This window comes from Sus scrofa, chromosome 6, assembly GCF_054392235.1.
Source record: "Sus scrofa isolate SSC_HxYL_T2T_F1_AM1 chromosome 6, Sscrofa_HxYL_maternal_Yorkshire_Landrace_v2.0, whole genome shotgun sequence".
Lineage (NCBI taxonomy): Eukaryota > Metazoa > Chordata > Mammalia > Artiodactyla > Suidae > Sus > Sus scrofa.
Genome location: NC_139388.1, coordinates 92602359 through 92719851, shown reverse-complemented (window position 1 = coordinate 92719851; position 117493 = coordinate 92602359). Strand labels below are relative to the sequence as shown.

General features: G+C 54.3%; 3 protein-coding genes across 32 annotated transcripts; 2 read left to right on the top strand and 1 right to left on the bottom strand.

Annotated features, from left to right (window-relative positions):
- Positions 1-10945: 10945 nt before the first annotated feature.
- Positions 10946-76816, top strand: COL16A1 (collagen type XVI alpha 1 chain). 23 transcript variants are annotated; one of them, XM_084963669.1, is made up of 74 exons: positions 10946-11083; positions 11254-11632; positions 15246-15341; positions 23896-24002; positions 25916-25990; positions 26103-26220; positions 27098-27221; positions 27527-27793; positions 28371-28451; positions 28624-28749; positions 29503-29556; positions 29846-29872; positions 30421-30456; positions 31510-31536; positions 32654-32716; positions 32989-33030; positions 33159-33203; positions 33299-33334; positions 33700-33762; positions 34137-34181; positions 34266-34361; positions 34541-34579; positions 35155-35199; positions 35340-35375; positions 36138-36248; positions 36661-36696; positions 36917-36952; positions 37028-37138; positions 37499-37543; positions 41427-41462; positions 41585-41629; positions 41930-42061; positions 43112-43147; positions 43335-43442; positions 43756-43878; positions 43985-44038; positions 44244-44285; positions 44625-44660; positions 44746-44799; positions 44974-45042; positions 47409-47462; positions 47552-47578; positions 48317-48376; positions 48555-48602; positions 48727-48780; positions 52935-52988; positions 53203-53235; positions 55844-55957; positions 56043-56084; positions 56166-56252; positions 57043-57087; positions 57942-57986; positions 59722-59775; positions 60296-60349; positions 60872-60925; positions 62511-62555; positions 62659-62712; positions 63012-63047; positions 63407-63469; positions 66037-66108; positions 66292-66345; positions 66947-66991; positions 67183-67227; positions 67523-67576; positions 67981-68034; positions 70005-70055; positions 70388-70477; positions 72175-72210; positions 72777-72821; positions 73684-73872; positions 74224-74290; positions 75022-75198; positions 75359-75436; positions 76476-76816. In XM_084963669.1, exons 4-74 carry the CDS (start codon positions 23930-23932, stop codon positions 76676-76678), a joined length of 4875 nt encoding a protein of 1624 aa, XP_084819795.1. In that variant the 5' UTR covers positions 10946-11083; positions 11254-11632; positions 15246-15341; positions 23896-23929; the 3' UTR covers positions 76679-76816. The 23 variants fall into 23 exon arrangements, 12 of the variants coding, with proteins under 12 accessions (XP_084819795.1, XP_020951437.1, XP_084819797.1 ...); XR_014807386.1 differs by lacking the exon at positions 11254-11632 and having other exon boundaries at positions 57942-58031; XR_014807393.1 differs by lacking the exon at positions 11254-11632 and having other exon boundaries at positions 44505-44660.
- Positions 76817-84393: 7577 nt separating this feature from the next.
- PEF1 (penta-EF-hand domain containing 1) lies at positions 84394-102814 on the top strand. Its single transcript, XM_003127768.6, has 5 exons — positions 84394-84429; positions 94520-94835; positions 99442-99597; positions 100068-100211; positions 101850-102814. The coding sequence occupies exons 1-5, from the start codon at positions 84406-84408 to the stop codon at positions 102077-102079; spliced, it is 870 nt and encodes a 289-aa protein (XP_003127816.2). The 5' UTR covers positions 84394-84405; the 3' UTR covers positions 102080-102814.
- Positions 102815-103288: 474 nt separating this feature from the next.
- On the bottom strand, positions 103289-116548 carry HCRTR1 (hypocretin receptor 1). Of its 8 annotated transcripts, none has more exons than XR_014804986.1 (9): positions 115902-116164; positions 113935-114272; positions 113574-113752; positions 112168-112411; positions 111701-111816; positions 109465-109691; positions 107736-107857; positions 103667-106048; positions 103289-103607 (listed from the first exon to the last, which is right to left on the bottom strand). XR_014804986.1 is itself a non-coding variant. In XM_084958545.1 (8 exons), exons 2-8 carry the CDS (start codon positions 114131-114133, stop codon positions 105858-105860), a joined length of 1278 nt encoding a protein of 425 aa, XP_084814671.1. In that variant the 5' UTR covers positions 114134-114272; positions 115902-116548; the 3' UTR covers positions 103289-105857.
- Positions 116549-117493: the final 945 nt, after the last annotated feature.

Here is a 117493-nt window from a genome sequence, read left to right as displayed (position 1 = left end):
GAAGGGACCTGACTCCCAAACTCCCATGGCTTGTAAATGGCTATATTGGAACTTGGGGCCCAAGTTGGCTGAGTCCCAGAACCAGCCAGCTTAGGTTGAAGGGGACTTTGTTCTCTTAGGAGTTGCAAGCTGCAGCAGGGACGCGGTGGGCAGGTGGCTGGCCCTTGGTGATGAGAGTCAGGGTCATAGTGTGGCCAGATCTCCCTGTCCCTTCCAGCTGCTCCCTGGGTCTGCTCCATTCTTTTAGGCAAGCTTCCTCATCCCCCCTGGACTAGACAGGCTTCCTTTTCCCAGCTCCTATCATTCAACTCTGCCCCCAGAGGGAAAGAAACTGTCTCCTGCATTCAAATCAGAAAATCCCCAAGGAAGGGCTCTGATTGGCTCCAGGCAGGGGGTGGGGCATTGTGACTGGCAGCCCCCTTGGGAACCTCAGGGGAGGAGGAGGGGGGTAGGTCTCCAAAAGGGGAGACCTTTTGTTCCCAGAGTGGGGTGATAGGTTCACACAGAGCCCTTGGCCATGACTTTGTGCCAGCACACCTCACCCCACATTCCTGGACCAGGGCTTTCTCAGAGGAACCACCTCTCCTGTGTTCCTGCCTCCCTTCTTCCCAGCCCTGGGCTCTGCTGGCCACCGCAGGGATCTCTCAGGCTGAGCTGCAGTGTATATTCGCCTTCCCTGTTGAGTTTCATTTTGCATCTGGTTTGAGGAGTTTAGTATTCACCTTGTTGATTCTGTTCCAAGAGCAGCCACAGCTGCAGCTCTTTGGGGCTTTGAGACTCATCACGTCCATGTTCAGGGGCAGAGCTTTCCTGGGTCAAGGGCTGTGCTTCTCTCTGCCCCTCAGTCCCCACTCCCGAGGCACTGACTTGCTATGTTTCCTCAGACAGGTCACTGGGCCCTGTCTGACTTGGGTTTCTTTATCTGTAGGCTTGATAGTCCATTCATTTGGGCTAATATCTAATGAGTTAGATAACAACCTGTCATGTCTTTTCTGGCCTTGAATTTCTCATCTCACTGTCTTCATTATCTGTCTCCAGCTATTCCCCTAGTCCAGATGTGATCTTTCCAGATCCAGATCTGGCCAAGCCACTGCCCTCCCTACTCAGCAGCCTTCCAGGGACACTAGAATTAGGCTACAATGCAAGGTTCTTGGTGATGTGGCTCTTGCCTACCTCTCGTGGCCCATCTCTCTCACTTCCATGCCTTTGCACATACCATTCCTTCTGCCTGAAACTTCCGGAGTTCCCGTCGGGGCACAGTGGTTAAGGAATCCAGCTAGGAACCATGAGGTTGCGGGTTCGATCCCTGCCCTTGCTCAGTGGGTTAACGATCCGGCGTTGCCGTGAGCTGTGGTGTAGGTTGCAGACGCGGCTCGGATCCTGAGTTGCTGTGGCTCTGGTGGAGGCCAGTTGCTACAGCTCCGATTCGACCCCTAGCCTGGGAACCTCCATATGCCGTGGGAGCGGCCCAAGAAATGGCAAAAAGACAAAAAAAAAAAAAAAAAAGAAAGAAAGAAACTTCCACCTGCTCACAGACAAATTCCTCTTCATCCTCCCAGATCTAGTTCCAATGGTCCCCTGTGTGAAGCCACCTATAAACTCCTGGCCCCAGCAGTCAGCACTTGCTGGGCTCCCACAGCCCTGGCACACTTTCACTCTTGCACCGCTCACACAGAATGGCTGTCATCTATGTTGACCTGGTTTGGGTTTGTGCACTCAGCCAAGGGCTCCATGAACAGATGGAAAGGAATGCACAAATCTCTCGAATGTTGATTTCTTCATCTTCAAAATGGGGATAATGATAATCCTTACCCAGGCTTCCTCACTGGGTATCCAGAACACAGCTTGATGTTATTCCTGGGGAGAGTTTTGTAGGTGGTATCCATCCCTCTCCTGGTTATTCCTGGGTCTCGATGTTATCATAGGACCCCAAGTAGAAAGCCAGCCTTGGATGCTGTCCAGGGTGCTGAAAGGGACCTCGTGCCCTCCCCATCGATGAGCCCGCCTGAGAAGCTCACTCAAGCTCAGCTGCAGCCTTTCTTTGCCTTCCAGCAAGAAAGATCATGGGTGAGCATCCTACTTTCATAAGACCAGACCCTAGGGAATAACCAAAAAAATATATAATGCAAACTATATATGTAATTTAAAATTTTCTAGTAGCTATTTTTAAAAGTAAAAAAAAAAAAAAAAAATAGGAGTTCCCGTTATGGCTCAGCAGTAAGAAACCCAACTGGGATCCATGAGGATGTGGGTTCTATCCCTGGCTCGCTCAGTGGGTTAAGCCTCCAGCGTGGCCGTGAGCTGCAGTATAGATTGCAGACACGGCTTGGATCTGGCATTGCTGTGGCTGTGGCGTAAAGCCAGCAGTTACAGCTCTGTTCGACCCCTAGCCTGGGAACCTCCATATGCCACAGGTGTGGCCCTAAAAAGACTAAGTAAATAAATAAATGTAAAAAAAGTGAAATTCATTTATTAATATGTTTAACTCACTATATCAAAAATACTATCATTTAAACCCATAATCAATATAGAAAATTACTGGCAAGATAGTTTACATTCCTTTTCCATGCTAAGTCTCCGAAATCTAGTGTGTGGTATATCTCAATTCAGCCTGGCCGCATTCTGAGGACTCAGTGACTGTGTGTGGCTAGTGGCTATCATATTGGACAGCACAGCTCTAGACAGAACAAAGGTGGGGAGTGATCTTGGGCAGGTCAATTCAGTGTGCTCTCTGGAAAGGAGGTATGAGTCCTGCTTGTCTCACTGGGTCATGCTGAGTGTTCATGGAGGTGACGTAAACACAGTGCCAGCACCAAGTAGGTCCTAAGTCGGTGTTCCTAGGATCCAGGTATTCGGGGGACACAGGTGGGTGGGAGGGGGTGTTGGGGATATAGGAGAAGCTCCTGGGGAGACCTGTGCCCTGGTATCAGACCTACCTCAGCAGGGCTGGGGGAAGGGTGCACCTCTCCCCTCACCCCTGCAACCACCCCCACAGCCTGTCTCTTCCTCCCAGACCCTGGGAGAAGGGAGGCAGGTTAGGAATGGCACTTGAACGGACACATTAAGCTCAATTGGGTTTAATTCACTTCTATTAGGCACCAATTAAAAGGAAATTAGGTGGCCTGAGGGAGAACCTGGGTGCAGGATGCTGCCAACTTGTCTCTCTGGACTCATTTCCCTCAAGGCTTTCTCTTGCCCACTCAGGCAGCTCCTGGAGTCCAACAGTTGGGGCTTCTTAGGGCCAATTCCCAGTGCCCCCCATTATTCTTCCCTGTACTCCTCCAAGAACACCAACCCCAGGGACACCCCTACCCTCTCGGGCCCTCCGGACACATGCTGAATGTCTAGAGCAGGGGAGTCACAAAACCCACAATAAGGGTTGGGCATTTCAGACTCGTGGGGAGTCAAGAAGTGTTAGGCAGAGGGTGGCATGATCAGATTTAACAGGATTGCTCTGGGTGGATGGGAGATGGATGGGGTGGTTACTGAAGAGTGAGGTGGCTGCAGAGAGACCAGTGATGAGACTGTCCATACAAAGGAAACCTTTAACTAGAGGGGTAGCTATGGACCAGGCATGGAATCTATATGCATGCAGTGGTGGAACTGTGAGCCCCTGGTATGGACAGTATCGAAGGAGCCAAGGGTGACTGTGGGCTTCTGTCTTACACACCTGGATGGATGACCATTCCATGAATTTGGAGGCCAGGAAGAGGACCAGCTTTGGGGGAGACAGTCATGGCTTTCACCTTGAGTGCGCTAACCTTGGCAGTACTTTGGAGATTGACAAGGGGCAATTTCAAGGAGGTAGTTGTTTAGACATATAGGATTAGAATTCAGGAGAAAGGCTGGGATGGCATGGCAGGAAGCCTTACTGGAGCAGGCTGTAGATTTGGAGGTGAAGAAATTAAGACAGGATAGTCAGTTCTTGAAGTGGAGCTATGAAAAGAGGGAGAGAGGAGTTACCGTTGTGGCACAGCGAAAACGAATCCGATTAGGAACCACGAGGGTGCGGGTTTAATCCCTGGCCTCGCTCAGTGTTGAGGATCCGGCGTTGCCGTGAGCTGTGGTGTAGGTTGCAGACTTGGCTCAGATCCTGCGTTGCTGTGGCTCTGGTGTAGGCTGGCAGCTGTAGCTCCAATTAGACCCCTAGTCTGGGAACCTCCATATGCCATGAATGCACCCCTAAAAAGCAAAAAGAAAAAAAAAAGAAAAGAGGTTAAGAAAGCTCAGGGCCCACTATTTGCCCTGAAGGTGAAATAGCTGGGGAGAATGATGGACTGTCTCCAAGAGTGGAGAGGCTGTCCTTACCCGCTCCCCAAGAACCTACATAATGACAAGAACCTCCATAATGACAGACCAAAAATAATCAGCCCTACCAACCTGGGAGGCAGGGTCCTGACACCTGGTAATGGATATCATCACAGAGATGGATTCTGCTCATTTGTTGGGCTGCAGGCCAGCCACAGTTCCTGAAAGGCCTGGGGGAAGATGGGGTGGGCCTTCAACAAAACCCTGGCTCTGAGATCTTTGGGAGGAGGGAACTCTGGACTCTATGGGGAGCTCTCAGTGCAAGATAGAGATATAGACCTGGTGTCCTGGGCTCTCTGTAGCCTTTGTCCCTGCTCCTTCTGACCAGGCAGGCGCAAGAGTGAGCCCTCCCCACAAGCCTCCTCTCCCCACCGGGGCTGCTCTAGGCTGGTATGGCCCCATCCCCTGCAGTGGCACGGCACAGCCCCAGCCTTCAATCCAGACATCCCTAGAGTCAACTGAGAAAGTCAATATTTAATTTGGGCACCATGTTAATGCCATCGATTACCTACAGCGCCCCTCCACTTCCTCAAGCTCATTTGTCACTTCCCACCCATGGCGGGGGCAGTACTGAAACCCAGTGGAGGCAGAGCTCAGCGTGGGGTCAGCCTGGGAAAACCAGCCTGCCTGTGGGGGTGATGCCCTCGGCCGCTCAGCTTTCTGTTCTACCTGAAAATTCCTGATCTGCTTTTTTTTTTAGTTTCCTGAGCCCTGTCTCCAGGGAGGAGGAGGGGAGGGGAGGTCCACGTTGCTCCCAGGCAGGAACTACACTTCATTCCCTGCAGGGGCCATACACAGAGTAGATGTGGTTGCGAGTTGAGTGATGGAGGGAAGGATAGAAATTGAAGTTTGCCACTGCGGGAGAAAAGTGAGGGCAAGTCCTGAGACCCAGAGCCCGAGGGCTGTGCCCGCTCAGGCTCCTGGAGCCCCCCACCTGCATGCCCAGGGCAACCTACCAACCACGCTGCTATGAGGCCACTCACTGTCAGGCCCGGGCCACTGTGGCACACTTGATGCTGCTTGTTATCGCAAGCTCACGGGCCAAGACTTTGTCACCAAGGGGACATTTGGGCCAGGCCTGCCATCTAGCACCAGGTGACCCAACAGGCAGACAGTCCAGCTTGGGGCCCCAGCAAGGTTGCAGCAACACATAAGTGGGAAGAAATACGGCTTCAATGAACTTATCGAGAGTTTTGCAACTGAAAAATCCCCAAAGAGGAATTCTCATCATGGCACAGTGGTTAATCAACCCAACGAGGAACCATGAGGTTGCTGGTTCGATCCCTGGCCCTTCTCAGTGGGTTAAGGATCCGGCGTTGCCGTGAACTGTGGTGTAAGTCGCAGACGTGGCTCGAATCCCACGTTGCTGTGGCTGCAGTATAGGCTGGCAGCAACAGCTCCAATTCAACCCCTAGCCTGGGAACCTCCGTATGCTGCAGGTGCGACCCTAGAAAGCAAAAAAAGAAAAAAGAAAAAAGAAAAATCCTCGAAGAAGTTGTTTTCATTTCAGCGCATGTGTAAGAATAATGTTTCATGGGTTACTATGATTTCTATTATGAATGATGGATAGGGAACACTAAGAGCATCTAAAGGTCTTAGTCTGACCCAGTTGACTCCCATTCTGAGCTGCCCATGGACTCCTCAGTGGCCCAGCTCACCCACTCGGAACCACTTGCTCAAGCCTGGAGCCAGGAGACCCTGACTTGGTCATTCATTTGTTCAGTAAACATTGTCTGATGCCAACTTGTGTCAGACCCTGAGCTGGGCACTGACAGTGTAAATATGAGGAAAACAGTTTCTAAGAAGGATACCAAGGTGGGGGGAAGCAGGGAGAGGGATGGATTTTGTTTCTCCTGCCCAAAACCTTCCAGGGGTCTCTGATGCTCTTAGAATAAAGTTAAGCACCCACCCACCACTCTGACTGAGTCTTTTGCCACTGTCTCCTCACTGACAGACCTCCAGCTACCTGGCCTCCTTTGTGCTCCTGACACATTGCATGGTTTCTCACCCCAGGCCCTTTGCATGTGCTGTACCCAACCCCTTGCATGGCTCTTCCCTAGTTAGCTGCTCTGCTGGCTCCTCATCTTTAGATTGAAGCCCTAATACCACCTCCTCAGAAAGGCCTTCCTTGCCTACCCCTTACCCTTCTGAATCATTTTGTTATCACATCACCCTAATTCTGCCCTAGTATTTCTTCTCCCAGTCTGAAATTACAGCACCTGTTTCCTGTTTATTGCCGGTCTCCCTCACTAGATTGTAAGCCTCTGGGGACAAAACTCGGTGATATTCACGAACATACATACTGTTGCCTGGCACACGATATGAACTCAATAGATATTGTCGAATGGATGAATGAATGAATGAATGTGGAATTTAAGGTTCCCATAGCACATCAAGAGGTGGGTATCCAGGAAGCAGGCAAAGCTAAAGTCTCGTCACAGGCTGGGTCTGCCTCTAGACCTGGGAGTGGAGAGGGGGGCTTTGGCCTGGGAAGGGGAGAGCCCCAGAGGATATCAACCTCAGGGCATGTATATTGCAGGAGGCTCCCTCCTTGCATATTAACTTGCTGCCGGTCTGGCAGCTCTTGCTCCTGCTGAATTTTTCACTGTCAAGGCCAATGGTTGATTGAGGATGAAGGCCACGTCTGCTTGTGTGTGAGAGTGTCATGTGCGGCTATTTAGGCAGGGGCTTGCTCCCAGGTGCCCATGCATGGGCGCTCCATGGGCAACTGCATGTCCCAGCAGGCTCTGCCCTTGGCTGGCCTGCAGTGCACACAGGTGCTGAGAATTTTACATGCCATAGCTTCCAAGCCCAACTGAGGGAAGGCAAGGCCTTCATGGATTCCCACTCCCCCCATTGTGCAGAGAGGAAAACTGAGGCCCATGGAGGGAAGAGGTTGCTCGAAGTCACACCAGCAGTCCCTGGGGCTAGACTCAGGGGCCAGTGAGCATTTATGGAGAACCTATGGCGTCCCTGGCACTGCGCTGGGCACTAGGGACCCATCACACTGGAGAAGCCCACAGCCCAGGAAATGGGGCTTGGGGAAGAGGGAGCCAGATCTGGACATGAGCAATAGGCCTGGAACAGGAGGGTCTCCTCTGCCTTCATGGGGAGAGTGTCAGGGAAGGCCACTTAAAGAAGACAACGCTTTTCATATGCAATAATTAGCCAACGGGGACCTGCTATGTAGCACCGAGAACTCTCCACCACTTTCTGTGATGATCTATGTGGGAAACGAATCAGAAAGAGAATGGGTATGTGTATGTGGCCGAATCACTTTGTTGTGCAGCATAAATTATCACATTATAAATTAAATTATCACAACATATCAATAAAAATTAAAAAAAAAAAAAAAAAAGACAACCCTTCGGGAGTTCCCGTCGTGGCTCAGTGGAAATGAACCCGACTAGTATCCATGAGGACACAGGTTTGATCCCTGGCCTCACTCAGTGGATTAAGGATCTGGCATTGCTCTGAGCTGTGGTATAGGTTGAAGATGTGGCTTGGATCCCAAGTTGCTGTGGCTGTGGCATAGGCTGGCAGCTGTAGCTCCAATTTGACTCCTAGCCCAGGAACTTCCACATGCGGCATGTGCAGCCCTGAAAAAAAAAGAAGGCAACCCTTGCGCTGAGCTTTGAAAACTACTTGATAGCTCAGCAGGCAGAGAAGGGGAAAGGGCACTCCAGGCAGAGGGTGCCCTGTAAGCAAAGGCAGGGAGGTAGGTTTGGAGAATTGCAAATCATGTGGTCTGGGTGGAGAGGAGAGTTTCAGAAGGATGGGCTGCAGAGATGAGTGGCAAGGGAGGCAGGTTCTGATGGCAGTGGGCCCTGTGGGCCATGATAGAGGTTAGGATTCTATTTTGAGGGCTGCTGGCGAATCACTGGAGCAGACTTGGGTTTTAGAAAGATTTCTGTAGCTACCAAGGCAAGATGAATTCAACGAATATATTTTGAGCACTTTCTATGTGCTGCGCCCCACTCTGGGTCCTGAGGATTCCACTCCAAATGAGGCACAGCCAGTCTCAGCCCTGCCAGGACACAACAGGCAGATGGGGCAGGTGGAACTCTTGGCACATGAACTCAAGAAATACCCTATTTCTGGGGAGTTACCGTTGTGGCTCAGCAGTAATGAACCCGACTGGTATCCATGAGGATGCGGGTTTGATCCCTGGCCTTGCCGAGTGGGTTAAGGATCTGGTGTTTCCGTGAGCTGCAGACTTGGCTTGGATCTGGCCTTGCTGTGGCTGTGGTGTAGGCCAGTGGCTACAGGTCCAATTTGACCCCTAGCCTGAGAACTTCCATATGCTGCAGGTGCAGTCCTAAAAAGCCAAAAAAAAAAAAAAAGAGAGAGAGAGAAAGAAAAGAAACACCCTATTTCTGAATTCTTATTGAATCAGCTCCAATCTGACTTTTGCCCTCAGCCCTTTCCTACAAGTTGGCATAAAATTCAATCGCAAACATCCCTGGGGCCCCCAGCCACTTTCTCCATAGGCTTGTGCAAGGTCCTATAGTCCCACCTGGGTCTAAGCATGAAGTCCTGATTCTGGGTACACTGGTTTCACAGAGATATATGTCCACTGTACTAGCCATGTGGTCCCTCGAGGTTCAGCAACTCAGCCATTCCTCTGCCATCTGGAGGCACTGAGGCTAGTACCCCAGGGCTTGGGCTTCAGCCTCCCCAGATGCTCTACCCACCCTGCCCGCCACCCCAGCTCCTATTACCTGTCAGGAGAGGGGCTGCCGAATGCAGATCCACACCATTCACATCACCCCCACGTCTGGCCCCTCTGCAGCTGGCTGCGCCCTCTCCTTCCTCTACCCACATCTGCTGCCCACTTCTCTCCATCCCTTGGGAACACAGTCAATTCCAGAAGGCTAGCTTTTTCAAAAGTCAGGATGAGCCATCAGACATCAAGCAGCTTTTGTGTTCAGCCCTGCACAAGTTCCCTGAGGCTAGAAAAATCAAATGGCTAGGATACCAGCTTGGAACTGGGAGGGGTACAAAATAATTAACATATCAATAGATAATTCTGCCACAAAAGTGGTTAAGTGATGAGAGACCTGGGCACTGGGTCCTGCGGGAGCTCAGAGAAGGGGTTCCTGACTCCTGCCCAAGAAGGAGAGCAGCCAGATGGAGTCCTGAAGACAGCAAGGAAAAGGGAATGGCCGGTATGAAGGCTGAGAGCCAACGGGTGTTTGAGGGACTGAACATTGCCCTGTGAGAATAGCTAGGACTGAGGAGGTGGGGCTGGGTGATAAAAAGCCTCCTGAGTCCCAAGCCAAGGTTTAGAGTTCATTTTGACCAGGGGAAGCCACTGGAAGCTTTTTTTTTTTTTTTTTTTTTTTGTCTTTTTTAGGGCCACGCCCGAGACATATGAAAGTTCCCAGGCTAGGGGTGTTACCAGAGCTGTAGCTGCCGGCCTATGTCACAGCCACAGGAACGCCGGATCCTTAACCCATTGAGCGAGGCCAGGGATAGGACTTGCATCCTCATGGACACTAGTTGGGTTCATGACCGCTGAGCCATGATTGGGAACTCCCGCCACTGAAAGCTTTGAGTCAGGGAAGTGACACAAGCAGATCTCTGGTTTAGAAACACTTGGTTTGCTAGTAGTAGAAAAGTGGATAGAGAGAGGGTAAAATTGAAGGCAGGGAAAGCAGTTGGCAGGAGTTGCAGAAATCCAGGCAAAGGAGAGAGGCTTCCTGGACCCTTGGTAGTGGTGGTGATGGGCAGAAGATAATATCCATAGATAATGAGGAAGAAGGGACGGGACTTGGGGGGAAGATCCTCAAATGACTATGGGAGGGGGCGAATCCCTGAAATGGAGCAGAGCAGGATGGTTGTGTGAGGGTGCCAGGAAGGAAGAACATCCAGGGAGAGGAAGGAAGAATTAGGGGTACAATGGACGCCACCCCCCACCCCATCTCTGCATCCCGCGATTCCCAAACTTCCCACTAGATGGAGGACTGGTGCTGGGAGACCAGTCCGCCTCCCATCCTCTGCCCCTCAACCCCCGGTGGGATGGGCCTCCACTTGCGCCTCTCCAAACCCCGCATCGCTGAAGTCGCCAGAAGGGCGCATGTATTGGGGGCCAGCAGTTGCCCCCACTCCCCAGGAATGTGCCCTCAGTCTCTAGGGCACCCAGCAGTAGGGGCAACAGGCCAAAGACCTCTGCCCCAAGTGCCCCCGTGCCCGGCTTTGTGCCCGCGTATACAGGGGTGCTTGCATACTCGGGGCTGCCTCCACCGCTTCAGCCTCCAAGACAGCCTGGCTTCCACAGACAGATACGTCCTCAGCTTTAGAGGCCTCCCCGTCAATGGCGCCATTGTTACTCCCTGACGCTCTCTTCCCCGACCCCGCGCTGGCGGAGGAGGCTCCCGTTTCCCTCGCTTCTGTCCCGGCCGCCAGAAGAGGGGGCCAGCACCAGTCCCAGGCTGTTAGAGGCCAGGGATCCAGGCCTCTCTGGACCCTGGGGCCAGGATACAAGGTTGGCTCTGGGCGGAGCCAGATAGGAGGCGGGGCCTAGGGTGGAGTCAGGGAAAGGCCCCCGGGTGGTGGGTGTGGCCCAAGGCGAGCTAGGGGCGTGGCCGATGGGGGTGGGGTGGGGATTTCCCGAACCCGGTCGCATCCTCCCCTCACCCTCCGCACAGCCCTCCAGCGGCTCCACCCTCCGCCCCAGCCGCTGCGGTCGCCCGGGAGCCCCGCCCGCTCTGGCCCTCAGTCCAATAGCCAGACAGACCGACCGTCGGAAGGCTCCAGGCCCCACTTAACAAAGGTCTTTTCTCGGGAGGCCGCGCCCAGCTCCCTGGAACTGCCAGGCTTTGAGGAGCGGGAGGAGGAAGGCGGGCGTGGGGGATGGGGAGGGAATGCATTTATTGGGCCTGCACCTCCACCCCACCCCCCCGCCCCCCGCGATCCCAAGGGTGTCCGTTCTTTTCTGGATAGACAGCTGGAGGTTCTGGGGCTCAAGCCCCGAACAGGAGGAGCGGGTCAGACGCCTGCACCGCCACGAGGCCGGCGTTTCTTCCCCTCTGCGCTCAGGCCTGGAGCAGTCTCTAAAAATAGACCGAGGCGCGGGAACCTGCCTATCCTGGAGGGGGTCTGGGAGGCCTGAGTCACCCTGGCGGGAGGGCCTCCCCCGCTACCCCCCATCTCGGGAGCCGAGGACGCCTTGACGCCCGGCCGGGCATCGCTCCGATCCTGTTGGCGGGACTCTGCGCTCTTGGCGGTGCCTTGTCCCCCCTCCCAGGCCCGGGGAGCAGTCCAGGCGATGGCGGCCCAGGCCGGGTGAGCGGTAGCCGTCACAGCCGGGAAGGATTAGGAGGTTCTGGTCCTGATTTATTTCGTTGTTTTTGTGCGTCTGGCGGCAGCCCCCCCCCAATCCCCCGCCCGCGGGCGGGACGGTCACTGCTACACCTGCCCTTCTTCTCCCACCCAGGCCCATGGAGATGTTCTAGGCTTCTGGGTGGGGACCTGGGCTCAGAGCAGGAAAACTCCCTAATTTAGATCTTAGAGGTTTCGGAGTTAGCACCCCCAACAGAAAACAGTTCCAGAGAGAGGAAGAGGCCTATTATGACACAGCAGATTGCGCTGTAACAACCCTGGATTCAAATCACAGCTCTGATTCTTAGCAAGCCACTTCTTAGGGTCTGTTTCCTTACTGTGAAGTGCTCAAGTTGAGGAAGACAACTGTTCACCTGTAAAATGGGAGTAATGATAGGATTGTCCTGATGAATAAAATTCTTTTTTGATTTTTCTCTTTTCTTTGGCTGCTACCCATGGCATGTGGAAGTTCTCAGACTAGGGATCGACCTACACCACAGCTGGGGCAACCACTGTGTCAGGCCAGGGATCAAACCAGGACCCAGCCACTGCAGTTGGACTCTTAACCTACTGCACCACAGCAGGAATTCCTAAAATTCTTTTTTATTTTTATTTCATTTCATTTTTGGGGGGTCTTTTTGTCTTTTTAGGGCTGCATCCATGGCATATGGAGGTTCCCAGGCTAGGGGTCTAATCAGAGCTGTTGCTGCCAGCCTACGCCAGAGCCACAGCAATGCCAGATCCGAGCCATATCTGTGAACTACACCACAGCTCACGGCAATGCCAGATCCTTAACCCACTGAGCGAGGCCAGGGATTGAACCCACAACCTCATGGTTCCTAGTCGGATTCGTTTCTGCTGCACCAAGACAGGAACTCCATTAAAATTTTTTTTAAAAAGAAGCAATGGAGTTCTCATTGTGGTTCAGTGGGTTAAGAACATGACATAGCATCTGTGAGGATGTGAGTTCAGTCCCTGGCCTTGCTCAGTGGGTTAAGGATTGGGTGTTACCGCAAGCTGCAGCATGGGTCCCAGATGCGACTCAGATTTGGTGTTGCTATGGCTGTGGCATAGGCCTGCAGCTGCAGCTCCTATTCGACCCCTAGCCTGGGAACTTCCACATGCTGCAGGTGCGGCAGTAAAAAGAAAACATTTAAAAAATAAAAATAAAAAACAGCAGTGACATGTTGGGTGTTAAATATGGGTTCAGTCCTGCTCAGCAAGTTAGTTATCATCTCTGGCACCTATTTTTCTCCTTTTCTGGATGTACCGAGGAGGATTAATGGGTGTGGTGTGCTTAGCTCTCTGCCTGGAAGGGCTCAGCTAAGCTGGTTGGGGCCTGGTCACAGGGGCGCTTGGGTGAATGTAGAACACCTGGGCCAAAGTGGGGGAAATGGGGGGCATCCTGGCTTGGCATGGGTCTGTCTCACCTGTTCCCCTTTCTGAGGAGGGGGCATGTTTGGGTCATTACGGGTTTAAGAGCCTCTGCCCTGGGGAATGGAAGGGGCTCAAGAGTCCTTACGATCAGCTTTTTTAGTGTCAGCAAAGGGCAGGGGTCCTCCTAAAGCCAAGCAGTGCATTAAAGCTGATGCTGACCCTGACCCCGAGCCTGAAACCAGGTCCCCCAGTCCCAGGCTCTTTCTTCCCACCTTCCAACCACCTCTTCTCATTCTTCCAAACACCAGTGTCAAGTCTTTTCTGAATGATCCAGTTGCTTTTATTTCTTTACATATTATTTGTTATTTATGCCACTTCATGGGGAAAAACATGTCTGATATCTGTTGGAAATATCATTGACCTTTCAAAGCTACAGGAAATCAGCTATATTGTAAATAGGAAGGAGGTGGAGGACTGTCAGAGATGAACATGGGTGTGAGGTGCTGGGCAAGAGTCCCTGGTGAGGAGTTCCCTTTGTGGCTTGGCAGGTTAAGAACTGACTGGTATACATAAGAATGCATGTTCAATCCCTGGCCTTGCTCAGTGGGTTAAGGATCTGGCGTTGCCAAAAGCTGCAGTGTAGGTTGAAGATGCGATTCCAATCTGGTGTTGCTGTGGCTGTGGCGTAGGCTGGCAGCTGCAGCTCCAATTCAGCCCCTAGTCTAGGAACTTCCATATGCTGTGGGTGCGGCTGCGAAAAAAGAAAAAAAATGAAAAGAGTCCCTGGTGAATTAGTAGCCCTCCCCCAAAATAATAATGTTAATAATGGACGTTTTTGAGCGTTTACTATGGGCTTGGCTTAGTTTCATGCATTATCTCATTTAATCCTCCCGACAGTTCCATGTGGTTAGGTGTTATCATTATTACCCCATTTGGAATGGAAACTAAGGGCTCAGAGAGGTAAAAGAATTTGCCTGAGAGAACAAAGCCAGGAAACAGCAGAGCCAGCATCAAACCGTCTCTGAGCTTAGATTTTGTCCTCTGCCTTGATGAACAAGTTGGCTTTTCACCCTGAATTTTCCCTTGCCTTACCCACTCCCTCAGCCTTCCTTCCTAGCTAGGTCGTCAGGCCTCTGCAGCCCAGCCCTGGGCACTATTGGGAGGAGGTGGGGCTGGGCAGCAGCCAAAGTTTCTCTCCACCCAGAGATTCCAGGATTCAAAGAATTTATGAGACCAACTGTCTGAGGCTCTTGCATGCAAAGACAGAATCTGGGAGTCCCTGGGTGCTCCTCTCCTCACCATGTCTCACCCAGGAGACTCCTTAGCTTGCCTTCCACAGAAGGCATTTTGTCCTTGGAAGGAGCTGTGCCCCTCTTCCATTCCCGCAACAAGCATTTATAAAGTGCCTCGTCTCTTGTCATAGGCTCTAGGGATGAAAGGGTAGCAAAAGCAGCTCTTTCTATGGCTTACAGTCTAGCAGGGCACAAAGTCGCTAAAACAAATCAAAGGTTGATAATTGGGAGTTCTCAGTGGTAACGAACCTGACTAGTATCCATGAAGATGTGGGTTTGATCCCGGGCCCCACTTAGTGGCTTAAGGATCCTGTGTTGCTGTGAGCTGCGGTATAGGTTGCAGACTCAGCTCAGATCTGGCGTTGCTGTGCTGTGGTGTAGGCTGGCAGCTGCAGCCCTGATTCGACCCCTGGCCTGGGAACTTCCATATGCTGTGGATGCATCTTGAAAAAAAAAAGTCGATAATTTGATAATTGATTATTACCCCCCCCCCCCTCCAGTTTCTGCTCAGCTCTGCTCCTCCTGGGAGACAGTTCCCAGTTGCTTTCCCCAGCCCCTACTGGGAAGAAGGCAAAGTGAAGATAGTCTCAAAACCTAACATGGGAGGGGCTGATGGGGAGGGAAGGCAGCCAGCAGATTGTGTTTGTTGTGGTTGAAAGGTGGCACTCTCGCAGCATTATGTGTAGGTATGGAATAGCTGGCGTCTACTGAATTCTGGGAACTGTGCTCAGCACTCGATATGTGTCATCTCAGGTAACCCTCACAGCATCTTTGTGAGCTGTGGTCAATTCCATTTACCAAGAAGGAATCTGAAGCCACTCCAAGAGGTGAAGGGAGCTGCCAAAAGTCACACAATAAGTGTCAGGAGTAGGGTTTGAACCCAATTATTCTAGAGCTGGAGCCCTGACCCTTAACTACTATGTTGAGTTCTTGTTTGACTTTCAGGTGAAGAAAATAAGACCCAGAGAGGCCTAGGGATTGGCTAAAGGTCACACAGCACAACACGACTGTGAGTTGGTCGGCAGCCAAAAGGATGCTTCGGTAAGAGTATACAAACTACAGCACCAGGACCTTGGGAGGCCAACTCTTGCTGCCAGAGGGGTTACTGGGGATGGGGCCCAGCCTGGAGGAAGGCTGGGGGCCAGGTCTCTCTGCGGATCCTTAGTGCTGCCTGGGCTCCACCCTCACCCCTGTGCTATGGGGCAAAGGACCCTTGGGATGCCTTGGCAGATGTGGGCTACACTGTTCCACTGTCCCTCCTTGTTTGTTATGAGATGTCGTCTCTGTGTCCTGCTCTGTGCAGGCCTGGGGAGGTGGCTGGTAGACAGGAGAAAAGCAAGTTTTAGTCCTCTGCTTAGTCCTTCACCTCCTGGGAGCTTCCAGTCTGTCTGGGAAGGGGACTGTTACACTGGCGAGCATTTACGGCATATTTACTAGGTGCCAGCACCCTGAGAGGGCCCTTCCCTTTGCCATTCTCTCCTTTAATCCTCTCCGCCAACCCTAGGTGACAAATAATGGCCGTTATTTCTGCCTTTCTAGGGAAGAGGTTATGTGATACTACCAAGTTATAGAACCAGGATTTGAACCCAGGCACAGGCAATCTAACATTCTGCTCCACGGCAGGGGTTCTCAACTGTGGTCCCTAGGCCAGTGGCCCCAGCATCACCTGGGAACTTATTTGAAAAGCAAACTCGACTGAATCAGGGGGTGGGGCCTGACAATCTATGTTTAATAAGTTCTCCAAGCTCCAGAACTTCTGCTCTTGCACCTGGGGAAGGAGGGGGGCTGGTTGGGGGAGGGGGGATGGGTGGGTGGTGGGGGTAGGGCTGCAGGTGACCTGACTAAGGTCATGGACCCTGGAGTCAGGCAAAGCTGAGTTCAAATCTCTGTTCTACCACTGCCCAACCCCATGACCTTGAGACTTCAATCATGAATCCTAGCTTTTCTGTCCTGTAAAGTGGAGGTGATAGCAGTGCCTCACCTCCTAGAGTTGTTGGCTGGGTTCAGTGAGTAGCTCCCATTTGACAGATTAAAAAAATGGTGGCTCAAAGAGGGAAAGGGACTAGTCCAGGACCCTTTGGTGTGGGCTCCTTCCCAGAGAGGACTCTGCCCTGTGGGTCTGTCCCCAGATGACCATTTCACCTCCAACACCACCTTGCCGGCAGTGTAACCTTGTGCTGATTGCTCACGTTCTCTCTGCCTGCCTCCTCAGGCTTAGAATGGGGATCATAACACTGCCCGGGCCTCCTGCCGCTGCTGTGAGAAATGAGTTTCTCCGCGCATGGTGCCGGCCAGCACTTCAAAAGGACTCAATAAATGTTAGCTGCGTTATTACAGGCAGAGGTGGGATCAAACCCTGGTGTCTTCTAACCGTCCCCACCCCTGGTCAGAGCAGGATTAAGAGTTTAAAGGAAGTCAGAGAGCGTGGGAATTCTGAGGAGCGGAGTCTTCCCCCGGGGGAGAGCATTTCAGACCTGATAATTCTGTGTGGTGGGCCACTCTCCTTGTGCATTGCGGAATGTCTAGCATCACCCCTGACCTCCAGCCTCTAGAGGCTAGGAAGTAGCCCCCTCCTCACATTGCAATAACCAATGTCCCCAGACATGGGTGAATGTGTCTTGGGGAGTAAAATTGCCCCATCTGAGAACTACTGAGGTAGCAGAATCAGGCAAGGTGGTTTTAGGTGCTTGACCACATCAGGTGGGTTAACACGGGATCCTACGGTTTACTTCAGGGTATAGTTGGCAGGGTGGGTAGAGGTTGGATTGGAATCCAGGGCTCTTGTGCTTGTCACCTCTCCACAGTTCCTTCGGAACAGGTGGGCAGAGCCCAGCGACCACCAAGCTGGGGCCCAGGGTGCGTGGAGTGTTCCCCCTTCCTCCCCCAGTGTCTACCTGCCTGGTCCTTGCCACGTCCACAGTGATGCCCATCAGAGTCTGGGCTTACCTTTCCAGAAGCTCCAGGGTGGCCAAGCCGAACAGGCGCCTGGTGCCATGTGCTGCTGAACTAAGACACCCTTGTTGGGCATCTAAGAATGCTGCCAGGACAAAGCTGCCAGGGCTGGGGGTGTCAGAGTGGAGCTCGCCATGGCCCTGCAGGGGAGCAGGCATCAGCAGGGGGAAGCACCTGCCCGCTGGTTGGGACCATAAAGCTGCCACTGGAAGTGAAAGATGGGTCCCCCTGTTGCAGGGGTGCAGATAGCTGTGGAGATGTGGTGGCAAGGAGAGGGAGGCAGGGAGGATGGGAGAGTCAGAGAGTCAGAGATACAGAGCCAGAAACAGAGACACAGGCAGAGAGAGACAGAGCGAAAGAGAGGAGAGACAGGGTGAAGAGAAGTGGAGAACACGGAAGCTCGGAGACAAAGAGAGGCAGGAGATAAGGACAGAAAGATGCAGAAAATGTGAGAAACAGACCACACACACACACACACACACACACACACACACACACAGAGTCTCTTTCTCAGACACACGCACACACACACGCAGAGTTAGAGACACAGATCTAAAAATAGAAGGAAACAGGAGAGTCAGAAACAGAGACGAGATGAGAGAGAGCTAGAGAGGGGGCTGGAGTCGCAGGGAAGAAAGAGCTAGAGAACAAGACGCAGAGAAAAGAGGCCAGATTCCGTGAGGGAGGCGAGCCAGTCACAAGAGACCGGCCAGAGACACCCAGGGGATCCGAGGAGGCATAAGGAGACCTAGGTCCTCTGACCTCAGGCTCCCCTCTGTGACCCAGAAGCCAGGCGCCTGTGTGTGTCCCACATGCATATTCATGTCTGTGCTTGTGTGTCACTCCTCCTGACTGTGTCTGTGTGCCCAGACGGTGCTCGTGTGCGTGCATCTGCCTGGGTGCCCGTGGGTGCCAGGCTCAGCTACAGAGCAGTGGGGACCGTGGACAAGCCCCCTCATGAAGAAGCTGGCTTATTAGCAGAGACAGTACACAAATACCAGGGCTGTGCAGAGATTTAAAGCAGAGTCACGTGCTAGAGACCCACTCAGGGCTCCTTCAGCTCTGGCGGTCAAGGAAGGCCACCAAGGAGGTGACCTATGACGGGAGACTTGGATGTCAAGGAGCCAGCCTAGCCTTTGCTCAGCTTTGCCAGCCTAGCACAGGTCAGGTGCGCGATCAATCTTCCCTCCTTCCTTCCTGAGGGAAGACTTGGCACAAAAGCCCCGAGGGGAAAGCCAATATGGTGAATTAAGGGCTGAGAAAGGAGAGCACAGGGCCACAGCTTCTGGGGTGAGGTGGCTGGACAGGAAGGCGGAGGCTGGATCATGAAGGACTTGGTAAGACCGAGGGAAAGATGGTGGGGTTTCTTCTCCGTGAAGTGGAAACGGGAAGATTGAAGGAAGAGAGCGAAACCACAGGTTTGGAAAGGTCTTGCTGGCTGCTGAGTGGGAAGTGGGGGGTGGGGAGACTCCTGCAACAGCCCAGACTGAAGAGGACAGTGGCTTCGGCTTAACTGGGGAGAAGTGGGTGGACGCGGGCTGTGTTTTGGGCATAGAATCAACAGAAGAGTGGGGATGGCGGTGGGGAGCAGGGCAAAGGAGGGAGCCAAGAATGACTCCTGGTTTTTTTTTTTTGCCTGAGCATCTGAGTGAGTTATGGTGGTGTTTACCAGAATGAAAAAGACAGGGAGATGCAGATCTCTGGGGCAGCACTGGTTTGGCTAAGTGCGATATGCCCGTGTGTGCCCCTGTGCACACCTGTGTGCACAAAGGCCGGGGCCCAGGTGTGCACGTGTACATGTGGGGATTCGGACCACTTCTGCTTGGCTGTGTGGGGGCTCCTGGGCCCGACCTGGGACCACCTCCCCCAGCCCCAGGTGCCCCTGCCAAATGGGGATTCCCCCGTGGCCAGCTGGAACAAAGGGGCGGGCGGGCCCTTGGCACTGCTGACATCTGGGCACACAACCCCAGGCCCAGGAGGCCTGGGAGCCCCGCCTGGCAGCAGCAGGCAGGCTCTGGGGCAGCTGGTGGCGATTAGTAGCGTTGATTACCTCGTGGCGATGCCATCTGGGGTGAGGGCACTGAGCCCAGCCCCACGGGATACCCTGCTTGCTGGCATGCAGGACTTTCTGGGGCTGGATGCATGTTAATGTGTCAGCATCACTGCATGCACGAAGATGGATATGCATTGGTGTATGCATACGTGAGTGGGCGTTTCTGTGGGAGCTGAGTCTGTGGGGCCACCTCTGACTGTGTGCTATAGGTCTGCATGTTTCTCTGTATATGTAGATAATTATGCCTCTGGGGACCTGTGTGCGTTTTTCCATGTGTATGTTTGTGCACATGTCAGTGTGCACATGCGTGTGTCTGTGTGTGTATCCAAGTACATGCAGTGCCGTATGCGTGCATTCTGAGAATTATGCACTCCTGTTTGAGTACATCCAAGGATGTTTTTCTGTGGCTTCCTCTGTGTTCACACATGTATCTCTGTGTGTCTGTGTATGTGGAGGAGGATTGTGTATGCAGGTGTCTGTGTGAACATAAGTGCCTACACATGCATGTGGAGTCGACACACACATGTGAGCAATGTGGAGTCGACACACACATGTGAGCGAACATATCTAACCACATGCTTCTGGATGGGCACACATATGCGTCAGGGTTCCGAGGAAGGGGCATAGGCACATTGCTAGATGGTCTATATCCAGGCATGGGGTGCGCCCTAGGCTTGGCTGTCCTTGTGAGCACCCTTGGGTGCTTGTCGGAAGGTATCTGGACTCCCTCTTCTCAGGTCCCTCCAGCTCTGGCTGCTCTGGGTCCAGCCATCCCCTCCAGCCTGGGAGGGTCTGAATGGGGGAAGGGTAAGAGTTACCCAGGATGGTACAGCAGTTAAGAGCATGTCCTATGGGTCAGGCTGGCAGGCGTGGTGGCTCCTGCCCCACGACCCACTAACCATGGGATCTTGGGCAAATTGGGATGTTCTGATGCTCCAGTTTTCCCCATCTGTAAAATGGGGATAAGCCCCACCTCCTGGGGCTGTTGTGAGGGTGAAAGGAGCCAGCCCATGTGAAGTTCTTAGCACAGAGCCTAACCTGTGGGTGTTGTCTATTCACTCCCAAGTGCCCACCACTCTGGTAGCACTCTATGGGTGGGCGGAGCCTGTGCCTACCCACCCTCAGGCCAAAGCTCCCAGAAAGCTCTGCCCCTCCATTTCCCGCCTGCTGAGCTCAGCACTTCCCAGGCCCCACCACTGTCGTAGCCACATCTGGGCTGGCTCCTTGCAGGGACCACAGTGGCTGTCTCTGTGGCCTTGGTTGGGGTTTCCGCTGACTCAGCGCCTCTGGCTCTGGAGGCGAGAAATCCCAGGCCTGCACCCCCCTCCCCCATCTGGGTTAAATGGGGTCAAGTGCTCTGAGTTCCACCACGCTGCTTCTCCAGGAAGCCCCTCTAGCACCAATCTGGGCACTCCAGTTGCTCCCCCACACCCGTTCCTACTATTCATGGGCCTCCTGAATCGACTTCTCTGTAGTTCCTCATTCTTGGGACCCAGGAATTTGCTGCCTCCAGGGTAGATCCCTGCGAGGGTCACTTGATCACCCCCCTTTCTCTGTACAGAACTGGGCACATTACCTGCTCCCTTTTCCACTGAAGTCCCATCTCTCATCCAGCTTCAATTCCTCTCACTTCCTTGGATCCTGATTATAAAGCAAGCCCTCTCCATGACTGGCGTAGAAACTGAATCCCGGGAGTTCCCGTCATGGTGCAGCAGAAATGAATCTAAGAACCATGAGGTTGAGGGCTCCATCCCTGGCCTTGCTCAGTGGGTTAAGGATTCAGCGTTGCTGTGAGCTATGGTGTAGGTCACAGACATGGCTCGGATCTGGTGTTGCTGTGGCTGTGGTGTAGGGCAGCAGCTGTAGCTCTGCTTAGGGAACCTCCATGTGCTACAGGTACTAAAAAAAAAGAAAAAAGAAACTGAATCCTAGTCCTACCCCCCTCACCTCATCCTCACCTCCTTCCAGAGTTCACAGTAATGAGAATAACTGTCGAGCTCCTTCTCTGTGCCCTTCGTAAGCACTTTTACCGGTCTTACCTTGTTTCCTGATCACGACAACCTCTAAGGTATATACATACCATCTTCCAAATGAGAAAGTGGAGTCATAGTTAAATAGCAAGTTCAAAACCACAAAGCTAGAGCAGAGGACAGGGATTTGAGCCCTTCTAACCTCATGGAATAAGGAAGACTAAGGAGACCTGCTGGGTTCTACTTGTCTGGAAATGAAGCCAAGCCAGAACAGAAAGGGTTAATTTACACACACACACACACACACACACACACACACCCAACTTCTGGAGGGCCACCTTCCCCCTAGTTCAGACGGTCAGAGTCAGACTAACTGGGACTCTTAGGCTGAGAAACTGGAAAAAGCTGACCAAGGAAGCTTGGGCACAGCCACGTCATGGATACCGTGCGACTGGGAAGGAGGGTCTCTATCCCGCCTCCCCCCAACCCCCCCAAGCCTTCTGGAGGCCCAGCCTGAGAAGGGGAAGGGGGTGGCATAGGGGAGGCCCTTCAAGATCCAGGCACGGCTCTTAAAGGGCCGGACTCCCCGCCCACCAGCTGCCGCCAGAGCCCCCTTGCAGGGCAGCTCCGGGCACGCAAGGTCCCGCCTTGCTCGCTCACCTGGCAGGAGGTGGGAGGGGCCGGCCAGGGAGCGCAGCCAGGCCAGGAGCGGGGCGTGCGTCCCGCCGCCTCTGCCACCGCTGGAGCCCCCTCCCGGCCCTCCCTCCCGCCTCTTGCCTGGCGGGCGGGTCCAGCTGTGTTCCATTAGCCGCCCTGGCAAGTCCCCAGCCCCCTGGACCGCCCCCTCTTCCCCCGCCCGGAGTGGCCGGCAGTCCCGGCAGACGCTCGGCGCGGGGCTGCATTCAGCCCCCAAAGCTCGGGGCCTGGAAAACTGGGGCCCCGAGGCCGGCCAGAAGTGATAGAGGACCTCCCAGCGGGCCTGAGAAACCCATTGGCTGCGCTGGGCTACCTGGATTACTCAGTGAGGTGGGGGATCCCCAGCCACGGTAAGTGGGGGTTGAGGGGGTTGCCTCTGGGCTCTGGGCTGAAGGGCCCCGTCTGGCCCTGACCTGCTGTGTGACCTGGGGCAAGAAGCATCCCCTCTCTGGGCCTCGGTCCTCTTCTCTAGAGCGGCATGAGCTCTAACTCCGTTGCAGCTCTGACTCTCCCTGCCCCCAAGTCTGTGCCTTTGCACTGGGACAGATCATCTCCTTGGAAACTTCTCTCCTTCTATCCCTGTAGTCTTTTGCTCTGGTGGGGGCTAGGGGACTGGAGGCCAGGGGTCAGGAGCGGGAAGGAGACCCGAGCACATCGATGTTCACGCATTCACATGCCTCTCACTGGTTGGCAGCCCGTCCATCGACTGGCAGGAGAGGGAGGCCAGGATAGAGTTTGAGAGATGGGATGTGCACACCAGGAGAAAGGGAGATGAATAGCCGGAGGGGAACTGTTCTGTCCCGGGAAGAAGGAAATTGGGGTCCTATCTGCAAATATATTGAGATGAGGGGTCCCTCCTGCTCTCGGTTTCCATGCAGAACTGAAGGAGGGTGACCAGAATTCCTTTACAGCTGGAAGGAATGAGATCAGACTTGCATAAGAACTTCCCGACAGGAAGGCTTATAGGAGGGGTAGTCACAGACTGGCTGTGTGCATGTGTGTTATGTGCAAGCTGGTGTGTCTGGGTGTACCATGAGCATGGGTCTCTGCAAGCATGCATGCAGGTAGGATGGTATGCACACACTGGCACAAATGTGCCTGTGTGTATGTGTCTGTGTATCTATGTGTGTCATGCCGACACACATGTGATTGTGCGCAAACGAAGCTGCCTGTCTCTGGGGAAGCCGGATGATGTATGGCTCTGTTGGACGCTTGCTGAGCCCGCATTGATTTATCTGGGCCCATCCATCAGGGTTTAATAAAACTAAAAGACGAGCATCCATCAGCCGGGGAGGTTGGCAACAAGGTCCCAAGCTGGGTGACCTGATCTCCTGCCCACTGTACCATGAGGGAAGCTTCCTTGGCCCCCACACAACCCTGTGATGCCTGCCAGGAGGCTCAGCCCAGTTGTCAGTCCCTGACCTTGTGGGTGCCAGACAGGGCCGCATGGCTGAGCTGGGTGCTACTAGCCAGGCACTAGGCTAGCATATACTGCTACAGCGCATGGGATGAGAAAATACTGAAATATTTCCAAGGGTCTTGACAAATAGCCTCTGCCTTAAGCCTCCTCGTTATCCCAAGTGAACTGGCCATCTAAGACCCTCTAGATCTCTCCCCAATTGAGCAACTATCCACTGGCACAGCCAGATGCCTCCTGGACCTGGTTTCATTGCTCTAGCCAGCATCCTGGTCTGGCTATTCCGTGTCTATGCCATACCGGTGGTTAAATATTTTGAAGATCACCCCGGCCCAAATCCTAGCCCAAGGCCTGTGGTTGGGCCTCTGAGAGGGACTGACGCCTGGCCAGACCTTCTACCACCCCAATACCAGGGCTGGGCCCCACGGGCTGGCTGCTGCTTGTCCACGTGTGTGCTCGTGCTCTGTAAGCCCAGGAATCCACCTTTCTGCTCTTGATGGTTTTCAGGTGCTGGGGCTGTGGCTGACTCTTCTGGACCAGGATGTGGGCATCTTGGGCTCCTGGCTTGTGGCTGCTCAGTATCTGCATCACCTGCAGCCATGGGGCAGGGACAGGTGAGATGACACGGGAGGATCAGAGTGCCATAGGCCTGCCACTGGCTCCCTGAGGTTCAGGGTCCATGCACACATATGACCATGGGTCCGGGTCATGTGGGCATTTAATAGGCAAGTCCTGGGGCTTGGCTCAGGGTGGCCTGAGGTGTTTGTAGACATGAACTAGGGTGAGGTGAGCTCAAGAGTGTATGTGTTTCTATCTACATTTTGGTGTGACTCTGGGCCACTCTACATCGCAGAGTCGCTCTGTGCATCTGTACCTACTCCTGTGTCTCTGTGTGTGAGAAGAACCCCCCTCCCCAACACATAAACCCATCCCGTGCCCTAAGTGCCAGCGAGGCCAGTGTGGAGGTGAGGAGCCGGCAATGAGCTCTCCCTACTGAGGAAGCTACATCCCTGAACAGGCCAGACCTCTCCAGTCCTTCCCATGGTGGAGAATCCATCCTCTAGCCCACGTGCTCCTCCTCCTCCACAGCGATCTTGGATAAAGGGCCCGCCTTCAGGCCCAGACGCTGGATGGGGCAGAGGGTGCAGCTTTCCAGGGCCCAAAGCCAGAGGAAGTTGACCGGGCAACTTGCCCTGCCCTGCTGGGTGCCCTCTAGCTGCATAACTGAGCAGAAATAGAACTCCTAGAACCCCCAGTCCAGCCAAAGGAGGCAGAAAAACCAAGATGCAGATGCTCGAGGTGGGGACATGTGACTACCTGTGGGCTGTGTGTGTACACATGTGTTTTTGCATGTTTGCATGTGTGCCTTACTCTCTTCTCCCTCACCGGATCCCTTGGGGGTTGGGGTAGAAAATTTCAACATCTGTAAGGAATTTGGGCCCATGGCCAAGGGGTGAGTCACCCATCGCTGCTGCCGATGCTAAAGACAGTGATAGTTTTTCTGGCCAGACCTGGAGGAGGAAGATTCCAGTGGGGTCACTGGGCCGAGGGATCCAGGATGCCTTCTTCTAGCCAGGCATCCAGGGGGCCCATCGCCCAACTTCTAGGAGCTGTATCCACCGTCTTATCCCAGCTACCCCATCTGCATTGATGAGAAGGCCTTTTTGATTCTGGCCTCTATGTTGTAGCACCTCTCCCAGTACTTCTGCTCAGTCAGCCCTAGCAAAGAGGCAGGCCCATGGCTGCCTACCTGTCCCTTCAAGGTTTTGGAGACCTGAATTAAGCTATCCCCTTCTCCAGGACCCTTTATCCCCTTCATATACCCCATTTGGAGTCCCATGGCTTTGGTGGTTCCCTTGAGCTTGTGGTCCACTCAGGCCCTCAGTCTCTTCTTAGTGTTTCATAACGTGGTTATCCAGGTGAAAAGTCAATCTGTTGACTCAGACTTGCGTCTGGCCTGCTTGTCTGTTTTGGCTGCGAGAAGCAGAACCCCACCCCTTGATGAGAACATGTGTACCAGCGGCATGTGGCATTGCCAGTGGCATGGGCATCTACAGCTCCCACATGTGCAGACACGCACACGCGCTTGCATATAGCACAGGGTGCATGGACCCAGTGCTTCCTTGCCCCTGAAGTTCTCCTCTGTCCCCGACTTGTAGATACAGAGCTCCCCACCCCATCTGAGCTGTAGGGCTGCCCAGAGTTTCTTACATTCCCTCACTAGCCTGGCCCCTGCTAGGGGGTCTTGGGGAGACACGGGTTCTAGGATTTCTGGTCCTGCTCTGCTATGAACTCACTTAGTAGCCTTGGGCCAGGCCTGTCTGCCCATCTGTGTACTGGGGGGCCTCCTGGCTCTCAGGATAGCCGGGGTCCAAAGGCAAAAGGTGAAAGCAGCCCCAGGGCAGAGCCTGGCTAAAGATCCAGAGTGGGGAACATACACTTACGCCATCCTGGGTTCCCCAAGAGCCTGGCTGTGCGCTGCCTCCGCCTGAGCCCACCGGATGCCCCACTGCCAATTCTCTTCCAGGGGAGCAGTGCCCACCTTCACAGCAGGAAGGACTCAAGTTGGAGCACAGAAGTGACTTATCCACCAACGTGACAGGTGAGTGCTCATCTCATCCTGTCACCCCCACCCCACCCACCCATCTTCCTGGAGTGGCCTTTCCCAGACTCACCTGTCCCACTGAGCTCTTCGTCTGGTGTCTCCCTCAAAGGCTTCAATCTCATCCACCGACTCAGCCTCATGAAGACATCTGCCATAAAGAAGATCCGAAACCCCAAGGGGCCTCTCATCCTGCGCCTGGGGGCCACCTCAGTCACCCAGCCCACTCGGTAAGGGCCCCGTTGTGACCACTTGGGATCAAGGCTGACTTCAGTCACACTCCCCAGCAACTCGGGACATGGAACCTAAGCTTGGGGGCACCTGAGGGTCTTTTTAGCCCACTTCTTGCCAGGAGTCAGCCTGGCCTCCACCCCTGGGCCTTGCAGGGTGGGCAGAGAGGAGGGGGCTGGCAGGCCCACCCTCTGTCCTTTCGCCATCTCTGGCTAACAGTGGGTGGAGGACAGATCTGCACCCTATGGTCACCGTGAGAACCCCAGGATGGAGGTGGGGACCTGCAAGTGTCGTGTGTGTGTGTGTGTGTGTGTGCGCGCATGTGTGTGCACACACGTGACCACATGTGTGAGGTCTAAACTCTCACAAGTCCCTGGATGGTCTGACCCCTGCTTACCTCTCCAGCCTCGTCTTCTAAAATGTTCATCTTTCTTTCTTGCTGCTCTAATCATGCTGAACCCTTTCATCTTTTTTCAGTGTCTCTTCTCCTACCCCAGGCCCAGTTATTCTCCCCAAGGCATCCTGGATTCCTTGGAAGCACTTACTGCGATCATAATGAAATAGTGAAACGGCCATTCTGGGGATTCTTTGTTTACAGCCTTACCACCCCCTGCCCCCCATTAGACTTGAAGGCTCCCTGAGGACAGACCCCTTCTTTGTGTTTTCACCACTTATGCCTGGCAGCGAGACCCTCGCCTGGCACACAGTAGGCCTGTAGTAAATGTCTGTAGAGTGAATGAACATGGGTCCGTGTGTGTGTGTGTCAGGGTGGAAGTGTGTGCCTGTGTGTGTCTCGTGTAAGTCCTGCGGGCCCAGGCTGGGCAGCAGGTAGTCTTTCACCTGAGCCTCAGGGCACCCTCCCTGCTCTACCCCCAGACGTGTGTTCCCACGGGGCCTTCCCGGTGAGTTCGCGCTGGTGCTGACGCTACTGCTGAAGAAACACACCCATCAGAACACGTGGTATTTGTTTCAAGTGACCGATGGAGATGGGTACCCGCAGGTGAGCCCAATCCCCGCCCACCCCCATTGCTCTTGGAGCATCCAGCAGTACCAGTGCCAGCCTGGCTTTGGTGCCAGCTTATGATTTCTGGGGCCTCCCTGCTCCATCCTGGTGCCCACCCTTAAGGCCACCCCCCCACACCTGTCCCATTCTCTTAGGATGTCTTGCCTTCTTGACCCCAACCAGCCTTCTTCCCTTTCTGGGCCTCAGTGTCCCCTCCTGTGAAACGAGCTTGAGGGCCCTTTGCCATGCTGTGGCTCAGGCGCTCTGACACTCTGTCCTGTGCCTTTCCCAATTCCACACAGATTTCCCTGGAAGTCAACAGCCAAGAGCGGAGCCTGGAGCTCCGGGCTCGGGGCCAAGATGGCGACTTTGTGTCCTGCATCTTCTTGGTGCCCCAGCTCTTCGACCTGCGTTGGCACAAGCTGGTGCTGAGCGTGGCCGAACGGGTGGCCTCCGTGCATGTGGACTGTACATCAGCCTCCTCCCAGCCCCTGGGGCCCCGGCGGCCCATTAGGCCTGTGGGTCATGTCTTTCTGGGCTTGGATGCTGAGCAGGGCAAACCTGTCTCGGTGAGTGTGGGGTCGGGCTTGGACTCTGGGAACCTGGGTGAACTCCCTGGAACCTATGTCTGACGAGATTCTCCGCTCGCTCAGAATCCGCTCATGGTTCTGCCACTGACCTGCAGATGCAGCCTGAAGATGCAAGGTCTTTCATGAGCTGGTCCCTATAAATGTCTGCAGCATCATTTCCATTCCATCTCCCCTCACAGCTTTGCTCTGGTGGAGTCCGTCCCGACCATCCATTGCACTTGGTACCTTCACACCTCCAGCCCATGCCTATGCTGTTGCCTCCATCTGAGTGCTTTTCCTTGCTTACCTACCTGCTGAATAGCTTCTGGTCCTCAAGGCCCAGTGCCTCTTCCCCTCTTGCTCTGGGCCAAAGAGACATGGCTCCCTTGTCTCCCTCTTCCTTGCATGTTTAGTTGTGTTTTTCTTTTTGTAGCAGCTCTGTTCTCGATGGTCTCCCAGGCCAGACCGGAAATCCTCTGAGGGCAAACCCTGGGATGGAACCATTTTCATGTCTCACTGGGGACCAGGACACAGAGCTATTTGCTAAAATGAAATGACACTTGCGTGTCCTTTGCAGTTTGACCTTCAGCAGGCACACATCTATTGTGACCCGGAGTTTGTGCTGGAGGAGGGCTGCTGTGAGATTTCACCAGGAGGGGTGAGTGGCCTGGCCCCAGCATAGCAAGGAGGCTTTGCGGGGGCACTTCCCAGGGGGACAGTGTGCTGGAGAAGAGGGACCAGGAAGGGGATGCCTAGAGATCTTAGGATGAGTGGATGAAGGGGCACTCTGCTTTCTATACTAACGGCAACCCTTTCCCCACCCCGGGCAGTGTCCCCCAGAGACTTCCAAGGCCCGCCGGGACACCCAGAGCAATGAGCTCATCGAGATCAATCCACAGACTGAAGGCAAGGTCTACACCCGCTGCTTCTGCTTGGAGGAGCCGCAAAACAGCAAGGTGGGTGGGCAGGGCAGGCAGACATGGGCACAGGCTGGCACAGGAGGGACTCCTCTTCCCCGGGGTAGTTGGTCATGTGCCCGGGGGCAGGGAGGGCACTGGAGGTCTTGCCTGTTTGTGTCCCACCCTCATTGGACTCAGAGAGGCAGAGACAGCCCGCAGTATGCCCTGTGCCCGCCTGCCTGCTGGCATTGAGAGTTGTGCCCATCTAGCTCTGGTACTACCCAGACCCTCACTGGTGCTACTCCAGACCCTGCTGGTGAGAGAAGGACAAGGCTGGCACCCAAAGGCAGTTTCTCTAGGACAAGGATAACTGGGGTCAGAGGCCAGGCCACACTGCTTGCCTTGGGCTCATTCATTCTCCTGGGCTAGGCTGGTTCACGCCCAGTACCATGGCCAGCTGCCCTGCCCACTGCCAGGTTCTTTAGGGGTGGTAGGGAAGCCTAGTTCCTCCCTTAGCCCTGCCCCCTGGCCGGGTAGCCTCCCTGCCCACCGGGCATCATGCCCAGCCTCTGGCTGCAGGAACACAGGATCCCATTGATTCATGGTCTTGTTTTCTCCGACATCACGTGGGTGGGGGGAAAAGGAGGGGGGCCTGTGGGGGTGCCAGAGGCCTGAGCAGGCTCTTGATGCCCTGGGAGCTGCCGGATGTTGGGCTGAGGGGTACCTGAGGTCCATGCCCTGCCTGGGGGCCCCTTTCTAGGGTGGGCCCCAGAACTGCCCCCTCAAGATATCCCCCCTCTGTCTGCCTAGGTGGATGCCCAGCTCACAGGAGGAATCAGCCAGAAGGCCGAAAGAGGAGCAAAGGTAGAGACAGTGGGTGGGCAGAGGAGCCCCCAGTGTCCTCAGCCTGCCCTCCATGTCCTCCGTAAACCCCTCGAGTAAGAGACTCTCTGCCCACGCTCTGCCCGCACTCTTGGACAGAGCTGAGGATGTGTAGGTGCCAGCTCCGAGAAGGCGGGATGAATGGGGGCGAGGCTGATAGTACCTGGCCCTGTCTGGGGTACCCGCTTCTGTGGTTCTTGGGTAGGGGTTTGGAAGCACAGCACTTGTCTTCCCCATCCCTGGCCCAGTCTCATGCCCTCCCTCTTCCCAGGCCCACCAGGACACAGCAGCCGATGAGGTAAGCCTCCCATCTAGACTGGCAAAAAGAGCTTGGTTGGTGAGGTGCCAGCATGAGCCCTTTGGGGCACTGGAGCCCAGACATGGGGGTGTGGGATGACCACACAGCTCCCAGCATTCCTTGGGGGCCTGATGCTGGGCCCTGCCTGTCTGCTGCTTCTCCTTAGGAGGGGGTTGTTTAGCCCTGGACACTCCTGCTGAGTTGGCAGGAAATGGCCACGGGCATCCCCGAGAGAGAGCCCAGAAACCTTGGCTGGGGACCCTGGATTCTGGGCCTTATTCTGCTCCAACATGCCGTGTGACCCAGGGCCCACTGCTACTCCTTTCTGGGCCTCAGTTTCCTCATCTGAGAAATGGCTCGCCTCTGGGCTGATGGGAATCCAGGGCTGAGGGCTGTTTGATCGGATTTCCATCTTCATGCTCCCTCACCTCCATCCAGGATTCCTGTGATGTTCTGTGTGCTTGGTGTGTGAATGGCGGGGGAACAGGGCCGAGAGGACTGGTCCTGGGCTCTCGGACCTGACCTCCAGGCCCATTCTCCCCTTTCAGTGCCCACCCTGTGTCCATGGCGCCCGGGAGAGCAATGTGAGTGAAGAGCGGGTGTGCTGGGTGGAGTGGATGGGGGCTGGGAATGGATGTTGCCTAGAGGTTGGCTTGGCAGCTTCCTGGTTCAGGACAAGGGGGTCTTTGTGCACTTTCGCACACTCTGCCTGCCCATCCCCCAGAGCTGGACCTGACCCTCACCCCCTTCCCTGCCAAGCCAGGGCCCCATGGAAGGAAGCCTCAGGCCCTGTGATCTGGGCAATGTTTTGGGATCCATGGCAGAATGAGGACGGGGTGGTGGCTGGCGGGTCAGGGCCTTGGTTACTAATCTCAGCTTGGCAGCCCCCATGAGGACTCAGACCTGCTCTCCTTGGGGGCGATTTCCCGTGTTATCTCGGAGGTAGAGAAGGGGAAGAGCTGGCTCAGGGTGACACAGCCCAGCACTGGCTCCCAAAACACCTGTTGGCTCAGGGCCTCCTTTCCTCTCCCTCTCCAGTTGGTCCTGGCCTATCCTCCCTCTGGGGGGCCAGAAAGACAAGGGAAGGGGGCTCAGGGCAAGCCCAGCTGGTTCCTAACTGTGTCTCTTCCGTGGGCAGTATGAGTCACCACTTTCCCACAGCCTGACATTCTGAGTTGACATGCCACATTGATCTACAAAGGGCACAGCCCCACTCCCTTCAGCTCTAAGCCCCTGACCTTGGGAGACATCAGAAAGTATCCCCTCACTGCCCGCCCCTCTTTCCATCCAGTCTCCCACCAAATCCAGTGAAGCGAATGGTCCCCAGATGTGCAGGGGTTACCATGGCAACCGAGCAGCCATATTATCCTAGCAATGTGGGGGTGGGGGGTGGGGGGGTGGAGCTAGCCAAAGTCAGGCAGGTTACAGAAGGCAGGTCAGACCCCTTTGTAAGTTTGACAGTTTTAGGATGTAAATCAGCATGCTAGTTGGCCTCAGAGGTAGAGCATGGGCTGGGATTCAGGCTGTTGGTCCAGCCACCATGCTGTGTGACCCTGGCTAAAATGCTCACCCTCTCTGGGCCCCTGGTTTCTTCTCCCTCCCTGAGTTGCTTAATCCTCTCTCCTCTGTCCCCTCAGGTCACAATTGGTCCCTCTGGTCCCAAGGTGAGTCCCAAGTGGAAAGCAGGACATACCTGCCCTCTTCAGTGGTGCTGGCTCATCTCCTAGCATGTGGCCCCTTGGCTGTGTGTGCATATCAGGGCCCCCAAAGCCCGCATATGTGTGGGGTCATTAGAGGGGTGTGTGTGTGTGTGTGTGTGTGTGTTGGAAAGTAGAGGAGGTTGTGTGTATGTAAGGATGTGATGAACTGCCTTTTTCTGAGGTCTTGCTGTGTATCGGGGCCTGGGCCACTGCCCTGTGACCTTCCTGAACGGTCTCAGGCATCTCGTGGGGTGGGTACTATCATTTTATTTCAGGGAAAACCAAGGCCCGGCTGTGCACATGTGTGCGACTGGTGTGTCAGAGTGATTGTAATTGCATGTGGCTATGTGCATTTCTGGACACTTGTTTACATGTGTGCAGCCCACTGGGATGTGGGGGGTGAACCCGTATACCCATGGGCCTGACAGGACCACAGAGCTTGTGGGTGATGGGGTAGGCAGCATACATGCAAATGCGATATTGAACACTTGTGTGTGCCCATGAGTATACACTGGCATTCTTAGAGTCACCTTCATGTGCGTGCTGAGTGGCACCGAGCACTTTACCTGCAGGGTCCCATTTCTTGCCCACCACATCCCCTTGAGGTAGGTGCTGACACGAACCCCATTTTATTGATGAAGAAACTAAGGCACAGAGCAGTCACGTGTCTTGCCCTGAGTCACGTGCTTGTTAAGTGGTGGAGATAAGATTTGAACTCAGGCAGCCTAACACTCATCAGGATGGGTTTCTGCCACTCCACGTGTGTGTTCATGCACATGAGCCCCTGCACCCCTGGGTGTGCTGAGTGTGAGCTAGCGTGCTCGGGTGAGGGTGTGGGGAAGAGATACCTTCTGCATGAGACCATAGATTAGCCAAATATAGCCTTTGGGGGTGGGAGGGACATGTGGATGACTGCGTATGGGATCCATATGCTGTGTGCGTGGTGGGGGTTGGGGCAGGGCTGTGCTCATTTGCACACACACGTGTGTGGATGTGTGGGGAAGACCAGATGGGGGAGAGCCTCCTTGAGGGTCCCATGTGCCCCCTGTGGTCCCAGCCCTTGTTTTGCTCTCATTCACAGGGAGGAAAAGGCGAGCCGGGCCCGCCTGGTCCATTAGGACCCAAGGGAGAGAAGGGAGCCCGGGTAAGTGCCATGGCCATGCCCACTGCATACCTTCCTGGCTGTGTCCTGGGTTTGGGCCGGGATGGGAGCCCTCATCCCATCCTCTCAGCTGGAAAACTACAGCCTGATCCATACAGAGGAGAGGGCCAGGGTCCCTCTAAGGCTCAGTGTGTAGAAACCTCTATTTTCTAGGGGCACCTGGGACTGTGGGATTCCTGGGCCCTTCGTCCTCCAAACAGATCTAGGGTGACTCCCCTAGGAGGTCCCCCTGATCCTTTGATCCCTACTTCTAGGGCAATGACTGTGTTCGAATCTCCCTGGACGCTCCACTTCGGGTAAGACCTCGGGGAGGGGGGTACTGCTTTAAGGCCAATGTGGAGTCAAGCCCCTGGGGTTGGGGCTGTGCCCTCAGAGCCCAGGGGGTGACCCTGGGCCCTTCTCAACATCTCATCTCTCTGTTCAGTGCTCAGAAGGCCCGAAGGGAGAGAAGGGGGAGTCTGGAGCCTTGGTGAGTACGGGACCAGGGACAGGGGAGGGCAGCGGGGTCCCGGCCCAGCCTACCCGCACTTTCCTCACTCCTCCTTTGTCCCCTTCTTACCTCAGGGACCCTCCGGACTCCCAGGCTCCACAGGCCAGAAGGTAATGGTCCTGGACTTTGAGGGGTGGGTGCTGCGGAGGTCTGCGGACGCTATAGCCAGGAGGAGGGGGCATCCAAAGTCTTCCTAGAGGATGTTGTCATTGCCAGTGACCTCCAGCCCTCTCAGCCACCCTGCCTTGTCCAAATCCCCACCAGCCCCAGAGGGAAAAGGGACAGACTCTCTGCAGGAATGGCCTGGCTGGTTTGGAAGTTCTTCCTGTTGTCTACCCTCCTGTAAAGCCATTTAATCTCTGGGGAGGCTGAGACCACAGGTCTGGGAAGCAGGTGTCCCTCCCCAGAGGGAGCTGTCCTGGAGCCTCCCAGCCCCATCCCTCAGCCCCAGTCACGTTGCCTCTTCCTTCTTCAGGGCCAGAAAGGCGAGAAGGGAGACGGAGGCATCCAGGGCTCGCCGGGAAAGCCAGGCCGAGATGTACGGTGCCTGGGACCCTCCTCGCCAGCCCCCACCTCCTTCAGCACGTGGTCTTGAGAGAGAGGCCAGAATAGAACCTTTGGAGTCTGACACTACCCAACTCAGACACGAGACAGGCAACCCAGGGAGGGGAGGGCCGTGTCCCAGGAGGGGGCAGAAAAGGGCCTGAACCCGGGCCTCCTGACTCCCAGCCTAGGAGCCCCTGACCTCTAGGCCCTGGGGTTGACATCTGATGACCTTGGGGCACTGGGCAGAGTCTGGCTTTGGGAGGGGGCACTGAGGGCAGGCGGCTGGGAGTTTCCACGTCCCCAGGGGGGCTCCCGCCCGAGGGAGGTGTCAGGTCATTCATTCTCACAGCCTCCCCCCGCCCACAGGGCCGGCCGGGAGAGATCTGTGTCATGGGGCCCAAAGGGCAGAAGGTGAGTTGTGGGTGTCCAAGGGGTGAAGGGTGGATAATAGGCAGAGGTGGTGGCGTTCTCACACCTACCTTGTGTCTGTACCAGGGAGACCCCGGTTTTGTTGGGCCTGAGGGGCTGGCAGGAGAGCCTGGACCTCCTGGCCTCCCTGGGCCCCCTGGGATAGGACTTCCTGGGACTCCAGTGAGTACCCCCTTGTCCCCTCCTGCCATCCTTTTCTCAGAGACCCTTCTCCCTCCTGGCCAGGGTGGGGAGGGAAGGCTCGGTCCCAGGGGTCCTGGTTGTGGGGAAGGGCCAGAGGGGACCTCATTGTAATGCGAGGGCCCCAGGAAGCCCCTGGCTGACCCTGTTTCTGCCCTCAGGGGGACCCAGGTGGCCCGCCAGGCCCTAAGGGAGACAAGGTAAGCATGGGCAGGAGCAAGGCTGCATGGGGGACCCCTGCTCCTTGGGAGGAGAGAGGAGAATGGAGCCCGGGAGTGGGCGTGTTGGGGGGGAAGGGGCTGGCGGGCAGGGTCCCCATCCCAGTGCTTGCTGACGTGGGAGCCTTGGCCTGGGTTCCAGGCATTGGGACAGGCCGGCCTAAGTCTGGTAATGACAGGCCGGCCTACGTCCGGTAATGACAGGCCAGCCTAAGTTCATTTTAGGTCCTTGTGCCTTGAAGAGCAGAAAGCCCTAGAAAGGTCTTTCTGCTGTGATTTCTCTGGGGTCACTCCGGTCGCCTCCCAACCTGCCACACAGGGGAAGGGGCACACAGAGGCCTCATGTTCTCCCTTCCTTTGCAAGTAGAAGGACTTGGGTTAGACATGGAGAAGGACAGGCAACAGGAAGTGAGTGTTTGTTTAAAAACAGACCAAGAGGAGATGGGAGATTTGGCGAGATTGTCCTGCTCAGCCAGGGAGAAGATTGGATGCGGGAGGGGTGGATGGGCTGAGGTCATGGCCAAAAGCCGCCAGCTTAACTCTTCTTCTGACCACAGGGCAGCTCTGGGGTGCCGGGAAAGGAAGGTCCTGGTGGGAAACCTGTAAGTGACCCCATTCTGGGGATGGGGAGGGGGCCGCTGCCCACCATGCCCAGGGCTGCTCTTCCAGGGCCTCCAGGGGAGGGGGCTAGGTCCTTGGGCCCAAGCTTCTGTGACACTAATTCTCACTGCTTCTCCAACAGGGGAAGCCAGGGGTGCCCGGGCTGAAGGGACAGAAGGTGAGTCCCAGACCTTGGGTTGGGGTGGGAGTGTGAGCCTCTCTCTGGAGGTGACACTGAGCATCAAGGGCACTGGGCCTGGGACCTTCCTGGGAGAACCTCCCACCTCTTCTTTGTTCTTTTGGGTGCCTGTGTGATTACTAACCAAAGAGCCTGGTTTGGGAGTGACACAGCCAGGTTCAAATTCCACTTTGGCCATGCATGTGAACATGGAAAGTCAATTAACTTCTCTCTCTCTCTCTCTCTCTCTCTCTCTTTTTTTTTTTTTTTTTTTTTTGCTTTTTATGGCTGCACACAGCACATGGAAGTTTCCAGGCTAGGGGTTGAATCATAGCTGCAGCTGCTGGCCTAAGCCACAGCCACAGCAGCAAGGGATCCAAACTGCGTCTGCAACCTACGCCATAGCTCACGGCAATGCCAGATCCTTAACCCACTGAGCAAGGCCAGGGATCGAACCCATGTCCTCATGGATACTGGTCGGTTTGTTACCACTGAGCCACAATGGGAACTCCTTAACTTCTCTTTTTGCCCAAGTTTCCACATCTCTAAGTGGGCCGCAATGATTTCTCGTGGCTTGTTATGAAGGTGTTGTTTTCGATGTCCTGGACGCGTAAACTGAATGCATGAGTCAGTTGAATAGAAAGCGCCCCCAGTGTTCCTGCCGACCACTTTGCCCTGACCCCCCCCCCCATGTCTAGAGCACTCTGTCTTCCTCAGGGTCTCAGCCCCCCTTGTCCACTCATGGTCTCTCCTTTCTGCTAGGGTGACCCCTGTGAAGTGTGCCCAACGCTGCCTAAAGGGTTTGAGAACTTTGTGGGGCTCCCTGGAAAGCCAGGGCCCAAAGGAGAACCAGGTGACCCAGCACCAGCAAGGGTGAGTGTCCAGGGTGACGGTTGTGGGGCTCCACAAAACACCCTCGGGGGCGGGGGGCATACTCATGGAGAAGAATTGTGTAGAGGGGCTGGAAACTTATCATGGCCATAGAGACATTGTGGGCAGAGAATCTAGGCTCTTTACTCCAGGGGTGTGGGGGCTTAACCATAGAGTTTAGGGCTGGGCTAGAAGGCCACCCCAGGTCTCCACGGCAACCAATCAGGGTTTTCCAGCCAAGGTTTAAGATGCCTTTTGGGCAAGCTGGGGTGGAGCCAGCCCTTATAGTGAGTGAGGCTGCACCTTCCTCCTGGATTGGGTGTTCCTTGGGGGTACAGAAAAGAGATGGGTAGGGCTGGGTTAGGGTCCTGGCCTGGACTATGTACCCCACTCCTTCACAGACCCCTTTTTTCAGGAGGGCCTGAGAGCTGTTGGACAAAAAGGTGATCGGGTATGTGTAGACAATTGCCGCTTGGGTAGCTTAGCCTGGCCTTGTTTTCTCCATCTGTTCCATGGGTTGGTGAGCCCTGATTCTGGGGTGCTGACCTTGAATCCCCTGGGAACCCTGGGTGTTTGAAGGGTTTGTGATGTGTTATCTCCTATGTGGCTGGGAAGTTTGGGGTGCCCCCCCACATACCCAGCCTCAGCTCATAAACCTTTTCCCCCTACAGGGAGACCCCGGCATCCAAGGCCTCAAAGGAGAGAAGGTGAGGGCCCCTGGCTTCTGGCTGCCCCCTTCCGACTTTTGGGAGCCTCTCTGATTCCTTTTCTTCCTTCCCCAGGGGGAGCCCTGCTCGTCCTGCAGCTCAGCTGTAGCTGCCCAGCACCTTGGGCCCTCTACAGGGGCCAAAGGAGATGTGGGCCCTCCTGGCCTCGGTGTGCCTGGCCTTCCGGTGAGTGATTGCTTCCTTCTAGCCCGGGCAGGTCAGCCCATCCTGGCCACACTGCTGGCCTCTCTGGTTCCTTAGGCCCAGAGTCTCAAGTTAGAGACCAGGAGGGAGGCCCTGAGGCAGGTGTCCCAGGCATGTAGCCTGGTCTTTCCCCCCCACTCCTGCACTGCCCCAGGACACCCTCTTAGAACCTCTGAATGCCCAGCCATATAACAGAGGTCATTGTGCAGCTACCTGCAGGGTTGTAGGATTTGTAATTCCGAGCTGGCCTGTCTCTTTCTGGGTAGACATTGGGACCTGTGGAGTCCTGGGGGGGGGGGGTGGGTAGATGCTGTGATGTGATGTGACATGATTGTTTTTCAGGGGAAAGTTGGGGCTCCGGGGCCAACAGGTCTGAAAGGAGAGAAGGTGAGACCTGGGTTAGATGTCATGGACACTGGGGCTTCTTGGCAGGGAGGCAAGGAGGGGGCCCCTGGGCAGGGAATGGGGACAACACAGATAAGAGATCAAACTGTAACTTCACAGAGAAATACATTCATCAGTGTTTTGCAGACTGGAGTCAAAGAATTAATTTCTGAGAGCCCGCATGCTCTCCAAGAGAGTTGCTTAGTGCTGTACTTTTAATTTACTAATAATCCGAAACAGTTAAGTACATTCAAGATTACCTTGTAATAAAATAATGATGATAATAACACTTCTTTACCACCTACTCTGTGCTGAGCAGCATTCCAAGGGCTTGTACTTATATTGACTTGTTTCCTCCTCCCAAAACCTTATAGGGTGGGTACTCTATTATTTCCATTTCATTTTATTATTTTTTATTACTCAGTGAATTTTATTACATTTATAGTTGTATAATGATCATCACAACCTAATTTTATAGCATTTCCATCCCAAACCCTCAGTGCATCCCCCACCCCCGAACCTGTCTCCTTTGGAAGTCATAAGTTTTTCAAAGTTGTGAGTCAGTATTTGTTCTGAAAAGAAGTTCATTGTGTCCTTTTTTTAGATTCCACATGTAAGTGATAGCATTTGTTGTTGATGTGTCATTGTCTGACTGACTTCACTTAGCATGATAATTTCTAGGTCCATCCATGTTGCTGCAAATGCCGTTATTTCTTTCCTTTTAAAGGCTGGGTAATATTCCATTGTGTATATGTAGCACATCTTCTTTATCCACTCCTCTGTCAATGGGCATTTCGGTTGTTTCCACGTCTTGGCTATTGTATATAGTGCTGCAGTGAACACTGGGGTACATGTGTCTTTTTGAGTCATGGCTTTCTCTGGATAGATGCCCAGGAGTGGGATTGCTGGATCACATGGTAGTTCTAGTTTTAGTTTTCTGAGGAGTCTCCATACTGTTTTCCACAATGGTTGCACCAATTTACATTCCCAGCAGTGTAATAGGGTTCCCCTTTCTCCACACCCTCTCCAGCATTTATTGTTTGTAGACTTTTTTTTTTTTTTTTTTTGTCTTTTTGTCTTTTGTTGTTGTTGTTGTTGTTGTTGCTATTTCTTGGGCCGCTCCCGCGGCATATGGAGGTTCCCAGGCTAGGGGTTGAATCAGAGCTGTAGCCACCGGCCTACGCCAGAGCCACAGCAACGTGGGATCGGAGCCGCGTCTGCAACCTACACCACAGCTCACGGCAACGCCGGATCGTTAACCCACTGAGCAAGGGCAGGGACCGAACCCGCAACCTCATGGTTCCTAGTTGGATTCGTTAACCACTGCGCCAAGACGGGAACTCCCTGTTTGTAGACTTTTTGATGATGGCCATTCTGGCCAGTGTAAGGTGGTACCTCATAGTGGTTTTGATTTGCATTTCTCTAATAATTAGTGATGTTGAACATCTTTTCATGTGTTTTTCGACCATCTGTATGTCTTCTTCGGAGAATTGTCTGTTTAGATCTTCTGCCCATTTTTTGATGGGGTTGTACGTTTTGTTGGTATTGAGCTTTAGAAGGTGTTTATAAATTTTGGAGATTAATCCCTTGTCAGTCACTTCATTTACAAATATTTTCTCCCATGGTGTGGGTTGTCTTTTCATTTTGTTTAGGGTTTTCTTTGCTGTGCAGAAACTTTTAAGTTTAATTAAGTACCATTTGTTTATTTTTGTTTTTATTGTCATTATTCTAGGAGGTGGATCTGAGAAGATGTTGCTATGGTTAATGTTAGAGAGTGTTTGGCCTATGTTTCTCCAAGAGTTTTATAGTATCTGGTCTTATATTTAAGTCTTTAATCCATTTTGAGTTTATTTTTTGTATGGTGTTAGGAAGTGTTCTAATTTCATTCTTTTACATGTGGCTGTCCAGTTTTCCCAGCACCACTTATTGAAGGGGCTGTCTTTTCTCCATTGTATATTCTTGCCTCCTTTGTCATAGATTAGTTGCCCGTAGGTGCGTGGGTTTAATTCTGGGCTTTCTATCCTGTTCCACTGATCTATGTTTCTGTCTTTGTGTCAGTACCATATGGTTGTGATGACTGTAGCTTTGTGGTATAGTCTGCAGCATTATTCCCATTTTATGGCTGAGGAAACGGAGGTCCAGGAAGGCCAAGTGAATGGCCCAAAGTCACATGGGTTATTAGGTGCAGACCTAGGCTTGATCCCGGGGAGTCTGGCTCCAGAATCTGTCATCTTCACTACCTGGCTGGGTCACTTAATTTCAGTGCCCATGTGAACAGTTATGTTTGTGGGTTGCATTAGAGACAAATGACAGCACTGAACTTGTAACGCAGTGTTACTCAGATGAGGGGTTCTGTGGGTGTACAAGTGTTCCAGTGTGAGACACAGTAGAATGTATGTTCAGACGCAGCTCTATCAGGCAAACCACACCTGTCATTTCTCAGATGGAGATTTGGACCCTGCGCCACATCTGCTTCCCCTTCCAGTTCTTCTCCTCTCTGTGAATGGTGTATATCCAGCACCTCAAACCTCCTCAGATCCCCAATTCTGGCAGTAGCCTTGATTCCTCCTGTCTCCATACCGTCTCCTTCACCTGACAGTCCTGACACAGCATCTGTCTCAACTCCCCCCCGCTTTGCTTACCGCCATGACCGCCACTTAGTCTGGGTCCCATCTTCTCTGGCCTAGATGGTGGTGGCATCCCCCTAGCTGGCCTGCCTGTGGCCACTGTGGCTCTTTAGCTTTTTTCCCCAGTGGCTAATGTGGTTTTGTGTAAAAAAAAAACCAAAACCAAAAATCAAACTCAGGTTACATTATTTCCCTGCTTAAATCCTTCTATGACTCGACTTTGTACAAAAGGTCTGCTAATGCCTAATGTTAGGCGTTAGCCTGGCCCTGCCTGCCTTTGCAGGTCCATCTGGTTCTGCTCCTCCTATTTCCTGGGCTTTCTATGCACTGCCCTCCTTCCTTTCTGCAGTATGTCAATCAAGATTGTCCCCACCTCTTAGATTTGGTACCTATGGCTCCCACTGTCTAGGACATCTTTCCTGTCTACCTCCCCCTGTTCTTTCCTTGGCCGGCCTTAGTCTTGTCTTTCTGATAATAATTGTGGTTAACCCTTCTCTGACCATCCTATCTAAAACAGCCTCCTCCCTTAGAGTTCCCATTGTGGCTCAGCAGTGACGAAACCTGACTCGTATCCAGGAGGATGCGGGTTTGACCCTGGCCTCACTCAGGGGTCCAGTGTCTCCTTGAGCTGTGGTGTAGGTCACAGACGCAGGTTGGATCCCACGTTGCTGTGGCTGTGGTGTAGGCTGGCAGCTGTAGCTCTGATTCAACCCCTGGCCTGGGAACTTCTATATGCTGCAGGTGCAGCCCTAAAGATAAAAAAAAAAAAAAAAAAAAAAAAAAAAGCCTCCCCATCTACTTTGTCTCATCACCCTATTTATTTCCTTCACAGCACTCATTGCTATTCATAGTTACTATTATTCAAAAGTTCTTAGCATCCCCACAAGGGTGTAAGCTCCACAGGCGTGTTTGTCTGTGCCGTTCATTGCTACCTACTGCACCTTGCCCAGTACACAGCGCATCCAGGGCTCCAGCAAGGATCTCTTGGATTAATGAATCCATGATCTTTGTGTGCCGGGTCAGGGCTGAGGCTGAAGCTGGGGTTCTGCTGAGTGAGGCTGTGACACAGGCTGGCCACAGACTCCCCTGGGGACCTTGGGAAAATCCCTTTCCCTGTCTGGGTCTTGGTTTCTCTAGCTGGGAAATGAGGGGGCCCATGGGAGGTCCCAAGGAGCTCCTTTTGCAGTCTGGGCCTTGGGAGTGACATAGCATCTGTCTGCCTCCCCACCTTGACCCTGTGTTCTCTGCTTTGCTCTCAGGGTAATTTCGGGGAGGCGGGGCCAGCCGGCAGTCCGGTAAGTGAGCTTTGGGTGGCAACTGCTCTGGGGAGGAGGACACGGTGGAAGATGGGGCAACCATAGGCTCCAGCGCAGCAAAAGCTGATGCCAGGCATCACACGTGCCTTCTTATCACACAGGGGCCTCCAGGGCCGGTGGGACCCACAGGCATCAAAGGGGAGAAGGTGAGTCTGAGACATTGCCCACGCCGCAGCCAGGGCGGAGTCCTGAACACACGCCTGTCTTGCTCTACTTCACACCCTCTGAGGCTCCCCACTGCCTGAGGGTAACATCTGATTCCTCCGCATGATGCTCAGGACTCCTGGGGCCTTGGCCTCCATCTTTGCTTTTTACCTATTTTCCGTCAATCTCTCCTGAGATATCCTTGGCCTGGCACAGGTGCTGTGTCAGGCCTGGCTTCATTGCCCAGCCCCCGATTCCAAGCCTGGCCTAGGGTCCCCCAACCCTGTGTCCTTGCTTGGCAGGGAGAGCCTTGTGAGCCATGCCCAGCCCTGTTCCAGCATCAGGAGGAGGACAGCCACGTGGTGGCCTTGCCTGGGCCTCCTGGAAAGAAGGGGGAGCCTGGCCCTCCAGGCTTTGGCCTGCCAGGAAAACACGTGAGTTCTGGGGCCCGTGGGGGTGGGATGCTGGCAGGATATGTGGAGAGGGGGGCGGGGGCCGCCTGGATCACTAGGCTCCCTTCGCAGTGGGGAGCAGATGGGAGCGTGAAGAGGGGTTGGTGCCTCTGTCCTCTCCTCTGGGGAGCTGGGGCACAGCATGGTCAGGTGTGCAGAAAGAACACCACCCTGGGGCTAGACAGGTCTGGGTTCAAAGTCCAGCTCTGCCTTTTACTAGCTCTTTGACTTGAGCAAGTTACTTTTCCCCTCTGTGCCTCATTTCCTACACATGGGATTGTTGTAAAGCCTGGGAACAATGTGTGTGAAGCACTTAACAGCACACAATAAGCATTCAAGAAAAGATAATTACCACGGTGGCAATTATTATTGTTACTGCTTCACTAATAGCAGTGAATGCTGACGGAGTGTATGTTATGGGCTGTGCACTGCTTCCCACACATCAGCGTGTCTAAGCTCACAAGAACCCTACAGGGTAGAAGCTGATGCTCTTTTTATCATCCCCATTTGACAGATAAAGAAACTGAGGCACAGACAGGTTAAATGACTTGCCCAGAATCATGCAGGCCAGGGAGTCTGGCTCAAGACTCTTCTCTCTCTCTCTCTCTCTCTCTTTTTTTTATTTTTTTTGTCTTTTTGCCTTTTCCAGAGCCCCTCCCGAGGCATATGGAGGTTCCCAGGCTAGGGGTCTAATCGGAGGTGTAGCCACCGGCCTATGCCAGAGCCACAGCAACACAGGATCCCAGCTGCATCTGCGACCCACACCATAGCTCATGGCAACGCCAGATCCTTAACCCACTGAGCAAGGCCAGGGATTGAACCCGCAACCTCATGGTTCCTAGTCGGATTCGTTAACCACTGCGCCACGATGGGAACTCCTCTTCTCTTAATCTATACCGGATTGCTCACTAGAATGAGAGCAGAGAATTTGGTCTGTTTTGTATGCTGCATATTCCTCGGGTCTAACACTGTGCCAGATACATAAGGGCGTCTAGGACGAGTGAATGGGTGCTAGAAATGCTTTCTCCTCAGGGCAAGGCCGGGGAGCGTGGATTGAAGGGGCAGAAGGTAAGAGAACTCAGAGGGTGCCTCTCAGATGCCCTCCCCACCTCCCAATCCTGATTGCCCTGTGCCCACTCTCTGCTCCCTGCCTACCCCCCAGTCCCAGGAAAGACTCTGAGTGCCTACAGGTTCAGGAGGGCACCCTACCCCCATCTGGGTCACCTCCGCCCTCCTTGAACTTGACTCCTTATAGGGTGATGCTGGGAATCCTGGAGATCCTGGAATACCGGGCACCACGGGGCAGCCGGGATTGTCGGGAGAGCCTGGTGTCCGGGGCCCTGCGGGGCCAAAAGGAGAAAAGGTCAGTCAGGCAGGGGGCGGTGTGTTGCATGAGCAGAAAAAAATCGGGCTAAGAGCTAATGAGGGGAGACTTGGAGTCAGGCTGCAAGCCGTGTGGGATGCCAGAATCTCTAGGTGGAGGCGCCTAGCTCTTCTCTGAGGCAGGGAGGAGAGCTGGGAGTGTCAGGAGCCGATTTTGATATCCCAGGCTGGGGTGGGGACAGTGGAGAGACAGAGCTTTCAGAAAGGCACAAGGACCCCCTTTCCGGTGCCTCCTCCCAGCCGGGCTGCCAGGCCTGGCTCACCGGCTCTTGCCTGCGCTCATCTCTGACCAGGGTGATGGCTGCACTGCCTGCCCCAGCCTGCAGGGGGCGATGACCAACATGGCGGGACAGCCTGGAAAGCCAGGCCCGAAAGGAGATCAGGGGCCAGAAGGTGTGGGCCGGCCTGGGAAACCGGTGAGTTCTGGCTACCCTCTCTCTTGCCCTTCCCTGCCTGGGCTCTCCTTCTCTCCCTCCTGCCCCCTTTCTCCTGTGGGACCCATGGCTCTCCTGTGTCTTTTAGGGCCAGCCTGGTCTACCTGGAGTTCAAGGGCCCCCAGGACTGAAGGGCATACAGGTATGTGAGAGTGTGGGGGCCTGGGCTGCCACAATGTGGGGGTGGGTGGGGGGATACCTGAGGGCAGTGGGGCTGGTGTGGGGAATGGAGATCAGCTTCAGGGCAGGAAGACGATGGAGTGGAAGAGGTTAAGGAGGAGGGGTGGGGCAGGGGCGAGGGGTGAGTGGAGAATCTTATGCCCAGGCTTGTCCTTCTGCCTCTTCAGGGAGAGCCTGGGCCTCCAGGAGTGGGAGTCCAAGGGTCCCAGGTGAGTCTCCAGCCTTACCTTTGCCTGCTTGCTTCCCCACACTCCCATTAGCCAGGGGCTCACCCCCGTTCCCCTCCCAAACCTCAGAGTTCTCCCTGTCCCCTGATGCTCCAGGGCATAGCTCTGGGGAGTTGGGCAGCAGAATTAGGAATTAGTTGGCCTGCCATTGCTTCTGTATGGGACTTTGGTTTTGACTCCCTGCCCTTCTCTGACCCTCAGAGTCTCCTTGCTGAGCTCTCCTGAGTTTGGGCTGGCAGACACCCCACCCCAGACCAGGTCTGCCAGTAAGACAGGTTGGCACAGGCAGCTGTGGCCCAGTTTGCCTTTTCTGACTTGCAGGGGGAGCCTGGAGCCCAGGGCTTGCCTGGCACTCAGGTACGTCTGCCTCGGGCCTGGAGGAGACTGGGAGGGAAAAGGGCCCCTCCAGCCTGGAGATAACTAACTGCGCTTCCATCTGCAGGGGCCTCCGGGACCTCAGGGACCACCTGGCCCTGCTGGAGGGAAGGGTGCCAAGGTGAGCCTCTGCCTCCTTGGGCTCTAGACTTGTAATGCTCTGGAATGTCCTGGCACTGGGATGCGGGAACTGAGTGATGCTTGTCAGAGGGCTGCCCAAAACCTGGTATCTCCCACTGGCTTGGAGCCAGCTTCAAACTCTGCCTCTGCAACCTTTGCACCCTCTCTTCCACAGGGCTCTCCAGGGGTGAAAGGAGCCACTGGGCCTGTAGGACCTCCTGGTGCCAGTGTCTCTGGGCCTCCGGTAAGGACCCTCTCTGCACTCCACCCTGGGGACCCTGCTGGGACCAAGGGCATTTTCACTGGGAAGACGGCACAGGGCTGACCCTGCCTGTCCTAGCAGCATGAGGGGTGGAGGAGGGAGGCCTCAGCCCAGCCCAGCCTTGGGGAAGGAAGACCACCCTGTTTTAGGGGGGCACCTGAACAGTGACAATGTCCAACGTCATGATTTTTTGAGCAGGGACCAAGGCTGAGGCCCTGTGCTAAGCTCTGAATAGATATTCACTTAATCCTCGCAACAACCCTGTCAGGGAACAGTTCTCATTAGCCCCATTTCACAGATGAGGAAACTGAAGCACTTGCACCCGGGTCTGTCTCACTCAAAGCCCGTGTGTACATGCCCCAACCCCCACTTCAAACCTTGGAGTCATTTGGGATCATCTAAACCAGTGCCGTCCAATAGAACGCTCTGCGAAGATGCTGAAAGTTCTCTCCTTCCCTGCTTGAGACCTAGCCACCAGCCCATGTGGTCTTTGAGCACTCAAAATGTAGCTAGTGCGTCTGAAGAGCTAAATTTTACATTTCATTTCATTCATTCATTTATTTCTTTGTTGGCTGCAGCCATGGCATGGGGAAGTTCCTGGGCCAAGGAGCAAAACTGAGCTGTAGCTGCAACCTATGCCGCAGCTGCAGCAATGCCGGATGCTTTTTAACCCACTGTGCCAGGCCGGGGATCAAACCCACGCCTCTGCAAAGACAGTGCGGGATCCTTAACCTGCTGCTCCACGGTGGGAACTATTTTAAATTTAAATAGCCACATGTGGGGAGTTCCCCTTGTGGCTCAGCGGGTTATGATTCTGACTGGTATCCATGAGTATGTGGGTACGATTCCTGGCTTCACTCAGTGAGTTAAGGATCTGGCGTTGCCGTGAGCTGTGGTATAGGTCGCAGACACAGCTCGGATCCCTTTGGCTGTGGCTGCGCTGTAGGCCAGTGGCTACAGCTCCAGTTTGAGCCCTAGCCTGGGAACTTCCATATGCCGTAGGTACGGCCCTAAAAGCAAGCAAGGAAAAAAAAAAAAAAAAAAAAAAAAAAAGCCAAGTGTGTCTCTTGGCCCCCATCCTGGCTAGCGCAGGTCCATCTAGACCAGCAATACTTCCAACCTCGTCACCCTCAAGGACTTCTCTTTATTACCGTCCTGCTAATGATGCCCATGTTTTGAATACTGTGTCTGTTGAACAAATTGCATAGATTAGGTAATAATAAACGCATTTCCTCATTTTTATTCATCAAAGACTCATATAATAGTCAGCTTCGACTCCACATGAACCCACTAGAATTTTACAAGATGATATAATTCTAGCCTAAATCAAAGAAATGCAGCCTTTCAGCCAGCCTGTGCTGTGCCAGGTTGTGGGCAAATGTATAATTTTTCTTAGGCTTTTGGTAATGTTGAAAATAGTATATTGAGCCATATTTTTCCTATCATTATGGATCCCTAGAGAAATTCCAGGTCCAGTTTGGGGACCCCTAATGGATTCCACCTGAGGGTGCACAGAAGCCCAGAGGGTCCATGGCCTTGCCCAGGTTCCTACCATCAGTGGGGTCGCTTAGTAGAGCTGGGTGGTCACGGTCCCTGCCTGGCCCAGGGAGCCCCTGTTCCAGGCAGAGGTAGAGATGATGGTGGCCCTGGTCCTCGGGGAGCTTCGATGGCCGTGGGCAAAGGTGGCATGTCCCACAAGAGAGTGCCCATCTGAAGGCCCTGTGGGGCCCCCTGACCTCTCCAGACTGGCTTCTCTCAGGCCGAATCCCATCTGGGAGGCTTTCCAGTCCCGGGCCCACACTCACTAGTCGTGTGACCTTAGGCAAGTGACAGCCTCTCAGAGTCTTCAGTTCCTTGTTGACAAATTAGAGCTGAAATTCCTACCTCCTCCTTAAGTCAACCATGAGAACTTTTCCAGTGGAGAGTGTGTGTCGAGCACTAAAGGGAGAGAGGCCAGAGTGGGGACTTTGGGCCGCACAGACCTGGCTGCAGTCATGCTATTGGGTCTCTTACAAAATCTTTTTAAGCCTCAGTTCCCTTACCCGTGAAATGGAGCAATAGCATCCTGCAGGGCTGGGCGGGGGTAATCCCATCCAGCGCTCTCCGACAGGCGTTCGGCCCAGGGTCTGGCACCCGGAAGGGGCTCCAGAAATGCCAGCCTTCTTCCTCCTTCCTCCTTTCCTTGTCTCTGGGGCCTCAGTCTCTCCCTCTGGAACATGGGCACTAGGATGTGGGTTCCAGGGGAGACTGGCGCTGCTTCTGTTTATCCTATCTCCCTGCCTTTCTGGTGGGCCAGATGGCTGGCTGCCCTCCAGCCTTGCCCCTGACCCTGGGCTCTCTCACTTCAGGGCCCTCGTGGGCAACAAGGAGAGACTGGGCTTCCAGGAGCCAGAGGGATGCCGGTGAGTACCATGGCTTAGGGCACTGGAAGCCGCAGCGGGCCCTGCTCCACACCGCCATCTGCTCATCTCTCTGTGTCTCTTCCCTGCAGGGGGAAAAGGGATCACAGGGAGAGAAGGTGAGTCCCAGGGACCTGTGACCAATACTCTTGGGAAATTTGCAGCCTCTAGAACCCTGCCACCCAGGGGACCCTGTGCGCTGGGTCGTGGCCCTGGACTGGAGGGTGGTGCTGAGGAATCATCTTGGTCTCCTTGACACTCACCAGCTCCCTGGTTCCAGGTTGCACGGGCCCCAAACACCTCCCACTTCATCTGGTTGCTGGCCCGGAACTCAACCAGGATCCCAGGAGGCCCAGAGAGCTCCGGGGCCCCCATGGCAGGGCAGGGGCGGGGAAGCTGCATTTTCAGAGGGGTGCTGGGTCGCAGGACAGGGGAAGGAACTGAGTTCAGAAGGGCTACTGAGAGGACAGGGATGGGAGGGACCAAGAGAGAAGAGCATGGAAGTCAGGCTGGGCCAAGGGGAATGGGGCTGAATACCTGTGCAGTGGAAGAGGACGGTGAAGCTCAAACCGTAGTAAGAGCAGGAGCCATAGTTTGCTAAGCGCTTGGCGCGCAACAGGAACTCTATACATTCATCCATTTCATCCATGTGACAGTCTACGCATTAGGTCTCATTATCCCCATTTTACAGTTGGGGACACTGAGGTTCAGAGAGGCTGAGCAGATTGTCCAGGGGCGTTGGACTCAAACCCTACCTTTATATCTCTAGAGCCTGCTTTGCCTCCCAGCTGCCAGTTTTCAGAGGGTCCTCCATCCTCGCCCCACACCCCTCTTAACTAAGGCTCTTGTCTTTTCAGGGCGAGCCAGGGGAGTGTTCCTGCCCCTCCCGAGGGGACCCCATCTTCTCTGGCATGCCGGTAAGTGGTGCCGAGAGCCTTCCCCCCAGTCGGGGGGAGAGGCCTGGCTTCCTGCCTCGTGCCCAAGATGCACGGGCCCCTGCCCCCCCGGCCAGCTGCCTCCCCATGCAGCCCTGCGCTTGGTGTGGACGTTGCCTATAACCTCTCCCCTTCTTTTGCGACCCCCACTCCCACCCAGGGTGCTCCGGGACTTTGGATGGGCAGCTCCTGGCAGCCGGGCCCGCAGGTGTGTGTCGCTTGTCTCCTCTGTCTCTCTGCCAGCGCCCCAAGGCTTGCCCATCCTGACACCACTGCCCCCAGTGATGGGGCAGAGCTTTCTTCTGGGTCTGATGATTCCGTCTTTCCCTCAGGGTCCCCCGGGTGTTCCTGGACCACCAGGACCCCCTGGAATGCCTGGGCTGCAGGTAAGGGGAGAGAAGAGGAGGAGGGGCTTAGGGGCAGGGAGGCAGGGCGCATGCTCTGTGCTGGACCTCAAGTGTGCCGCTCCCCTGCCCCGACCATGTACTTGTCATTTCTCAGTGTTTGCGCTGCTGCTTCCCAGAGTGGTCAGGAGGGCCCACTGGTGTGTACTCCCAGCCTCTTTTGGAGGAATGCCCATTGCGTGCAGCCCAGGCTCAGCACTGACACCCGGGCCAAGCTCAGACCTTCGTCAGCTGTCAGGAACCCAGACTCTGAGTCAGCTAACAATCCGGGACGCTGCTACAGAGCTCACCGTCTTGAGCTGCATTTTGAAGCTGCATTCACCATCCATTCATGCAACAAGTACTTTTTTTGCACACCTGCTGTTTTCCAGGCACTGTTTTAGGTGCTGGCGAAACAGCAGTAGACAGAAAGATCTCTGCCCCCTAGGAGCTTGCTTTCTAGCAGGAGACACAGATGATAAGCAAGAGAAATACATAAAATATAGTATGCTAGAAAGTGCTACATGCTGATGAGAAAGTTAAAGTAAGAAGTGAGGATAAAAAATGGGAATAGCCCAGGGACCATGTTTGAGACAAGTATTGAAAAGAAGGAGACATTTGAGTCAAGATTTAAAGGAAAAAAAGAAAAGGAAAAAAACTTGAGGGAAATGAGGAGGGAGCCTGTGAGGGAGAGTATTCCTGGTAGACAAAGCAGCATGTGCAAAGGCCCTGAGGGCAGGAATGTGCCTGCCGTGTTTGGGGACTAGGAAGGAGGCCAGAGAGTGAGGGGAGAGCAGCAGGAATTGACATCTGTGTGGCATGGTGTTTAGAGTGTGAGTTCTAGAGCTGGGAAGCCTGACTTTGAATCCCAGCTCTGCTATGTGTGAGCTCTGTGATACTGGGTAAGTTGCTTACCCTCTCTGTGTCTTAGTTCCTTCATCTGTAAGTGGAGATAATGACAGAACCTATCTCATGGGGCTTTTGTGAGTGATAAATAAGTTTATGCAGAGTTCCTGCTGTGGCACAGTGGGTTAACAATCTGACTGCAGCAGCTCAGGTCACAGTAGAGGTATGGGTTCGATTCCCGGCCTAGTGCAGTGGGTTAAGGGACCTGGTGCTGCCAAAGCTGCCCCTCAGATTCAGTCCCTGGCCTGAGAGCTTCCATGTGCCACAGGTGGGGCCATTAAAAAAAAAAAAAAAAAAAAAAAAAAAAAAGGTTAACGCATGCTAATGTATAGAACCCTGCCTGGCATATAGTAAATGCTCAGAAGGCATTAGCCATCATCACAACAACTACTGTCATGATTCTACATCATCCTCTCTCATTCATTTGAGCCTTACGTTAACTCCAGGAGGAAGGCCGTTTATCCCTAAGTCACAGCAGGCCTCACTGAGGCTCTGGGAGGCAGTGTCTTGTCTGAGATCATCGGCTAGGAATTGGCAGCGCTGGACTGGGGCTTTCCCGAGCAGAGCACTTCCTTCTGCCCTCCGCTGCCCTGCAGGGCGGCTCCCCAAGGTTTGCAGGCCAGGCCACACTTCCCAGGGGCCCTGGGAGGCCCAGACAGTGGCTTCTGCATGTCTGGTTCCCCGCTCCTCAAAGAGCGATTCTCCCCTGAAGAAGCAGAGCAGAATCTCATGGAAGCGTTTTACGAACTACACCACCACCTCCAGCATACCCCCCACCACCCTGGTGATTTTATTTTTTATTTTTATTTTTATTTTTGCTTTATAGGGCCTCACTCATGGCCTATGGAGGTTCCCAGGCTAGGGGCTGAATCAGAGCTATAGCCACTGGCCTATACCACAGCCACAGCAACACCAGATCCAAGCCATGTCTGTGACCTACACCACAGCTCACAGCAACGCCAGATCTTTAACCCACTACGCGAGGCCAGGGATCGAACCCGCAACCTCACGGTTACTAGTCAGATTCATTTCTGCTGTGCCACAACAAGAATTCCTGCCCTGATGATTTTATATACACCCCTTCCACCCTGGGCTGGGAATCTGCTCTGGTGGGCCCCCTTTACTGATGGGAGCCTCTGTCGGGAATCCCAGGTCTCTGCTTCATTGTAAGCTCAGAATCAGAGCCAACTCTGGATCCCCCACAGGCCAGCCACACCTTTACCAAGTGTCCAGGCTTCCTGCTGCACTGCCAGGAAATGGGAATCAGTCTGCAGGTGGCTTGCAGTTTGCTTGGGGAAGCGTGAGAGCCATTTCAAAGTGACCCACTAACAAGCGCAAGCTGATGTCCTGTGGGCCCTGCCAAGACATGCGGGGAATGAGGCAGAAAAGAGGGCCTGCCGGCGAGTCTGGTCCCAGGCATCAGAGTCCTCGTCCAGTGCCAGTGCCGGAGACCAAGCCAAGGCTGCTGCTCGAGAGCACCTGCCCAGTGCCAGGCGGTGTGCAGGTCCTGGAGCCTGGTCATCTCCTGCAGCCCTTTCAAGGAAGGGAGGGTCCTGCAGCTCCTCTCTTCAGATGCAGGAAGAGGCTCAGAGATACGCAGCATCCAAAGCCCCAATCCTGTCACCTCGTGTAATCCACATCCCTTCCTCAGAAGACCAGCTGGGACATGGAGGTTGAGAATCGTGAGGCCCTATAGCTGGTAGACAGTGCGTAGGTAGCTTCTACAGTAGAACAAGTGGGAAAAATAGTTCTGGGGACTGGGGGGGACAGGAAAAGGACATTACCAAGTGTCTGGCTTGAGCTAGTGGAGCAGAGGGTGAACAATAATTTAGGGACCTGATAGTAATTGACACGGTCAAGGTGTTTTCCCTGTGCCGGGCGCTGTTCTGAACACTTTACCTTCTTAACTCATGCAGGGCTGGATGACATCACATGGGGTGCAGGAGGGGCCAGAGTGGGGGTCGGGGGAGACCCCAGATCTGACCCAGGCCTGGTGGAACCTGGCCTGAAATCGGGTGGGCTGCCGGGGAAGGTGACATGTTCTATTGCTGGGAGCTGGGACTTGAAGGGAGGCCAGCTCTCAGAGCGAGCCAGGGAAATCCTGTGTCAGGGGAGCAGGGGGAGCAGCCGTGCGTTCACTCGGCGAGTATTTAATGCAACCTCCTCCAGGTCCGGGACTGGGGATTTAAAACCGAACAAACTCCCTGCCTCCACGGACTATTTAATATGCAAATGTGCATTGTGAGTCTGTAAGGCGAACAGCATCTGGGTGGCAAAACGTTTCATGTGAGCATCCCTTCGTGCCAGGCTCTGTACTAAGCTCCTTATAGCCATGATCTCCTTTAAGCCTCACCGTAAACCATCCCTGTTTTACTGAAAAGAAAGCCAAGGCACAGAGATTTTTTTTTTCTTCCCAGGTACCTACCAAAAGTTACACCGTTAGGCAGTTAGGACTTGCGCTTGTGTGGGTGTGACCCCCAAGCCTGCACTCTGTGTGAGCATGATGTTGAAATAGTGGTTAAAGGAGGGGTTGAAGCCAGTGGTCCTTGCTCATCCTGTGACCTTTTGCAAATTACTTACTTCTCTGAGTTCTTCCTCTTGTTTTTAGATGGAGATAACATCTACCTCGCCAAGACAACTGTGGTGATTCCATGAGAATATATATGAGAATGTAGTGAGAAAATATAGGAAAAGTACTGAGCACAGAAAGAAACCATCATTATTTACTATATAAAAGACCCTCCGCCTTACCATGTAGAGGAAGAACTCAGTTGCACTGGTTTTGAGGGTCCCACCCCCAGGCCTCCTTAGCTCCCCTACAAACGGTTTGGAGACTTTTTTTTTTTTTTTGGTATTTTTAATGCCAAACCTGGGACATATGGATGTTCCCAAGCTAAGGGTCCAATCGGAGCTGCAGCTGCCGGCCTACGCCACGGACACAGGAATGAAGATCCGAGCTGTGTCTGCGACCTACACCACAGCTCGCAGCAATGATGTATCCTTAACCCACTGAGTGAGGCCAGGGATTGAACCGCATTCTCATGGATACTAGTCAGGTTCGTTTCTGCTGAGCCATGACAGGAACTCTGGTTTGGAGAATTTTGAGCTAAGAATAGACACCAGCCTCTGCCAGCCAGGGCTCTCAGCTCTGCAGGATGAGGGGCAGAGGCTGTGGGGATGGCGAGCACAAACCAGGGTGACCCTCGAGCTCAAGAAAGCATCCACTTACCCAAGTCTCCTCTTGGCTGCAGGGAGTGCCTGGAAACAACGGTTTGCCAGGACAGCCTGGGCTAACTGCAGAACTGGTAGGTACCATCGGCTCATTGTCCAGCGCCTCCCCTGCTCTTCACAGGGCTGAGCCTGCCGGGCCAGCACCCTTAGCTGCAGTGGGGGAAGGGGGTCCCTCTTCTCTCTTGCTTTGGAGGCTGGGAGAAGCCTGGATGCCACGTGGTTCCCGAGGCTCCACCTGGCTCCTTCCGCCTCCCCTCCCATCTGAGCCCTCCGTTCTGTCTTTTGCAGGGATCCTTGCCCATTGAACAGCACCTTCTTAAGGTAAGGGAGAGAGGGAGGGAGCAGGAACTGGCAGGGTTTCCCTAAGGGGATGGTTGTAGTAAGCGCCCAGCTGTGTGACTCAGAGAGCTGCCGGTGGAATGTTTGTGGGGAGTGTGTGTGCCATGCGTCAGTCTAAGGGCCGAGCGCAGTGCCGGCTTATGGCAGACCCCCCAGTCCATGTTTGCTGAATGGGTGTTTGAAGGAGTCCTGCGAAGGTACCCAATGGCCACGAGTGCTCTGGGCCTTTGTAACCATGAGACCTGCCCTGCAGCAGCCACAACTGAGGGCCTGCACCCCCATCACTCCAGGACAGGGCAGGGAGGGTTAAAGTGCATTTGTAGGGTTGTCAGGCAGGGGCTTCAAAAGTTATGTTCTATGATAAGACTGAGTGGGGACTTATAGCCATTCCGACCAATGTGAGATGGTACCTTGTTGTAGTTTTGATTTGCATTTCTCTAATAATTAGGGAGTTTGGGATTAGTAGATGCAAACTATTACATTTGCATGGATAAGCCATGAGGTCCTGTTGTAAAGAACAAGGGAACTCTATCCAATCACTTGTGATAGAACATGATAGAAGGTAATATGAGAAAAAAAGTATGTATATGTATGACTGGGTTGCTTTGCTGTACAGCAGATGTTGACAGAACATTATAAATCAACTATTCTTCAATAATAAATAAATAAATAAATAAATATTAAAAAAAAAAAAAAGACTGGGCGGGGGCTTGGACAAAGGCTTTGGCTGCCCCTTTGGTCAATCCAGGAAGAATCCAGAGAGGAGATGGGATTTGAGAGCAAGTCTAATGATGCAAGAAGGGGACTTGGGGCCTGGTGGGTGAGTCCACCTGTGCCAGAGTGTGTCACTAGCCTTAAGACCATGCCTGAGAGCTGTGGCCTAGTCTGACCCCCCATGCTGGGGACTAGGGTGACACAGCCCTTCCTTGCTCAGCCACCTCTAGAGACAAGACCAGGACCCTTCTCTCCTCCAGCTTTACATCCTTAGAGGCCTTGGCCTTAGCCTCCAAAGCCCCGGTCCTGGTCAGCAGTCATCTCCAGAAGCAGCTGAGGTCAGGCTAACCTCCTGGCAGCAGCTGAGGTCAGGTTAACCTCCTGGCAGCAGTCAGAGGTTGGGTCACGAACCCCAGCTCTTGTTCTTGGACAAGGGACTGTATGACTCCAAGAGCAGGGATTCAACATTTCTCTGTGTGACATTTCAGCTGATGGCTACTTCATCAGGTATTCCACAGAGGGTCCCCAACAGGAACCAAGTGTGGTCTGGAGAAGGGGTCAGATGGTGCCCAGGGTGTGCTGACCCCCACAGGCCCCCACAGCCCAGAGGAAGCCTGGACCTGTGGACAGAGTGCCCACTCCGCCCTCAGATAGACCAAGGCCTAATCCATGGCCCCACTTACCTCAGACAAGTCACGCCGTCTCTCTGAGCCTCGGCTTTCTCATCTCCATGATGCTTATGAAGATGACCTGCCTCATCGCACTGTCAGGATTGAATGTGATAATGCGCAAAGGCCTGTTGCCATGGCTGGCATCATGGGCACTGAGTAAATGACAACCATTATCACTGAATTTTGCAGCAAACAGTGGAGGTGGAGCAGCAGCTCCTGTCTGGGGGCCCATGGACACCCCACCAGACTGTGGATAGATGCTAGCTTCTGAATCCTCTGAAACTGCAGTCTAGTTTGTTTTCGTTTTTGGCTTTTTTTTTTTAAAAGGGCTGCACCCACAGCATATGGAAGTTCCCAGGCTAGGGGATCAATCGGAGCTGTAGCTGCCGGCCTATGCCACAGCCACAGCAATGACAGATCCGAGCTACATCTGCGACCTACACCGTAGTTCACGGCCACACCGGATCCTTAACCCACTGAGTGACGCCAGATATTGAAACTGTGTCCTCATGGGTGCTAGTCAGATTCTTTACCACTGAGCCACAACAGGAATTCCCTGCAGTCTAGTTTTCACTAGTAGGTTTCATTTTAGGGAGAAGAGAACCCACAGCTTCCAACAAACTCTCAGAGAGGCCTGTGACCCAAAGAGGTTAACGCCTCCAGGTAAAAGGCTTTCTTATCAGGAAGACTTCCAGCCAGGCCCTGCCCACTGGGGAGCCTCTGACAGCCGGGATTTGCTGGGGAGTGGAGGGCAGGCACCGTCCCAGAGGCCGTCTGCGAAGGGGCCTGGCTTCTCCTGCAGCTGTTTCTTTGGCTCCCCTGGGCAGAGAAGCTGGTGTTTGGGGCTGGCGTTTTCAGTCTAAATCCTCGTGGCATGTCCTCACAGTGGGTGCAGGTTTCAGGAACAGCCGGGACAGATGGTCCCTCCGCGGGCCCCTCCGCCTCCTCCCACACGCCTGTCTGGAAAGTGGCTTTGGCTTGGCCCTACTGGAGCTTCTTCCTGGAGGAAACTCAAAGCCAGCGTTGGGATCGGGTCCCCTGAGGATGCAGCAAAGCTGCCTCAGGGACATGCCCGGGGAGGAAGAGAGTGGGTGGGGGACAGCCAGCAGGGTCCCCCTGGCTGAGTTCAGAGCCGTGGGCCCAGCTACGGCCCATCCTGGCCTTCTCCAATCCAGGCCCCGCTTCCCTCCCCTTTTTCTCATCAGAGCATCTGTGGAGACTGTTTAGGGCAGACGGCCCACCCGGCGGCCCTCCTGGAAAATGGAGAGAAGGGAGCCCAGGGCATCCCCGGAGTGCCAGGCCTTGACAGTTGCGCCCGGGTAGGAGGCTGGGCATGGGGAGGCCCTGGTGCGGGGAGAGCCCCTGGCCGTCCCCGCTGACAGGGCCTCTGGCTGTCCTCCGCAGTGCTTCATGGAGCGGGAGCACCCAAGAGCCGAGGAGGCCCGGGTGAGTGGGCCTCCGTCTCCTCATCACCTCCCGCCCGCAGCCTCATGGGGCTGCTCACACTCACCATCCATCCCGCTCCAGGGGGACAATGGCGAGGGCGATCCAGGCTGTGCGGGGAGCCCCGGCCTGCCCGGTCCTCCGGGACTGCCCGGCCAGAGAGGCGAAGAGGTAAGAGCAGGGCCCTCGCCTGGGCTGGAGTCTCCACAGGCACGACCCTCCGTTCCTGAGGGCAGTTTCATTCCTTCCGAAAGTCTTCCTGGGCCCTCTGGTGGCTCCCTCACTGGGAGTCCTATGGGGGCCTTCGAGGCCTTAGGTCACCGGCCACCCTTCACTGCTCTGTCCTCACCTGCTCTCCTGGTTCCTGGGCTTCCTTGCAGCTCTGGTCCCCTAGCCACTCTGCCTCCCCACTGCCTGGCTGGAGCTCTTCTCCAGGGCCTGCTCCTTCACCCCTTCAATGCTTTGCTCAAATGTCACCTTCTCAGTGAGCTATTCCCTGACCACTCGCTCTAAAATGGAAGCCCCCACACCACCCCTCAAACCCCAGACTCCCTCCCTGCCTCCCCCCGTCACCCTCTGACTTAGTGTGTCTTCCCTTCCTTTGGGGACATGCTGCAGGTGTCTTCTGAGCACCGCCTATGTGCCCGCCCCGTTCTATTTGTTACTGTCCACCTCTCCCTAGAGGGTAAGCGCCACGAGGCACGGATATTAACGTTCTGTTTATTGCTGTGTCCTCAGCGCCTGGACCAGTGCCCAGGACATAATAGCTGCTCAATAAATGTTTGTTGGATGATTTCGAATGAACCAAAAGAAAGGTTTAACGTCAGCTTTACCATCCTGCTCTGGCAGCAGCTGCCTGTTGACTCTGGCTGTGGTGGCCTAAGAGGAGCACCGTGGAGCTCCCCCGGGGGGTTGGAGGGGCCTGAGCCTTTTTATCCTTTTCCCTTGGCTTCCTTTGCAGGGTCCGCCTGGCATGAGGGGCTCCCCAGGTCCTCCAGGCCCTATTGTAAGTATCTGTGGTTTCCTGGCCTGCTTGAGAGGCTTTTGAAGGGGTTGGAAAGCCCAGGCACCATTCTGCTGCCTTGTCTCTGGGAAGCTGCAGGACAGAGGGAACCTCCGTCCGCAGCCTCTCCTTTCCCTCGTCAGAGCATCTCTGGGGACTGGGGTCTCCCACTCCCTGATGCCAGAACCGGCCTGCTCCTCCCGCTCTGCCTGTGGTCCTGCTTCGAGGTGGCCCTCGGGCGCATCCTTGTTTTCCCAGCCCCATCCCTGCTGTGTTTTGCACAATGGCTCATGGTCAGGGCAAGCCTGGAAGGCGAGTGGCCACCTTCAGACAGGGGCCAGGGGCCGGGATGGAGCTGCCCTCCATCGCTCTGTAGGGCCCTCTCTAGGACAAGCCTCCAGAGGCCAGATGAGGGACGTCTGCCCTGGAGTCCTCTGTGGTGTTGATGTGGCAGAAACATAGAAGTGACTGGAAAAGCCTGGAAGAACTGACAGTGCTTTCTCTGGAGGGAAAAAGAAAGAAAAAAAAAGGCTGGTGAGAGTCATCTTAGAACAAGGGCGCCCTCCACCTGGGGGCTCGTGGAGGTCAGGTGACAGGCATGACACTGGCAAGGGAATTCACTTAGGGAGGACCTAGGCAGGGCGGTCTGACGCCGCCACCAGGGGCTGTTTTGCATCTCCGCTGACGGCGGAGCCGGCTTCCTGGAGCCGAGGCGAGGAGATGTCTTCTGGGCCAAGACTCGGCACTGCATCTCTTTTCCAGCTGCCTTGAACATATTCCCATGACGCCCTCAGGTCCAGATGGTGACCCAGGGGTACTGTGCTTGTGAGATGTGACCTGCCTGTTTCTCCCACCAGGGCCCCCCAGGTTTTCCTGGTGCTGTTGGCTCCCCCGGATTGCCTGTAAGAACCTAGCGCTGCTCGACCTCCCCTCCCCCCGCCAGCCAGGTCTCTGTGGCTTTTGCTTGTATCCCTTCCTGTCGTGCCCGGCCTCCCTCCTCTGTGTTTGTCGTTGTCCCCCTGCAGGCTGGGTAGCTAACGACACAGGTTCCCTGAGGTCCCAGCAACTCAGACAGCCTCCCAGGCTCTGACTTCTCTCCATCTTCCCCCCTCCCTCTTCTCCTGCTTCCCCTCTCTCTCTCTCTCTCATCTACTCTCTTCTCCCCTCTTCCGTTTCCCTTTTGTTCTCTCCCATAATCACACATCACTTCCCCCAAAGCCTCCAGAGCTATTTTACCTTCTTATATTAAGCTGGTGCCTCTAGGGGCCCCTTTATCCCTCCCTTCTCACTTCTGCCTGCTGCTTCTCCCACCTTTGGTGTTGACTGAAGATTTGCTGAAAGTAGTTCTTGGGGCCCTGCCAGGCACCTGGCACAGAGCCCGGTGGAGATGCCAAAGCTTTAGGCCTTCACACTGCAGGCTGGCACGGGTTTGCTGCCCTGCTGCTTGGCAGGGCTGTCCAGAGGCACCCCAGGGATTTCAAGGCGGCCATGCTTGCAACCTTTCCCGTCGTCCTAGAGGAAACTTCCTCCTCTTCCTTTCCTCTGCCTTGGCTCCGGTCCCAGTCTGCTCTGAGGCTGGGCATGTGATGCCAGCGGTAGGGTTTCTGGGTGTTGTGGGGCACTGCCCCTCTGTGCCCAGGGTCTTGGCCGCCACCTTCTGCCAGGTGTCGTTAATTGCTCTGCCTTCGTCAGCGTCACAAGTATGTTTAAATCATCCCCATCCTCACTGTTGCTCCCTCCTGGGTCATGGAAACTAACCTCCCGTTTGTCAGATTTCGTGTTCCTGGGGCCTGGCTCCTCTCCTCCCAGGCCTGGTGATGGAGGCTCGGGAGCAGGGCCCCTCCTTGTCGCAGCTCCATCTGTCCCCACGTCCTCATCCTGGCCGGACCTTGTCTGTTTCTGCTTGCTTGGGTGAAGGGGCCATCTGTCCGTCTAGCCATCTGTCTTGTGTTGTGGAAAGGTTTGGGCGCCGTCTCTTGAGGGCACAAGGGAGAAGGGGCAGACATGGCCCCTTACCAGTGCAATGCATCTCTGAAGGCCAGGGTGAGGTGCAGGGGCTGGGGACTCTGGCTTTGACTGAAATAGATATCCTTTTCCACCTAAAAAGTGACAGGGACTGCTCTGGAGGGAGCCTTCCCGTGGCCCTCCCCTGCATCCCTAAGGGGTGATTTGGGGCTTGGGTGGGGGCTGGGACAGGTAAGTGTTGGGTGTCAGGTGACAACTTTTGGTGGGAGCATCACTCTAGGGACGCCTTTCCTGACAGGTGCCCCTCAAAGGGAACATGTGTCACCCTCCTAAAGGTACACCCCAGACAGTGATCACAGCAGGGCACACCAATGACTGTCACCCGAGAAGTACCTTCTGAGAGTCACCCACCTGGACAGGCATATCTCTGTGGTGACCTGTCTTAGGGGGGGACGCTCCTGACGGGCACCCTTATATGGGAATTTATGCCACTGATAGTTACCCTTCTGGAAGCACCCCCTATGGTCACTTTGCTGGGGACCCTAAGGGGGCCACTAGCAGCCCCCCACCTTTGCCTCGAATGGGATCAGAGGGCTGCGGAGCAGGGGGAAGGAGTCAGGGGCTGGGTGGGACTGCCCTCCCCGGCAGTTTCTCATGATTTTTCTCTCCAAGGGTCTTCAGGGAGAGCGAGGCCTCAGGGGCCTGACGGGAGAGAAGGGGGAACCGGTAAGAGGAGGGGACAGGGACGGAGCTACATGAAGAGCCCTGGGGGGACGGAGGTTGGGTCCCGGGAAGGTGCTCAGTGGAAGGGGGGAGGTGGGCTCCTTCTTTTGAAACTCTTTGCCTCTCAGCCTGATTCCCTCAGTATGGGGGTCTCCCCACCCCCGCAGGATCAAAGGAAGCTGATCTCCCTGTGCCCTGGCTCCCTGTAAGGGGGCTTTCTCCCTCCCTCTTCCTGCAGCATTCAGTGTGCCCCTCCCCCTTCCGCACCCCGGATCCTCATCCTCCCCTTCCCTGGGCCGCCTCCTGGGGCTCAGCTCTCGGGTTCTGGGTCTATGATGGGACCGAGGGGAGCTGGACTTGAGGGAAATGGCCCAAGGTGGTGCTGTACTGGAGTGGGGTGGATGGGCATCTGCTGAGGGTCAGCTTCAGACTCTCTGGTCTTGGCCACCCTCATGCCCAGGGAAGGGAACAGAAATGTTGGGGAGCGGGGGGGCTGGTCCATCATGTCTCCTTGTCTTTGCAGGGTCCTCCAGGGCAACCTGGCTACCCAGGTGCCATGGGCCCCCCAGGACTGCCTGTGAGTGAGGGGACTCGGGCTCTGAGAGTACCAGAGTCGGGGGTGGTGGTCAGGACAGGCCCCCAAGCATGGGATGTCCACAGTGGGCTCCCTCCTTTCTGAGCATTTCAGCTGGTGTCTCTGCCATGCTGTCTGTCCAGAGCCCCCATGGTGGTGGAGCTTGGCTCACCTCTCGGCTTTCGGGGGCTTTCGGGGGCTCACTACAGTCAGTGCACATTAAAGGCCAGTCTCTCTGCACCCTGAGTGGCCCAGACTGGCAGAGGACTGAGGGCTCCATCCTGGGGGGTGGGGGAGAGTTGGGGAGGCCCCTTTCAGGTGGCCACGACCCACTTTCCACTGGCAGCAGTGGGAGGCTGCCATGGCACTCCAGCTCTGGGAATAGCCCACGGCTCTGGTCCCCTAGCCTCGTGCCATCTGTGTCTAAATGCCAGCCTTCATGCCAGCTGCAGTCTCCACCCCTCGCATCAGCACCATGCCTGGTGGGCCACGGGGCTAATTCCTTGTCTCTTTGCTGCTTGTCAGGGCATCAAGGGGGAGCGCGGCTACGCGGGTTCCCCGGGAGAGAAGGGAGAATCGGTGAGTGCAGCTCCCTCCTCGGGGCGGGAGGAAGGGCTTCAAATGGCTGGTCCCTGCCTGCCGCCTCCGCCTGCCTGCCTGCCGCCTGGAGAGCTTCCCAGCCGCCCGTAAAGGGGGAGACGTGACCCCAGCTTCCAGACCCCCCTGAGTCATTCCAGCTGCGTCTCAAGCAGTCTGCGCTGCCGGCTGGTGGCTGCTGCGGGGGCGGAAGCTTCAAGGAGAATCCCAACCAGTTTCTTGAAGACAGAGGGAAGGGCTGCCTGAGGGAAAGGGGGTCTGAATCAGCTTGGCTGGTTGGGGGGACCCCCAGGGACCCCCCCCAACCTCCTATGTCCACAGGGCCAGAGAGCCAGGCTGGAGACTCTGGACCCCACTCAGCCACTGTGCCTGTCCCCAGCAGCCCAGGGCTGCCCCTCACAGGGCCAGTATGCCAGGCCCATACTGAGCCCAGGAGATGGGGACACAGGCTCACAAAGTGACATGGCTCACCCAGGATCCTGCAGTTAGTTAGTGAAATAGGGCAGAGCCTGGACCTGCACTTAAGTCTGTTTGTGACAAACCTCCCCAGCCTCTGTCCTACCTTCCCCCTCACACAGACCAGTGAGACCCCCTGCGGTGTAGCAAACCCCATGGTGCATCTATTCAGTCACAAATCTTTCTCATGGGCCTTCAGGGTGTCAGGCTCTGTTCTGAGGCTGCCTCCTCGGATAAAAGAGGCAGTTGCGCCCCTGGCCCTCATGGAGCTCTCATTCCAGTGGGGCAGGCAGATAACAGATGAGTAAACAGATACACATGAATTATGAGAGAAAGGACGGGTGAAGAAAATCAAGCAGGGTGAGGAGCTGGAGCCACAGACAGGATGCATGAATCAGGGGCAGAGAGGCCTCTCCGAGGAGGTGGCCTTTGAGCTGAGCCCTGAATGGAGTGCCAGGGTGGGGATGGAGGGGGGACACGTGGTTGTTTGTGTGGGGGAGTCCCAGAGGGAGAGGCCAGGGGTGGGGGCACCTCAGGAACAGATTCGAGCTTTCTAATGATTTGGTAAGATTTCAAGAGACCTAGAAAGGGATGATGGTGGGCATTCTAGGTAGAGGGGACAGTCGTGCAAAGGCCCAGAATATACAAATATACGGCCTGCTATATGAATGTGTAGTGTTCAGGGAATGGCGGTCTGACCAAGCAAGGCAGAAGATAAGAAAGGGAGAGGGGAGTGAAGCAGAAAAGGGTGGTAGGTATCAGATCAGAGGATGCCTCAAAACCCAGCCTGGGTGGCAAGTGTGCGCCTCCTTCGGTTGGCAGAGGGGAGCCATGGAGGGTGATGGAGCAGGAGAAGGTTATCAGAGCTGTGTTGAAGAAGAGGAGATGGCAGCCAGGTGCTGGCTGGGTTGGAGTGAGCCAAGAGATGGCAGGACTCATTAAAAGGCTGAGTCAGGAGCTCAAGCAAGGGAAGGGACACCTGAACAGACCAGGGAGAGGAGTCCTCTGGCTCAAAGGGGCCTCCCACCGCGTTTGTGCCTCTGCTCTGTGCCCTGTCCCCTGATCTCCCCCCCCCATCAGAGTGACCCATTCTGCTCCTTTGTGTCACCAGGGCCCACCAGGATCTGAAGGCCTCCCAGGTCCCCCAGGCCCAGCGGTGAGTGAGGAAGGAGACAGGGAGAGGGGGATCCCTGGTCCTGCCCCGGGGTCTGGGGGGCAGGGAGATTGAGTTCTAGATGCATTGTTCTCTGTGGTGACAGGGTCCCCGAGGAGAGCGAGGACCCCAAGGGAACTCGGGTGAGAAAGGCGACCAGGTGAGTGGTGACAGGCACCTGGCTGGCTGTCCTGACCATGGTGGATGGCTGGAGGGGCGGCAGGAAAGGGACTGGGTCCTCCCCCTGGTGGTCACCCCCACAGTATGGTGAGGTGACCAGCTCTAGCCTCCCAACCTCCAACCGTCATTGAAATATAACCTCTCCTCTTGTGCCTGGGGCCTCGCCTGCCAGCAGAGTGGAGGACAAGGCCCCATGGCTTGAGGCAGCCTTATCCCGTCACTCTTTCCACCTGAGCAGCCAGGCAGCACAGCAAGCTGTCCCTTGCTTTCTTCCTCTAGGGATTTCAAGGCCAGCCAGGCTTTCCAGGCCCACCGGTGAGTGAAGACACAAAGCCAGCTCTGTCCCATATGATCCCATCTGGGAGGGGCAGGCCCAGTGAGGCCGGGCTGGGCAAGGATGGCCCTGGGGAGGGAGGGAAGAGGCACAGGCATGGGAGGAAGGGAGGAGCGGCCTGGGTGGCCAGGCCTGATTCCAGGAGCCAGGACCTAGAGAGCAGGGCCTCCTGGGTGGGCCCTGGCCCAATCAGCCCAGCCAGACATGACGCTCCTGCTGATGTTTCTAGGAAGTCAAAATGCATCACATTAACAACAGTGAAGCATTTGCAGGAGGAAGAAGGAAGAGGAGCTCCTTTCCAGCCCCGCTTTCATTCTTGCCTGCTCCTTTGTTGCCACAGGGTCCCCCTGGATTCCCAGGCAAAGCTGGAGCACCTGGTCCCCCGGGCCCCCAAGCAGAGAAGGTGAGCCAAACCCTGGTTGGCCGCAGTCACAGATCTCAGCCATGTAGCTTCCACAGCCCTGTCTCCTCCTCGCCCCAGCATCAGGCCTTCGGAAATTCAAGGACTGATGCAGTTACATCAAGGGTGGGGAAAGACCTCCAGGGTGGGTCCAGCAACTGTTCTAGGGCCACAGGGCTGCGGTGGACCAACAGGCCCCTAGGGCTGACAGCTGGGTCCAGGAGGCCCACTGGCCTCTGTGCCACCCAGGACCCCACCTGCTGGGAGAGGGTGGGTGGGGAAGAGGCAGAGGGGTGTAGTGAGAGGTGGGTGACTAGAATGCGACAAGCCAGCTGCATCTCCTCCAGGGGAGGGCAAGGAGGTGGGGGAAGATGGGAGGCATATCCAGGACTGGGAGCTCTGGGCCCTGCAGCAGGAGGGGCTCTGGCCATTTGCCTTCTGGGTCTGACAACAGCAGGAAAGGGGAACGGGCCTCCTGGGAAGCCATGCTCAGGTTGTCCCCAAGTGCCAGAAGGAGCAGGCGTGGCCTGTGACCTGGTGACAAGGGTGTGAAAGAGCAGAGTTAGGGAGCCCCCGTACAGGCCGCCCCTGGGTTTGGCTTGGTAGACTTTGAAGACCAGCTCCGCCTTGATCTGGAGGCTGACATCCTTGTCTCCGCCCATCCTCTGGGGAATTCAGATGTGACAGACAGTAGCGTAATGAGGCCCCAAATTGACTTCTAAGCCGGGGGTGGGGGATCATGGCCAGAGTGAGGGGCAGTTGGTCTGCAGCCTCGGGGATGCCTCTTTCCTCCAAAAGCTGGAAAGGATTTACAGAAGGGCCACCTTGGTCCAGGTTCTCACTGTTCAGGTGAACAAATAAGGCCCAGAAAGGCTGAGGGCATCCCAGGGACATGCAGCAAGACACTCAGGAGAACCCTCGTGCCCCTCCCCAGAGCCAGCACCTAGCAGCCATGGTTGAGGCAGGATGCTGCCTCCCTTTTCTCTGTGGGGCACCTGGGTGGTGGCCCCCACCAGAGTCTTCTGTGCTGGCTCTATACCCCAATGCTGCCTGCTCTCCTTAGATAGGTCATTGCAGAGAATCCCAAACTTCTGGCCAATGGGTCCCCATCCAGACTCCCTGTGGGGCAGCCATTTCCTGGAACTGTGCTGACCCCTCCTGGTAGTTGGTGGCATTGCAATGCCACTCAGCGCTCTTCCCCACCCCCACCCCCCACTCCCACCTTGGGGTCTCTAGCTGGATCCCTTTCCCTTGGTGACCTCCATAGCCACAGCTCCAGGGCAGCCACCATCTCCCCACTACATGCTGTGGGGAGCCACCTGCATCCCCCTCCCTTCTCCCATAAACATTCTAATTTACATGTTCACTCTCATCATTCCCCTGCTTTGAACCATCAATGGCTCCCCAGTGCCTGTAACAATGTCTTTCAGACATTTTGTAGTCCCTGAGGCTTTTTGCCACCTGAAACCCCACACGAACTCTCAGGCTCTAAAATAGATACAAGTGAGGGAGTTCCCTGGTTGCCTAGTGGTTAAGGATCTGGTGTTATCGCTGATGTGGCATGGGTTTGATCCCCAGCCCAGAATTTCTGCAGGCTGTGAGCACAGCCAAAAAAATAAAAATAAAAAAATAAAACAGACGCTAGTGGAGCTGCTCTGGCTAAGGCAAGGGTAGGGGTCCTGGACTCCCACCTTCGGGGCTCCCACTTTGTGCCCCTGCCCCTCCAGACTCCTCCAGGAACCCCCAAGCCCTGTGAAGTACAGTTTGAGAACCACTGGTCTATTTGATAAAGTCTAGTACAGGCTTCAGGGCCCTCCCCCAGTCTAACTCCTCCAGCCTCTTCTCCCCGCACCCCCATCACACAGGCTCCCCAAATACCTGGGCTGACCAGGCATGTGACCACTTCCAAATCTTTACCCTTTTCTTGAGATGATGGGCACTCAAGATGGGCATGCCCATTTCTCCCTCTCCACCTGCCCAATTCCCAGGCGTCCTTCAGAGCCCAGCATCTGCTGACTCCTCTGTGACACCTTCCCTGACCCCTGACCAGAGCGAGCTGCTCCCTCTTCTGAACTCCCATGGCCCCTTACCCACACCCAGTGCATGCACTGTTGCATTGCCCTTGCTCGTTGTGGGCCTGTGACCCTCACTGGACTGTGAGCGCCTCGAGGACAAGGGCCACCCTTTCTCCATCTGTGGGAATCAGATGGAGAGCTTGGCACCTTGTTGGGATCAGTGTGAATTGCTTGTGTGCCTCTGGTTCAGCCCTTGTTATGGAGCACCTGCCAGCCAGTCCTTGGTCAATCCTGGGGAAGGTGCTGGATTGAAAAGGCTCTGCCGCTTCTTCATGGAGCGGTTTGGAAAGGGTGATGCTTGTCAGGTGAAGACAGGTCTTCTTGGGGGAGTGGTGTGTGCGATAGGGCCAGTTAGACCAGAACCAGATTGGGGTTAGAAGCCAGTGTTCCTGACGTCCAGTAGTCACCAGCCCCTATGGCCCAGGATCTTGTCTCTTGCCGAGGGCGGCGGGGGGGGCAAGGCCCTGCTGACTTTGTTGTGGGGCTCGTTTCCAGGGCAGTGAAGGGATTCGAGGCCCGTCAGGCCTGCCTGGTCCCCCTGGACCACCAGGATCTCCCGGGATTCAGGTGAGTGTGTGCCCTCTTAGCCTGATATGGGTGTGTGTGTGTGTGTGTGTGTGTGTGTGCGCGCGTGCGCGCGCACGCTTGTTCTATGAGGTGGGAGCCAGGTGAGGGGTGGAGAGGGGTCAGGCCCTCCACCTCCTAGGACTCCAGCACAAACATGCAGAAATGCCTTTTCCCCACTTCCAGGGCCCCGCCGGTCTGGACGGTCTGGATGGGAAGGATGGCAAGCCTGGCTTGAGGGTGAGATTTTGAGCCCCAAAGGGCCTTCCTTCTCTAGGATCCAAATTCAAGGAACTCTGATGAAGGGAATTGAATCCCACCCCCAGCACCCCTTTCAGGAGGTGCCCCCACCTTCCCTCGGTCTGCCTGTCACCACGCCCCACTTATCTGATTGCACCAGAGCCCCACGGTTTCTCTGTTCCCCTGGTAGCCTTAACTGGGTTGGATGAGCTGGGTCTTACCAAAGACCGGCAGTGAGGGGAGTAAATTTATGTCCAGAAAACTCAATCACCTAAAGAAACTAGGCAGGTGTCAGAAAGAACAGGCTGCAGACCTGGAAAAATTGGGGCCTGGTTTTGCTGGAGCATCTGAAAAGGACAGAGCTGTGGCAAAGGACAGAGCATCAAGATCAACCCCCTCCTATACCTGAAAGAAGGAAAACAGGTTCAGAAAGGGGCCTGGATTCACTCGGGGTCCACAGCCAGAGGCTGAGCCCAGCTCAGTCTTCTCAGGACAGTCCCTCCATCCTGGGGGGAGGGGCTGGAGAACAGGGAGGTGGTGGTGAATGGGTGGGGACAAGCCAGACAAAGCTCTTGTCTCAGTGCCCCATCTCTTTCCCCAGGGGGACCCCGGTCCTGCTGGCCCCCCCGGACTCATGGGACCCCCAGTAAGTAGAGCTGCAGGAAGGAGCTGGGAGATTCCAGAGCTGGGCAGGTGGGGCTGGGGGGGCAGCTCAAATCCACATCTTCCGTGGACCGTGCTTTGACTCTGGATGGATTTGGTTTGTTCAACCTGAGGAAGTGGGAAGCAGCCTGTGCTTGAGGTGAGGGATGTGGTGGCTCCTGCTTTGTCTTCCAGGGCTTCAAGGGAAAACCAGGACATCCTGGCCTCCCAGGACCGAAGGTAAGGGCCTGGTGACTTCTACCAACCAGGTCTTCTCAGCCCCTCAAGACCTGACCCCAGGCAGAAGTGGAAGCCTAGCCGGAGTGGACGTGCTCTGCGATTCTTGGCTGAGATGCTCTCCCAGCATCTCGGCCTTCTGAGGCCACTGGTGCCTGGCAGACTGGGTCAGGGCTTTGCTGTCTGCCAACCTGAGGGTGTCAGAGCTGGGGCAGGACCCCTCCGAGGTGGGGTCAGCTTTGAGGTGAGGGAGCCAAATGGAGGCCTGGGGAGCTCCAGTTACCCCTCTCTCTTCCAGGGTGACTGTGGAAAGCCAGGTCCCCCGGGCAGCAGTGGCCGGCCTGGAGCGGAGGTAAGGGCCTTGGGTCCACACAGGCTGCCTTTAGACAGCGCTTCGGTTCTACCGAGTTGGGGCTGCAGCCACCTTCTCCACTCTGGCAGAGCGCCTGCCTCCTCTCCTCGGCCTTCTGGGGGAGGTTTTGCACAACACGGCACACCTTGAGCTTCTTCCTCTTAAGGCTATAACTGGTTCCTCTCCCTACAGGCTGTTGGGAGAGGAACCAGTTATACAAAGGCAGGCCTGACCTTCTCAGGCTGGGCTCTGCTTTCCCCTCCAACTGTACTCATGGGCCAGGCTAGAGGCTGGGGCTCAGCATGGCTCCTCCGACCTCTGCTCTGCCCAGCGCTCTCCTACCTAACAGCCCATGTGTGTATATCTGTTTCTGTGTCGTTTCTTCCTTTTTCTGGCTCCTGCAGGGCGAGCCTGGTGCCATGGGACCCCAGGGAAGACCCGGCCCCCCTGGCCATATTGTGAGTTAAACTGTTTTCCTCTCTGCCTCTATGAGAGTTAGAATGGCGTTGGGCCGGGTGGTGGTGGGCAAACTGGTCATGACCCCAAAGAGGAGCAGCCCCAGCCGTGTGCAGCAGAATAGGGGTTCTGACTCACTCAACCCAGTGGCTCCCCAACTCTTGGCTGTTTTCTTATTTTCTGGGCACATTCGAGTTTGCTTATCAAAGATCATTCGGTTATTCAACAAATAATTATTGAGCACCTGCTCCATGCCGGGCATTGCTCCAAGCCCTGGGCTACAGCAATGAGTGAGGTAGACTCGGTCCCCTGATCCCAGAGCTTCTGAGTGGGCATAATAAACAAACAAATTAATGAGGAAGGATCAGGCAGCGATGTGACGTCATGGGGGAGGGGCTGGGAGGCAACTTTACTGGAGAAGTGGCCTTTAGCTGAGGCCCAGATGATGAGAACCAGCCAGCTGCCAGCAGTCTGGGGGAAGAGGGTCCAGGCAGGGGGTGCAGCTGCTGCGAAGAGCCCGAGGCAGGGAGGGCTTCCTGTTAGGGGAGCCCCAGAGTCAGCGTGGCGGATGGAGATGGAGGAAGGTGTGAGCGGTGAACAGGAAAGCTGAGCTCAGAGAAGACACGATGCAGATGGTGGAGGCCTTGGGGGTGTGGTCAGGAGGGGAGGGTGCGAGAATGAAAACACGGGTTATCGGTGGACAGATGGTGGTGGTGACACAGGTGGCAGGGGACAGATCTTTGGAGTCGAGGACTTGCTAATGACCTGGGTGGGGAGGAGCCAGGGGGCAATAGAAGGAGTTGCTGGGCACTGTTTGTGACTCCTGTTTGGCTTGAGCAGCTGGGCAGTGGGTGTGCACTTACTGAGAAAGGGTGACTTGGAGAGGATTTTTATTAAGCAATAATGGCTTTCCCGTTTTACTCGTCTGTAACACAGATGACTGCCAATGGGGCCTTTGATCCGTGTGACGGCGCTGAGCTGGTGGGGTTCCAGAGAAAAGGGAATACACGGGCATGTTACTGCAGCCTATTGAGGCTGGCTGCGCACTTTCCAGAAGGCTTTTGGACATGTTAAAAATAGTTCAGGACCAAAAAAAAAGGAACTCTCAGGTCCTCATCACTATTTTTGTGGATCTCAAGGGGTCCAGAGACCCTGAATTGGGGACCCTGGGTCTAGCCCTGCCCCCCCCCATTACAGATGAAAGGAGGAGTCACACACCCTGGATGTGTCCGCATTTGAGACCAGGGGGTGGAGGTAGGGGGCGGGTTCCTCTTCCCACCTCTGCCAGCCCAGCCACCTGCGGTGTGCCAGTCCCAGTGCTGGACATACCTGCCCTGGGAGGCTTGAGATGAGTAGGACAGAGCCTGTGCCTCCAGAACTTTCCACCTGAGAGTGTGGAGGGAGGAGCTCTGAGAGGGACCTGTGTGTCCTGGGGTTCAGAGAAGGTGTAACTCTGACCAGGGAGGTGATGCTGGGGCTGGGCCTCAGTGGGCATGTGCGAGATGGGGCAGCAGGAGCACTCTTGCTGTTGGAGGCAGGAGACCAGGGAGCTCATTTACCCGCAAGGACTTGGGGTTGGTGCTAAGCCCCTGCCCCTCACCCCCTGCTGCACAGAGACAAGCCCTGGTCTCTGCTCCTCGCACAGAGCGGGGGAAGGAGGTGCTCAGAAAACATCCAGGCCCACGTACCGCATACTTTACTCCCTCTGCACTGGACTCTAGCTCCCGGACCGTCCCCTTAGCGCGGCCCCGGATGTATGGCAGGCGCAAGGGTCCTGTGTGCTCAGGAACCCCCCCAGCAGGCCTCAGCTCTGGCACAGATCAAGCGCCAGAGCAGAAGGAAGGAGGGTTTGGGGAAGAGAACCGAGCTGCCATAACAACTCTGGGGCTTGTTCCTGCTGGCGGGTCCTCGCCGCCCCCAGGGCCTTATTACAGGAGCCTCTTTCCATCCCACTGATTCCATCTCTCTTTAGGGGCCGCCAGGGCCTCCAGGCCAGCCGGGCCCAGCTGGGATCTCTGCAGTGGTGAGTGACGTGCTCCCCTCGCCCCTCCCTCCCAGGAGTTTGGCCCTGCTCTGCGTGGCCTCCTTGCAGAGGGACCTGGGAGGAGGACAGTGTGTCCCCACGCCCGCTCCTTCCCTGGCATCGCCCTCTCTTGCCTCCAGAGTTCTCCTAACCGGCCTCTGGCGAAGGTTTTTCGAGAGGGCTAGAGGCCAGGGCGGGGCCCCAAGTTCAGGCAGCGGCACCTCCTGAGGCGGGGCCTAGGGGTGGGGGTCACGGTCCCTGGCACAAACCACATCTGCTCTGGCTGTGTGGGGCTCACTCTCCCCTCTCACCATCCCCTTCCTTTTCTCTAGGGCCTGAAAGGAGACCGGGGATCGCCTGGAGAAAGGGGCCTTTTAGGTCTTCCAGGCCAGCCTGGCCCCCCTGGACACCCTGGTCCCCCGGTAAGAGGCTGTGCCGAGGGGGCGGGGTCAGTGGATGTTGTTGGTTGTGTGCAGCCGGTCGGTCTCTGGGGAGGGAGAGGCGGCTAGCACAGAAGACGCAGCACGGAGCTTGTGCCTGAGGATCATGTCCTGTTTGGAAGAAAGGACAAGCTGTACAAGCCAGCGTGGGGCCGGCTGCACCCCCACCTGCGCACATCCCTCCACTAGGTGTCAGACAGGGGAAACTGGCCCCTGTTCCACCCCCGCCCCTCCCCAGGGGAGCTTGCTGGGAAACACAGGAAACCTGTAAATGTCAGCAGCCAGACACGCAGACTATTGCTGGAGCTGTCTCGGCCACTCAGAAACCCCTCCTTGGCCTCAGCTCTGGTTTATGCTGAGAGCTAGGATACATTGGTCATTGACAGTGTGCTGAACGGCGACCTATGTGCTTGACATTTTGTCATTTAATCCGGATTGCAACCCTATTTGGTAGGTCTGATTGTCACTATTTTGCAGATGAGGAAACCAAGGCTCAGCAAGGTTAAGGAGGTTGCTGAGTCACTCAGCTAGTGAGTGGAGGAGCCTGCCTGTCTCCAGAACCTGTGTCTGTCACTACGCAGCAATAGTCCCTCTTTCAAAGGTTCCAGACGGGTGGACCACATCAGGTGGAACTGCCTGCCACCCTCAGGGATGAAAAGTCTCCCTGGGGGTGCGGGGGGATTTCCTGGTGTGGCTCAGCAGTAATGAACCTGACTAGTGTCCATGATGATGTGAGTTTGATCCCTGGCCCTGCTCAGTGGGTTAAGGATCTGGTGTTGCTGTACTGTAGGTCACAGACAAGGCTCTGATCCAGTGTGGCTATGGCTGTGGCTATGGCATAGGTTGGCAGCTGCAGCTCTGATTCAGCCCCTAGCCCAGGAACTTCCATGTGCTGCAGGTTTGGCCCTAAAAATTAAAAAAAAAAAAAAAGTCTCCCTGGGGACTGAGGCAGGACCCAGGTCACCTAGCCCCCAGGTCAGGGTGCTTTCCAGGGAAGCAGACTTCCTTCTGGGGAGCAGTAGCAATGCCCCTGGGACTGGTGCCCAGGAATGGGGTGGACAACTCCAGTCCAGGCAGGGGAGATCAGTTGGCCCATCTGCTAAGTGGGCTAAGCTTTGCCTCCCACTCACTCTGATTCCTGCCATGGACCCTGGGCAGGCAGGACCTACCAATCCTCTGTCCCTCCTGTCTGCAGGCTCAGGAGCCTCCAGGGTCCCCGAATGAATCTGCCAGTTGCCTTGCAACCTCAGATTCCTCTTCGTCAGCATCCCACCAGAAATGGGTGGGGCCCAGGAGGCAGCCTCTCCTGTCTAGGGGTCTAGCAGAGGGAGCCAACTCAGACTGCCCTGGCTGATCTCTGGGACCTCATCAAGGGCAGAGGTTCACAGTTCACACCTTTATTCAGCAAATATTGGCCACACACTCAGAACCAGAGGATGTGTGAGATGCCAGGATCTCAAGCAGAGAACAGGGCAGGTGCAGTCTGCTCTTCTCTCATAGAGCACCAGGCTGGAGCATGCGGTGGGGTCTGAGTTTCCACAGCCCAGGGTTCAAGTGTCCGGGGAGGATCACAGCTCCTTAGTGGAACGTGGTTTGGCCATGCCTAGTGGGCGAGGTGAGGCATGTGATGCCAGGCTGGGTTGGTTCTCATCACACCTCCATTGCTCTCTACTCCCCAGGGTGAGCCTGGCATGGATGGTGCAGCCGGCAAAGAGGTACCGTTGTGCTGGGTTTCTCCTTTTCTCTTGGGGATGCTTGTCCTTGCTCCCAGCTTTTCCCTGACCCCTCTTCATTCATCCAGGGAATGTCCCTTATGCACAGACCACCTCTGACAGATGCACAGGAAACTGGTGCCCGTGTTATTCTGGGGAGAGGAACTGGGGACTGAGGGAGACGGATGAGCATGAGGCTTGTTTTTCACTCTTTTTCTCCATGTGCCTCATCAAAAGGAGCCAATGATAATGATAATAGACCCCAATAAACATTTCCAGGCACCCGCTCTTGCCGGGCCCTCCCTTCATTTTGACTTCTCGCCCCTTTTTGCCGATGACGAGGGACCCAACCAACATGATCATATGAGGCCACACCCCAGGAACACAATTCTCCCTTCCAGCTGTCCTCAGCCTTGTTGGCAGGGAGGCGACTGTCCTTTCTCACATAGACCCCAGGGGACACAGCCTGGGGGCCCAACACTGTGGAAGGTCCTTCCATGGCACCTGCCTCCCCTGGATGGCTTGGAGATGCTGCCCAGAATTAACCCTTGGCTTTTGCTTTCTTTTAGGGACCCCCTGGAAAACAGGGACTCTATGGACCCCCTGGTCCAAAGGTGAGTGGGCACTGGCTGAGTTTGAGAGAAGAAGCTCATGAGTTGTTAAGCCCAGATCCAGGCTATGACTCTAACTGTAGAGAGAAGACACAGGGAGGCCAGTGGGCAGGGGGGAAAGTGGGCAGAACTCGAGCCATATCCACTCTGAAAACTCCTCACATGGGGCTGTTCCAGGGTTTTAGCCATGGTTGGGAGAACAGTTCATTCACTCATGATGGATTCATTCATTCTGTGAGCATCCACTTGGCCTTGCTCACTTGCCAGGCCCTCTGTCCTAGCAGTGAGTAAGCAGAAGTCCCTGAACAATAGGTGCCCACTTAGTCCAGTCACACATACACGGGAGCATGGCAGGTTTTACAGAAGACTGGATGGAGCACCGTGGCATCAGAGGGAGGGAGTGATCGATTCAGCCCGGGGCGCCAGGGAGGCTGTGCAGAGAACAGGAACATTTCAGCTGAGTGGGAGGAGTGCTCGGGGAAGGGGAGGGCATTCCGGGCAGGGGGGACTAAGACACATGGCTGAACCGGAATCATAACCAGCGAGGTGTGGCTGGAGGTTCAAGGGCAGGGAGACGAGGCTGGAGAAGATGTGGTCAGGACCACGTCATGAATGGCCTTGAATGCCTGGCTGAGGAATTAGACCTTTATCCCGAGAGCAGCTGGCCATCAGAATTTCCAAACAAGGAGTAACACCATGAAAACTGTCCTTTAGAAGGACCGCTTTGGGGGCAGTGACACGAGCCACCTGTCAGGATGCTGGGAGGCTCAGTAGGGGGCTGGAGCCAGGAGCGGATGGCTGAGACATCACGAGGTGGACTTGAGAGTGCTTGGCAGTGCTGGGCTGTAACTTCCTCTCCTTGTAGGGTGACCCGGGACCTTCAGGACAGAAGGGCCAGGCAGGAGAGAAGGGACGAGCTGGCATGCCTGGTGGGCCTGGCAAGAGTGGCTCCATGGGACCTGTTGGGCCACCGGGTCCTGCAGGAGAGAGAGGCCACCCTGGATCTCCGGGGCCTGCAGGGAGCCCAGGATTGCCGGGGGTGCCAGGCTCCATGGTAAGGGGGACGCTGGCAGCCACGGGCACTGACCCACAGAGCAAGCATGCGGGGTAGAGCATGGACCATTTTAGAAGCTTCTGCTGACGCTTTACAGGAAGGAACATGTGGGCGGCTCCTAACTGTGTGGGAGAATGGGGGGCGGGTGAGGACTCTCGCCCCAGAAAAATGCACCGATGCACAAAATGTTTTGGACCATTTGGGGGAAGTTAGGACACTGGGTTATATCTGAGGGAGGCTTGGAAACTTCTATCCCTCTCCCCAACCTTTATTTCCGTGAAGTCTATTCCCAGGGGAGATGCGCACCGGGCTTAGAAGCATAATTGAGGCAGGTTTCTTCTCTTTCCTCAGGGAGACATGGTGAATTATGATGAAATCAAGAGGTTCATCAGACAAGAGATCATTAAAATGTTTGATGGTAATTGGCAGCCGGCTGGGTGGCAGTGGGGGCTGCTCGCCCTTCCCAGCTACTTCTCCACCCCGCCCCGGCCTCCTTTTCCTTAAAGCTCAACACCCGCACCCCCACTGACCCTCCTCCCCCACTTATGGGCATGTGTTCAATTAGGCTTCAGACCTTCCCTGTCACCTGCTCGGTTCAGCGGGAAAATGATTCCTTCCTGCTCCCCCCCAAGCCCCCACTGGAGCAGAGGAGACAGGAAAACTGATGTCAAACCAGTCGGCAGAGAGTGAGCTCTAAGTAGAGGGTCGAGCTGCAGCTGTACGATGGCTGGTGTTGTTTCATTTTAAGCTTTTTTCTGTGCATTTGTTCATCCAACCTTGATATGCTAAGGACTGGGGCCAGCAGGGACCCTTCCTGAAGGGGCTAGGCGTCTTGCTTGGGAAGCAGACCTGGCATGCCAAGCAAGGAGTCTGGACTTTATTCTGAAGCCAGGGGTGAACTAATGAAGGCTGTTGGGGAGGAGAGATGCTGTAATCAGATCTGTGCTTCAGGAAGATCACCGTGGGGAGCCACCCTCGGGGGGCGAGGGCACAGGAGACCACTTGAGAGATTCGCCCACACCTTCCTTGCTCTGACATTGCTCTGAAGAGAGGCTGTCTTGGACTCCATGCTGGTGGCTTCTCTGTAGCATCTGTGGTCATCCCAAGTCTCTGGGGCACCCTGTGACTTGTTCCGTCCCTTACTTACAGAGAGGATGGCTTACTACACCTCCAGGATGCAGTTCCCCATGGAGATGGTGGCAGCTCCAGGACGACCAGGGCCCCCAGGGAAGGACGGTGCCCCAGGCCGGCCTGGCTCCCCGGGATCACCTGGGCTCCCTGGCCAGATTGGCAGAGAAGGACGGCAGGGCTTGCCAGGGGTGAGAGGTAGGTCTGCCCTCTGGTTACTGAGGTGCACGCCTAGCTCCTTGGGGCAAGTACGAGCGTCTGCTATGAATGTGGCTCTTGTGTGCATGTGTGTGGTTTAAATGATCTGACTGGGTGTGTCATTTTTCTACTCAGGGATATTTTATTTCTTTTGTTTCAGGGCTGCCTGGTACCAAAGGTGAAAAGGGAGATATCGGTGTTGGCATTGCAGGAGAAATTGGTCTCCCTGGTCCCCCAGGTAGGAAAAGCCAGCCTTTGAGACCATGAATCTAGAGTGGTTGGGATCACCTTTTTTCTTTCTTTCTTTTTTTTTTTTCATTTTCATTTTCATGTTTTTTGGTCTTTTGTCTTTTTAGGGCCGTACCCACAGCATATGGAGGTTCCCAGGCTAGGGGTCCAATCAGAGCTGTAGCCACCGGCCTACGCCACAGCCACAGCAATGTGGGATCCGAGCCACATCTGCGACCTACACCACAGCTCATGGCAATGCCAAATCCTTAACCCACTGAGCAAGGTCGGAGATTGAACCCGAATCCTCATGGATGATAGTGGGGTTCATTAACCACTGAGCCATGACAGAAACTCCTGGGATCATCTTTGTTTACGTTCCTTCCATAACATAGTTGTGTAGAATCTCAAATCACCACAGGCCTCTCATTCAACATGTATAGCATGCCACTATGTGCAAGATACTCTACCAGGGCGGGTATGTGTGTGTATGGAGGGGGAGGGGGTTTGGGGATGGAGTGGAAGACCCAGTGCCTGTCCTCAAGTCCTAAACTGGGCTAGCATGACATAGTGCAAGAGCCCTGGATGTGGTGAGGCCAGGGAACAACACAAGTTCAGGTCCTGCTCAACATTACACTGGCTGCATGACCTTGACGAGCCCAAGAGAGAAATGACTCACACTTGATAGCCTGGCTCTGAGCTGCAGCTTCACCACTCAGCAGGGGGGGGTGATCTGTTACTGAGCCTGGGCCCTCCTCTCCAAGGTGACATAATAGCTCCTTTCTTGTGGAACTGTCATGAAGATTCACTGAATAATGCAGAAAAAGCACTTGCCTTGTGCCTGACACATGAAAACTCTGAATAAAACTAGCCTGTAGTATTACTGTTACCATGAAATAAATGTCAGGATCAGATCAGGTCTTCATGGAAACATGTCGTAACCCGAGAAATATTAATCAAACGTAAGGTGTTCTTTGCCATGACTATTATTTCTCCTTTGCTTGTCATCTGGGTCTCCTGATTTTCTTTCTCTGACTCTTCCCTCCTAGGTCCTCAAGGTCCCCCAGGGTATGGCAAGATGGGTGCAACTGGGCCGATGGGCCAGCAAGGCATTCCTGGCATCCCTGGCCCCCCGGGCCCCATGGGCCAGCCGGGCAAGGCCGGCCACTGTAACCCCTCTGACTGCTTTGGGGCCATGCCGATGGAGCAGCAGTACCCGCCCATGAAAAACATGAAGGGGCCTTTTGGCTGAAATCTCCATCTCTGTCAGATGAAGGACTCCATTGGGAACAAATGACTAAAACTTGCAGGACTCTGTGATGGGTTGTGAATGTTTGGGGTTTTTTTAATGGCTATTAATATTTTTTTATCAATAAATAAACAAACAAAACTATCTGCAGTCTCACTCCCAGCGGGCTGCAACTGCACCTCCATGTCATACTCCTCTTGTCATTTGGTCCCTGGGTTGAAAGAGGGCATTTCCTTCATCGTCTGGTCAAGCAATGGAGCTGTAAGATGCTGCTGTACAGGACCCGCCGGCTCAGCTCTCCTCTCCCGATCCTTCTGAGCCACCCCCTGGACCTGTGTTCTGTCCTTCACGTCTCACTTCTCCAAGTCAGAGCAGGGGCATTGCTCAGCTTCTCCTCACAAATGAACCAAAAACAAGCTTGAAGTTCCCACTCTCAGCTCATAAAGGCCCCACCTATTTGCTTCCCTAAAGAAACCAGTACCCGACTCACCTTGTGTCTACCATTTTCACTTCCTGGGTGTAACCCAAAGCCAATCCAGGGAGCATCTTGGGAAATGCCATCGAGTGCCAAGGTGCCTTCATCTGCCTGGCAGCACCTCCACACACTGGGTCTTGTCTTGCTGCTCCAGTAATTCTGTGATTAGAAAGATAGGCTGTAGCCCCTGGCCTAGGTGACCAGGGAATGCTTCTCTGGGAAATGATATGGAAAGTTCTGCCTGTACCAATGCATGACCCCGTCACCAGCTCTTCTGGGTTTCACATGGCATCTTTGATTCTTTATTAATCTAGCATGTGTGGTACTTTTCCTGTACTTCTTAGCCTAGGCCTTCAGAAACAGGTTGCATCAGTGCCAAGGGGTCATGGGCAAGCCATGATCAGATTTGAGTTCGAGGTCCTCGAAGTCCACTGGGACTCCGGTGATCCGTCTGCTGCCTCCTTCTCCATATGTAAAAAGGCTAGGAAGAAAAAGAAAAAAGAGACAGCAAGTGGAATATACTAGATACATTCTATCTCAAGCTTCTTCTCTTTCTACTTTTCAGATCTCTTGTCCCGATGGGCTGGCTGCCCTGTGAGAAAGCAATAGCACACATCCAGAGGGACTTCCAAAGAAAGCCTTTTTACTGGCCCCAGCTTTCTGGAAGATTTCTTCAAGTTGGATAAACTTCAAAGGGATCACAGTAGGCTGAGAAATGAACCCAGAGTCCAGATGCTTATCCAAACCGCCTGAAGCCTTCAAACTGGCTGTCAAATCTCTCCCGAGCTGCTGCCCTTTCCAGCACAGTTTTGAAAATTCCCTTCTCCCATCGAACCCCAAAATATCAAGAGCTTTTCAGGCCCTCGGTCCTATTTTTTTTTCCTGCCAGGAGCAGAGGTGTGCCACTGGCCCCGGAAATGAAATCAGGCAGACTCCCAAGTATGCCAAATGTCTCACATGAGGTTTTAGATAAAGGAGGAGCCGATTCTTATTTTATCTCTTACCAGCAATTCTCAGTTAACCCTGCTTCTAACAGAAACCATTAAAAAGCAAACGCGTCCTCCTTGCATTGAAGTAGCAGCCAGTTTGGGGCAGTGGACAAGGACAGATGTTAAAGAGCTCCCATTGGAAGACCAGCTTCTTTTTGGCCCAGTCTGCAAAGCACTGATGATGGGCCTCATGATAAGGAGCATGTTGGCACGAGTAGAAAGAAAGAGAAGCAAGGACCAGCTGCTGAATCGAGCAGGCTGGCTCCAGGGGCCAGAGGGGAAATCGCTGTGAGGAAACATCAAACTCATTTCCTCCGAGGACCACCAGGGAATCAAGCCTCACAGAGTCAATGATGCTTTCTTCACTTTTCTTCCTGAGTCAAGTTCACCCTACTCTTAGGGGATCCTACGACAGGCGAGGTTCGAGCTTTCATGATTTGAGTGCTTGTCTCCCTGGAGTTTGAAATTGCTGTATTTTCTTGGACCATGAAGAACCAGATGGAAGGCTGAATTTTATAGTCTCTTCTGTTACTGTGGTCAGCAAAAAAAAAAAAAAATCCATAGATTTTGCTCCTAAGTTCGGGCGCTGGGTAAGCTGAAGGGAAGGGAAGGAGCAGTGGATGCCCTCCCTCTCCCTTCAGGCAGCTCACTCACATTCCCGCCCTTATCCTCCTGTCTTCATTTCTTAGTGTATTTATTCCGGGCCTTGAAGGCAACCCACGGATCATTTGGATTGGCAGCGTCTCACTTGACGAGTTCGTTTCTTCCTTCTACTTTGTGCTAGAAATGGTACCAGGTTTGGGGGATTCACAGGCAAACTAGACATATATGCCTCCCCACCCAATGTCTGGGGGAGGGCAGAGGGTTCAACAAGCAGTTAAAATAAAGTGGAATGATGGGGCAGCACCAGGAGCCAGGGAGGCAGAGAGCTGAGACCTAACCTTGTCTGGACAGAGATCGATGTAGGCAGAGGGAACAGTATGAGCCAAGGTCCAGCCATGACTGAAGGCAGCACGCTGAGTGACGGGGGACAGTGCATGTGGCTGGAATATGGGCTGTGCTCGGGGTGAGATCGGGGAAGCAAGGCTTTCATGTGAGGCTATGTCGAGCCAGGTTGGCCTGATGGGGAATTCCTTTTTTTTTTCCCCCCCTGTCTTTTGTCTTTTTAGGGCCATACCTGCAGCATATGGAGATTCCCAGGCTAGTGGTCAAATTGGAGCTGCAGCCGCCTGGCCTACACAACAGCCAGAGCCACATGGGATCTGCGCTGCGTCTGCGACCTACACCACAGCTCATGGGAATGCCAGATCCTTAACCCACTCTGCGAGGCCAGGGATCGAACCCGTGTCCTCATGGATACTAGTTGGGTTCGTTAACCACTGAGCCACAACAGGAACTTCCTGATGAGGAATTCTTAATTTGAAAAACCCTCTGCTCTGTAAGACGGAAAAAAGGATGCTGCATCTTTATTCTGCAGAGAAAAATCTCCAAATTTTATGCCTTCTGGAATTTAAATCTTCTCTTCTGTCATAATATTTTCCCCTGTCACCAGAATTCAACAGACTCTATTTAGACTCTTGCTTCACATGTGGTCTGTTAACCCCCGATGAGCCTCGATCTTTTTGTCATTGTCCTGAATAGTTTACGGGAATTGAACTTATCAATGTACCTGCCATACAATCCCATAATGCAGGGGAGTGTGGCCAAATTGCCATGTCTGTTGTTCTCATTTTTCCGTTGGTTCTGTGGAAAGCTGCAAATCGCCCTCTGATCCAAAGCATCCAACTGGAATTTAAATTTTGGAACTGGATCTAGTCAGAATCAAAGAGACTTAATTCCTTAATAATTGAGTGGCTATTGGTCTTCCTTCTCTGTAAGCAACACTGGAGCTGGTGCTGAGCCAGGATGCCTGGGGAGAATGATGTGTCTCCAGGGGTGGCAATATTTTCCAGTGGATGGGCCTTCCATTACCAAGCTCTGCTTTACCTCTAATGGGCCGAGCATGGGGCTTCCATGAGCTCCGGAAAGTGCTCTGTGCTCTAAAAAGAGCTGGAATCCACGTTTTCCCCTTTGGCCAAAGTTTAAACAAAAACAGGAACTTCTCCACCCACCTCTGTCTGCCTCAGGTAGCTAAGGTTTTGGAAATGAGTTGATTGTTTTTCAGTCTTTGGAAGATCTGCTCTTCATTTTGCCCAGCCCTCTCCAAAATAAACACACCTGGGCCTGCTGCAGGTCCTCCGCGGCACAGCCCTGGACTTGGCTTTGGCTGGTCTCTGACTGCCTGAGAGATGACTTGGATACCTTGCCCCCAAACAACACAGACATCCAAGAGAACGTTCTTGTAAGAGCCCTTTGCTGAGCAGAGGGGGCTGGGGCGTGAACCTCATGGCTTAATCCCCGACACCTAGAACAGAGCCAGGCAAGTGGTGGGAACTCTGTAGGTTAATACATTTGTGGAATAAAATGAGCAAACCTCACATTATCCCAGTTTGCTGGCCAGGTGTCACTGTTCTCTCTCCCAGAAAATACCCCTTGACTTTCAGCCCAGACTATAGGACTTCTTTCTTTCTGAGATTTTGTAATTCATTTCCACCATTGTTTTGGATTGTGTGTGGTGGGGTGGGGTGGGGTGGGTTTACAAAGGCAAAAAAGGTAAGACCAGCTAACTACTAGGCACTGATTAGTTAACAGATGTGGACCTGGCTTCAAATCCTGCCTTCTCCATCCTCCCCCCACCCCCGCCTTTTTTTGGTCTTTTTGGGGCCGCGCTCATGGCATATGGAAGTTTCCAGGCTAGGGGTGGAATCGGAGTCACTGGCCTACACCACAGCCACAGCAACGTGGGATCCGAGTTGAATCTGTGACCTACGCCACAGCTCACAGCATCACCAGATCCTTAACCCACGGAGTGAGGCCAGGGATCCAACCTGCATCCTCAAGGACACTAGTCGGATTTGTTTCCACTGAGCCACCATGGGAACTCCCTTCATTTCCTTTTGATAGCGGGGAAGACACTTAGCCTCTCTCAGCCTCAGCTCCTCATTATAAATGGGTAAGAGTATCCATCTCAAAAGATTGTGGTGAAAATGAAACAACAAATTGTACTTAGCACAACGTTTGGCACCTAGTAAGCATTCAATACAGGATACTACTACTATCACTACTACTACTATTACTACTAACAACTAACTACTAATACTTATTGAACTCATGCCAGGCACTGTTCTAGGCACTGGGGATAGAGGAGTGAATAAGAAAAGGACAATCCTACAATACATGGACACTTTAAAGGGACAATTCAAGCAATGGCAAGTGCTATGAAAAAATGAGACATAATGATAACCATAAATGACTAGAACGTGTGGAGAGGCAATGCTACTTTAATGTTCCCCTCCAGGAGGTGATATCTGAACAGAGGCCTGGATGGCAAGGAGGATGTAGCCAGTGAAGTGCCAAACGAAGAGCATGCCAGATAATAAAGAGCTAATTGCAGTTCCCGTTGTGGCTCAGCAGAAATGAACCTGACTAGTGTCCATGAAGATGTGGGTTTGATCTCTGGCCCCGCTCAGTGGGTTAAGGATCTGGCGTTGCTGTGAGTTGTTGTGTAGGTCACAGATGCAGTTAGATCCCAGGTTGCTATGGCTGTGGGATAGGTCGGCTGCTACAGCGCTGATTGGACCCCTAGCCTGGGAACTTCCATATGCCACAGGTGTGGCCCTAAAAAGCAAAACATAAAAAAAAAATTATTAAAAAGAGCTAATCCAAAACCTAGAGGTGAGAATGAGTTTGGTGTGTTCCAAGGGTAGAGACCAGACCAGCACAGCTGGAGTCACCTGAGAACTACAGTGGCAGCAAGTAAGGCTGGAGATGCAGACATGGTCTTGGTTACAGAGAGACGTGAAGGTCATGAGGGTGAATTTAATTTTCTTTTTTTAATACTTAAAGTGTGTAACTTTTATTTATTTATTTACTTATTTTATTTTTTTTTTTTTTTGGGCTGTGCCTGGAGTATACAAAAGTTCCCCGGCCAGGGATGGAACCCAAGCCACAGTGGTAACCACAGCCACAGCAGTGACAACATTGAGCTCTTAACTGCTAGGCTACCAGGGAACTCCTAGATTTTCTTATAAGAGTTACTGGAAGTCTCTGGAGGAGTTTAAGCCCAGGAATGACATAATATGATTTACACTGAAGACAATCACTCTGGCTGCCCTACAGAGTAGAATGTGCAGGAAAGAGTGAAAGCAGGAACATCAATCAGGATGCTATGGTCATGATCCAGGCCACAGATGATGATGTCTTGGACTAGGGTGATAGGACAAGCTTGCTGAAGTTTTTGAACTAGAGCACACAGAGATGGGAGAGCTTGCATAGAAATAGAAGCCCCACAAGAATGATCCTAGTTTCTGGCCTGAGAGATGGGTGAATTTTCTGAGATAAAGGAGAGGAATGTTGGGGGAAATATCAAAGAGAACTCTTATACAAGATAGGCTAGAATATAGCACAGTCACAGTACCAACTGCAAAGGGAGGCAGGCAAGAGAGTGACTAATTCTGGAGCTAGGGGGAATGTGGGAGGATTAGGTGGAGGATGGGATTGGAACTGAGCTTTGAAGGACTGGAGATGGGAGGGCTGCTCGTCCTGTGAAAGTAAGTCTGGGCATAAGCAGGTACCATAAGCTCATTTTTCAGATCTCTTTACATATTGGCTTCTGACAGCTGAGGAAACTAAGACTCAGAAGTTAATTAACTTGCCCAAGGTCATGAAGTTAGAAAGTGGTAAAATCAAGATCCCCATTTCAGAGAAAGCGGGCTGGGTGGTAGAACTGAACATAGCAGTACAGCACAGCAGTCAGTGGCTATTGGATAAGACTGCAAAGGTCAGGTTGGGCCAGACTGTGAAAGGCCTGCGGTGCCATAATGAAGGGGCTGGGCAGGTAGAGGAGCCATTGCAGACTTTTCAGTGGGCTAGTAGCATGATCAGCACTGTAATTCTGGAAAGTGCCTGGCTAGATAGTTAGATAGATGGGCTGGAATGGACAACACCTTGTAACACTATTAATGAATTTATTTTAAAAAAAGGAGTTCCCGTCGTGGCGCAGTGGTTAATGAATCCAACTGGGAACCATGAGGTTGCGGGTTCGGTCCCTGCCCTTGCTCAGTGGGTTAAGGATCCGGCGTTGCCGTGAGCTGTGGTGTAGGTCGCAGACGAGGCTCGGATCCCGCATTGCTGTGGCTCTTGCGTAGGCCGGTGGCTACAGCTCCGATTGGACCCCTAGCCTGGGAACCTCCATATGCCGTGTGAGTGCCCCAAGAAATAGCAAAAAGACAAAAAAAAGACAAAAAAAAAAATATATATATATATATATAGAGGCCCTGCGGATATTATGACAAGCAAAACCAGACACAATCTGTGTCTACATGGAAGAACTAACAAATTAGTCAAATAAGCATGCAAAAAGGTGGAATGCCTGAACCACCAAGAGGCAAGTACATGACTATGAGGTCACTTAGTAACTAGAATTTTATCTACCTTCGAGACGAGTCAAGACTTCCCTGATGAGCAATGTGGCATCCATTGACCCCAGTTCTAGGCTACCCTCTGCCTCTAACCCACAGTGACTAGGACAAGTCATTGCTTCTCCGGACCTCAGCTTCCCCACTTATCAAAGAAGAGGCCCTAGATCTAATTTCCCTCCCACTCTGCCGCTTTGGAATAGCCTCACCAAATACCATAGATCCCACTCCAAAGCTACTAACTGGCACGTGGTGTCTTGACATTAGAACGAAGTACTTATCGCCCGTAGCCTCTAGCCTTCCCTGGAAGCTTGGGTCTGTTCCCTGTTGCCACGGCAACCGCCCGGGCCTTTCTCCGGGGAAAACTTGGAGTGACGACAGCAACTACGCCACTACCATGCGTCCCATCTGCCAGGTTAAAACATGGCCACCACTGTAACACTCCACCTAAATTTCTCTTTAAATACGTGGGACTGACCAGTTCTGGGGCCTACTCTAGGGCAGAAAATTTAAGTACTGCGCCAGTACAGGAAACATGATTTCCGGAAACTGACACAGGAGCCTCAGCTTCTCCATCTCCTTGGGAGGCACCTAACCACCTCCCCCTAGCGTCACTTCCGTCGACCTTTGCGCCCAGGATTGATAGTCAGGTACATCCAATCAGAATAGGGCACACCCCCAGGCCCAGGAGGAGGCGGATTTGAGACTGGGAAGCCCCGCCCCCCGCCGACGTGTGACGTCAGAGTCGCCATGGCCAGCTATCCATACGGGCAGGTGAGTGTGTAAGAGGTGGGCGAATATAGGTAGAAGTCTCGCCAAGTCCTGGCCAGGACCCCCAGCTTCGCTTTCTCCCTGCATCCTCCGCGCTTTTCCCACGCAGGGGGCGGTGTCGCGCAGGAGAGAAGGGAAACGGGATGGTCAGTCGCACCTGGCTCACGTCACGCAGGACTGCACGTTGGGGAGGTCGTGTCGCGCCCCCTGTGACGTCGTGCACGCGAAGATTTGGGGCTCCTAGACCCCACGGAGTCAGGCTGCGCTTGGCCTGCGCTCCCTCTGGGGCTCCGGGCGGGGTCATCAACGTCACCGGAACGTTCAGAGCACTGGTTCTGTCGGTATCCTTTGGGGCGTCAGATTAAAATACACCCCTGACGTACTGGTTATTCTCTGAATAATCAGGAGAAACTGTGGTTTAGTAGGTTTTAGTATGAATGAGCTTGTTTGACTACTGAGTTAGTCCAGTACCTCCACATTTGACACACAGGAAAAGTGAAACCCAGAGAGGACATGGAATTTAGTCACCAGGGAGTTAGGTAGCAGAACCCAGGGCTGTCAGCAAATGCCTCTTACCTACTTGCCAGCCCATTTTGATCCTGCCAAGAACACTACAGCAGGGTGATTCTGTGGCCAGAATCCGTTGGTGGATGACAGGAGTGGTAGAGTGATGAAGTGCAGTTTGGAGTCAGAGGAAGATTCACACCTTGGCTCCATCCCTTAAATAGTTTTGAGTCTTTGAGCAAAGTACTTTGCCTTTTTGAGCTTAAGTTTCCTCCTCTGTAAAACAGGGCCAAATAATGTCTACTTCATAGAGCTGGTATGAAGAATAATGAAATGATGCTTGTAAAGCATTTGGTACTACTAAGAGTGTAACAGGTGTTACCTTTTAGTATTTTGATTTTTATTAGATTCCTAGAAGGTCAGTGTTGGGAGGACCCTCAAAAGAGTCTCTTCATTTTATTTATTTATTTATTTTTCGGTCTGTTTAGGGCTGTACCCGTGGCACATGGAAGGTCCCAGGCTAGGGGTCGAATCAGAGCTACAGGCACTGGCCTACGCCACAGCCACAGCCATCCATGTTGGATCTGGTCCACATCTGGGACCTGCACCACAGCTCAACAACGCTGGGTCCTTAACCCACTGAGAGAGGCCAGGGATCGAACCTTCGTCCTCATGGTTGCTAGTCAGGTTCATTAACTGCTGAGCCACAACAGAACTCAAAGAGTCCCTTCATTTTAAAAGGAGGGAAATGAAGCTCAGAGAGGGCTCCTGAGTTACCCAAGATCATGCTATTTTAGGAAATAAAACCCAGGAAGGCACAATTGGAAAATGAGGTCACATGGCTTATTACTAAATGCTGGACTGAGTATAATCACATACCAAAAGATGTGGCAAGAACTGTCTGAGAGAGTGCAGCCCTGTACGGTTTTTGCGCACAGTGTTTGGACATCCATGATCTCAAATCATGAAGGCCCTGAAAGCAGTCTGGCAAGGATTATTCCCCCAATTTATAGCTGAGGAATGAGCCCCCAAAAGTTAAGCGACTTGCCTAAGGTCACACATTAGCAAGTGGGGCAGGGGGCGAGGCCAGTGCTAGAACTTAGAGCTCCTTTCATCGCATTCCCAGCAGTGGTGGGAAATAGAGAAGCCAGCATGGGCTGGGGTCAGAAGGAAGTATAACCTAGCAGTGTTTCCCAAGCCAAGTTCCATTTGCTGAGTCTTGTGAGATGTTAAGAAGTACTGCTGGTAAAGGAGTATTCTGTGGTAAAATAAGTTTGGGAAATTCTTCGGTATTAGGTATAACAGCTTAATAAGTTTGTTCACAGAGCATCTCAGAATTCTTAATTTGTTAATAGACGTAAATCTGGCAGAGAGGGATAGAATATACAGTGTTTCTTAAAATTTTTTAACCATGGACCCCACCCCCGTTTTTTTTTGTTTTGGCTAGACTAACAAAAGTTCTGGGGCTAGGGCTCCAACCTGAGCCATAGCAGTGAATCCTTAACTAGGGAACAGTCACTAGGGAACTCCTCGGCCCTTTTAAGTCTCATGCTAGGGGTCTAATTGGAGCTATAGGTGCTGGCCTACGCCACAGCCATAGCAATGCCAGATCTGAGCCGTGTCTGTGACCTTCACCACAGCTCACGGCAACACCAGATCCTTAACCCACTGAAAGAGGCCAGGGATCGAACCTACAACCTCATGGTTCCTAGTCAGATTCGTTTCTGCTGCGCCCGGACAGGAACCCCAAGTCTCGTCATTTTTTGGTGACAATGTAGGGAACATTGTTTGGGAGGACATTGCCATGGTGCTTTGTTTCTCAGTGCATGGCCTGCATCAAAATCGCCTAGGAGGTTGTTTAAAAACACCACATTTGGGGGTTCTACCTCAGACCTGTTGTGCACCCAGGAAGGAGCCAAGTGTCTACATTTTAATAAGCTTTTGGAGGTAATTTGTATGCATCCTAGAAGCAGCAGCATAGAAATTTATTTTTTTTTTTTTTTTTTTTTTTTTTTTTTTTTTTTTTTTGTCTTTTTGTTGTTGTTGTTGCTATTTCTTGGGCCGCTCCCGCGGCATATGGAGGTTCCCAGGCTAGGGGTTGAATCGGAGCTGTAGCCACCGGCCTACGCCAGAGCCACAGCAACGCGGGATCCGAGCCGCGTCTGCAACCTACACCACAGCTCACGGCAACGCCGGATCGTTAACCCACTGAGCAAGGGCAGGGACCGAACCCGCAACCTCATGGTTCCTAGTCGGATTCGTTAACCACTGCGCCACGACGGGAACTCCAGCATAGAAATTTAGAACATGAACTTCCAGATTAGACAGACAGAACTGGGCTAGAATCCTAATTCTGCTATTTGATAGTTAAACACCCTTGAATAGATCATCTAAGGGCTCTGAGCCTCAGTTAACTCACATGCAAAAAGGAAGGAATAATACCTCATAGGGCTAAAAAGATGAAATAAAAGAAGATGATAAGGCTTGTAAGGAGCCTGGCACATTGCTGATACACAGTGCTTGCCAGTGTGGGGTGGCCTAGCTCTTGCTACTGTGATTGCTATTACCATGCCATGCCCCCTGGCTCATGCTCAGTGAAATATTGAAAAGGCGTACCGAGAGAAATGTGTCTTGAGTAGAAGAAGAAACATGCCCCCCCACACACACACCCTCATTGTACCTTTGTCCTCCTATCCAATTCCTGGTCCACTGTGTTCCAAGAAAGGAAGTGGATTGTTTGAAAGCATCCATAGGCTCAGTCAGCATCACTTCCCTTCCACCCAGTACCTAGTCCTAGAGGATTCCAGCCTACTGTTAGGAGTCAGCACTCCTGTAATTTTCTGCTGCCTTCTGCCCCAGGGTCCTCAAGCATAGACTAGGGGTTGGAGGAGTAGAACTCAAGGACCCTTTGGTCCTGTGGGGGAGCCAGCCTGATAGATTTCAGTGCTTGAGAGCCTGGTTTTTTGCAGCCAGAGAGATTTGGCTTCAAATACCTGCTCTGCCATTTTCTTGCAGAAATTTCTTACAGAAGTCTGAGTCTTGGGTTCCCCTTTTTAAAAATGGGTCATAAGAGTACCACCTCAAGGGTTACTGTAAAGATCAAATGAGATAATCCATGTAAAGGGCTTGGTATGGCATTTGGACATATAGTTAACATTCCAAGCGGAAGAGTAATGTAGATATGTAAGTTGTAGAATCAGTGTCATATGTATAAAATGGGACTAAGTGTCAGGCCAGGACAGGATGGGTACTTAACTGAGTCTTGGGTGGGAGGAAGGCTTCTTGATGGAGGTGACATTTAAGCCAAAAACAATCTCCATTAAGAGTTAGCTGGGTGAAGAAAGGCCGGTATTCTAGCAGAAGGAGTGGTATTCACAAAGACCAGGAAGCAAGTGAGAAAGGTGTGTTTTGGAAGAATTTAAGGAGATGAGTCTAGTTGTAGTGAAGCAAGAGGGGGAAGGGTAAGAAATGAAACCAGAAAGGTAGGTAAGGACCAGATCTTAAAGGGCCTGTGTGCCTTTTTGAGTGTGGACTTCACCCTAAAGGATGGAGTGCTTGAAGAGTGTTCTCACTTTCGTGCTTTGGGGCTGTGACCACGGGGCACTGTGAGGATGGGTTGAAGCAGGATAGACGAGGCAGGGAGACTAGTTTCAAAGCTATTGAAGAAGTCTAGGTGAGCCAGAGCAGTGATGTGGTGAACGTGGAGCTGGGAGGTAGAATTGAGAAAACTTGGTACCTAATTGAGGTCACAGAGGGGAAGAATGAAAAGGTGTCCACAAAGGCACCAGGGTTTCCCTTCACTGCGATGGGAACACGGAGGAGGAGGAGATTCGGAAGGAAGGTCTGGAAGGTTGTTGGGTATGAGGGCCTGTGGCTCAGGAGAGATGGAGCTGGAGAGAAAGTATCAGCGAGTGTCAGCGGAGAGGTGGTAATTGAAGTCTTGGGACAGTTCTTGGCTCACTGTTTATTGACTGCAGGGTTCTGGCCTTTAAATATTTTAGGAGGGTCTGCTGGCACAAGCCACTCCTTCTGTCGTCTTGTGATTGTTTAACCCCTTAGCATGGGCTCTGTCCTCCTCCAGTGGGCTGGGGGGTAGCTCTGAACCAACAGGCTTGTCATTGCAACACAGACTACTCTTCCCCATCAGAACTCGCCGTGGACCAACCTTTGACACCTCTGAGCCTCCCAGGGGTCTTGGGGGTAGACGACTGAGCCCTCAGAGCCAAAAGAAAATGTAGGAGCTTCTGGAGTTCTGTCGTGGCTCAGTGGTAGCAAACCCGACTAGTATCCATGAGGATGCAGGTTCCATCCCTGGCCCCGCTCAGTAGGTTAAGGATCCGGTGTAGATGTGAGCTGTGGTATAGGTTGCAGACATGGCTTGGATCCAGTGTTGCTGTGGCTGTGGTGTAGGCCAGCAGCTGTAGCTCCAATTTGACCCCTAGCCTGGGAACTTCCATATGCCGAGGGTGTGGCCCTAAAAAGACCAAAAAAAAAAAAGAAAAAAGAAAAAAAAGAAAGAAGGAAAGATAGAAGTGTAGGACTTTCTGAGTAGATCATTTGGGAATGAGTGAGCTCCCCACCACTTGGAGGAAAGCAGAGATTCCGGATGGTGCTATAGAGAGTCCATCATCCCCTGCGAGGTTGGGCTGGGAGATCTTTGGGATCTCTTAAATACTGTGGCTCTCGAATTGAATCTGGGTGCTAAGGTGAAAACAGAGTAAGATTCTTCTGAGTTTCCCTGATTTCTGGGCTTGAAAACTGTGAAAGATCATCTAATCCCGCCCTTCTCACATCAACCCTGTCCACTGTAGAAGTCCATCGGGTTTGACACATCCATTTAGGATGGTCCCTGGCAAGTCACATGGTAGACGCCCCTTCATTTACTGAATGAACTTGAAGAAGAGGGTAGAGTGGTGGAGTCATGCAGACCCTGTTTGGAGTCTGGTTCATCACAGGCACATGATTCAACTCTGCATCTTAATTCTCTTACCTATAAAATGGGAATCATAGCACTCATAGGACTGAGAATCAAAGACGGCCTTAGTAAAATGTTAATTGCCCTTCCCCCTACCCAAATTTATCAAATGTTTGCAAAGACCTAGGATTAGGTTTCTGTGATATTTTGGAAACCCATGATTACTGAACTCTTTTTTTTTTTTTTTAAACAGTCTTGTATTTATCAGCCTGAAATGCCTTTGGAAAAGCTCTTAAAGGGGGGGGCAGCATGGCATGGAGCACTATACAAGAGCATGGAGTCAGGATTCTGGTCCAGACCTTTGCTAACAACTCAGTGATGCTGGGAACTGTGCTCCCCGCCTGGCTTCTGGTGCTTTCACTTTCTTCATCTTCTGGTGCAAGCTAGAAACCTGAGTCATTCTGAACACTTCCCTCACTGCCCCCTCCATCGCTTCCCTAACCTAATTAGTTGCCAAGTCATGTCTAGTCTATCTCTGAAATAGCTTCGGAATCCATCCCGGTCTCTCCGAGTCTGCTGTCTGGTTCATGCCCTGCCTGTCCAGCACCTGGGCCACCGCCTCCCCCGCCAGCTCATCCTCCACACCGCTGCTGCTGCCGCTTAGTTCTCTAAACAAGGCTCTGATCACGTTCCTTCCCTGTTGGAAACCCTTGTATGGTGCTCTGTTTCCCCCAGCAAAAAGCTCCACATCTTTAGAGTGATATTCATTTGCTAACATTCTTGTGGAGACCTGCAGGTGCCAGGCAGTGTGCTGGACCCTGGGGTCCCGTGATGAATGAGGCCCAGTGTCTGCCCCCGGGGAGCTCACTGTTGTATAACAGAAACTGCTCTAAGCCGCAGTTACCCACCAGCTCAGTGGACTGCAGCAGGAGAGGTGACTGGACAAGGAGTACACACGGAGCCTGCCCTTCTGAGTTCACACTGTGTGCCCTCCTGCCTTTGAGCCCGCTCCCTGACCACCCTGTGCTCGCTCATAAGTCTGTGCTCCTGTCTTTTCCCTTCTATCTGGAATGTCCTTTACTGCCTTCCTTTTGGAGACCGGCTGTGCATCCTTTGATGCCAGCTCCGATAGTACACCTGCCTCCTCCAGGAAGCCTTCCTTGACCCCCTGCCTGCATTTGTTCATTCCATGGCTCATTTATCCTTTGACAGACAGAACCAATTCCTCTGCCCAAACCTTTTTTGATAGCATTTAAGTAGACTTTTCTGATGACATCGACTAGACTATATCATAATTATCTGGCCATAATTATCAGACTATCATAATTATCAAGGCCAGGCCCTGCTTAGTTTTATGCCCATTGCTCCCTGCCCAGCACAGAGCCTGACATAATATTGTTGCTCTGTAAATGCTTGCTGAGTGAATGAAGTCTTTTAACAGTTGTGCACCTCAGTTTCTTCATCTGAAAATAGGCCTACTAATACTTTCTTTTTTTTTCTGTTAAAGAATCGTTGGCAGGATTTTGCCAGTAGAGTTTGTGTGTATGTGAAAGTACTTTGTAAACTGTACAGATGAGGGCTTTAATGCAGGGCAGAAAGGAAAGGGCTTAGCTGTTGCCGCCAGGCTGCACCCGACCCCTGGACTGGAATAGCGCCGCTGTCAGAAGACCTGCCTGGCAGCACCAGCTTGGCTGGTGTGGGGGTGTTTCTCAGGAAGGCTGCTCTACCCGCACCCGAAGCCAGGAACGGTTTATGGCTTTGCTCACAGGACTTCTTGTGGAGCAGCCGCTTCCTGGCCTGGGGTCCGGCCTGTCCTTTGTGTGTGCCCAGGCCCTGCAGAGTCCCCATCCCCTCTTCTCTCCTGCCCTGGGGTCCTGTGCCCTATCGCTTAGGGAAAGAGCACTGTAGTAGCAGGTGGTGGGGGTCACTGGACTGGGGTCTGGGGAGTGGTCTAACTCTGCCACTACCTCCAACTCAGCATCACTTGAGCAAGTCCCTTCCCCTCACCTGGCCTGAAACTGAAGGGGTTAGACCGAAGAGGTGCCCCAGGCTCCCTCCCATCACACCTCTCCCTCTCCCTTTATTAAGTTCTAATCCAAATACTGCCTTCTTGTGGAAACCCTACCTGATTTCACCTCCTTCGTGGTCCCATGGTACATAGTTTATGTGTCCATTTTAAATACTTATTTCCCTTTTTTTTTTTTTTTTTCCTGTTTTTTGGCCGCACTGCCGTATGCAGAAGTTCCCAGGCCAGGGATCAAACCTGCGCCACAGCAGTGACAGCGCTGGATCCCTAACTGCTAGGCTGCCAGGGGACTCCTCCTAAACACTAGTTCCTCATGCTTTTTTTTTTCTTTTTCTAATGGCCATACCTGTGGTGCATGGACATTCCCGGGCCAGAGACTGAATCCAAGCCACAGCTGTGACCTACACCACAACCAGATCCCTTAACCCTCTGCGCTAGGCCAGGGATTGAACCCAAGCTGCCTCAGAAACAATGCCAGGTTCTTAACCCACTGCACCACAGCAGACACTGCTCCTACTGACTTTTGAATCACTGGGGAGGCTCCGCAGAACGCCCTCACCGTCTAGCAAGGAAGGGGCCCCACACGGTTAGGGCTCTGAAACCCTCACCTTCAACCAGAGCAGCTTTCTCTGATCTGTTTTTAAATTTTTATTTATCTAAAGGTTTAAACTAACAAAATTCTGCTATATTCATTTCTTGTAATCTGCAAAACAATCCAGTGAGGAGGGGGTTGTTGTATTTTGCTTGTGAGGAAACAGGCTTCGACAGGTTAAGCCGCTGGCCCATAGTCATGAACTCAGATAATGAGAGTGGAGTTTTATTTATTTATTTATTTATTTTTGTCTTTTTGTCCTTTTAGGGCCACACCCACTACATATGGAGGGTCCCAGGCTAGGGGTCTAATCGGAGCTGTAGCTGCCGGCCTACGCCACAGCCACAGCAACACCAGATCCAAGCCACGTCTGCAGCCTACACCACAGCTCATGGCAACGCCGGATCCTGAACCCACTGAGCAAGGCCAGGGATCAAACCTGCAATACCTCCTGGTTCCTAGTTGGATTCGTTTCCACTGTGCCATGACAGGAACTCCTGACAGTGGAGTTTTAAATTGAAATTTGCTTGTGACTTAGTTACCTATGAAGGAGTCTATCTCCTAGCTGTGGCAGCGGCCAGGGCAGAAGAGCTCCCATGATGCTGCGTGAGGAAGGTGGGAGGGCCTGCTTCCCACCCTCTCTCAAGAAGCCTCTCTTGTGCAAGCAGACCCTCTTTAAGTGAAGTGTGAATCTGGCCTTAGCCTTGAGGGTAACTGTTTTGGAAGCTATCAGACACAAAGAGAAAGTTCAGGAGTTCCCTTGTAGTGCCGTGGATTAGCGATCGGGAGTTGTCACTGCAGCAGCGCAGACACTGCTGTGATGTGCATTTGCTCTCCGGTCTAGGAACTTCCACATGCCACAGGTGCAGCCAAAACAAAGGGAGAGAGAGTCCAGTCTCTCACTGGCTAGGGCACTGGTGTGCCTCACAGGTTCATCTAGAACATGTCTAGATGGTACCATCCTCCCAATCCCCAGAGCTGGGCCCAGCTGGGCCCTTGAGCTCAGCCTGCCTGCAGGTGTACTGGGGCTGTGCTCCGCTGGGCCTTCTGCTGGCCATTTAGGGAGATGGAGCCAAACACCCTGAGCCGCAGGGGTCCCTGGCTAGTGGGGACACAGACAAGAGAGGGAGTGTTCCCGGGTATTCTCCACTGTACACATGGCCTGGGCTCAGCACCCAGCCCCTCCACACGGTTTTAGGATGATTTTTCTGGACTTGATTTTCCTTCTCCGTAGACAAGTGCTGCTGCTAATAGTTAATGTGTACTGAGTGCTTACTTTGCGCTAGGGCCTGTATCAGACCCCTTCACGTGACTGGCCTCATTTCATTCACATACTAACCTGGAGGTCGACAGGCACTATTAGAGCAAAGGCTTAAAGAGAGTAGACCCGTTAGTAGCAGTGAGTAGCGGAACCCAAACTTGAACTGGTTTTTTTTTTTTTCCGCCCTTCACCACTGTCCTGTATTGCCCTAGGAATAGCGTCTTGTCTGCCTGTCTTATAGGGCCCTGAGGAAGCTGGGGAAATGTTTTTTCTTCATAAGCTAGAGTAGGGTAAGGAAGACATGCTGCAGATGAATCCGTGCTAAGGATACACCGTTTGTGATGGGGTGAGGATGGTCAGGGGGGTGTGATGGAGATCACATTTGCAGATAAAGATGGGGGTACCACGGGGCGAGGATTTCGAATTCAGTTTGAGTCATTTGACTGCTCACTCATGCAATAAATATTTACTGAGCATCCATTCTGCACAGGGGATTGGGGGTAAAGTAGCAAGCCAGACATGATCCCAGCCCTTATGGAGCCCCTCGGTGTGGAGGAAAGGGTAGCCAGAAGGGTTTCAGCCTTACCTCTGCAGGTCATTGGCAGTGAGACCTTGGGTAAGTTGTGTCTCCTCTAGAAGCCTCCGGTTCCCCATCTGAGCAATGAGATCATAATTCCAGGCCAGCCTGTAGGTTCCGTTAAAAGGAAGGCAGTGGCAGTGCTTTATAGTCATGGAGTACCATATGTGGCTACTTTCTGGCCTTGTCTTCTGATTGACCTCTTGCTCTTCTTGCAGGGCTGCCCAGGAGCCGGAGGACAAGCGCCCGGAGCCCCTCCTGGTAGCTACTACCCCGGACCCCCCCATGGTGGAGGGCAGTATGGTAGTGGGGTACCCCCTGGAGGCGGATATGGAGGAGGTCCTGCCCCTGGAGGGCCTTACGGACCACCAGCTGGTGGAGGACCCTATGGACACCCCAGCCCTGGGGGACTCCCCTCTGGCACTCCAGGAGGACCATATGGTGGTGCGGCTCCAGGGGGCCCCTATGGTCAGCCACCTCCAAGTTCCTATGGTGCCCAGCATCCCGGCCCTTACGGACAGGGACCTCCTCCAGGTAAGTAGAGATCTTGGCTGCAGGTGCCTCCGATCTTGTTCTGAGTTACCCAGGGCCCTTCCCTGCCTTTCCTGTGGCTGTGCAGGCAGCCTGGGCTCTGGCACCGTAGCCTCTTGCCTCTAGCTTAGCTCGCATTAGCAGAATGAGAAGTCTGTCAGTTTTACTACGGTAACAGCAGCTCCAAAGTCTCTTTGGCTTACAACGGCATTTATTTCTTTTGCTCGCTTGCACTTATTTACTCTTGCTTATGTGTGGGCAGCTGTGGGCTTGGAGCTGAGGCTGTGCTCCACATGTCTTTTCTTTCCAGGATCCAGGCTGGAGGAGCAGCCCCTGTTTGGGATACGCTGTTCTTGGGGCGGACAGAAAGGGGCAGGAGCGCTGGCAGGAAGGCAGGAGGCCTAAAGCTTCTGCTCTGAAGTACTTTGTATCTCTTCCCCTCCATCTATTGGCCAAGCCACATCCTCTTGCAAGCCTGACATCTGTAGGGTGGGGATGGATACTCCTCTCCTTGGAGGGGCTGTGCAAGCCGCGGCAGTGGAGAGGATGCGCCGTGTTCTTGTAGGGAAGCGGGGCAGGGGCTGGGCTAGCAGGCAAGTTGGAGACAACACTACCATCTGCCGTAGGAAGACACCCCATTTCAGGGACACTGAGTGCTGTACGAAGAAAGGCGAGATGGCATAGTGGTTGAAAGCTTGGGCTTTTGAGATCAGACCACTTACTGACTTGACCACACTGCTTCATCTCTTTAAGCCTCAGTGTTCACATCTGTAAAATAGGTAAATGCGACTACCTCACAAGATTTTTTTTTTTTTTTTTTTTGTCTTTTTGTCTTTTTGTCTTTTTGTTGTTGTTGTTGTTGCTATTTCTTGGGCCGCTCCCCGGCATATGGAGGTTCCCAGGCTAGGGGTCTAATCGGAGCTGTAGCTACCAGCCTACGCCAGAGCCACAGCAACACGGGATCCGAGCCGCATCTGCAACCTACACCACAGCTCACGGCAACGCCGGATCGTTAACCCACTGAGCAAGGGCAGGGACCGAACCCGCAACCTCATGGTTCCTAGTCGGATTCGTTAACCACTGCGCCACGACGGGAACTCCATCACAAGATTTTTAATAAGGATTAGATGGGAACGTGCAGGTAAACACCAGGCACAGTGTCTGGCGAGCAGGAGGGGCTCAGTGAACCGTGTTCTGTGAGAGGACGCGTCTGGGGCAAACTCAACAGAGTATTCGGCATTTAATGCGACAGCAGATGCAGCAAGGGTTGTATCCCTGAGAGATGCCAAGGCAGGCAGGAGAGTGATGGGATAAGACAGGAGAAGAATAAAGAGCAGAGACGTAAAGGTGAGGCACTGGGCGGGCTGGGGGCTGGGGAGGGGGCTTGGCAACTCAGTAGAAGCAGGGGATCTTAGGTGGGGGCTTCAGGCTCAGTGAAGGTTTCTGAGTGGTCTCGGATGGGGGCGGGGGGCTGGGGGTCAGGGAAGGTAAGTGCCCAGACCCCTGCATCCTCTCAAACTTGTCCAGTCAGCCTCTCTGCAGAATGCTTGTTCCCAGGAGACCACAGCAGCAGTGAGGCAGCTGGAATCACTCTGGCGCCCCTGAAGGGCCTCCAGGGAAGGTGCTGCTGGGAAGCTGCGGCATCTTAGCATACATACCCCGCAGGTGGCCAAGGGAGAGGCTCAGACCTTGGGGCTTCTGAACACTCTGAGTCGGTGGCATTTATCTTGTCAGAGCCAGAGCTGCTGGTTGTTTGCTTTCAGCTCAGTAGCTTCCTGGTAGATTTTCTCCTCCTTTTAAAATCCTGTTTCTGAGCCTGCGTGAGGTCACTGCAGGGAAAGGAGCCCCTGGCTGGGAGGCTTATCCCTCTGGGGCCTGAGGCCAGAGCTAATCTCTGGGGCTGTGGGGGAGAGGGGAGATATGCCTCAGACTCTTAGCTGCTCAGCCTCTGCAGCTGCCTCTGGCCTGGCCACTTCCTCACCAGTGCTGCCAGTGAGCCCCTGGAGCCCTGCTTCCTAGAGCATGATCCATATTTCACCTGCATTGCAGTGACCTGGGGGCCCCGCCTTAGCCCCACTGGATCCAGGATCTAAACATTGAGCACCACGCTATACAAGAGGCTTGACCATAACGGTGCCCACTGCCCGCAGAAAGGATCCTAAGGGCACTCGACTCCCTAAAGGCCTTCCCAGCTCCTCACCTGCTGTTGCCCCGCCCTCTGGTCAACCAGAGACCCCCACCACCACCACCACCACCGCAGGAGTACTTCAAACACATTGTGCCTTTGCCACACGCTTTGTCTTCTCCCCATCGCTGCAACTCTTTATCATCCTTCCAAACCCAGTTTAAATAGCCCTTCCTCTAGGATTAGGTGACTGCACATGTTCCAGGCCCTTTGCAAAAACTTTATTTTGCTGTTAATTTCATTTAATCCTCACAGCAGCCTGGGAAGTAGGTCCATTTTAGAAAAGGGGAACGCAGTGCTCAGAAAATGAAACAGTTTCTCTAGGGTCACACAGGCTAGTGAGGATCAGAGCTCTTTGCTTCCAGAGCCTGAGCTCGTCTATGCTGACTGCACAGACCACCTGTTACAGAGACTCTCCCGCCCGTGGCTGTGGCCTCCCCTCCCCTATGGCATATCAGCTCTTTAGGAAGGAGGATGGGGCCTGCTTGGATCTTCCAGCGAGGTCAGACTAATCCTTCAGTCAGGCAAACCTGTTTCCTTCCAGCCTCACCTTCGGGCAGTGATTTCGCCATGTCTCTGATATTCCCTTATGCAAAGGAGTCCTTTTTGTGGCTGGCCAACTCAGCAGGTTTACCAAAACGTAGTAACTCTGGCTTTTCCCAAGACAGTCTTCTGTGCTCTGCTCTCCTCTGCACACCGTCTCTCCCCTCGCCCTCAGCCCACCCGGCATGTCTTTCCAAACTCATGAGCTTTTCTTCCCTCTTCTGATGTACAGACAGAGCTCCGAGACACACAAAGCTGTTTGAACCATGACAACCACACTAATAATGAGCAGTTATATAGGACTTAGATGGTGCCAGGTGCTGATCTAGGGTTTTTCATATATTAATTATATCTTGACAGTAACCTTAACCTTATGAAGTAGATGCTGTTGTGTCCTCCTTTCACAGTTGAGAAAACGGAAACCCAAGTTACTTAAGTAACTTAGCCAGGGTCACACATGGGAGAGCTGAAACCCAAGTTACTTAAGTAACTTAGCCAGGGTCACACATGGGAGAGCTGGGACTTGAACTGAGAGGCCCACTCTAGCCGAACGGAGCTCCTCTCCTTTCTGTGTCTGCCTCCGTGCTGGCCTTGGGGATGCAGAGCTGAGTTAGGCTGGGATCTTGCCCACATGTTGCTCCAAGTCTAACCTCGAGGGAGCAGGAAAAAATGTGTATGCTGTGGGGTGATCAGGGCCTTCAAGAGACGGAGTGCAAAGGAGAGAAGAAGGAGGCCTGCAAAAGGATGGAGGGCAAGGGAAGCCTTTAGGGAAGGAAGAGCATTTTATTTGGGTTTTGAAGGGTGGATGCACAGAGCTGAGGGAGAAGGGAGAGAACCCGGGGAGTAAAGGCTCCGCGGGGGGCTGTGCAGTTCTGGGTAGGAGCGAGCATCCTGCTGCATCTAGGCTGGAGCACAGTGGGGGCAGCGTGACAGGTAGACGGGGGTAGACCGCATTGCAGGGGGACTAGAATGCTGCTTTAGGGATGCTGGACTTTATTTTGTAGGCAGTGGGAAGCCTTTGAAGAGCTTTGAGTTGAGGTGGGGGGAAATTGGTGAGAAAAGAGTGGAATTTTACTGAGATTACTCAACAGCAAATGCTCGGTGTTAGAGAGTTGCTTTGAGGATGATTTGATTAGGAATCGGCGGTTGTTCATAAGCCAGATGAGGGGTGTCAGAATCGGGGCAGGAGCAGTAGGAACAGGGTAGGGTTGATACCAGTGTGTGGCGCTGCCAGCTTTGGGTAGCTCTTTGGATCTCTGGGATGAGAAGGTGTCAGAGATGTTCTCGAGAGGTCTGGAGATGGGGACGAGCATCAGAGGTGACAGGGAGGGAAGAGAGATGGGGCTCCATGGCCACCCACACTCAGGCAGCTCGGGATAGAACATGCCATCTCCCTGTGCCAGTCAGAGCCCAGTCAGAGATGCATTGGACCTGGCACCCAGGCCAGAGAGCTCCCTGCTGCTGGGACTCTTGTACCTGCCTCTGGGCTGTGCATGTTAGGTGCTCAGCAGATAGTTTTGGGTCCCTAGTCTGTGGGGAAGAGATAATCCCCCTTTCAGAGCATTCTTAACCTGCCAGACAAGTCCCTATTCCTTAGAAACTTAAAATCGAATACAGAAGTGACTGGAGCTCCTTCAGGCTTCGTGGAGGAGAAATCAACCACAGATCCTCGTGAGTTTACACAGAAGGTCCTCTTCCATTAGAGTCAGGGTGTAGTCTTGATGGAAGACGGGGGTGGTGGGGGGTAGGCAGATTTGTGAGGCTCTCTGGGTAAGGAAAGCTTGTCTCCAGGGAGGCACCAAGGCTGGCCCTTCCCAGCGTCTCTGCAGATTGGTCCTGAGACTTGGGTCTGATGGCCCTGGTTGGCACCCCTTCCTGCAGGTGGAGCCCCTCCCAATGTGGACCCCGAGGCTTACTCCTGGTTCCAGTCGGTGGACTCTGATCACAGTGGCTACATCTCCATCAAGGAGCTGAAGCAGGCCCTGGTCAACTCCAACTGGTCCTCATTCAACGACGAGACGTGCCTCATGATGATAAGTGAGTCGTAGCCTTTCCCCAAGGGCTCAAGCTGGGGCAGAGCCCCCTCCTGTCTGATGGAAGGCGGGTGGGAGGCCATTCTGAGGAGAATGCTTTCCTTCAGGCAGGAAGCTGGGTTCAAGGTGAGATCCCTTAGATCGAGAGCTCTTTTCCTTAGGTCTTTTCTCAAGTTCTAGACCTTGCTGAGTCGTAGACCAGCTCAGTTTCTCGTTCTGCAGGATGGGCCCCCCTGGCCTGGTAGGAGATGGCAGGGAGGGGTCAGCTGCCAAGCCGGGGGAGAAGATGTGGTTCTGGCAGAGGAGGGGCTGCTGCAGTACTCGATGTGGGGGGGCGGGTGTCGGGAGCGGCGTCTGGGCCTCAGCCTGTGATTCTGTGGCGACTCCTGCTCCAGCCTGTGGAGAAGGCTGCCTCCGTGGTACCTGAGGACCCTTGGCCCTTAGTCCTGAAGCCTTTTTTCCTTTCTCCCCAAGACCTGTTTGACAAGACCAAGACAGGCCGCATCGACGTCTACGGCTTCTCGGCCCTGTGGAAATTCATCCAGCAGTGGAAGAACCTCTTCCAGCAGTATGACCGGGACCACTCAGGCTCCATTAGCTACACAGAGCTGCAGCAAGGTGAGGGCCTGGCAGGGCCTCGGTACACAGGCAGAGCTGGACCTTTCTCTCTACTCCCTGAGACGGAGCAAGAGGTTCTCTCTGGCTCTGACTACCAGATAATCCCACTGCACTGGGAGTGCTGCCCTCAGCACGGGCCCACTCCCCACCCCTTCTGTGGCCTGGCTGGGCAGGGAGCCCGGAACGCCTGGCTCCAGGATCAGAGCTGGACTCTGGTGATGGGATTCCAGGCAGCATGAGGTGAGACAGGCCCAGCCAGCAGGGAGCCTTGCGGATGGATACTCAGCAGCCCAGGGGACTTTGAGACCTGTATGTATGGCTTGTGTGGCTCTTTCCTCTCTAGCTCCTCACGTGCAGAATGGAAAGATCTCTGCAGAGGGGCTCAGAAAGATGGCTTCTGTTGCTACAGCTCTGCTAGAAGGCAGTGTCTTCCCAGCTCTGGGACCCAGACCACTCTAAAAGTTGCAGTTGGATAAGATGACCTAAGGCCACAGCTTCAGGTCTGGTTCCAATTCTGACTTTAGAGGATGGGTAGTTAGTGGATGATGAGAACCTGATGAGAACCAGGCAGGGAGCTTTGCCACATGAGAGGGAGAAAGGGCTTCCCAGAGAGCCCAGCCCCTTGCCCTGGTGGTAGATTTGGGTCAGACTAAGTCAGGCGGGGGAGACCCCCTCTGTTGTCAGGTGCTGATGTGGTGATGGATATTGGTTAAGGGGATATTATTATCACGAGAAAGCTGTTATTTATTGAATGCCTGCTGTGGCCAGGCATTGTAATAAGCACTCTTCATAGGTGCTTGTTACATACGAGAGATGTTACATCACTTGCTCTCCCTCTGTGATAGCTACTAATTCTTGTTCCCCACCCTTAGATGAAGGATCTCTTATTATTACCCTTTTACAGATGAGACAACTGAGGCTTAGTCTGGTAACTTGCCCAAGGGGCAAGAGCGAAGGGGCGCTGACATTTTAGTCTGAGCTGGTAGATGATAGAGGAAGAAGGAAGCACCCAGGTGGAGGGATGGGGGAGCAGCCTCGCCTGGGGAGATGATGATGATTTTATTACTTTTAATAAATAACACTTAACTGAGTGCCTCTTAGGTGCCAGGCGCTAGGCCAAGTGCTTTGCATGATCGCTTCCTTTAATCCTTACTAGAACCTACAAGATAACTGTTATCCCCGTTTTAGAGCTGATATGATGAGGATAAGCAGGGTTAATAAGCAGCTTGCCGAGGGGCTGTCTTGACTCCAGAACAGGCCCGTGTAGCCTCTATGCTGAGCTGCCTCTAGTGCCTGCCCTGGGCAGCGGGGCCTGAGGGGACTCAGGCTTCTGTCTGTAATACAGACAAGTCAGAGATGAGCATGGACAGACTGGGGTCATTCTGGGACCCTTGGGCCCCTAACTGAACAGACAGTAATAGAGATTTTGAGAAAGAGGGATAGAGGCCTTCCAGCTAAGGGGAGCATCCAGGCAGAGCCCCCGCTGTGCTCCTGCTGTCTTGGACAGCCCTTGGGATGTTTGTTTCTGCTTTGGGGCCAGTCGCCTTGAAGTTCCTGTACTGCTGTGCCCCCTGGAGCTGGATGATGGCAGCACTCACAACAGGCTCTTGGGTCTGCTCTGTGTGCCCTCCTCTCCAGCTCTGTCCCAGATGGGCTACAACCTCAGCCCCCAGTTCACCCAGCTCCTGGTTTCCCGCTACTGCCCGCGCTCCGCCAATCCCGCCATGCAGCTCGATCGCTTCATCCAGGTGTGCACCCAGCTGCAGGTGCTGACTGAGGCCTTCCGGGAGAAGGACACCGCTGTGCAGGGCAACATTCGGCTCAGCTTCGAGGACTTCGTCACCATGACAGCCTCTCGGATGCTATGACCAGGCCATCTGTGGAGTGGGGAGTGCACCAGGGGTCCTTTCCTGGCTCCTAGGGTGGGAGAAGCATGTAGGCCTCGCTTCTTTTCTTGCCCCTCCCAGAAAAAGAATTTTCCTTGCCTGATGCAGCACTGTTCCCAAAGAGGGCAGAGAGTCCTTCGTCTTAGCCACCAAATAGTAGGCTGAGGCCACACAGGTATGGGCCTGACCTAGGAGAGGACTGGAAGTTGAATGTCCTTACAGCCCTGAGCATTGAAGTGGTGCAGGAGATGCTGGTCATTGCAGCAGAATTAGTGTCCAGTCAGCTGGCTCCAGCCGCTAGCTTTCCTTTCTGTGCCCTGATGCCAGTGGTAAGTGGTCATCGGCCTTGTACCATTAGCACCTGCGTCCCTTCCTCTGCTGCCAGATGAACCTCGTTTCTCCAAAGTGGAATCCGACCAGAGATTTGCCCATGGGACCAGTGGCTCGGATTCCACTCCCACAGGTCCGTGGGTGTTGACTCCTAGCTGCCTGGGGGCTGTGCCTGCTCAGGGAGCTCAGGCAGTCTGTTCTCTGGGCCTCTTTGGCTAGGCTACCCCTCTGCAGCGTGGACCCCTCTGCTTGGCTTCAGTCCCCAGGGGACAAGCTACCACCCCCCACTGCCAATGCTTTTTTTAAAATTTGTGTTTTTTTCATTCGGGGCCAAAAGTTCAGTGAAACTGTAAGCTTCAATAAAAGAATAAAACTCTGGCGTGTGGAGCTCCTGTTGTGTCTTAATGGGTTAAGGACCCAGTGTTGTCTCTGTGAGGATGCACGTTGGAATCCTGGCCTTGCTCAGTGGGTTAAGGATCCAGCGTTGCCACAAACTGTAGCACAGGCCTGCAGCTGCAGCTCTGATGTGACCCCGGCCCAGGAACTTCCACATGCCTCAGATTCAGCCCTAGGAAGAAAAAAACAAAAGAACTCCACAGTTCCACGTTTTCCACCACACCTTCCCAGTTACAGGTTCATACACTCATCCATTCTTTGATTCAGTGAATATCTAAGTACATGCTGTTTGCCACGCCATGCCGAAAGCAGCAGCTCAGGGCATCACCGCCTCTGTGGGGCTGCTCTCCCTTGCCGGGGTAAAGCTTGGCTTAGGGGCCTGCCAGGCCCAGTCCAAGATGCTGGCTGTGTGTTTTATAGCAGTTTTAGGACTGGCATCCTGGGCTACAAGCAGTCACTCCAGCCTTTTCACAGCAAGGCCTTTTTATTATCTCAAGCCCTAGTTTTATCTTCCAGACAAACTGCATTTATGAAGTCATAACTTTCCCCCCATTTTTATTAATCACAGACATCTGTACTCGCCAGCTGGATCTTGAGATGAGCATAATAACCAGTCTATACCAAACGTTTGTAGTGATCCGACAGAACTTCAATCCAAAGCCAAGACACCAGACGTTTTGATTTGCTTGGGGGACCTTACGATGGGTAACAGTGAGCTAATCCTTTCGCTTTGGGGATGGAGATAAGAAAGCGGGGCTTTCCTCCCTGCTTGGTTGGGAAGCAGCTCAGTGAGGCCAGCAGGCATGTGGGGCTGAGCCAGTTCAGCCCTGTTCTCTGGGAAGCTGTCATGTGAGCGTGCTGGAATCAGATGGAATCCAGCTCCCAGAGGCCAGCCCCATTTGGAGCTAGACTCCCCTCCATCTCCCCACTGTGAGAATGGCCTCCGCTTGCCAGCCTCCCGTGACAGATAACTCCGTGCCTTTCCAGGCAGCCCATTTCCTCCTTGACTGGTAGGAATTTCTTTCTGAGGTGGATTCCAAATCCTGCCACCTTGAAAATGCCACCCGCTGCCTAAGGTTGTCTCTCTTGGGCCACCCAGCACATATTTCACCCCTTTCTGCACGCGGCCCTCCTCGTAACTGGAACCTGCCCCAGGTTCCCCCAGGCTGGATCATCCCGGGCCTTCAGCAGCTCTTCACTAAGCATCACTCCCCTTGGCATCCTGGGGATGCCACCTCCCCTGGTGCATTCACCAGGGCTTTCACCTCCCCTGAATTTTCTCCAGTTCACCCGAGTCTCCCAAAATGGGGGCCTGAGGCCACCAGGGTGCTGGGTTCAACCAGCAGAGATGAGAGCAGAACTGCCGCCATTAGGTAAACTGCTATTGTTTTCTTCTTCCCACTGAGCCAAGTGTCTACGGAAACCCGTGTCTAGAACAGTGCCAGTCGTAGTCTATCGCCCTGAGGTGTCCAGGACCTGGGTTCGGCCATGTGGGCATGGTTGATCCCGAGCTTGGGGGCCAGCCCTCACACCTCGTTCCGCACACTGCCCCTCCATGCCTGCTACGAACTGGATAAAGCTGGGAGCAGGCGTGGGGCGTGGGTGGGACAGCCCGGCCTGTCTGGCAGCCACCGCACCTCGGTGGAAATGTTCATGTGAGCTTGGCCGGCGAGTCACCTGGAGAGCGGGCGGGATGGAGTGCTCGGACCACTCCCTCCACCTGCTCTGCCTGCGAGGAGGGGCGCCAAAGCAGTCCTGGGCTGGGCCCCTGGCAGGAGCTGGGTTTTGCCCCACTTCTGGACGGGCGAGGTCATTAATCAGGTTAAGCAGAGCGGCGCACGGCCGAGCCGGCCTCTGCCAGATGGACATCTCCCGCTCCTCCCAGCAGAGAGCCCTTCAGCCTGCGTTCTACCTCCCGCTCTGGCAGCAAGGAGCAGGGCCTCCGGCAGCCCTCTAATCATCTTGGTGGCAGACGGGGCACGTCTAGCCAAGTCTCTGGCTTTCTCTTTTCATCCTGTGAGTTCATAGAAAATAAATGCCAGCCCTGATTTCCAAGAAGGTGAAGATAACACTCAATCAATCTGTTAACGCTGCTGTCCGCCCACCCTACCCCCTTACCTTCCATAGGCCGCTGGCCCGTGAGCAGACACATGTGGCCAGGATCGAGGTCCTGGCATCAGAGGGTCTGCAGTGCGTGAGGGGGCAGCAGCGGGTGCGCTCTGAGGCCTGGCCGGGGGCCACCTGGGACCTCATGTGTCAGGGAGGAGAGGTGGGAGCGGTCAGAAGATCGCTGCATGCCAGCGCTGCCTTGTCTCTCCGCTCCCCCAGCCTCCCACCTTCTCACTCCTAACCTAAGAAGCACAGATTTTGTGCAGTGGCAAGGAAAGGGAACATTCAGTGCCAGGCTATTAATTACAGTTGCTTCGGGCCGCTGGCCTCCATGCCAAATGGCCCCACGGAGAGTGTCTTATCACACCCCCAAACCTACGGGGTCTAGTCTACGGTGTGTGCGCTTGGCATGCAGTGAGGATGAGGCTCAGACTAGTTCACACTGGCCTCAAGGAGCGGCTGGCCAAGCGCAGCCTGGACTTCAGGGAGCCCCTGGACCAGATGGAAATGCCCGCTGGGACCCTTATAGCAGACTCTGGGGAAGACCTGTAATTGGGTAAGGGGGGGTCTTTGGGAGGAAGGCCAAGCTCTGGAAAGATGACAGGATGGATGGTACTGTGGGGTATGGCCAAGCGACAGGAATACAGGGATAATCTTGTTCATTGCACTTTACAGTTTGCAAAGAGCTTTCCACTTTCGTAAGCATGCTTAATCCTCACATCAATCCCGCTTAGGCGACACAGCTCAGAGAAGGGAAGTGACACTGCCCAGCGTTCAGCAGGCAGAAAACCAGAAGTGCAGCCCTGGTCTTGCACCGCATCCAGCAGTCTTTCTACAGGAGCAGGGGTGGGTCCCCCAGGAGCCGGAAAAGCAGCCCAGGCAGGGAACAGTTTGCACCTCCTGGAGCCACCGGGATGGCCCTCACTCAGGGCAGCACCGTGGTGACGCTGGTGAGCACCACGTGCTCTGAGATTTTGGAGACGGAGCACCGGCTCTGCAAGGACAAGGACTTGTGGCTGGCAGAGGAGCGAGGGCTGGGGGCCTTCAGGGAGCCGCAGGGACCCAGGCCAGGCAGGCAGCAGGAGAAGGCAGCCTTAAACTGCTCCCGGAATTTGCCTTGGTTGAGAGACAGGAGACACAGCCATAAGGAGACGGATGCGGCAGGAAGGGGCCTTGGGCCCAGGGACACCCACGCAGCTCCAGCCAAGCTGCCTGTGAGGGGGCGGAGGGAGGGGCAGAGCTGGGCTGGAGAGAGCCCCAAGGCGACCTCGTCACTGCCAAAGAGAGTGAGGACAGAGGCTCTGGAGCTGGTTCCCAAGGAGAAATGCAATTTTCATCTGATTCCTTGACTGCGCTCTGGCTCTGAGCCCGGCTCCAAGCACGGTGTCTGGCTCAGGGGCCCAGGCCACCTCCGCCCTCATTGGGTGTAGGTGGCAGGGCTCAGGGCTCACCATCTGTGGCTAGGCTTAACCCATCTCTGCCCCCAGGTGATGAAAATGGCAGCAGCCCTCACACAAGGCCCTGTGCCAGGTGCCTGAGCTTGTCCCCCCAAAAGTCAGAGAGGCTGGAGTCCTCTATCCTCACTCCACAGGGGAGACACACAGAGGTGCAGTGGCTCGCCAAAGGTCACCAGCTAGAAATTGGACCCCGCTGTAATTCCAGAGTCCTCCGCTTAAAGGGGTGGAATGTGGGGAAGGAGGGACAACTACGGTCACCTGCACAACCAGAGGACACCACGAAACAGATTCTGGCTGCAAGTGAATAACCATGTTTCATCACCCCATAAGCCTCTCTGGAGCCCAGGAGAGGGCCAGGCACACAGTAGGCATTCAATAAATGCAGAGCAAACAAAGGGATGCTTCCTGACACGTCCTCCACCACCTCTCATCTGTTCTCTCCTCCCATCTGGAAACCAGCAGGCTCGCCTGTGTGGAGTTACTCTCTACTCTCAGTGAGGGTTTACCATACCGACCCCAGCCTCTTCTTTAACCTTTCAGTCTTTTTGCAAAGATGGTGCCCAGGCTCGAATAATCATATGGTCAGTTCTCTAAGGCCTGTCCGAGTCAGAGGTCTGGTGAGTCACCCTGCTGAGCCCAGGGAGGGGGCTGGGCTGGGGGCCTTTCCACCTTGAGACTGGGAGGTGCTGGGAGGGGGTGGGGACTGTGGGACAGCCCAGAGAGGAGGCCCAGGCTGGGGGCAGGGGACCAGGGATGCCTGGACTTGCAGAGGGGAGAGCGAGAGGCCTGGCGTTAGAGGCAGGTGGATTCAGGGGTAGCCCCCTAAATTCTGGCCACTCTGCCAGTAAGCATCTAGCTGCGTGTGGGAAAGCTGCTCCCTGGCCCTGGGCTGCCTCTCCTGGTGGCCCTCCCTTCTCCCTGATGCCTCAATTATGCAGTCATCTTCTTAGATGGAGCCTGTGTGGACCAGGCTGGCTGGTTGGCAGTCCTGCTGTGCATGCACCAAGCAGGAGTGGACGTGAGCTGGCCTAGCCCCTGCCCTCCCACCCTCTCACTGGGCTGCATAATTGGCAAAACTGGGTCCTGGTACCGGTCACCTTTCTCTGGCCCCTGTTGGGAGTGTGGCCTGTCTCCCACTTAGGCCAGGGCTTCTGGGCGGGGCCAAGCTGTGCCCCGCCCCCCAGTGGGAGGTCCCAGAGCAGAGTCCCGATCCCTGATCCCCGAGGGGTGGGGGAGCAGGTGTCTCCTTCCCTGCCAGGCTTTATTCGGCCTGGATAGGAGGTGGGGAGACTGTTGTCCTGGGGATTGTTGCCCCCTTCAGTCCCTGTGCCTCCCAGCCCACTCACCACTGAGGAAGTTGTAGATGATGGGGTTGGCGGCGCTGTTGGCGTACACCAGCCAGTGGGAGAAGGTGAAGCAGGCGTAGACGGCTTCCCGGTCACTGGTTTGGCGGAACATCCCGAACACCCTAGGACAGGGGGACGAGACACTCAGAAATGGGGTAGAGGTGTGTGTCCGTGTGTTTGCATTGGGCAGGGGGGTCACTGCCCTCATCTAAGAGACAGGAAAACCAAGGCTCAGAAAAGGAAGATGAGTTGATGAAGGTCCCATAGCTTGTGAATGGCTATAAAGTACAGGAGTCCCACTGCCTCTTCCGTCCCCCTGGGGTAGGGGGGCTTTTCCTGGGCCTCTGGATCTGGAGTCCTGACCACAGTTTGGGGTTATGACCAGAGTGGGCCTAGGCACAGGGACCAGGATACCTCCACTCAGTCACAGGCTATCGATACCCTGGGCCTCCCCCAACTTTATTATTTTTTTTTTCTTTTTAGGGCCACACCTGCTGTATGTGGAAAGTCTCGGGCCAGGGGTCAAATAGGAGCTGCAGCTGCAACCTACGCCACAGCTCACAGCAACACCAGATCAGAGCCACATGTGCAATCTATGTGGCAGCTTACGGCAATGCTGGATCCTTAACCCACTGAGCCAGGCTAGGGATTGAACCTGCATCCTCACAGAGACAACTTTGGGTCCTTAACCCGCGGAGCCACAACAGGAACTGCCCCCTCCACATCATCGTCCATCCTCACAGCTGCATGAGTCATAGACATCATCCATTTTTCAAATAGGGAAACTGAGGTTCAGAGAAGTAAAGTGATAGAGCCAAGCTCACACAGCCAGGAGGCGGCCAAGCACAAACTCACAATGAGATTGTCTCTTGCCAAATAGCCCTCGGTCCTGCCCTGCACCCCATGGCAAACTTGCTGTTCTTCCAGACACCTGTGGGCATGATCTCTCCCTTCCTTCAAGTTTCTCCCAAATGCCACTTCCTTAGAGAGGCTTTTTTTTTTTTTTTTCCTAAACCATTACATCTAAAACAAAAGATTAAGGAATTCTCATCATGGCTTAACAGTAACAAACCCGACTAGTATCCATGACAACGTGGGGTTCTATCCCTGGCTTTGCTCAATGGGGTAAGGATCCGGCGTTGCTGTGAGAGCTCTGGTGTAGGTCACACACGGGGCTCAGATATGGAGTTGCTGTGGCTGTGGCACAGGCCAATGGCTACAGCTCTGATTTGACCTCTAGCCTGGGAACCTCCGTATGCTGTGGGTGTGGCCCTAAAAAGATAATACATAAATAAATATTAAAAAAATAAAAAGGTTTAAAAAAACCCCACCAACCTGTCACTGTCACTCTCTCTGCCTTTTCCCCTCTTATTTCTCTTCATAGCAGTTATCACTGGCTGATGCTAATATCCATCCATTCTCTCTCCCACTAGAGGTCACCTCCATGAAGGCAAGACGGTATCCTGTGCACTTGTTCACTCTGTTCCCAGCCCCTACAATCTGAGGCTCGAGTGAATCAGAGAGAATTTTCACAGTAGCCCTAGGAGGCAGGCCAGTTGTTGTTCACATTTTGCAGAGAAGGCGATTGAGGCTCAGAGAAGAAACACGACTGGCCCAAAGTCACACGGTGGATGCGCGGTGGCGCCAGGTCTTTCTCCAGAGCAGAGAGAGCACCTTCCTTGCACCCGCCACCTCGCCCCACCCGCAGCCACGCCCCACGTGCTCTCACCTCTTGAGGACATTGAGGACACTGATGGGCAGGTAGCAGAGGGCAAAGACCAGCAGCACCACCATCAGCATCTTGGCCGTCTTCCTCCGAGCCCGCATCTGCTTCACCTCGGCCAGGAAGGCACGGGCCCGAGGCGGGGGCTCTGCACCCGGGCCCTGCCCCTGGTCCTCCAACTGGTCCGAGGGCCGCTTCCAGTTCCTCACCAGGGCCGAGGTGGTGCCAGGGATCTGTCCAGCACACACACAGACAGCAGCGGTGGGTCCAGCCCCTTGGGTGGGTCATTCTGCTTTGCTGGGCCTGCTCTGGGCTGGACCCTGGGACAGGGTGGCGGTGGGCAGGGGAACAAACCCTTGCAGTGGGAAGGAACCTAGTGTTCATGATAAAGCCCAGCACTCGACTTGAGGGCACTTCCATTCTCCATCTTATTGTGATGTCACCCACAACATGCCTCTTGGGAAGGTATTATTGGTCCTTAGTTATAGATGAGGTAGGGGACCCTTGACAAGTCCCCAGGGTCACAGTCTGGGGCCTGACCATCCTCCAAGCTACCCCCCCCCTTCCTTTTATTTATTTATTTATTTATTTTTTTCTGTCTTTTTGCCTTTTCTAGGGCCGCACCCTCGGCATATGGAGGTTCCCAGGCTAGGGGTTTAATCGGAGCTGTACCCGTTGGCCTGCGCCAGAGCCACAGCAACGCGGGATCTGAGCCACATCTGCAACCTACACCACAGCTCACGGCAACGCCAGATCCTTAACCCACTGAGCAAGGCCAGGGATTGAACCCACAACCTCATAGTTCCTAGTTGGATTCGTTAACCACTGAGCCATGACGGGAACTCCTGCCCCCCACCCCCATCTTCCTTAAATCGCCACTTACATCCTTGGGGGTAGGGTGGGTGATGAATCATGCCTCCCCCTGGCCAGCTCCTGACCTGGGGAAGCTTGAGCAAAGGGTGAGCAAGCAGGCAGCATGGAATGGCCTGGGCCTCAGAGTAAATGTCCCAGCCTGGGTCGGTGCCCATAGGCCTATGATGGTGCCAGGCTGCTGGATATCCTCAAGCCTCTCCCACCCTGGACCCCTGAATCACCCCAACAGAAGGGCCCAAGGCTAGGTTTGGGAAACTTGGGGGCTAGGGCCAGCTCAGCCATTGACCTTGGTCAACTCACTTTTCTTTTCTGAGCCTTGGCTTTCCTGTTAGTTAAGGATATTGACTCCTGCCATCTTGACTAGGGGACCGCGAGGAGCAGATGGCAAGTGTTGCTGAACTGCTCGGCTGCTGGAGTTCTGGCCGGCCTCGTCCCCTGCCCAGGCACTGATCCAGCGCTCACTCCCACCAGTGCCAAGGGCCTCTGAGCACTCCCTCCCCTGGCCCAAACCCCCACAAAACCTGCTTCTGGTCAGTTTGTAACAGAGGAAAGAAGCAAGGCCCTGGAACCAGAAGGTTCTGCCATATTCATTGGCTGTGGCAGATGGTTGCCCTTGGACTTCCTGTCATGGCTCAGGGGTTAATGAGCCTAACTAGTATCCATGAGGATGTAGGTTTAATCCCTGGCCTCGCTCAGTGGGTTAAGGATCCGGCATTCCCGTGAGCTGTGGTGTAGGTCACAGACGTGGCTCGGATCCTGCATTGTTGTGGCTCTGGCGTAGACTGGTGGTTACAACTCCAGTTGGACCCCGAGGCCTGGGAACCTCCATACGCCGCGGGTGTGGCCCTAAAAAAGACACACACACAAAAAAGATGGTTGCCCTCACTCAGCATTCATAAAGTGGGTAATGCTGGTTCTGTGCTTAGACAGTTGCAAAGACACTGCAAGCAAAGTGCCTACTTTTGGGAAGCACCACGGAGGCGCTATCGTTGTGGCGGCCCTGAACTGAGGCTTGGAAGCCCGTAGACCCAGATGTCGGTCCCCGATCTTCACTGCTCAGGGATTGGATCTCTGGGTCTCAGTTTTCTCATCTGCGAAGGTGGGAATCGCGCAGGATGGTGAAGAGGATATAGGACGAGCTGGGAGGGCCTGGGACAACAGCTGGAAGCTACTGAGGTTCGAATGCTGACTATTTGGTTCCAGGGAGGCACCAGCGCTTTGGACCTTGAGTGCGACAGGTCCCTGGGCCCTGCCTCTTTCTGGCTGCAGCCAGGATGGCTTGTTCTGGAAGACAGAGGATTGTCTACTCCCTCAGACCCGTAGCCCTGTCCCCTCCCAGCCCAGACAGTGACACTAGAGTGGGCCTCACCTGGCGGCCCCAGAGCTTGCGGAAGATCTGGAAGTAGGCCATGGCCATGAGGCCCAGCGGGGCCAGGTAGGTGACGATGAAGAAGCAACTGTGGTAGATCTTGGGATAGAGGTCATCTATAGGTGCCAAGAGAGACAAGGGTTGGGTCCATTGTGGGAGCCCCCAGCCTGCCCTGCCTTGCAGTGCCACCCTGCCCTGACTTGGGCCAATGTGAGCAGCTGAGCCCCATTCAGGCACCATGGCAGAGAAACCCTAGCGTTGCCCAGCTCAGGGTGTGTGTCCATCCTTGAGGGGATGCTGGCAGATGTCTACACTGGAGGAGGTACCCACCCTGAAGACACCCCTGCTAGATGCCTGTTCTAGGGTATGTCCCACCCTGGGAGGGCCCGCCCCCAAAGTGCCCTGATAGATGTCTGCCCTGGGGGTTTGTGCCCCAGAGGTGCCCACTTCGGGGGTGCCACCATTACCTGCCCAGCGTTCATCGCAGACAGAGAAGAGCCGGGTGCGGTTGGCTAGTTCAGGCAGCACGCTGCTGCATTCCATGACGGCAGCCTGGGGCACCATGACAGCCAGCGACACCGCCCAGATGCCCAGGATGGAGCCCCGGGCACGCCGGGCAGTGCTCTTGAACAGCAGAGGGTGGCAGATGGCATACCAGCGGTCCAGGGCGATGAAGCTGAGAGTCAGCACTGCCACTGACACAGACACGGCCTGCTCGGTGGGGACACGAAGGCAGTCCTTTAGGAGACCACGTGGAGTGAGTGATGGAGCTCGCAGCCCAGAAACACCAGGCAGCCAGGTGCAGTGCAAATCCTGACTCCACCACTTATTGCTGTGTAGATTTGGGCGGATCACTTACCCTCTCTGAGCCTCATCTGCATCGTGGGAATAGATCAACTACCGGATAGGATTCTTGTGAGAATAAGTGAAATTAGGGATGGAGAATGTCCAGCTCCAGACCTGGCACATAATAGGTGCTCCCTGCTATAAATAACCAACACTTTTGGAAATAACTACATACCAGGGACTGTTCTCATTATCCTCACAACAACCCCTTGAGATGGGGACTCTTACCCCCGTGGTACAGGGGAGGAAACTGAGGCACAGAAAGGTTAAATAATGTGCCTAAAGTGAATTTCCTCACCGGCCTGGCTTTATTCTTAGAGTTACTCGATTGACTAGAAAACCTCAAAAGAAGGGGAAACCCAAGAGGCATTTCCCTCTGCCCTTCCTGGGACCCCAGCCCCTCCCCAGGCTATCAGGGAAGGAGCCTCATTCTGGGAGGCCTGAGGTGTAGGTGGGCACTGGCTCCAGGAGTGCCCCCTGCCCTCTGGGATAGAGGGAGGGGGTTGAGGGATGGGACCCCGGCCTCTGCCAGCCCTCCTTTCACCCCACCAATCCTCCTGGACATCCTGATTCCCACCACGGCAGGGGGTGAGGGGAGGCCCTGGCCAGGGATTGGGGTGGGGGGGCTCTTTCCAGCAGGCCTCCTCAAGTCTGGGCCCCCTGGGATGGAGGAGCAGGCACAGGACTCTGGCACGGTGAGCCTGAGCCTCTCTCCTCCTCTGTGTGCCCGTGGACCTGGAGATACCCGTCCATGTGTCTGCACATGGCTGTATGTCTGTGGGTGTGACCTGGAGGGGACCTCTTTACGAGGATGTGGGGCTGTGTCTGTGTCCTTGAACATCAGGCCTGATGGTGGTCAGCAAGGGTGGTCTGCCCTTGCTGACAATAGAGCGTGACACTGCCGAGGTACTGAGCCACGGCGTCCGGTCTGAAAGTCGAGTCAGAGGATCACTGAGACTGCGCGAGGCCATAGTTTCTGTACTTGGTGTGAGAGGGTGATCACAAGGGGGACCCAGGCAGGGCTCACCTGTAGATAGGGGATGACCTTGCAGAGGGCGTGGCCGAAGAGCCAGGATTCCGTGATGTCTACCAAGAGGCTGGCAGGCAGGCAGATGGCTGTCACCAGCACATCTGCTAGGGACAGGTTGACGATGAAGTAGTTGGTGACCGTTCTCATGTGGTGGTTCCGCCACACAGCTAGGCAGACTGCAGGGTGGGGCCAGGAAAAGATGAGGCGGGTGGCAGCGTCACACCCAGTCTAGCTGGGTCGCATCAGAGAGACCCTTACCCCACACTACCCAGTAGGGACTGGGGAGAGGGGACGAGAAGCAAGACCCGCAATGCCTCCCCATCCCCAGCAGAAGCACCACAGGGACCCAGACACCTACCCAGCGTGTTGCCCACCAGGGCCACGAGGAACACAGCCACGTAGGCTGCAATGAGAACCCACTCATACTGCTTCGGGTACAGATAATCGCGCCACAGGTAGCTGAGAAACTCCTCTTCGTAGTCCGGCGGCACCAGGGACGGATCTCCGACACCTGTGGGGACCCCCATCTGGGGCCCTGGGGTGGCTGAGGGCTCCATGAGCTTAGGAGCTGCTGCGGCTGATGGGCATCCTGGGCTCTCCCGAGACCAGGGAGCACTGGGACCAGGCCTTAGCCCACTTGCCTCGGGGGTCCCCGAATCTTGCACTCAGGCCTTTGGGGTCTCAGCCCAAAACCTTCTGAAGGAAGGAAGGAAGGGAACATTAGGGAGGGTGTCAGGCAATTTGCAGGTAAGCTCCTTCTTAATTTCACAGCCATTTGGGGATATGGTGAGCCTGAAATCAATGGAGAAAAACTGATCTGCTTCGCATCCAAATTACATACCAGTTGGGTAACTTATTTGCCCTTCTCAGCCTCAGTTTCCCCATCTGTCTCATGGAGTAAAACTGAACCTGCCTCACAGGGCTGCGGTGAGGAGTAATGAGCTCTAATGTATGCCTAGTACTTTATCTGGAGACTGGCACCGGAAGCCAGCTGCCCAGCCAGTGTCCATTGCCGTTACCAATATTAAGAGCCCTGCTGTGCAGAGTTAGAAGTTCAGAAAGGTTGAGGCCCTTGCTCAAGGACACAAAGCTACTGTTCCAGGGCTGTCAGTCCACCAAACACCACGGACTGGGGAGGAAGCCACCAGATTGCAAATGTTCTCTCATTTCACAGGCCTGAAAAATGGTATGCTTTTAGAGACCCAGGCCCTGCCTACAAGACCTGCCAGATCCACCCCCGTGGGGACACACACACACACACACACACACACACACACACACACACACGGTGGAGGCGCAAGGAGAAACTGACAACCTCCCTGAATGCGAGGGGAGGGCCCCAGGCCCAGCGGCTGGGCGGGTCAGTCTCCCACCCACGCTAGTCCCCATTTGAATCGCGCGGCCGCGATGAGCCCTGGTGACCGCCAGGGGTCGCTGGGCCGGCGCTCAGGCCTCCCTCTCCATTCATAAATCCGGCCTCGCACCCCACCCCGCCCCTCCTTGCTTGCTCAGACCCCTCCTTCCCGCCCCTGGGCAGGGACGACCCCGGAAGCGTGTAGAAGGGTTACGGATGCCTGTAAGACCCCTGGGGGAAGAAGAGGGGGCTCTAACCCCCCACCCAGCGCCAGTGAGACCCGCTTGCTCAGCAGGACCTCCCTGCACCTCGGGGGCTATGGGGGCTGCAGTGGAGGGAGCGAGAGCGAGAGGGGTTTTTAGGAGCCTGTCCGGAGGAGGGCAGAGCCTGCTGGGGACCCAGCCTCCCAGCACCCAGGTTATCTCCGGAGAGTCTTGACTCCCACCAAGGGTCCTCTGGAATCCCCCACCCCAGGCCCGGGGGTCCCCCAAGCCCCGCACCTGTTGGCTCCGGGACCCCGGCGTCCTCGGTTGCTCGCCCACCCGACCTTGCACTGTGACTTCACCTCCCCGCCCCGAAGGCCGGTCTCTGGGGGCCGGGGCGGAGGGAGGGGGCCGGGGCAGCCCCCTCCCAAGGGTGCGCTGCCGAGGCTCCCTCGGCTGGGCGCGAGAGCCGGCTCCAACGCGGGCTGTGGCTCGGCTCCGGCTCCGCCAGGCTGCGCGCCGCGGGGAGGCGGGGGGGGGGGTGCGAGGCGGGAGGGGCAGGGCGGGGAGGGAGCCCCCAGCGGGTCTCGGCTGCAGGTCTCCCAGCCGCGAGACCAGAGACCCGGAGGGCGGAGGGAGAGGCGCGTTCCTCCTAGCCCCCGACCTCACGCGTCCATCTCACCTCCATTCATGTGTCCATCCGTTCATTCATCCGATTCTCATTCATTCAACATTTATGCCTCCGACTGCTCTGCGTTCAGAGCGCACCTACTGTGTGCCCGGCGGGCTCCAGACAGCTTCGCAGAGCCACAGTGCAGAAGTGGATCCCAGCTCCACCTCTCCCCGCTGCCTCACCTAGCCGACGAGGATGATGGCACAGGTGGGTCACCGGGGTGAGAGAACGTCGCCCGCACCGCCTCCAGCCAGGCTCTGGCTGTTGCTGGAGCAGCTCGCTCCTCGCGATGCCAGAAGGCCCTTCTCGCCCATCTCGCAGCCTCCGATTCTATCTGCTCCCCTAGTCCTTTCTGTTCATACCTACTTTCCTCCCTCCCAACACAGGGACAGTAGGTGGGGGTAGGAAGGGGGGTGCCAGAGGGCTGATGAATTCACGAACATTTTCTAAGCTGTGTGCCAGGCAATGAGCTCGAATACTACAGCTGCCACGCATGATCTCATTTAATCTTCACATCAATCAGTGAGGCAGCTGTTACCATCCCCATTTCACAGGTGCTGACCCTGGGCTCACATGGTTCAGTGACTTGCCCAAGGTCACACGGCAGAGGCCAAGCTAGGATTCAAACCTGCACACTTCTCCAGGTCTACCCTCCTCCTTCACCAGACAGAGGCATCCAGACTAGCTGGAGGGAAGCGGGCTGTCAAGTCCTGATAGTGTGAGGAGAGCTGCCAGGGGGCCCAGGGGCTATGGGGCAGAGAAGGAAAGGTTGATTCAGCCAGGGCGTCAGGACTGGCTTCCTGGAACAGGAGCGCAGACACCTAGAGAATGAGAAGGAAGCCCTGCGGGGAGGATTCCAGGCAGAGGAAATGACAGGGGCAAAGCTGTGAGGTTGTGCCTTCCGGGAGTCACAGGCGGATGAAGGGTCACCTTCTGGGCATCTAGCCATCACCCTGGCCATCCTCTGTCTCGGAATGGGACCTTCCTAATCCAACAGATTCAGGCTCCTCTCTCACCCTCAGAGATCCACATCCCTTCCCTTCTGGGAGGTGATTCCTGAGATGTAACCTCCATCTTCCCCGGTGCAGCCAAAGCCTTTTTTTCAAAGGAGCTGAGGATGCACCATTAGGCATAGAATGTGTGGGAAGGAAGCTGGGGCAGCACAGGGGATGGGTCAGTGACCTCCTTCACCTTGTCTAGAGCAGGAGGAGGGACTGAAACTGACCCTAGGGCAGAACTCTGTCCCTGGGTGGCATCCACACAGTGGGTGATGGGTTAGAGCCTCCGTGTGGTGCCAACGTTCTGACCTGCATCAGTGTGGTACCAACACTCTGTCCTGCCTCCCCAGGTGCTGGCAAAGGTAGGCGAATGGATGAGTGGACGTGTGTGTGTGCGTGTCTGTATTTAGAAGTAAGGGCTATGAGTGTGTGTCTGGGGGATCCAGTGTGTGTGTGTGTGTGTGTGTGTGTGTGTGTGTGTGTGTGTTTCTCTGAGTGTGCTTGTGTATAAGGGACGGGATCTAAGTTGATGACCTGGGGGTCACCCTGGATGGGTTGTGTCTGTATGGTGTATGGGTTTTGATTTGTCTCTGTGTACTGGTGTTTATGTCTATGAGGAGTGTGTGTGTGTGTGTGTGTGTGTGTGTGTGTGTGTGTGTTGGAGGGTGTCTCTCTGTGTGTCTGAATGT

What these genes read in the sequence shown, in the direction of transcription:
- PEF1 (XM_003127768.6), top strand. Translation starts at nt 84,406, where the DNA reads ATGGCCAGCTATCCATACGGGCAG. An exon ending in CCAGCTATCCATACGGGCAG is followed by an intron (nt 84,430 to 94,519) that starts GTGAGTGTGTAA and finishes CTCTTCTTGCAG; the next exon opens with GGCTGCCCAGGAGCCGGAGG. An exon ending in CGGACAGGGACCTCCTCCAG is followed by an intron (nt 94,836 to 99,441) that starts GTAAGTAGAGAT and finishes CCCTTCCTGCAG; the next exon opens with GTGGAGCCCCTCCCAATGTG.
- COL16A1 (XM_084963667.1), top strand. Translation starts at nt 23,930, where the DNA reads ATGTGGGCATCTTGGGCTCCTGGCTTGTGGCTGCTCAGTATCTGCATC. An exon ending in CAGGCATCAAAGGGGAGAAG is followed by an intron (nt 41,630 to 41,929) that starts GTGAGTCTGAGA and finishes CTTGCTTGGCAG; the next exon opens with GGAGAGCCTTGTGAGCCATG. An exon ending in TGGGCCCCCCAGGACTGCCT is followed by an intron (nt 60,350 to 60,871) that starts GTGAGTGAGGGG and finishes GCTGCTTGTCAG; the next exon opens with GGCATCAAGGGGGAGCGCGG.
- HCRTR1 (XM_084958545.1), bottom strand. Translation starts at nt 114,133, where the DNA reads ATGGAGCCCTCAGCCACCCCAGGGCCCCAGATGGGGGTCCCCACAGGT. An exon ending in CCTGGTGGGCAACACGCTGG is followed by an intron (nt 113,753 to 113,934) that starts GTAGGTGTCTGG and finishes CCCACCCTGCAG; the next exon opens with TCTGCCTAGCTGTGTGGCGG. An exon ending in CTGCGATGAACGCTGGGCAG is followed by an intron (nt 111,817 to 112,167) that starts GTAATGGTGGCA and finishes TGGCACCTATAG; the next exon opens with ATGACCTCTATCCCAAGATC.